General features: G+C 35.5%; 2 protein-coding genes and 2 pseudogenes across 3 annotated transcripts; 1 reads left to right on the forward strand and 3 right to left on the reverse strand.

The window, feature by feature from the left end:
• The first annotated feature begins 5397 nt into the window (after positions 1-5397).
• Positions 5398-10174, forward strand: LOC101028287 (melanoma inhibitory activity protein 2-like; annotated as a pseudogene).
• Positions 10175-12724: 2550 nt separating this feature from the next.
• On the reverse strand, positions 12725-57520 carry GLIPR1L2 (GLIPR1 like 2). Its single transcript, XM_003927814.3, has 6 exons — positions 57287-57520; positions 34098-34343; positions 32132-32235; positions 28994-29079; positions 13145-13171; positions 12725-13065 (listed from the first exon to the last, which is right to left on the reverse strand). Exons 1-6 carry the CDS (start codon positions 57518-57520, stop codon positions 12725-12727), a joined length of 1038 nt encoding a protein of 345 aa, XP_003927863.1.
• LOC104651370 (putative ribosome-binding factor A, mitochondrial pseudogene) lies at positions 43273-48452 on the reverse strand (annotated as a pseudogene).
• A 15931-nt stretch (positions 57521-73451) lies between the features above and the next one.
• GLIPR1L1 (GLIPR1 like 1) lies at positions 73452-120984 on the reverse strand. 2 transcript variants are annotated; one of them, XM_003927812.4, is made up of 6 exons: positions 120769-120984; positions 109932-110177; positions 106053-106153; positions 87393-87481; positions 74029-74055; positions 73452-73924 (listed from the first exon to the last, which is right to left on the reverse strand). In XM_003927812.4, the coding sequence occupies exons 1-6, from the start codon at positions 120937-120939 to the stop codon at positions 73833-73835; spliced, it is 726 nt and encodes a 241-aa protein (XP_003927861.1). In that variant the 5' UTR covers positions 120940-120984; the 3' UTR covers positions 73452-73832. The 2 variants fall into 2 exon arrangements, with proteins under 2 accessions (XP_003927861.1, XP_003927862.1); XM_003927813.4 differs by lacking the exon at positions 74029-74055.
• Between the last annotated feature and the right edge of the window lie 3063 nt (positions 120985-124047).

The following is a 124047-nucleotide window of genomic DNA, read 5'->3' on the forward strand; positions in this document are numbered from 1 at the left end:
TAGCAGCACACAAGTCACCTGTTGAATGCTTTGCTGCTTAGAAATTTTTCCTACCAAATACTCTAAATCATCTTTCTCAAGGTCAAGATTTCTGAAATCTCTAGGGCAGGGGCAAAATGCCACCAATCTCTTTGCTAACACATAACAAGAGTCACCTTTACTCCAGTTACCAACAAGTTCCTCATCTCCTCTCAGACCACCTGAGCCTGGACCTTATTGTTCATATTGCTATCAGCATTTTGGTCAAAGCCATTCAACAACTCTCTAGATAGTTCAAAACATATCCACATTTTCCTGTCTTCTTCCGAGCTCTCCAAACTGTTCCAGCCTCTACCTGTTACCCAGTTCCAAAGTTGCTTCCACATTTTTGTCATCTTTTCAGCAATGCCCCACTCTACTGGTACCAATTTACTGTATTAGTCTTTTTCACACTGCTGATAAAAACATACCTGAGACTGTGAAGAAAAGGAGGCTTAATTAGACTTACAGTTCCACATGGCTGGGGAGTCCTGAGAATCAAGGTGGGAGGCAAAAGGCTCTTCTTACATGGTGGTGGCAAGGGAAAATGAGAAAGAAGCAAAAGCAGAAACTCCTGGAAAACCCAACAAATCTTGTGAGACTTATTTACTATCATGAGAATAGCATGGGAAAGACTGGCTTCCTTTATTAAATTACCTCCCCCCTGGATCCCTCCCACAACATGTGGAAATTCTGGGGGATATAACTCAAGTTGATATTTGGGTGTGGACACAGGCAAACCATAACACAGAGTCTCACTCTGTTACCTAGGATGGAGTGAAGTGGTACAATCTCAGCTCACAGCAACTTCCACCTCCCAGATTCAAGCAATTCTCATGCGTAGCAAGTCTCCTGAGTAGCTGGTATTGGAGGCATGCACCACCATACCTGGCTAATTTTTTTTTGTTTTTTAGTAGAGGTGGGGTCTCACCACGTTGCCCAGGTTAGTCTCAAACTCCTGAGCTCAGGCAATCCACCCACCTCAACCTCCTAAAGTGCTAGAATTACAAGCATGAGCCACCATGCCTAGCTTATCCTATGTATTTTTAATGGCACAGTATTGTCTCTGCAGAAAATAGATGGACCTTGGAGAAAGCCTGAGGACTACCACAAGGTCAACCAAGGAATAGAACCAGTCACAGCTGCCATGCTGGATGTCATTGCCTGAACAGATTAATAAAGCCTCAGATATATAGCGTGCAGCATTAGTTTGGCAAATGTGTTTTTACTCCTAATCAATCAACATAATCAAAAATAGTTTGCATTCACATGAAAGGAATCAAATTTTGGCCTAGAGCAATGTTAACAGTTCTACCCATTGACAGAAAATATTTAGAAGAGCTCTGGACTGTCTGCAATCCTGTACAATTTCAAATTTATTTATTATATTAATGCCATCATGCTGATCTGGCAGGATGAACAAGAAGTGACTAGCATATGGAAGGTCTTGGTAAGTCATATGCACTCCAGAGGAATCTGTCACTTCACTAAGAATTTTAGAGATTGAGGGGTCAGGAAAATGCTGATACAACTCCTCTGAAGTAAATGACAAATTGCTGCACCTGTGTTCTCTACTACAAAGACAGACGCATAGAACCTGATAGGATACCAAATGACCATGTGTCCAGAACCGTTCATCATGATTTGTGTTTTGTCAGATTAAATCATAAAGTTAGGAAGTTCCAGTTACAGCATACATATAAGATGTAAATTGTACATTTAAGATTGTATCTAAGTAGGAACAGAGGGCATAAGTAAACTACATAAGAAGACAACCTAGACCTCCATATTACCCACCACAGTTGTACCAGTACACTTTTTTCAGCTCACGCCTAGCATCATATGAGAGAGGGGTTCCTGTCTCACTAGATAAAGGAAGTTAAAAAAAGTTTGTTCTTGGTTTATCAGTTGGTTAGCTTGACAGGTGGGTACAAGCTAAAAAAGGACAATGGCTGCATTACAGCCATACTCAGGGGTGGCCTTGAAAGACAGTGATGAGAGAAAATTTTCAAGGTGACACTTTGGGTACACCTGACCATTCACTTTGTATGAAAGCAGAAGTGGCCTGAGGTTAAAATAAATGTGAACTGTGGCAAATGCCTGGCCAGATGTCAGGGGTTTAGAAATAAAAGAATTGGAAGATCAGAAATAAGAGGGTCTTGGCCAATGGCATATGAGTGGAGATATGGGAGTGGGAATGGTGCATGAAAAGTTTTTATAGATTAAGGCCCACCACAGCCACCAAATAATCAATAGACAAAATGACTCAACTAGTTGACATTAGCCAGCCTTGGCCCTTTTGCTAAGCAGAGTTAAGTATTATAGGCAAAGGGAATGCATGAATGCAACACATAAGTCCATTTGTATGAACTCCCATTTGCTGAGGCTGATCCAAATACCTCTGTATGTACAACCCACTAACAATGTAGATCAGTCCCCACCATGCCACTATTCTTTGAAAAGATCAACTAGAATTTTGTAACAAATTGATTATATTAGTCCCTTCAATCCTGGGAAAAGTCAATAGTTCTTTCTCATTGGAACAGACACCTGTTCTGTCACCCATTCCAGATATGGATTGGACTTTCCAGCCCTCAGAGTCTGAGCAAACACCACAGTTTATGGATTTACTGAGTTCATGATTCACAGGCATAGAATCCCACAGAAGTGAGCATCCAATCAGAGGTCTCACTTTACAATAAAGGAGTTTCAGGAGGGGAGCACTGACTATGAAACCTGCTGGTTGTATTATACATCACATTATGTAGAAACTGCTGGCCAATAAAGCATTAGCATAGTCTTTTGAAGGTGCAGCTGAAGTTCTAGGATAGAGGCAGTACAGTCTGCCCTCCATGTCTTCAGGGGCTGTGTCTGTGGATTCAGTCAAGTGCAGATCAGAAATCACACCCTCACCTTATCCCAAAGGGAGAATGTGCCAAAGCACCCTTTGGGACAAAGAAAACCAGACTGGGCACTCTCTTCTGCCTGAGAGCTCCCTTCTTGTGAAAGGAAGATGATTGTGCCCCTCCTAGTGGAGACATGGGTGTGGTGCTGGACTTTGTAGGGGAGGAAGGAAACTTTTGGTTTTGCCCCAGCAGCCAGTCAGTACCGGTACCTGGAATGGACATAGAAATGGGATCTTCTTCCACCCCTCATCTACTGCTATGGATGTCCCTGCTGGGAATTGGCACATAGCACCTGGGGAGAACATTTCTAGGGCTACTGGGTTGAATTCACCCCCACTGATGGTGTGCCTACTGGCCTAAGCTTGCACAAAGGGTGAGGCCCATCCCAATGTGGAGCATGCCTAATGAGAGTGCAAGTGAGATTCAGAGCTGTCTGTTTAGGTTTGAGGGAAGAGGTTCTGTATCATGGAATGGACATGTTTCCTGACCTCAGCTGAATTGTGGCCTAAAGATAAGGACCATGTCTACCTGAACCAAAGGACAAAAGCCCCAGGACAGGTGTGTGATAGGGAAGCAGGTTGTCTTCTTTTATAGTGTATCCCCCTTTATCTCCCTGACCCATAGTGGAGACCTCAGCACCCTGAACTCCTCTCTGCCCCCCCCATATAAATGGGTGCTTATACCAGTCATTGGGGTATTCAAGGGTGAGCTTGGAAGTCCAGTTCTGCCCAGATATGAGTGAGGAACTCAGGGCACTGAGTAGTCTACAGACCACCCAACTGCCTGTGACAACAGAAATCCCCTCCCAGTGAACAAAGAAAAAGAACATATGCATCAGCTTCTGTGGCAGCCAGCTTTTATGCATAAGCATCACCTACTGGACTGAAAACTGAAGTGCCCAACCGAATATAAAACCTGCCAACAGAAGAGCACAGTGCTAGGAAATGAGATAAACTTCCTGAGGCCTCTGCACTCTCAGCCCTGCAGAAGGTAGTGAGCCTAATCATATACTGAATACATTGCTACTACAGTCAGTATTTAAGAGAACCACCACACAAAAGCTATCTATAATTAAGAAACTCATACAAAACCTTGGCTTACTGAAAGCACCTAGAATCAAAGCAAAATGACCATACGCAACATACATTACAGTTAGACCCTTGAGGGAAAAAGTCTCATTCAAATGAAAGTAAATTCCAAAATAAGAAATTATACCTTCCTCAGATGAGAAGGAATCAGCATAAGAATTTCAACAGTATTAAAAAAGAGTGTTTCAACATCCCTATAGGATCACAGTAGCTCTCTAGCAATAGATCTTAACCAGAATAAAAATTCTGAAATGACAGATAAAGAATTCAAAATATGTTTTGTAAAGAAGTTCAATGAGATCCAAGATAAAGCTGAAAACCAATAGAAAGAAATTAGAAAAAATGTTGGGACATGAACAATTACTAAAGAAATACATATTAAAAAACAAACAAAACTTCTGGAAATTAAAAGAAATTGAATTAATTACAAAATACAACTGAAAGCTTTAACAATAGACTAGCCCAAGCATATGAAAGACTTTCAGAGCTTGAATACCAATCCTTTAACATAGGTAGACAAAGTTTAAAAAATAAAATAAATCAACAAAGCCTTAAAGAAATATGGAATTATGTAAATTGACCAAACTTACTAGTTAAACAAGAAGAAGAAAAAGTGAAACATTCTTAAACAAGAAGAAGAAAGAGTAAAACACTTGGAAAAGCTAACTGAGGGCACAATTTGGGAAACCTTTCTAGTCTTGCCAGAGAATTAGGCATCCAGATACAAGAAGTAAAAAGAACCCCTAGAAGATACTCTACAAGACATACCTCATCGAGGTATATAGTCTTCAGACTATTCAAGTCAATGTGAAAGGAAAAATCCTAAAAGCATCAAGAGAGAATATAACTTATAAAGGAAATCCCATCAGTCTAACAGAAGACTTCTTAGCATAAATCTTACAAGTCAAAAGAGACTGGGGTTCCATTTTTAATTTCCTTAAAGAAAGAAACTGCCAACCAAGAATTCTGTATCCTCCTAAGCCAAGTTTCATAAATGAAGGAGAAATGAAACAGTTCTCAGACACACAAATGCTAAGGGAATTTGGTAACACTAGACTTAGCCCTTAAAGAAATGCTCACAGAAATTTTAAACATAGAAACAAAAGGATAATACTTGCCATCATAAAAGAACACAAAAGTATAAAACTCATGGGTCTTATAAAGCAATTATGAAACTAGAAAGCAACTAGGTAACAACCTTATGACAAGAACAAAACTTCACATATCAATATTAATCTTGAATGCCAATGAACTAAATGCTCTACTTCAAAGATTTAGATTGGTGAGTTGAATATAAAGACAAATTCAACTACATGCTGCTTACAAAAATGCCATGTAATGGGTAAAGACTCAAAGTACAGAAGTGAGAAAAACATCTTATGCAAATGGAAACCAAAAGTGAGCAGGAGTAGCTATACTTATGTCAGATAAAACAGACTTTAAATCAACAAAAGTAAAAAAGAAAAAAAAAAGACAAAGAAGATCATTATACAAATGATAATGATAAAGGGATCAATTCAATAAGGAGATATAACAATCTTAAGATATATGTATCCCAAACTGGACCACCCAGATTCATAGAACAAATATTCCTAGATGTAAGAAAAGAGACCAACAGCAATGAAATAATACTGGTGGACATCAATACCGAACTGAAAATACTAGACAGATTGTTGAGATAGAAAATCAACAAAAAAGTCTAGACTGAAACTGGACTCTAGACTAACTAGACCTAATAGACATTTACAGAACAGTTGGCACAACTGCAGAATATAAATGTTTCTCATCTGTACATAGAAAATTCTCTAAAATAGATCATATGCTTGGCTATAAACCAAGTTTCAATACATTAAAAAAATCAGAATCATATCAAGTATCTTCTTGTACCACAGTGGAATAAAATTAGAAATCAATATCAAGAGGAAATCTCAAAACTATACAAATACATGGAAATTACAACTTGCTCCTGAATAGTATTTGGGTAAACAATGAAATTAAGGCAGAAATCAATGAAAAAATTTTGAAACTAGAGACACAAGATACAGCAGAAGCAGTTCTAAGAGGAAAGTTTATAGTGTTAAATGCCTACATTAAAGAGATAGAAATATCTCAAATTAACAACCTAACATTGTACAAAACAAAACAAAACAAAACAAAAACAAAAACAACAACAACAAAAAGACTAGAAAAGCAAAAACAAACCAAACCTAAAGCTAGCAGAGAAAAGAAATAACAAAGAGCAAGGCAGAACTAAATGAGATGAAGACCACAAAAATGATACAAAGGATCAAAAAAATTTTAAAAAATGGCTCTTTAAAAAGATAAAAAAAATTGACAGAATGCTGGTTAGAATAACCAAGAATAAAAGAGACAATTCAAATAAATACAATCAGAAATGACAACTGCAGAAATGATAACAGTGGCATTAAATATTTGCCACTTGGGTTGATTTCATGACTTCATTTTTGTGAATAGTGTTGTGATAAACATGAGTGCAGGTGTCTTTTCAATATAATGCTTTCTTTTATTTTGGGTAGTGATATGGTTTTGTTCTGTGTCCCTATTCAAATCTCATCTGTAGCTCCCACGTGTTGTGGGAGGGACCTAGTAGGAGATGATTGAATCATAGGGACAGGTCTTTCCCATGCTGTTCTCGTGATAGTGAATGTGTCTTACGAGATCTGACAGTTTTAAAATGGGAGTTTCTCTACAGAGGCTCTCTCTTTTCCTTCTGCCATCCATATAATATGTGACTTGCTCCTCCTTGTCCTCTGCCATGATTGTAAGGACAACCTAGCTATGTGGGACTATAAGCCCAATAAACCTCTTTCTTTTATAAATTGCCCAGTCTTGGGTATGTCTTTGTCATTGGTGTGAAAATGAATTAATACAGTAAATTGGTAACAGTTAGAGTGAGGCATTGCTGAGAAGATACCTGAAAATGTAAAAGCAACTTTGGAACTGGGTAACAAGCCGAAGATTGGAACAGTTTGGAGGGCTCAGAAGAAGACTGGAAAATGTGGGAAAGGGTGTAACTTCCTAGAGACTTGTTGAATGGCTTTGACAAAAATGCTGATAGTGATATGTACAATAAGGTCCAGGCTGAGGTGGTCTCAGATGGAGATGAGGAACTTGTTGGTAACCGGACTAAAGGTGACTCTTATTATGTTTTAGCAAAGAGGCTGGTGGCATTGTGCCCTGCCCTAGAGATTTGTAGAACTTTGAACTTGAAAGAGATGATTTAGGATATTAGAGGAAGAAATTTCTAGGCAGCAAAGCATTCAAGAGGTGACTTGCGTGCTGTTAAAGGCATTCAGTTTTATAAGGGAAGCAGAGCATAAAAGTTTGTAAAATTTGCAGCCTGACATTGTGATAGAAAAGAAACACCTATTTTCTGAGGAGAAATTGAAGGTAGCTGCAGAAACTTGAAAAGAAAAAAAAGAGAAAAGAAATAGAAACCAAACAGAGGGGTGGGGTGATGGAGTGGCGAGGACAGGGTGCATTGCAGGCCTGTGTGGGTCAGGCTTGAACCTGCACTGCCTCAGGTTGTAAAGTGTAACAAGAGAGCCAGGGTGGGCAGTGTGGGCCTGTGAGGCCCATGGGTGCCCCAGGTGCCCCCACAGCTGGCTCCGCAGTGGTCTGCTCTGGTTGCCATGTGCAGATTAGGGTTCCAGACCAAAGGCTGCTTGTTCTCTGCCCCCCATTGTGACCCCGACAGGCCAGGGTTACTGCAGTGACTGTCAGAGCAGCCTTGGCATTATGGAGGAGCCCAGGGCTACCCCTCAGCCGTACTTATGACTGGTCCTGGAGGTGCTATGCAGGGTTGTGACATCACTGCCTGATGATATGCGACCAGATTCTAATCCTTATGGTATTTTTTATGGGAATTGGTGATATGGGCAGCTATTGTTGGATTTTTTGCTGTTTACTTTTTTTTTTTTTTTTGTGGAGAATTTTTAGATCGGTTAGAAGTCAGCTTTATGTGGAAAGATAGAAAAAGCTTGCCATAATGTTTTCTGGACTAATTGAAGAAAAATGTAAACTACATGAAAAATTTAGCCTTGTTCAAACACAGTATGAAAGCTATGAAGTACAATCATCTTTAATGGATGCCAGCTTTAAGAAGGAGGCAACAGAAGTGCCAAATCTGGAGGCAACCCTTGAAAAGCTGAACAGGTCCAATTCTGAACTTCAGGATGAAATACCCTGTCTAATAAAAGAGTTAAAAGAAGAGAAATCTAAACATTCTGAACAAGATGAATTGACGGTGGATATTTCAAAAAGATTACAGTCTCTAGAATATGAACCAAAATCCCTCAAATCACAAGTAGCTGAAGCCAAAATGACCTTCAAGATATTTCAAATGAATGAAGAATGACTGAAGATAGCAATAAAAGATGCTTTGACTGAAAATAATCAACTTCAGGAAAACCAGAAACAGCTTTTGCAAGAAGCTGAAGTATGGAAAGAACAAGTGAGTGAACTTAATAAACAGAAAATAACATTTGAAACCTCCAAAGTACATGCAGAACAAGATCTAAAAGATAAAGAAAATCACATCAAGATTCTGACTGAATGCTTACTAAGGATGAATGATTGGGCTACTATGCTTGGAGAAGATGTAATGGATGATGATAACTTGGAATTAGAAATGAACAGTGAATCAGAAAATGATGCTTACTTAGATAATCCTCCAAAAGGAGTTTTGAAGAAACGGATTCATGTTGCTAAGTTAAATGCTTCTTTAAAAACCTTAGGATAAAGAAAACAAATTTATATTCAGTTAGCTGAAGTTAATAAAACAAAGGAAGAGCTTACAGAGCATATTAAAAACCTTCAGACTGAACAAGCATCTTTGCAGTCAGAAAACACACATTTTGAAAGTGAGACTCAGAAGCTTCGACAGAGACTTAAAGTAATGACTGAATTATATCATGAAAATGAAATGAAACTCCATGGGAAATTAACAGCAGAGGAAAATTACCAGTTAGAAAAGAAGGGAAACTTTCTAAAGTAGGCAAAAAGATTAGCCATGACACTGAAGAGCTGGAGACCTATAGAAAGGAGCCAAAGATCTTGAAGAAGAACGGGAGAGAACTATTCATTATTATCAAGGGCAGATTACTTCCTATGAGAAAAAAGCACATGATAATTGGTTGGCAGCTCGGACTGCTGAAAGAAGCCTCAATGAACTTAAGGACAGAAAATACTTACAACAGACAAAAATGAACTGAAATAGTGTTTAAATTTGAACTTTTAGTAAAAGATCCTTACGAACTTGATGTTCTGAATACAGCATTTGAGAGAGCATTCACGACATGGTCCTTCACCATTGGGTCGGTCTTCATTTGAAATGAGAGCTTTTCTCTCTCCTCCAGTTTTGTTCAAGGGTCCACTCAGACTCTCACCTTTGATTCCAGGGGGAGGAAGAAGAGGCTCAAGGTCCCAGGGAATCCTCTGAACCATCAGATTATCAATGAAAGAGAAGAATCAAGCTGTGTTAGTTTAACCAGTACTCATAGGGCTCTTCCTGACATTGTCCCTGTCACCTCCATGGGAACAGGACCGTAGGATAGTGTTTCCTCCACCAAGACAATCATATCCTGATTCAGCTCTTCCTCCACAAAGGCAAGACAGATTTTATTCTAATTCTGGTAGACTGTCTGGACCAGCAGAACTCAGAAGTTTTAATATGCCTTCTTTGGATAAAATGGATGGGTCAATCCCTTTAGAAATGGAATCCTGTAGAAATGATACCAAAGATGATCTTGGTAATAATTTAAATGTGCCTGATTCATCTCTCCCCCGTGAAAATGAAGCAACTGGCTCTGGCTTTGTTCCTCCACCTCTTGCTCCAATTAAAGGTCCATTGTTTCCAGTGGATACAAGGAGCTCCTTCATGAGAAGAGGACCTCCTTTCCCTCACCTCCTCCAGGAACCATGTTTGGAGCTTCTCAAGATTACTTTCCATTAAGGGATTTCCCAGGTCCACCACATGCTCCATTTGCAATGAGAAATGTCTATCCACTGAGGAATTTTCTTCCTTATCTTCCTCCAAGACTTGGATTTCCTCCCTACCCCCATATTCTGAAGATAGAAGGGTTGATTTTGCCTTCAAATGAGCCTGCTGTTGAACATCCAGAACCACAGCAAGAAACCTGACAATATTTTTGCTCTCCTCAAAATTAATTTTGACTGATCTCATTTTCAGTTTAAGTAACTGCTGTTACTTAAGAGATTACACTTTTACTCAAATTGAAGCTTAATGGAATTATAATTCTCAGGATAATATTTTGTAAACAAAGATATAAATATGAATCTTATGAGTAAATTATATCCATTTTATTTTATTCTAGATAATATAACTATTTTAATTCGATTAAAAATTCCACTATTATGCAAACAATAGCGGGAATTTTATATATATAATCTTGCAGGTGGGGAGGCTGTGTCTTTATGCCAAGAACTGTATTTACTCTGGTTGTAGACAAATGTGAAAGTAACTTTATGCTTAATTAAATAAATTTTTGTTGTTGTTGTTTTTTAAATGAGAAATAAATTTCTTTTTTCTTTGGAAACAAATAAACAAAACAGTAATGAGGAACTGAATGTTAATCTCCAAGATGATGGGAAAAATGTTTCCAGGCCATGTCAGAGGTTTTCATGGGAGACCTCTTGTCACAGTCCTGGAGGCCTAGGACAAAATGGTTTCATGGCCCAGGACTAGGGACTGTTAGGCATATAGATATATGACAAGTTAGCCATGTGTGGGAATTAAGAAATGAAGAAATTGTACTTGTAAATGCATCAAGTCTTCACAAATCCAAGGTCAATTTTCTTATTTTAAAAATGAAGGCAATGCCAGCTCCACAAGAATGGTTTGAATATAAAATAGTTACATGAAAGGACTTTGGAAGCTGTAAGGTAAGACACAAATGTACAATAATAATAATAAATAACATCCCTGTAGAGAGCTAGCCCTTTTCTGTACCTAAGCCTTTTTCTCAGGAGACTGGTAGAAGAGAAACTCTTTATAGATTGAAAAATATCTAATTTCTACAAAGAAGAGCTCTTGGGGAAAAAAAAACAAGCAAAACAACCAAACCAAACAGAGACACTAAACTCCAAGAGAATAGCCTAAGGCTTTTTAATATAATTCTGATCTTGCCCTACTTAGGAACAGGCTTTTAACACAATATTGATACAACTAAAAAACAACAGAGTTAATACATATAGCATTTATACCATTTGAGGTATTTGGCTATGCTAGGATTTTTTCCTCCCTAGTGGAACCATTCATTGAGAAATATGGCTTTAGAACACAATATTCTATCAAAATTGGAAAACAGAGATTGTTTTATTTGAAAACATCAGATATGCAGTGATCCTTTCTTTCAGTGTCATTTCTTTCACTTAAATCTTCAGGTTTATTAAGCCTTGATTCTCAATTAGAATGAGTTCTCTAAGTCCCTGTTATAAATATAATTATATTATCCTTTCACATCTAAATCACATTAAGTTCTAATAAGTGTGCAACAATAAGACAGGTAAGCATGGAATGGCAATTAGAAAAATAGTATACATTGCTTTTTGCATATTTTAAAACTGAATAATAAAAGGTATTTTCCATTTTGCCACGTAAGGTGCTGAGTTCAGGAATATTTTCATGGAAATCAGGTCCTTTCCCCAGGTGCTGGCTTGGTATACTCCATAGATACTACTAATTCCTTTACAAAGTTGATCCATGAATATTTACTGATAAAGAGATCTTAGTGGTCATCTAGTACTACTCATTTATTTTATAGCTGAAGAAATCTCCTTTGCTAGGTATTTTTATTTAGTTCATTTATTAGTATTACTAGTGGTAAGTAGTTATTAATTTGTGAACTTTTGCTACACATATTAATAACAAATAATTCTTAGAAAATTTATTTTATCATATAAATTTGGAAGCATCCAGATTCTGTCACCACAACTAATTAAAATTCTGGCATTTATTAGCCTTTGGTGGCAGAAAATTACAGCAGGTTTTTGCTGAAATATTGAACATAAACTAGAAATAATAAATTTTCATCCTAGCAGGATGTACATGTACCACTTAAATCATTTCAAGAACAAATACCACAAAGACAAATAATAATATTAGATGCCTTAATGTCATATGAAAAATACCACTACCACCAATAACAACTATGACAGTAACAGTAAAAACAAAAATCCAACAATATTTATTCAATGGTTGTTCTTGGAATTTTCTGGACTTGGAATGATCTTAAGCACCTTAAATGAATAATGTCATTTAATACTTGAAAAATGTATTAACTCATTTAGAAAACACTGAAAGCACAGAGATGAGAACATATTTAGAAAATAAAGATTCTCTGTTTTATTAGACTAACATGGTGAAATATTAAGATTAAATAGACTGGTCAAATTTTTTTCAGTGTTTTTCTTGTTACATCTGTATCTATTCTTAGCGTTAAAGAGCTCACCATAATGCTTACATGTTTTTTTTGTTTATTTCTTTGTTTTACAAATTTAAATTTATTGAATAAGCACAGTAGAGAAGGGAATAAAAAACATTCCAATAGTGGTTTGCATATTTTCTTTCTTGTTAAAACTCAGTGTTTTACTTTCCTTTTTTTCTGTCTGTCTTTTTTGTGTTATACTTTTGGCTTATGTTGGTGATACATCTTCCTCTTCTTCCTCCTCTTATTTTTCCTCTTCCTCCATCTTTTCTTTTTGTGTTTCCTCCTCTTTCTCCTCTCCCTCTTCTTTTTCCTCCTCCATTTCCATTATTTCCAATTCCATTTCTGTTTCCTCTTTCTCTTTCTTCTTTTCCTCTTTTTCCTCTTCTTTCTCTTCTTCAGATTCCTCAGGGGTAAATATTATTTGTCGTTCCAACAAGATATTTGGAAAATGAGACTGTACTATCAAAACAGTTGTGACACACAGCATAAAACATAATATTCTCAATAATAAAATGAACGTGCACAGTGGATCACACACAATTGGCCGGGGCACTTCCCATTTTGGATACCAAAATTGGTAATCTGTAAATAAAGAAGCAATTGAAAGCTGGATTTCACATAAAGTAGTTAAATTGTTTAAGAAATAAAGGACAGTACATACATATGGCTTCATCACGTTCTGCATTACCTAGAAAGAAAAAGAAAGTCCATAAAATTTTAGATAAAATTTCTTCTTTCTCTAAAAAATATGATAATTTCCCAACAATAGTGCCCCTTTCTCTTAGTTCTCAGGCATTGTCTTTGATGTCCCCTCTCCAACCAGTAGCCAGTTTCAAAGTACAATATACTCCCTTTTAGTGAACTCAGCCTGGTCTGCTACAGAAAGTATGAAAATATAGGCGTAAGGAGACATGCATTCTAGTGCTAATTCTGTCTTCACATCATTGACTTAAATAAGTCTCTCCACTTCCATCCTTAAAAGATGGTTCCAGCTCCAACATTCTAGGATTTTATAATATCTCTTATTTTCATCTCTCTTCCCCCCCAGATCATTCCTAATTAATCTTAGAAATCTATTCACTTTCCTCATGTAATTCTTATTTTCAGAACCTTTCAGTTGCTCTTAATTTCCCAGATGGCAAAGTTAACTCTATAGCCTGGCATTCAATATTTTTAGTTAACTAGTCAAATGAGATAATAATACTTTTTAGGAAATAAATTCCCTTTTTTCTGCTCATTTGGGTTGAGAGATGTATCATTCCGTTTTCACACTGCTATAAATAACTACCCAAGACTGGGTAATTTACGGAAAAAAGATTTAATTGAATCACAGTTCTGCATGGCTGGGCAGGCAACAGGAAATTTAAAATCATGGCAGAAGGTGAAGGGGAAACAAGGCATGTCTTACATGATGGCAGGAGAGACAGTGAACGGGAACTGTCAAACACTTTTAAACCATCAGATCTCATGAGAACTCACTCACCAACACGAGAACAGCATGTAGGAAACTGCACCCATGATCCAATAACCTCTCATCAGGTCCCTCCCTCAACACTTGGGGATTACCATTTAAGATGAGATTTTGGTGGTAACATAGAGCCAAACTACATCATTCTGCCCCGGCCCCCTCCAAATCTCATGTCCTTCTCACATTTCAAAACACAATCATGACTTTCCAAGGGTCCAAAAAAATCTAACCTCATTCTAGCATTCACCCAAAAGTCCAAGTTCAAAGTCTCATCTAAGAAAAAGACAAGTCCCTTCCATCTATAAGCTTATAAAATCAAAAGCAAGTTAGTTACTTCTAAGATAAAATGAGGGTACAGACATTGGGTAAATACTCCCATTTCAAGTAGGAGAAATTAGCTGAAACAAAGGGGATACATGCCCCATGCAAGTTCGAAACCCAACAGGGCAGTCATTGACTCTTAAAGTTCCAAAATAATCTCCTAGATGTCTCACATCCAGGGCATGCTGATGCAAGGGGTAGGCTTCCAAGGCCTTGGGAAGCTCTGCCCCTGTGGCTCTGCAGGGTTCAGTCCTGTGGCTGCTTTCATAGGCTGGCATTGAGCACCTGTGGCTTTTTCAGACCCATAGTGCAAGCTGTCATTCTGGGATCTGGAGGATGGTGACCCTCTTCTCACAGCTCTATTAGGCAGTGCCCCAGTAGAGACTCTGTGAAGGGGCTCCAACTCCACATTTCCTTTCTAGTATTGCCCTAGTAGAGGTTCTCTATGAGGGCTCCACCCCTGCAGCAGATATCTACTTGGACATCCAGGTGTTTCCACACATCCTCTGAAATCCAGGCAAAGTTTCCCAAAGCTCAACTCTTGTCATCAATGCACCTGCAGGCTTAACACCACATGGAAGCTGCCAATGTGCTGCCAAGGCTTGGGGCTTACACCCTTTAAAGCAATGGCCTGAGCTGTACCTTGGCCCCTTTGAGCCATGGCTTAAACTGGAATGGCTGGGAGGAAAGGGACCATATCCCAAGGCTGCACGGAGCAGTGGGGGCCTGGGCCTGGCTCAAGAAACAATTTTTCCCTCCTAGGCATCTGGGCCTGTGATGAGAGGGGCTGCCATAAAAATCTCTGAAATGTCTTGGAGACATTTTCTCCATTTTCTTGGTGATTAACGTTTGGCTCCTTGTTACTTATGCAGATTTCTGCAGCCAGCTTGAATTTCTCCCTAGAAAAAATAAAATGTATATATTTTTCTACCACATAGTCAGGCCTCAAATTTTCCAACCTTTTATGCTTTGTTTCCCTTTTAAAAATAAGTGTTAATTTCAGATCATCTTTTTGTAAATGCATATGTTGATGTGCTTTTAGAAACATCCAGGTTACACCTTGAGTGCTTTGCTGCTTAGATATTTCTCCTGCCAGACACCCTAAATTATCTCTCTCAAATTCAAAGTTCCACAGATCTCTAGGGTATGCGTAAAAATGCCACAAGTCTCTTTGCTAAAGCATAGCAAGAATGATCTTTATTTCAGTTCTCAATAAATTCCTCATCTCCATCTGAGACCACCTCAACCTGGACTTTACTGTCCATCTCACTATCAGCATTTTGGTCAAAACTATTCAACAAGACTCTAGGAAGTTCCAAACATTCCCACATCTTCCTGTCTTCTTCTAAGCCCTCCAAATGGTTCCAACTTCTACCTGTTACCCAGTTCCAAAGTTGCTTCCACATTTTCAGGTATCTTTATACCAGTGCCCCAAACTCCTGGTACTAATTTCCTGTATTAGTTCATTTTCACACTGCTATAAAGAAGTACCTGAGACTGGATAATTTATAAAGAAAGATGGTTTAATTGACTTACAGTTATGCATGGCTGGAGAGGTCTCAGGAAATTTACAATCATGACATAAGGTGAAGGGAAAGCAAGGCACATTTTAGATAGTGGGAAGAGAGGTGGGGGGCAACTGCCAAACACTTTAAACCATCAGATCTCATGAGAACTCACTCATATCATGATAACAGTATGAAAAAAACTGGTCCCATGATCCAATCACCTCCCACCAAGTCTCCCCACTCCACATGTGGAGATTACAATTCAAGATGATATTTTGGTCGGGACACAGAGCTAAATATTATGATGATCAGATAACCAATCCTGAATTCCACTAGGAAGCAGAGTGGGAAGATAAATGAGCTCTTACACATAAATAACCCAATAGCAACAAAAGACTTTGTCTTGAAATAATATTACTCTTAGGGGAAAATTTAGAACTCAATATTAAGGCACCTTGGAGATCAACTGACCTTTTGGATCTTTGAAGATATTTTAGTCCTTTGCACTTGGTCTTACTTCATACTTTATATAATGGCTTTATTATACTTTAAGTTCTGTGGCACATGTGCAGAACATGCAGTTTTTTTACATAGATATGCATGTGCCATGGTGCTTTGCTGCACTGATCAGCCTGTCATCTACATTAGGTATTTCTCCTAATGCCATTCCTCCCCTAACCCCCCACCTCCAAACAGGTCCCAGTGTGTGATGTTACCCTCCCTATGTCGATGTGTTCTCATTGTTCAACTTGAGAACATGTGGTGCTTTGGTTTTCTGTTCTTGTGATAGTTTGCTGAGAATGATAGTTTCCAGCTTCATCCATGTCCCTGCAAATGACATAAACTCATTCTATTTTATGGCTGTATAGAATTCCATGGTGTATATGTGACACATCTTCTTTATCCAGTCCATCAGTGATGGGCATTTGGGTTGGTTCCAAGTCTTTGCTATTGTGAAAAGTGCCACAATAAACATACATGTGCACACATCTTTATAGTAGAACAATTTATAATCCTTTGGGTATATACCAAGTAATGGGATTGCTGGGTCAAATGGTATTTCAAGTTCTAGATCCTTGAGGTAACACCACAATGTCTTCCACAATGGTTGAATTAATTTACTCCCACCAACAGTGTAAAAGCATTCTTATTTCTCCACATCCTCTCCAGCATCTGTTGTTTCCTGACTTTTTAATGATCACCATGCTAACTGGTGTAAGATGGTATCTCAATGTGGTTTTGATTTGCATTTCTCTAATGACCAGTGGTGATGAGCTTTTATCATGAATTTGTTTGCTTTTGCTTCTCTAGTTCCTTTATTCTTTTTTTCCTCTCTCTATCACTCAGGCTGGAATACCGTGGTGTGATCTCGGCTCACTGCAACCTCCGCCTCCTGAGTTCAAGCAATTCTTCTACCTCAGACTCTTGAGTAGCTGGCATTACAGGTGTGCACCATGATGCCTGGCTAATTTTTTGTAGTTTTAGTAGAGATGAGGTTTCACTATGTTGGTCAGGCTGGTCTTGAACTCCTGACCTCATGATCCGCCTGCCTTGGCCTCAAATCTCAAAGTGCTAGGATTACAGGAGTGAGCCACCCTGCCAAGTCCACTTCTCTAGTTCTTTTAATTGTGATGTTAGGGTGTTTATTTTAGATCTTTCCTGCTTTCTCTTGTGGGAATTTAGTGCTATAAGTATTCCTCTACACACTGCTTTAAATGTATCCCAGAGATTCTGGTAAGTTGTGTCTTTGTTCTCACTGGTTTCAAAGAACATCTTTATTTCTGTTTTAATTTTGTTATTTACCCAGTAGTGATTCGGGAGCAAGTCATTCAGTTTTCATGTAGTTGTGAGGTTTTGAGTGAGTTTCTTAATCCTGAGTTCTAATTTGATTGCACCGTGGTCTGAAAGACTGTTTGTTATGATTTCTGTTCTTTTGCATTTGCTGACGAGTACTTTACTTCCAATTATGTGGTTGATTTCAGAATAAGTGTGATGTAACACTGAGAAGAATGCATATTCTGTTGATTTGGGATAGAGAATTCTGTAGATGTCTATTAGGTCTGCTTGGTCCAGATCTGAGTTCAAGTCCTGAACATCCTTGTTAATTTTCTGTCTCATTGATTTGTCTAATATTGACAGTGGGGTATTGAAGTCTCCTGCTATTATTATGTGGGAGTCTAAGTCTCTTTGTAGGTCTCTAAGAACTTGTTTTATGAATCTGGGTGCTTTTGAATTGGGTCCATATATATTTAGGGTAGTTAGCTCTTCCTGTTGCATTGATCTCTTTACCATTATGTAATACCCTTCTTTTTCATTTTTTGTTCTTTGTTGGTTTAAAGTCTATTTTATCAGAGATTAGGATTGCAACTCTGCTTTTTTGTTTTGTTTTGTTTTGTTTTTTTGCTTTCCATTTGCTTAATAAATGTTCTTCCATTCTTTTATTTTGAGCCTATGTGTGTTTTGCACATGAAATGTATTCTCCTGAATACAGCACATTGATGGGTCTTGACGTTTTATCCAATTTGCCAGTCTGTGTCTTTTAATTGGGGCATTTAGCCCATTTACATTTAAGGTTCATATTGTTATGTTTGAACTTGATCCTGTCATTATAATGCTAGCTAGATATTTTGCCTGTTAGTTGATGCAGTTTCTTCATAGCGTTGACGGTCTTTATAATTTGGTACGTTTTTGCTGTGGCTGGTATGGGTTATTCCTTTCTCTATTTAGTGCTTCCTTTGGCTCTTGTAACAGAGGTCTGGTGGTAACAAAATCTCTCAGCATTTTCTTAACTGTAAAGGATTTTATGTCTCCTTTGTTTATGAAGCTTAGTTTGGCTGGATATCAAATTCTGAGTTGAAAATTCTTTTCTTTAAGAATGTTGAATATTGTCCCCCACTCTCTTCTGGCTTGTAGGGTTTCTGCAGAGATAACCACTGTTAGTCTGAGGAGCTTCCCTTTGTGGGTAACCTGACCTTTCTCTCTGGCTGCCCTTAATATGTTTTCCTTCATTTCGGCCTTGGTGAATCTGACAATTATGTATGTTGGGGTTGCCCTTCTCAAGCAATATCTTTGTGGTGTTGTCTGTATTTCCTGAATTTGAATGTTGGCCTGCCTGACTAGGTTGGGGAAGTTCTCCTGGATAATATTCTGAAAAGTGTTTCCCAAGTTGATTCCATTTTGCTTGTCTCTTTCAGGTACACCAGTCAAATGTAGATTTGGTCTTTTCATGTAGTCCCATATTTCTTGGAGGCTTTGTTTGTTTGTTTGTTTGTTTTTCAGTCTTTTTTCTTTAGTTATATTTCCAAAGTAGCATTATTACCAAATCAATACAAAATTATAAAGTTAATTTTGTATTGTAGAGATGAAACCAGGAAGTACAGTTCTATGAATTATTTTCTCTGTATAGCTTCAGGTTAGAGTTTGCCAATGAAAGGAATGCAAATGAAATAGGATTTCTTGCATTTCTTAGTCATGACCTCCATATTCCTTAGTTATTTTCTAGCATTTTTGTTTCCTTTTGCTGTTTCCAGTGTAATCTTAACTTCTATAATGATTTAATTTTTTCCTAATGTTTCTACCAGTAATTTCATCTTCTTTTATCTTGAAAAATCTTCTGTGACCTTTATGTGTTTGCCTTTAAGTTTCTTTCTTTCTTTTTTTTTTTTCCTAGAGTCTCATTATATCAGTAATTTCATCTTCTTTTGTCTTGAAAAATCTTCTGTGACCTTTATGTGTTTGCCTTTAAGTTTCTTTCTTTTTTTTTTTTTTTTTTTTTCCTGGAGTCTCATTCTGTCACGTAGGCCAGAAGGCAATGGCATGGTCTCAGTTCACTGCAACCTCTGCCTCCCTGGTTCAAGTGATGCTCCTGCCTTGGTCTCCCAAGTAGTTGGGATTACAGGTGCATATCACCAAATCCGGCTAATTTTTTGTATTTTTAGTAGAGATGGAGTTTCACCATGTTGGCCAGGCTGGTCTCAAATCCCTGACCTCAGATGATCCACTCATCTAAGCCTCCCAAAGTGCTGGGATTACAGGCATGAGTCATTACACCCATTCTAGATTCTTGTTTTAAGCTACTTTATAAAGTTTTTTTATTGAAGATGGTATATCTGTTCTTGTTTTCTACATATTCTATGACAGTAACATGGTGGTGAGCATTTTTCTCTTGCCATTTGTTTTTCTCTTTTTCTTAGAGTTTTGTTTTTTTTTTTTTTTAATAGATCATGTACTGGTTTTTCCTGATTATTTTTATTAGTTGTTTATGCTGTGTAAAATCACCCTAGACATAACAGCTTAAGACAACATATGTTTATAATAGGGTCTGTGGTTGGGAGTTTGGCCATGGTGTGACTGGGTCCTCTGTTTCAGAGTGTCATCAGCCTGAAATCAAAGTATTGACTAGAGTGTGATGACTGAAGAAGATTCTGCTTCCAAACTTGCTTAGGTTCTTGGCAGAATTCCCTATGGCTGCAGGACTGAGAACTCCAGTTTTTTGCTGGCTGTTGGCTAGTGACCACCTTCTGCTCATAGAGCCTACCTACAAGTCTCTGCCACATGGTTCTTTCCGTAGACAGTTGATAACAGAACTGCTTGCTTCTTTAAAGCCAGTTCAAGAAGCATAGTGAATGTGCTAGCAAGATGAAGTCTTATATAATATAACATAATCACAAGAAGTGACATCCCATCATCTTTGGCATATAATATAACGTAACCACAATAGTGACATCATGTTATCTTTGTCGTATTCTAATGATCAGAAGCATGTCACAGGTCCCATTCACATTCACAGGGAGGGAATTATATAAGAGCCTAAATACTAGAAGGTAAGGATCATTTGTGGTCACCTAGGGCTTTTCTGCCACATTATTCATCTTTGAACAAATCAATTTTCACCGAGGCATTTGCAGGCTGTTGTGTGGGAGAAGCCAGTCTCTAAGTTAACTGGACTTTTCTCTAGCTCACTGGTAAATTTCTTTATGTCAAAAGATTGTATATGTGAGGTCCTTTTTAGCCTGTATTTCTCCCTATCAGACAAAGATTGGTATTTGCAAGGCTGTCAAAATACACAGTTTTCTTTAGTCAGGATAGACTTCTTACTGCAAATATGTCATTTTGTAGGTGATTTCTCATTCTGGTTGCACATTAGTTTCATGGGGCTGCTAAAAAATTATGACAAAATAGATGGCTTTAAAAAAACCAAAAATTTATTCTCCCACAGTTCTAGAGGCCAGAATTCTGAAAACACCATATTGGCAAGGTCATGTAGCTTTTGAGCCTCTAAAGGAGGATCCTCCCTGGCCTCTTCCCAGCTTCTGGTGGCTCCCAGCAATACCTGGCCTTCCTTGGCTTGTAGCTGCGTCACTTCAATCTTTGCCTCTATTCACGTGGCCTTCTCTCCTTCAAGTGTGTCCCTGTGTGCCCTTTTCTCCTCTGATAAGAATACCAATAAGTGGATTTAGGACTCACCCTAATGCCGTATGACTTCATCTTAATTTACTAATTACATCTGTGAACACTCCCTTTCCAAATAAAATCACATTGTGATGTTTTGGGTAAATTTGTATTTTGGGAGAACATTATTCAATAACCCATTGCAGACTACATGTTCTACTTCTCATTGGTGGAAAACTGTTTAGGAGTTTCTGATTTTAGCCTATGCATTCTGTCTCTATTGTCTCAGAAATGTAATTGTTGAGTTTGCCCTTCAGGGTTTGCCACCTACTTTAAAAATGTGCTCTATGGGCTTTGAGATCTGCAACTACTGTGGAGATAACTTCTCTGAATTTGATTGACAACTTTTATATATACTTGGTAAAGGGGTATAAATAACTCTGAATTTTAGTGAATATAGAGTTTACATTTATTTTTTATTTTTCTTATAGTTTCAGAGTGACATAAAAGGAGAATGGAGTAGGGCCAAATATTTTTCTATTTAAAAAATGATCTTCCAGTTCTTTTTCTGGATAAGACGGCACAAGCATTCCAATGTTTTTCTCCCATTGAATAAAACTATAGTGCATGGATAGAATGCACAGGCAGCTATTTGAGAACCCTGAAAAGTAAACATCTATAAGAAGCTTGAGAAAGAACACTAGAACCAAAGTGCTGCTGAACTGGTGGTGAGTTCATCATTATTTCTTTCTCTGGTATCTCTCAGCATGAACTCAATACTTTCCCAAACCTAGAAGGGAGCACTATGGTACAGGCAGAGAGATCTAGGTGGGTACTCTAGTTCTAGCTCAAAGAGTGGGAAATGGAACTCCGAATTTGATTATTTTTCTTTCTTGTTTTTTCCATTCTCTCATATCCCAGCCTTCAGTCAATACAGTGGCAGTGATGGTGACAGTGACTATGGACAGCAAAAGGAACTTATAGAGCAAAAGCTCTGAGGAGAGGAATTTTCTTCTCCATTTGATTAACCTGTGGCTTCCAGAGGGCAAGGCCAAACTCCCTTTTCTGTTTTCTGTTTTTTATCTCCATCCTCCTGCTGCTTAGGTCCTGAACACGGCTCAGTCATAGAAGTGGGTGTTTTTGACTAGAACACAGAAAAGGGGAGATCTAGGGAACTAGAAGGCACCAGATAGATAGCAGAGAGGAACAAGCTCAGAAAAGGATAGAGAGAGACTCCACAAAGCGCTTGATGAATTTCTGGGCTTACTCAAGCATGTAAGCCAGACATGGGTCTGATACTAATTAGCACATCAATGACCTTGAGAACTGAGCTAATCAGTAAAACTTTCCCTCTGTCCCAAAGTAACCAGTAGATTGTATTCTTGTGGGATTGATCTAAATAGTTCCACAAGGGCTTTGAAAACTTTGAAACCATGGCCCGCAGAAGGCAGATTAGAAATTATGGTCCAAGTCTCACCAAGTCAAATATCTTCTAAAGCAAAAATTCGACTTTCTCCATAAAATTTAAACAAGATCCAATATCTCATAATGAAATATTCAGAATTCTAGGATACAATTCAACCACAAAAGTCTCAACTGAAATGAGAAAAGGCAAGTAATAACCACCAGTGACAAGGTAAAACAGATATCAGAGTTGTCAAAGACTTTAAATAAAAGTTAAGATGAAAAGTATCAACCAAGAAACAGAAGATATAATAAAGAACTAAATAGAAATTTTAGAACTGAAAAATAAAAAATAACTGAAAGAAATTAATAGTAAACTACAGATGATAGAGCAGCGAGTCTATGAAGTTGAAGGTAAATCAATAGAAATGATCCAATATGAGAAAAAAAAATAGATTTTAAAAAATTAAAAGAGTGTCAGGGAACCCATGAGATAGCAAAAGAAAAACTCTAACTTTCATGTCATCAGAAGAAAAATGAGTGTGGTGCTGAAAAAAACTCGAAGAGATCATGGCTGAAAATGTCCCAAGATTGGAAAACGATATAAACCTACACATTTAAGAAGTTGAGCATTTCAGAAGAAATCTATGACCAGAAACGTAATAATCAAACTGTTGAAAATTAAAGACAAAAACCCCAAATCTTAAAAGTAGCCAGAGGAAAATACCATTACCTATAAAGAAACAAATAATTAAATGACTGGATTTCTCATCAGAAACCACTGAGGCCAGAAAGCGGTGGCACAATATTTTTGAAGTGCTAAAATGAAACAACAACAACAAAATTCTCAAGAACTGCATATGCAGCAAGAATAAAAAAGAAATAAAGACATTTTTAAACGAAGAAATTCTAAGGGAATTTTTAGCCAGTAGACTTAGTCTAAAAAAATTGCTTAAGTAAATTCTTCATATAGGAAGTATATTATACCAGAAAAAATATAGGAATAAGAGGGATGAAGGAAGAGCCTATTAAAAGCTGTTTTCTCTCTTGAGTTCTTTAAAATATGCTTGAGAGTTGAAAATAAAAGTATATCATTGATGGTGTTTTCAATGAATGTAGATAAAATATGTAAGGCAACTACAGGATATATGTGATAGGATCCCAATGGTGTTAAAGTTTCTACATTCCAATTGAAGTGGTCAACTACTGATTCTACTGATTCTAAATAGACTATGAAAAATAAGTATACATGTCATTATCCCTACAGTAACCATTAAAAAATTTATAGGAGGTGGCCGAAATAGCTCAGCTGGGAGAGTGTTAGACTGAAGAAAAAATTTATAGAGATACACGAAAATCACAACAGATAAGTTAAAAGGAATATAAAAAATTGTTCGAATAACCTGAAAGAAGGAATAGAAAGAAGAGTAAAAACAAGAACCAGGGAGGAAAAAACAGAAAACAAATAACAAAATGGTAGACCTAAATTCAGACATACTAATAACAATATTAAGTGTATATGGGCTGAATACGAATACAGCAATTAGAAGAGATTGTCAGAATGGATTAAAACAATTATATGCTGTTTATAAGAAACTCACTTGAAATTTAATAATATAGATATTTTAAAAATCAATATTAGAATAGATATTATAGCAAATAAAATTATAAGGGATAAAGAGAGACATTACGTATTGATAAAATGGTGAGTTCACCTGGAAAGCATAATAATTATAATTGTATGTGCACTTAACAGAGCTTCAACATACACAAAGGAAACCTGACAGAGCTGAGAGAAGAAATGTAAAAATCTGCCTACAATTAGAGTTGGAGACTTCACTATTCCTCTCTCAAAAATTGACAGAACAACTAGACAGAAAATTATCAAGAATATAGAAAGACTCAACAATACCATCAATCGACAGAATCAAACTTATTACAGAACACTGCACTCAACAATAGCAGAATCACATACTTGTTTTCAAACAGCCATAGAAACATATACTGAGGTAGTATATGTCTCAGGCCAAAAAATAAACCTTAACAATTTTTTTTTTTTTTTGAGACGGAGTTTCGCTCTTGTTACCCAGGCTGGAGTGCAATGGCACAATCTCGGCTCACCGCAACCTCCGCCTCCTGGGTTCAAGCAATTCTCCTGCCTCAGCCTCCTGAGTAGCTGGGATTACAGGCACGCACCACCATGCCCACCTAATTTTTTGTATTTTTAGTAGAGACGGGGTTTCACCATGTTGACCAGGATGGTCTCGATCTCTTGACCTCGTGATCCACCCGCCTCGGACTCCCAAAGTGCTGGGATTACAGGCTTGAGCCACCACGCCTGGCCAATACCCTGAAATCTATATATTGTATTCTCTGAACACAAAGACATGAAATTAGAAATTAATAACAGACACATTTTAAAATATCACTTATAACAAAATCAAAAATAAGAAATATGAAGGAATAATGCTAATAAAACATTTACAGAATCTGTATTCTGAAAACTAATAAACATTGATAAAAGAATACCCCCCAAATTAAAAACAAACTGTATTTATGGATTGGAATATTCAATATTGTCAATGTTCATTATTCCGCTGCCAATTATCTATAGGTTTTATGTAACTTCTATCAAAATCCCAGGAAAGTGTTGCGTAAAGACACAGATGTCCTTGTCTCTTCTTGTCTTTCTCCCACTGTTTCTCTCCACTCTCCTGCAGTATTTCTCATTGTTTCCCTGCCCCAGGATTTCATCCTTAGATGAAGCACAACCCAGGTGAGTGCTTCCTTTTTTATGTTTTTAGCTTCATCTATATACTAACAATTCTCAATATACCCCTGATCTATAGCTTAAGTTGAGTAGTGGTCTCTACTGAGATCTTAAACGGTTATCTAAAGCTAATAATGATCAAAACTGAACCCATCATCTCTTTTCTGTAGCTTCTCCTCTTCATATAACTCATATTTCGACTGTACCATTAGTCACCCAAATGCCAATTCTGGCATTTTCTTTCTTTCTTTCTTTTTTTTTTTTTTTTTTAAGAGGGAGTCTTACCCTGTCACCCAGGTTGGAGTACAGTGGTGCAATCTTGGCTTACTACAACTTCTGCCTCCTGGGTTCAAGTGATTCTCCTGCCTTAGCCTCCCGAAGAGCTGGGACTACAGGCATGCACCACCATGCCTGGCTAATTTTGATACTTTTAGTAGAGACGGGGTTTCACCACGTTGGTAAGGTTGGTTTCAAACTCCTGATCTCAGGTGATCCACCAGCCTCAGCCTCCCAAAGTGCTGGGATTATAGGCGAGAGCCACAGTTCCCAGTCCTGGCATTTATCTTATGCTCTCTCTTTCTCTCATCACCAGATCAGTCTCCAAGATTTGCTAATTTGGGTCTATAAATGTTAATCAAATTGGTCTTGTCTCTATTTCTCTTATAAAAACTAATATGAACTTCTTTCCTCCTCTGGGCTATAACAAAAGCCTCCAGAGTGATTTACGTTCCTAAGATTTTATAACCTTTTTAAGAAATTAAAAAAAAATTGAAATAATTCCTAATTACAAAGAAGTTTCAATACTTTACAAGTAACTTTTGTTTTGAACCATTTGAATATAAGTTGTCAACCTGATATCTAATCTTCCCAGAGTATTTACTATGCATGTGCTACAAAGACAATCTACATAATCACAATATAATTATCAAAACCAAGAAATTAAGTTACATCACTACCATCTAATCTACATATTCCATTAAATGTTTGCCAATTCTAACAATAGTGCCCTTTATAGCAAAAATGTCTTGTGCAGAACCATGTATTACATCTAGTGTTCATGCTTTTAATTCTTTCTTTGACCTTCATTTTTGAAAATAAAGTCAGTTATTTTGTAGACAAATCTTAATTTTTCAAAGCAAATCTACAAGTTGGACTTATTTGATGCTTCCTTGTGATTGGATTAGGTTATGCATCTTTCCTAGAAATGCCACAGAAGTCATGTTATGCTCTTCTCATTGCATCCTCTCAAGTAGTGTATGGTTTTCCCATTACTAAGGATGTTCACTTTGATCATCTATAATATGTTCTGGATTCATCTTATACTTTCCCTACCCTATCCCTGGAATCAGGCTTTTTCTCCAATGACTCCTGATTCCTTTGCTTGAATATTAGAACTTAGAAATCAAGATCTAGGTGCTAGGTATGCTCAATGCTTTGGGGGTCACTTTCTACAGAGCCCTGTCAGAGCTAGGAAATATATGTATGTATGTATGTAGATGCATATATATGTATATATACATATATATATATATGTATACAGATACATATATATATGCTTATTTATTAAAATTCTTAATTTCCAATGCTTCTAATTCTAATTCACCACCATATGATTCATGTCCATTTTTTTCCTTTACAAATTCATACTCCATTTCTGACAGTGAGAAAACTAGCCCCCATTATCCAAAATTAATTTCATTTTTTTTAATCAATCCTCCAGTATGCTTCCAATCTCCCATCATTGTCTTTACCCCTACCACACATAGGTGCCCTCCGCACTCTGCTTAAACTTAGACACTCAGATTTAGCAAATAAAAATAAAGGATGCCAGGTTACATTTGAATCTCAGGAAGCAGTAATTATTTTCTTAGTATAAGTCTGTCCAATGCAATATTTGGAATATATTTATGCTGAAAAATTGTCTTGTATTAATCTGGCAGTTTAGGAGCTGACCCTCCGCTTGAACACTCTCCCACCCTGCTCAGACTTTGAAACCCAGCTCTGGGTTTCTGCACATGTGGATTCATTTCTTACTCCACTAGGGCCCTGACCTTACCCATGTCAAGTTATCTTCCCCACAGTCAAACTTTCCTCACCTAATTTGCATTCTGACACCTCATGTGTGATTGCCCCTAAGCATGGATACCCCCTTTACTGGCTTAGGTTCTGAAATCTCTTCTCAGCCCAACCAATGTGGACTCTACTTATTCTGCTTGGCCTCAAACAACCACTGCCAGACCATCCTCCAGGGATGCCTTCCTTACTGGCTTAAACTCTCCCTTCCAACCCATGTTGATGCTCTCCTCACCTTGCTTGGGCACAGATGCCACATGCTGAGTCACCCCTGCATGGATATCTTATTCTGCTCTGGCTCTGATACCCCAAGCCAGACCTCATGTATGGATAGTTACTTGTTTCTGTGAGGGCTCTGACTTCCCACACTTGGTCACACTTCTATGTGGACAGCATCATCACTTTCCTTAGGTTTCTTTCCCATGCCCACTGCATCTTCTGTGGATCCTTTGTTATCCTGTTTAGGCTCTGACATATCACCTCTGGCTGCCCCTCTGTGTAGATAACTACCTTCTCCTGACCTGCCCAGTGACTTCAGGATTGAATTTTTCAGAAAAAAGAAAGACAAGGAAAAGAGGAAGAGCAAGAATTTGCATCTTGATTCAAGTGAAGCAAAAGCAGAAATGTGAGGGTGGATTCATCCCTGCAGTGGTGTTATAGAAAAACTGTCCACTAGTTTTTGTTCTCGTTTTTTTTTTCTTTAGCACAAGAACTTAATATATTGAGGAGGCTAAGGTAGAAGGATCACTTGACGCCAGGAGTTTAAGACCAGCCTGGGCAACATAGCAAGATCCTGTCTCTGCAAAAATTAAAACAAATAAGCTGGGCATGGTGGCACATGCCTGTAGTCTTAGCCACTGGGGAGGCTGAGGCAGGAGAATCACTCGAGCCCAGAATTCGAGACTGCAGTGAGCTATGATCATGCCACTGCACTCCAGCCTGGATAACAGCAAAACCGTGTCTCTTTTTTTTGTTTGTTTGTTTTTAAAACCAAAAATATGCTATTTACTTATTATCCAAATTTATCTTCTACCACATTCCTCTAAGCATTGTATATTTCAGCTATAGTTATACTTTTGGAATATATTCTCTCATGTTTGGAAAAACTAAAATAAAAATGTGATGAAACCATATTGTCTACTTTTAACTTTCTAAATATTTGGAGGAGATTTCAGCTTTTTGGAGGAAAAACTTAAATAAAATGGTATTAAATATGTGCTACTTCATAAATATTTTGGAACACATACTATCCTTTAAAGCAGTTATTATCAAATAGGCTGCTGTTTAAATAATTGTGAAGCTTTTTCAGGGTATAACTGTTGTTCTCATTTCTTCATTCTGACACTCTGGTATGTCCTCAGGGGAAGGAATAGGGTTAAGATAGACAAGGCTCTGCAGTTCAGAAAAATATAAAGATGATACTGTGTCAACTATCCTTTGATAACATAACAGTAGCATTCTGATCAAAGAAATTATATTAACATAACAATAGAAACCAGTGTTTAATCACTTATTTTTCTTGTCCAATCCATTATGGATTTTTTTTTCATATTTAAGTTATTTTCTTTATCTTACTGCATAGAAAATCTGTGCATTTGTCACGTCTGCCACATCGAGTGCAAAATGTTCCTGGTTCATAAGGTCTTCTCGTCAGCGTTCCTCTACAAACAAAAAAGCAGAAAATATTTAGTTAGAAAAAGCTTTAATTTTCTACATGTACTTTAAATAATATAGTTACTAATTTTTAATTCGGTTAAAAAGGTGAGTTAAGAAAATGGACTTAAGGAAATAACTTTAATTAGAGATTCAATGTTTCCCTTTTGTTCTTCCCCAGAAAAGTCTTTTCTGAAACAAATTCCCACATCCTTGAAACAAAGTATTATAATTAAATGTAAGAATGGGTTTTAAAGCTCCTTTCATTTTAGTTTACAGCAAAATGTAACTTTTTAGAATGAATAATATAGGCTGAATGTGGTAACTCCCCTGCCCGTAATACTGGTGCTTTGGGAGGCCGAGGTGGGAGAATCTCTTGAGACCAGGAGACCAGCCCAGGTAACATAGCAAGACCTTGTCTCTTAAAAAACATTTTTTAAAGAATTAGCCGGGCATGGTGCATGCCTGTAGTCCCAGCTACTCAGGACACTGAGGAAGGAGGAACACTTGAGTCCAGGAGTTTGAGGCTGCAGTGAGCTACGACTGTGCCACTGCACTCTAGCCCAGGCAACAGAGCAAGGATCTGACTCTAAAATAAATAAATAAAATTTAAAAATTGATGATACAGAATGTTTTATAATTAATTGCTTTCTGGTTGGCACAAATACATAAAAAGTTCTGCGGAAATGATATGTTAAGTACCTGTAGAGTTTACAAAATTATGAAATGCCTATGTCCCAAAGACTCATTTGCATGAATTATTTTGGAGATCTATATAGAAAAACACATAAATTTATAAAGAAGCAAATAAATACAAATGGAAGTTTACAAAGTTGATTTAATCCATTGTACAAAACTAAAGAGAGAAGTAAAAAATAATTACATCAATTGCCTAGAGCTAAATGAGAAAAAAGGCCCCAAACTACTTATAAATTGGGAAATTTATATAAATGATCTAGGATAAAAAACATAGAGAAAACAAGTAGAGAAAAGATACTTTTGAATGGGGGCAAGGTCATTAATCATGGTAATTTATTCAGGATTGCCTATTTACCTGTTATGTAATTGAGAGCTATATAAATAAACATTACTTATTTAAGTCCTTGGTTAGGCCTCATTAGGCTTTCTAGAAGAATGCACTTGGAAGCAGGTACTTCTCCAAGACTCCAGGTGAATACTTAGTCAACATCTGGATTTTGGCCTTTGAGACCTTGGGAAGAGAATCCTGCCACAGTGTACCTGGGTTCATGACCTACAGAACTGTGTAATAATAAATGGGTGCCGCTTTAAAATCACTACATTTGTGGTAATTCATTATCTAACACTCAAAAAATAATCCACCTGCTGAAACCCTAATCCAAATTACCAGTCTGTAACCTGTACAACAGGAAATAGCCTCCTAATTGTACTTCCTCTTTACACTCTTGGTTCTTTATATGCCATTCTCTACCAACAGCTACAGTAATATTTTTGTTAGGTGTTCTTTTCAAAACAAAAATGAGATCATGTGACTCAATTGCTTAAGACCTTCCAATGGCTTTGCCATTACTTAGAATAAATTCCAAAATCTTTAACATAACCTGTTATTATATTTGGTCTAGGTTTCATCTAACTCTCCACCTCAATTCCTACCTCTAACCACAGTTATTCCTTTCTCAAACATGTTAAACTCATTCAAATCTCCGAGATTTTTATACGTACTCTTACTTCTACCTAGAACATCTGGTTTTCAGCTCAAATGATACCCTCCTTCTGTGACTACTCTATCTTCTAGACTAGTTACTCTCTACTTGCTAATCTTGCTTGATTTTTAGAGTATATTTTATTGTCTAATTAAAATATTATATATCTATGTGTTCACTTATTAAAAAATGTTTGTCTCCCTGCCAAGACTATAAACTAAATGTGGTGTCTTTTTGGGTCTTGTTAGTAGAAAGAACAGAGCCTGTACATACTCGCTGAGTGAATAAATGAGGATTTGTGCCCCAGAAAAACTTCCACCAATGCCCTCCTCCCTGGTGTACAATTCTCTGAATTTGCAACGCCAATCAGCAGTAACTTTTAAAGTTTATGCCTGTAATAGGTATCCCAATGCTCCCAGTGTGTAAGAAGGAAAGGAAGCCTAAACTGTTTTGCAACTCTGTATTCCAAATTTATTTTGCATGTTTATGTTCAAAGTTAGCAAGACTTCTAATCAGAAAAGGGCTTTCTGAGTTTAATTTGATGTACAGTGTAATTTTATTGTTTTTCTTAGCCAGGGAAATACAATCAATAATCACTACTTTTTTATTTTTCTTTCTGATTAGTCCCAAATCATTTTATTTGGCAGAAGTTCCTTCTTAATTTTGGTAGACAGTCAATTATTATTCTTTATTTAAGATGTTAATCGGAATATTTTCTCACCTATTTGGAAGTTATAATATTAATTATAGTATTATATCAACCTGTAAGAAAGCTTGGGACTTTCCAAGAGAGCTCTCAGGTAATGAAAGCTATTTTGGGATGTAGTTATTTTCCACCATTGGAAGGTACTCAGGTATAGGGTATAGTCACATGTGAATAGCTTGACTAAAAGATGTTTAAAGTGCTTTTCAATCTCTCAAATATTACAATTCTTTATGAGACTAGCCCCACTTAATAATGCAATCTCCAAGGCATGGTCAATTAAAAGTGTACTTCCTGTTACAAAATTGACATATTCCTGCAACAATTCTTGCTATATAAATTTCAACACATCTAATTTTCTTTCCACTTTTACTACAAATTTTAGAATAACTATTTTGGAAAATAATTTGTCTTATGGTAATTAGATGAAATATTGTGAAATAATACTAAAATTAAGGTTACTATAGGAAGTAATATTTGGCTAGTGTATAAGTAAAATCAGTATGTCCAAGTTATGACTTATTTCATTATAAAATTGATTACTTTTCAGTGTAAAGTGATGTATTTATTTTATAGTTCAAAAAAACACAAAAATACATTAAAAATTAGAAAAACTTAACCTTGAAATATTCTGAATTTATTTTAATATTATTTTATTAATTTTAAGTAACTTACCCTGGTGCGTAGTTACATATGAAAATAGCTGCATGTCTAATATGTCCAATTTTTAAACATGGAGTAACAGCACAACCAACTTTGTAAGAGTTGTCCCAAACAAGCTAAAATAAGATTTTCAAGAAAGACACAAAATTAAAAACTTACTCTTTCATATTATAAACAATAATATATTCCATTCACATATAACTTTTCACCAAGCAATTCAAGAAATATAAGTTATTTTCATTTAGAGACATATAGAGGGTTACCACGGAGTTAGAGCAGCATTTTCAACATGGTATTTAGAGAAATACTTCAATAGGCTCTACTAATACCATATTCTTAGGAAGAACTGTTTGAGAACATGGTTGATCCAGAATAATGCCTCAGAGCCAAAGGAAGTCGTGCCTGATCAATCAATTTTCAACATCTGGTTGAATTGGAGAGTTCTAGGTAATTGGCAGAGAAGAAGATGGGAAAGAGGAGAAAAAGTTTTTAAAAAGATGGAAATTGTGGAAAAAAGGGAGAAAAAGAGGGACAATCCGATTGTAGAGAAGAAAGAGATACAAAAGTAGAGAAGAATTGAATGCTATTGGCATTTCTCCTTCTCTTTGTTAAGAAAATTATATTGCAAGATAAAACAAAATCTGGCCTTTACATTAAAAAATAAAAGAGCTAGTTCCTATAAAAGAGAAATAGATCTTGAACTGGAGTGAAAAAGATGGGAATAATCAAAGGCATTCCCAGATAAACAAATTATCTGTATAACTTTAATATTTCTAATACTTTCAAGTGAACAAAAAAAGTACTTGCTTTGTTTTGTTAACCTCTGTGCAAGAAAGAGGAGCTATTCTTGTTTTCTCTTATTCTTTATCTCAAGCCTTAGTGGTTTTAAAAGTGTGATTCTTAAAAAATAAAGTGACACATCAAAAAGGTGATACATTAAAAGAATAGAGAATATAGTATCTGCAAGAGTTAAAGTGAAGTTAAGCACATCAAATGCAGGAATCAAAAATGTCTAGGAGACTAGAATTAAGGAGTAAAAATACAGAGTACTATGTTAGGGAGTAGATTTGGTTAGTTTACTGAGTATTGAAGTCATATTAAAGAGGCTGGGGTTGATAGGAGCAAGTCAGTGGAAAATCACTATGACTGTCTAGAAGAAAAAACTGACCAGAAAAAGAACTGATGAAAAAAATTTGAAGTATGATTGCATGGAACAGAAAGACATGAGTTAAACATGAACAAATTTCAAGTGACATCAGACTCTATTGACTGAAAAACTATCTTTTAAATAAATGTGGGAGTTCACGCAAAAACTTGCATGAACTTCTTGATTACTGAAACAAATATTTATTGCAGACCTAAATAATGTCACGTTGTTATGTTGAGACTATATGGATGAAAAGGCAAGGTCCCTGCCCTCAGTGTAGTATCAGACATATAAATAAATTATTATTAAACAATGTGCTATGTAAAATAACAAATATTATGTATTAGAAATGAAAAGTGCTTCAGTATTTCTGAAGTTTGAAGTGTGAGGGTGGATTATTGAACCAGAGGCAGGGAAATAATACTATTAATTTTCATTTCAAATGTTTTAATCAATCAGCTATATAGTAGTAGTATGTGTACTGCTATGTGCAAAAAATACCTTCTACTTATAAACATAAGTCAATAATTTATAAATTATTTTTATTTACTGGTTTCTTCCCTCCATTTCCAGTGTGCATTATTTTTAGGAAAGTGACTTTCATCTTTGAATATGGAGATTAGGTTTACTGTATTTAAGGGAATGTTTTAATTGTTGGTGTCACATAATAGATGGGATGGTAGACATTTTAAAGATCTAGGAGGATTGATTAGAATTGTGATCTTATTAAATGTAATAATTTATCATTTGAATTTATATACAAATTTGAAACATAAAACTAGACATAAAGCAATTAAGAAGTCTTTGAATTAATAACTAAAAATTAGATACCTGAATATAATTAGAACAGTTTTTAGAGCAACTGCCATTTGTAAAATTGTACATTTTCTTCTCTGCATACCAACTTCTGATAGCAATACTTGCAGTAAATTCATTTTCAGGGCCGACCCACATATTTTCACCAATACCATAAAATTTAGGATGGGCCATACGTACACCTTGTAAATAAATATTATGCTCAAACACACACTTTTTTCCCCATGCTCTAGCAGTCCGTGACAAAGCTACATCCCAAGTCTGAAAAATATTCAAAACACAAAGAAAAGAAAATGTTAATAATAAGGAGTTTTTTGTACTCTAAAATATTTTTTCTTGAGTTCTTATCATTAGATTTAAAGGGAACAATTCTAACTTTGTACTTGTGCATCTTGGTTGAGAAATTTCTATGGTAAAAACTTTGAGATAATAAAAAATGAAATGACCATTTCCTGAGACAAAGGACTATAGATATATTTGCAATTAAAATTTAGAATGTTAGATGATGAAAATGATAATACTCTTACAAGAAGTGAACATGTAGTCTGTTCAGAAGTATGTAATGTACTTACCTGTAGTCTGCTCAGGCAGGCGTCCCCAAACTTTTTATACAGGGGGCCAGTTCACTGTCCCTCAGACCGTTGGAGGGCCGCCACATACTGTGCTCCTCTCACTGACCACCAATGAAAGAGGTGCCCCTTCCTGAAGTGTGGCGGGGGGCCGGATAAATGGCCTCAGGGGGCCGCATGTGGCCCGCGGGCTGTAGTTTGGGGACGCCTGGCTCAGAGCATATATTTTAAAATTCATGCCTTTTAGTACACAGAAATATAATAATCTAAAATATTATTCATTTAAGGGGTTATTAAGTACTGATTATATGTAAAATATATTGTCAAGAATAAAATGCTAAGTCAGCGTAAATTTTGTTCTCAAATTGCTGTATTAGAATTATATATATTATATATATCTGATTATATAAGATTTACAAATAAGACAGAAAGATGACAGAAAGAGAATACACACACACACACACACACACACACACACACAACTTTTAACACATGGGGTAGTTGGTGAATATTACAAAAAAAGGCACATATAAAGTTTGTTGCAAGTTACTAGAAATAGGAGAAAATAGCACAAGATGCTGTTCCCTGGCTGTCTGGAAATAACCAGAAATGTGTGCTTTTACCATTATGTAGAGACTCATTAAATTAATTGTTAGTTCAAGACAAGAACAAAAACCACATACTAGAAAAATCAGCAAAATAGTGGTGAAACCAAAATGCTAAGTACATATATTACAGTGTATCTGAAAGTAAACATCTGAAAACCAGTACTCATATTTCCTTAGAACAGGAGTATCTAACGTTTTGGCTTCCCTGGGCCATATTAGAAGAAAAAGAATTGTCTTGGGCCACAGGTAAAATACATTAACACAAGGATAGTTGATAACTTAATTAAAAAAATCACAAAAGAATTCATAATACTTTGAGAAAATTTACAAATGTGTGTTGGGATGCATTCAAAGCTGTCCTGGGCCATATGCGGCCCATGAGCTACAGGTCTGAGAAGCTTGCCTTAGAGCTTTCTTAGTGAATCCCACGAATTATACATAAATACAATATAGAAAATAAACATATCAGACCTTTAGAATGTCTCTCCACTACTTCCCTTCCCCAAAGGTAACCACTATTAAAAAAATTCCCTGCGTATAAATCTCTCTATCTCTGTAAATATAAACATATACATACATTCAAATATAAGCTTGTCTGTTTTAAATGGGTAGTTTGTGATTTTTTTCCCTTGTACTATTGTGATTATACCATAATATATTGGCCTGCAACTTTCAGTTTTCATGTACAGAGAGAGTTCCATATTAACATAACTATATCTGCTTAATTTTTACAAGGTTTACATAGTATTCCCTAGCATGAATAGTCTATAATAAATGTAACCATTTCACTATTAATAGACTTTAAGATTGTTTCCCATTTGCAAACAATGCCCCATGGATATACTGCAACTGATTTATTTTGCATATAGTTCACATACCTCATCCTTACTATGTAGCGGTCACTATTTTAAGTGTATTTTATGTATTATATCATTGAATGTTCCAATAACCCTAGGAGGTAGGCATTATTATTATTTCTGTTTGCCCAGAGGAAGTAACTAAAACACAAAGAGGTTATGTAGTTTAAGTGTATAAAATGTGTCATAGCCAGTAAATTGTGGAGCATGGATTTAAACCAACAAAATCTAATTCCCAATTCCAAGTATATAAGCATTTTACTTCCCATGATTATGTGCAAATAAATTGTCATACCTCCAAATTCTTGTGTTCAGCTATGAATAAAAATCATAATTGAAAAGAGAGGCTAACATTTCAAAAAGCGGTTAATGAGATACTTAATGAAACATGTCATTAAAATTGATAAATGTGCTTTGATAAAGCAAAAAATTTTTGTTAGCCATTAGTCTTTGTTTACCCAGAAAAGCTGAATTCATACTCTAATTTGTACTCTCTTATAGGTAACATGAAGATTTTAAGATTTTATTTCAATATATTATCCTAGAATATGTCTAAGTATGGCACTTTTCTCATTAATTAGGCTTAGCATTTGGTGGACTCCATTAAAAATAATTTTAAAATATATTTTTTTATTTTACTTTAGGTTCTGGGGTACATGTGCAGATCATGCAGGATTGTTGCATAGGTACATACATGGCAATGTGGTTTGCTGTCTCCATCACCCCATCACCTATATCTGTCATTTTTCCCCATGTTATCCCTCTCCGACCTCCCTACCTCTCGCTGTCCCTCTCCTATTCCCCCCAAACAGACCCCAGTGTGTGATGCTCCCCTTCCCGTGTCCACGTGTTCTCATTGTTCAACCCCCACCTATGAGTGAGAACATGCAGTGTTTGGTTTTCTGTTCTCGTGTCAGTTTGCTGAGAATGATGGTTTCCAGATTTATCCACGTCCCTACAAAGACACAAACTCATCGTTTTTAATAGCTGCATAGTATTCCATGATGTATATGTGCCACATTTTCCTTGTCCAGTCTATCATTGATGGGCATTTGGGTTGGTTTCAGGTCTTTGCTATTGTAAACAGTGATGCAATTAACATATGTGTGCATGTGTCTTTAAAACAGAACAATTTATAATCCTTTGGATATATACCCAGTAATGGGATTGCTGGATCAAATGGAATTTCTATTTCTAGGTCCTTGAGGAATCACCACACTGTCTTCCACAATGGTTGAACTAATTTACACTCTCATCAACAGTGTAAAAGTGTTCCTATTTTTCCACATCCTCTCTAGCATCTGTAGTCTCCAGATTTTTTAATCATTACCATTCTAACTGGCATGAGATGGCATCTCAATGTGGTTTTGATTTGCATTTCTCTAATGACCAGTGATGATGAGCATTTTTTCATATGTTTGTTGGCCTCATATATGTCTTCTTTTGAAAAGTGTCTGTTCATGTCCTTGACACACTTTTGAATGGGTTTGTTTGTTTTTTTCTTGTAAATCTGTTTTAGTTCTTTGTAGATTCTGGATATTAGCCCTTTGTCAGATGGGTAGATTGCAAAATTTTTTCCCATTCTGTTGGTTGCTGGTTCACTTTAATGATTGTTTCTTTTGCTATACAGAAGCCCTGGAGTTCAATTAGATCCCATTTGTCTATTTTGGCTATTGTTGCCATTGCTTTTGGTGTTTTAGTCATGAAGTCCTTGCCTATGCCTAAGTCCTGAATGGTTTTGCCTAGGTTTTCTTCTAGGGTTTTTATGGTGTTAGGTCTTATGTTTAAATCCTTAATCCATCTGGAGCTAATTTTAGTGTAAGGTGTCAGGAAGCAGTCCAGTTTCTGCTTTCTGCACGTGGCTAGCCCGTTATCCCAACACCATTTATTAAACAGGGAATCTTTTCCCCATTGCTTGTTTTTGTCAGGTTTGTCAAAGATCAGATGGTGGTAGATGCGTGGCTTTGCCTTCGAGGCCTCTGTTCTGTTCCATTTGTCTATATCTCTGTTTTGGTACCACTATCATGCTGTTTTGAGTAGCCTTGTGGTATAGTTTGAAGTCAGGTAGCATGATGCCTCCAGCTTTGTTCTTTTTGCTTAGGATTGTCTTGGCTATGCAGGCTCCCTTTTGTTTCCATATGAAGTTTAAAGTGTTTTTTTTCCAGTTCTCTGAAGAAGGCCAATGGTAGCCTGCTTGATGGGAATAGCATTCAATTTATAAATTGCTTTGGGCAGTATAGCCATTTTCACGATATTGATTCTTCCTAACCATGAGCATGGAATGTTTTTCCATCTGTTTGTGTCCTCTCTTATTTCCTTGAGTAGTGGTTTGTAGTTCTCCTTGAAGAGGTCCTTTACATTCTTTGCTAGTTGTATTCCTAGGTATTTGATTCTCTTTGTAGCAATTGTGAATGGCAGTTCATTCTTGATTTGGCTCTCTTTAAGTCTGTTATTTGTGTATAGGAATAATTGTGATTTCTGCACATTGATTTTGTATCCTGAGACTTTTCTGAAGTTGTGTAACAGTTTAAGGAGATTCTGGGCTGAGACAATGGTGTCTTCTAAATATACAATCATGTTGTCTACAAATGGAGACAATTTGACTTCCTCTTTTCCTAATTGAATGACCTTTATTTCTTTTTCTTGCCTGATTACTCGGGCTGGAACCTCCAATACCATATTGAATAGGAGTGGTGAGAGAGGGCATCCTTGTCTAGTGCCAAATTTCAAAGGGAATGCTTCCAGTTTTTGCCCATTCAGTATGATATTGGCTGTTTGTCATAAATAGCTTTTATTATTTTGATATACATTCCATTGATACCTAGTTTATTCAGAGTTTTTAGCATAAAGGGCTGTTCAATGTTGCTGAAGGCCTTCTCTGCATCTACTGAGATAATCATGTGATTTTTGTCTTTTGTTCTGTTTATATGGCGAATTACATTTATAGAGCTGCATATGGTGAACTAGCCTTGCATCCCCAGGATGAAGCCTACTTGATCGTGATGGATAAGCTTTTTGATGTGCTGTTGCAATCAGTTTGCCAGTATTTTGCTGAAGATTTTTGCATCTATGTTCATCATGGATATTGGCCTGAAATTTTCTTTTTTTGTTGAGTGTCTGCCAGGTTTTGGTATCAGGATGATGTTGGTCTCATAAAATAATCTGGGAAGGATTCCCTCTTTTTCTATTGTTTGGAATAGTTTCAGAAGGAGTGGTACCATCTCCTCTTTGTACGTCTGGTAGAATTTGGCTCTGGACCCATCTGGACCTCGGTTTTTTTTGGTTGTTAGGCTGTTAATTGCTGCCTCTACTTCAGCCATAAACATAGAAGCACTAAACATAAAAAATACTTTTAAAAGGAAGGTATAATCATAACTCTCATCCATGTGTCAGTAATTTTATTTAAGTGATTATTTAATGAGGGAACTACTAAGATATTATAGCTAATTCAAGAAAAATCCAAAGACTTCTCAAGATTATATGCTGCAAAGAAGTGCTGAAATCTATTCATAAATAAATGCAAAAACTGGGTCTTATCCACAGTGCAATAGTCAATTACATTTCATCAGACACAATGAATTTGCATTTCTATGAACAAAATTAGTTACATTGCAATCAGTTTTCTACAATTAAAAAATTATAAATAGCCTAGCTCAAAGAGAGTTACAGAAAAGATAACTGCTTTGTGTAAGATAAACAGCACACACAATATTATATTTCACAATTTTCCCTGACATTTATCTTAATCTAAACACTTATGTCTTTCCTCAGCTCTAGAAAATTTGCTTCCATTCTTTCTTAATTTCCCCTCCCCCTGCCTTTTTTGTTTTTTGTTTTTTTAGTTCCACATCATCTGTAAGATTTAGGAACTTTGCTTTCTATTCTCTCTTTTAATTTTCCCTTCATGCTTTTACACATTCATTTATTTATCCATCCATTCATTACATGGGAATATCTCCACTAATAAGCTGAAGGATATAAAGTTGCAGATCAAGAATTTGTTAAAGAAAAAATATTCATGACACTTGTTAACACAGTAATAAAGGCTTTAGAAGACTTGCAACAGGGGTGACACCTGAGGCTCAACTCCAACTGCAGCAAAAGTAAATGGGGATTTACAGCCATGGAGCAGGATGAGGGGGCCAATGAATAAAAATTACTATGAGGAGACATCAAGTTTGAGAGGGTTCTTGCTACACTGATCTAACAGGATTTTTGCTGAAGACAAAAGGGTAGTCAGGGTAGTCAGATCTCAAGAATGGGGGATGAAGATTTTCGTCAGATATTCAGAGTAATCAAATACAGAGGCTTTGAGGCTCTCCTTAAACTGGGCTAGGTGGGATTTTTGTTAAAACTGGGTGAGGCAGGCCATAAGACAGGGCCTAAAGCCCAGGCCTAGTCAGAGAGGGCTCAGGGAATTCTGATTACAGTTTGGTTAAGTAGAGGGTCTTAGTCAGCTCCCTCTTGTATTTGTATCTCTCTCTCTCTCTCTCTCTCTTTTTTTTTTTTTTTTTTTTTTTTTTTTTTTGAGAAAGGGACTTAGGGACTTGCTCTGTTGCCCAGGCTAGAATGCAGTGGTGTGATCGTGGCTCACTGAAGCCTCGAACTCCTGGGCTCAACTGATCCTCCTTTGTTAGCCTCCCTAGTAGCTGGGATTACAGGTGTGCACCACCACACCCAGTTAGCTCTTTTGTTTTTTGTAGAGACAGGGTCTCACCATATTGCCACAGCTGGTCACAAACTCCTGGGCTCAAGTGATCCTCCCATCTCAGCCTCCCAAAGTGCTGAGATTACAGGTGTGAGTCACCATGCCTAACATTGTTCTTTGTATTTGATAATACATTTCATGCAACTTAACCTATTAAATAAATCTAATTAGTTTTAACTAAAAAAAAAAAAAAGTGAAGGAACAAATCCTTTGAGATAGTCTAGGATTCTGGGAAATTTCAAAGTCAGTTCAAGATTAAGATTTCATTTAGAATTTGATCTTGGAAAAGCAATGTCATAAAAAATTTCAAAAGGTTTGAACACTTGACTAAATATGATCTTAGAAAGCTATGAAACAATACTTAAGAGATCTATTTAATCAATAAGACAAAAGATTTCAAAAGTAACTATGGGGGTAACATAATTTTTTTTAAGGACCTTAGCTCTTTCAAAAGTGATGAGACTTGGTTTTCTTAAATAATCAGGAAAATAATAAAGTTGACATAAAGCACAGGAAATTATTTTAAGATACACAATATTTTTATTCTAAGTAGATTACTTAAAAAGCAAAACAAACAAACAAAAAAAAAAACTTTTGACAATCTCTCATTAAGAGTAGCCCAAGTCAATGTTGTCATCTTTACAGAGAAAAAAAAATCAAATTCTAGTTTTGCATCAGTTTACTTTTAAAATATCATTTAAGGTTTTCTAAAAAAAAAAAAAAAAAAAAAAAAAAAACCCTTATAAATAAACCATCCAGTCATCCAGTCTTAGCCAGCTTTGACCATGCAAAAAAAAGTTTTCTTTTCACAGCATTTCCAACTTACTATATCCGTATTTCTATATTGTCCTAAATTTTCTTCTTTTTCATCCTGGAGCAAGCAATCATTTTAATTTAAGACAAAATTACTTTCTCCTTCCCTTGACAAAAACGCATCCTACATTCCTTGTAAACTTTTCATACGAAATGTTTGTATACATTAGTACATTAGTACCCTTGATTTCACAGAGAAAACTAGGAAGTAAATAACTATGAATTGTTTATCACATACCAGCATTCTATAGTAGACAAGCAAATTTTATGAATATACCATCTCACAAGATTTTATAAGTATTTGTTGCTTCATAGTATAAGAAACTAAAAGTGTGTAAGCTTAAATTTATGCTTAAAAATCAATGTTTCAGCAGTTTATCTTACTTAGAAATTATCAATGAATAACTATTACTTAATTTAATCTAATATAACCTTAAGACCGTAAGTTACTAAAAAGATTTTGGAAATTATTTTTAGTAAGACATTATAGCACTAAATAAAGCTAGCTAGCATCTTAGGTTATTTCCTTGTTAACTAGTATTATGGTACATGCATGTTAGGTAAGTCTAAAAAAATAACAAAAGCAAAAAGCCTAAAAAAGTTAAATATATATTTGTTGTTTTATTGTTTCACTTCACACATGAGGTAATAGATATCAAGAAATTCGTTTTTACTGTATTTTTATGTGTACATGTGCTCTTAGGCTGAATTTATAATTTTTATAATCTTAAATATCTAGCAGCTATCACAAGTTTATTTGAGTTAGTAAAGCCAAGTAGAATAAAAAATATGCTTGTATGATACTTAATTCTGATAATGCAGAAGACACAGCTGTTTTTTTTTTAAATTAAAGCAATAATACTAAATTAGTCGTATTTGGCAAAGATTTATCCAAGTGAATTTGAAAAGAATTTGTGTTAGTTTGTATTTTTCTGACAGTTTTAGGAATATTTAACTTATATAAGCCTTGTTTAGCTCTAAGGCAATTTTAATAGAACTCCCTTAAGAGATTTTATAAATTAAATTGGTAATACTATCTTAAGGTAAGAAAATATCATATACATAACGTATACACACACACACACACACACACACACACACACAAAAGAAAGATATGTAGAGATCTTATAAGTAAGTCTATTCTAAAATTTTAGCCATGAGTTGGGTGAAACACAGTAATAGAAAACTCACTGATTTACATAAAATCCTTATAATTATGTTTTTGATAGAAGTAACAAGTTGATCTGATCAATATGAGGGCTAATGCTTTTTTATTTTATTTTATTTTATTTTATTTTATTTTTTTTTTTAAGAGACAGGGTCTTGCTATGTTTCCCAGGCTGCCCCCAAGTTTCTCAGTGCAATAATCCTCTCACCCCAGCCTCCTAAGTGTGGCATGCCTGGCTTAGTCTTCATTTTGAGTCACCTGGCAGCATTTCAGCTCAGGTGCTCCAGGGCTTGACTTCCACAGGTGGTGCTGCAATGCGAATCCCTCACGTGGAACCCTCAAGCGCTGGTGCAAGCATTGGTCCTGCTCCCAGCCAAGCAGTGCTGTGGATGTACCTGCAAAGCTGGCGTTCTGCTGTTTTCTCATGGAGTCATTACGGTCAAGTACAAGAGCCTCGTAACCTGAAGTTATCTTGCTCTTCTCTCAGCCTCCAACTCTTCTGTGTCCGGGGCGTAGCGTTCATACTCCGGGGCACCATCCAGGTCCAGGTCATCTTCGCCCTCATCTCCCAACAGGTAACTCTTGAGGGAGCTGTCGTGCTCCAGGCTGGGCTTTGCCTTCTTTCCTTTTTCATCTGCATTGTCAGCTCAGCCACCTGCCCCTGCCACAACAGGCCCCCAAGCCCTTTATCTTTCCTCCTTTTGTATTCCATAATCTGCTTGTTGAGTGCCTCGTGATCGATCCCACACAGACTGGAGCTTGTGGCAGGCTCTGTGGTGCTGCAGGGTCGCGGGGCATCAAGGTTCCTGAAATCATTTCGCACAAAGTCGTCTCTTTGATCAGGAGGTCCAAAGTCTGCGACGGCCAGTAACCGACCAATCTCATGTGCGCGGCACTTTTCTGCAGGACAGCCTCTATGCATGCGTTCTGCTCAGCAGAGAGTGTTGTCTTCCAGTACGCTCGGCAGGCTGAGAAGTCTGGAGTCAGAGAAACCTTGGAGAGTTCCACATTAAGGTCATAGAGCTCCTGACTCACTTCAGGGGTACACAGCAGGTCTGTCAGTGCCTTAGAGAGAAAGCCATTCAGGGCCCTCAGGCGCACATGGTCTTCCTTCCTGGGTTTCTTTGAGGTGCTCCTTACAAGGAATTCCAACTTGGATGGTTTGTAAGTCAAGTGCGAGACCAAGGAAGGGTCTTCATAGCAAAACATTTTTGTTGTTGTTGTTGTTTTCGAGGCAAATTTCTTGAGTCAGTTCTTGCAGGAGACCGCGGAGCCGTGCAGTCTCTGCGAGCAGTCCGGAAGGAGCGCAGCATCGCGGCTGCTGGGCTAATGCCTTTTACCAGTATTTGCGGAGAAGCATTTGAGGCTTTCTTTTGTCTTGATATGTAGTCTCACAGAGACTGTGAACTAATTTTAGGTAAAAAGACTGTGAGAACATCATATAGTTGTTTAGATATTTCCAAAGCCTATCTGGGCAGATCAAATGTCTAGTCGGCTTCCAATTCGTTATTTTTTCTTTTTAGTCTCAGGTAGTTGCTTATAGGAGTTCCGAGCCTCTAACAGGGGCAGGGGATCTAAAGTTCAAGTGAATGTAGAGGCTGGTGTGAACAGGGTGAAGGAGGTAGGGGTTTGAAGGTGGACATACCAAGGGAATTGAAGGGAAGACCAAAGGTGGAACAAAGAGGAAGGAGGAGCAGAGGTGATGGGAAGGGAGGGGTCCTCGAAGAGCCAGTTTTCGGAGATCTGAAGTTTCTCAAAGTTCCAAATTATCCTTAGTTAAATTCACACACCACCAAAAAAGGATTCAGACAGAGTTGGTGGAGCACAGAGTTACCAGGGACTAAAATACGGGACTGGGGTTTGTTGAGAAACATTGTTTACCCTGCCCCCATGGCTCCTTTGTGGAGAATACCTTTTAGTTTGTAATTAGTGGAAGGCAGGTAACAGCTGCCTACTTGGTATATTCTTGAGTTATGAGTAAATTCAGAGCACCTGTGTATTAATAAGAATCACCTCCCTAAGAGCAAATAAAGAGATGAGACTCTGCTCGAGGCCTTCAGCCTGGAACAGTTAGCCTCTCAGCTCTCAGTCTGTTGGTCCCTTGGATAGATCCACTCTATTGTTCTATCTGGGTGTCTACCTCTCAATACCTTCAGCGCCCCCTGGGTGGGGGTCTCCTGACTGAGCTGGTTCTCGGTAGGGGTTAGTAAACTGAAATGCTCCCAGGAGAGAAGCAGAATCAAAGGGAGACAAGAAGTTCTCGTAAGAAGTCAAGACAAATGTTCAGCCTAGGACTCAGGAAGTGAATCTCCCCACAAAACAAAGCGCCAAGAAGAAGGATTTCCACCCCAGGATTGGGGAGTGAATCCCCACTTGAAAGAAAGAATAGGAAATAAATTTCCATCCTAGAAGGGACCTTCCAGACAAAGAAGCCTAGAACTCTAATTCAGCTTCAGAGAGTATACAGAAGCTTAAAAATCAAAATCTATCCTCACTGTGCTTCAACAGACAGTTATCTGGAGCACTGGCTCAGGAGTCAGACTCACCAATGGATACCCGGTCAATCAGTCAGGAGTGAAGACAACGGCTTCAATGGTGTGCATTTGAGGTCCTGGGTAAGGGGTCTGGGGATCCAGTGATGAATCTGATACCATCCAAGTCACAGCAGTACCATAACTGTTAAAGGAAAAATTGTTTATGACACTTGTTAACACAGTGGAGAACTTTAGGGCTATTGTGGTAGGCGGCAAGACTATCATATCAGAAGAGAGAGAATGGGCTCAACTCCAAATACGGCAAGGACAAGCGGGGATTACTAAAAGAAGACATTAAGGGTAGGGGGATTCTTGCTAAACTGACCTACAAAGATTCTTGCTGAAGGCAGGCCAGTGTGATCAGACATCAAGGGCAACAGATGCTGTCTAAACTGGGCTATGTGTAATTTGGAATAAAACTGGGCAATGTATGCTTTAGGACAGGGCTCAAGGTCAAGTCTATTTAAGAAGAAGGCTCAGAGTTTTTGTCAAAATATGGACAGTACTGATTTTGGAAACTGAACAAATTTAAGTAATGAGTTGTACACAATGTGACTGAGGGGGAGTAAAGGAAAAACATTAAGAGACTAGAGAATATTATTATGCTTCTTACTGTCCAGTATGTATTCATAAATAAAATAGGTCTCCATGTTTTCCTTTTTTCTCCTTGTTATGTTTATCACATTTGGAGATTTAAGTTATTCTAGATTTCTAAAATAAATCGAATCTTCTATTTTTTAAACATCCAGAAACATTTTTTTTTTTTTTTTTTTTTTTTTTTTTGAGGCAGAGTTTCGCTCTTGTTACCCAGGCTGGAGTGCAATGGCGCAACCTCGGCTCACTGCAGCCTCCGCCTCCTGGATTCAAGCAATTCTCCTGCCTCAGCCTCCTCAGTAGCTGGGATTACAGGCACGTGCCGCCATGCCCAGCTAATTTTTAGTATTTTTAGTAGAGACGGGGTTTCACCGTGTTGACTAGGATGGTCTCGATCTCTTGACCTCGTGATCCACCCACCTCGGCCTCCCAAAGTGCTGGGATTACAGGCTTGAGCCACCGCGCCCGGCTCAGAAACATTTTAATATCATTGGAAATATCTGTTCTTTGAAGATTATTCAGAATTAACTTCATTGTTACCTAGGTTTGAGGCCTACTTAAAAAATAGATATTCAACATCTTGCTACTATCTTCTAAAGCATTGCCCTGTTAGGATTTTCTCTTTCTGGATTTATTTTGTCATGTATATTTTGCTAGAAAAAACACTTATTTCATCTAGATACCTAATTTTATTAAGATGTTCGGACATGTTGTATTACAGTTCTTGTAATCTCATCTGCATCTGTGGTTACAATTCTTTTTCTCCCAAAATAATTTTTCTCTTTTTATCAGGAACATGTCTATTTTTTTCCAGTTCTTGCAAATAAGAACACTTTTATTTAAAAAAATTATTTTTCATTAATTTTACTTATACAGCTATTCTCTCATTGTTTCTTTTCTTTGAATTTTTTAGTTCACTTACTGTCAGTTTATGTAAAGTGACATTCACAATTAATTTTCTTTTCCTTTATTTATGTCATATGTTTTGATATTGTGCTCATATATTGGGGACATTTTGTTCTTTGTTCTTGATCTGAAGATAATTTGAAGAATGTTGCTTAACTCCTAAGTGGTTAAGATTCTATCAACCAACATTTTTTGTTCTTACCTTCTAGTTTTATTAAATTTTAATCAGAAATTTAGCCTGTAAAATCTCTACTTAAGCTTTTCTTTATGAGCAAGAAACAAGGACTTTTTTTCTGTAAAAGCTTCATGGATATTAGAATCCCTTATTGACAGAGTATATAATTATTAATCTTGTCCAATTTTATTTATTGTTATATATAATTTATTTTTCAAAACTATTTTATAAAATTTTAAAAGAAGTTTAGAAAACATCCCACAATAATCTTGTTTTAAAAAATATTTCTTTGTATTTTTAGGAAATTTTACTTGATATATTTTCTATTTTGGCCAGTACAAAGGCCTTTATTTTATCTTCATGGATTATACCTTTTTTTCCCAATACATAGTATTTCTTTGTATCTTTACTCTTCATATTATTTTATAATATTATTTCTCTTTTTTAATTGGAAGTTTCATAATATATTTTTATTCATCTTTTAACTTTCAATCATTTCAATCTGTTTCAGGTGTATATTTTTGAAATAAGAGATAGATGATTTTTTTTTTAGTCAATCTGTAGTTATTGACAAGGAAATTAAATTTTCTCATATTTGTCATAACTGATATATTTAGTTTACTTTAAAAATTATTTTATATTTAGAATTTTTTAAGTAATTTCCTATTTTTCCCTCCTTACACTGCAGGCTTGATAAAGTTTCTTTTCATTGCTTACTTCTTTTTTGTAAATCTGGAAGTTCAGCTAACTTTTCCCAACTGCTAGCCACCAACATCAAATCATTATGATTATAATTATCTTTAACCTCAATTATCATGTTTAAAATTACATATCATTATTAAATACCAAAAATACAAATATATATCACATATATATGTGCATATATCTATGTAAAATTATGCTCACTTCCATTTTGCTGTTTTGTTTGCCCATTTCATCCCGTCGTACACAAAGATCAGACTGCAGGAATGCTAGCCCTAATACACTAAATATTGTATTTTACTGAGGATATTGCAACAATTTAAATTGTTGCCATTACATATTTTTTTGCTGTATATATTTTTTGTTTCACGAATGCTTTATCACTTATAATTTCCAGTGAAATTATCAACATGCATTAAAGAACATTTTATTTTAAAAATAATTTATTTTTTGAATAGAAATCTAATACTTTATAAAGACAAAACCACATAAAAGTATAAAAACAAAACCACATAAAAGTCATGTTATCTTGCTCTCCTCCATCCTATTTCCCCTAGGCTTCTATATGTAATGAATTGATTCCTGTGGATCTGTCCATTATTTTTTATTCAAATATACATTCTTTTAAATTTTCTTATATAAAATGTAACATAATGTACCTTGCTTTTCCAAGATCCATGAGATATTGTTCTGTTAGTGTAAAGAACTTTCTCATTTCTTTTTCCCACAAGTGCATGGTATTCTTTTATGTGGATGAACCACACTTACTTTAGTTAACCCTCAGTGCTGGACATTAGAGTATTTTTCCAATAATTTGTTATTCTTAAATGATGCTACAATGAATAAACTTATAGGGATACTATTACCTTCTTGTGTGGTATGTCCTTAGGATAGATACCAGAAATGGGATCAGAGAGCAAAAGACTAAATCTATTTGTAATGTAGTAGGTATTGTCAGATTCTTATCTACAAGGATTGTATCATTTTGCTTTCACACCAGCAGTATATGGAGTAGGGATGGTCTTTGACCTTGATGCAAAATCCAGAATCAATTTTTAAGAACTAATTAGCTATACAAAAATATTTAAAAATCTGAATAATAAAAAAATACATAAGTAGATTTAAAAAATGACAAACTGGGAAAATAATTACAACTAATATCACAGATTAAGGGCTCATTTCCCAAATAAATAATGGGAGAAGAAAAGGCAAAAAAAAAAAAAAAAGTAGAAAAATAATCATTAAAGGTTACTAACATATCCTTATTCATATGAAAGTATGCATAGCTTCACTTATAATAAGAGAAGTCAAAATCAGAGATCATATCTTACCTGTCAGGCTAGTAAAACTCCAAAGACCATCAATACTTTTGTTGTCTAGTCTATAGGGAATTGTCGACTTAGTTGGAGTTTATATTGATGTATGGATGAAGCAACATTACCTTTTTCAAATGACTACTATGATCTAACAACAATTTATTAAAAAGTCTACCTATAGCTCACAGATTTGAGATGCTACCTTTATCATATACTAAACTCCCTTGTATATTTGAATTATTTCTGAACTCTATATATTTCCAATGGTATATCTTTTAACTTACTAATACTATTGCTGAGGCTTTATAATATGCTATAAAATCTAATATGGTCAATAGTCCTCATTTTAAAAACTATCTTGGCTATGCTTATTTATTTTTTAAAACATCCTAAATGTCCATCAGTAAAGGAATAGATAAAAGATGTAGTATATTTAAGGGATAAAATATCACAGCAGATAAAACTGAACTAGATTTATATCAACAAATCAATCTCAAATGTATAGTTTTGAATGAAAACCCAAGTAACATGATAAATTCTACATAATGCCACTTATGGAACTATAAGACAAAAACCTTCAAACATTATGTTTTTGGTCTTTATAACCACATATATATATTCAAAATCTTAAAAAATGTATTAGAATGATTCATATCAAACTCATAAAAGTCATTGTCTCCGGGGATGGAGAAAGGGAACATGACTGAAGTAGTTATTAAAAAATGTTAACATTGTACTGTTTTTTCTTTAAAAAAGGAGGAAGGTTTATAATACTAAGTTAAAAATTGATGTTAGATATAAAACCACAGGCCATTTTCTGGTACATGAGGGGAGTCCAAGACTAAGTCTTGAGACTTCTCCTAGTACTATCATGTCGGGTTAGAATTAAGCATCACTCAACCCCAGGACAGCACAGAAAAAAAAGGGAGGGATTCTGTGCTCCTAGCATCTCATAATATAAGACACGCCAAGCAACAAAGAGGACTAAGCTAAGACACAATCTTCTAATATTGCAAATCCATTAAAATGGTGAATGAAATGTTTAATTTAAATCCTGTGAAACTGCTTGAGTTTTCTTGGTCAAAAATGGTTGAAGAGCAATTTCATGTAGTTCAATTTTTGAAAAGTATTTTTTTTTTTTTTTTTTTTTTTTGAGATGGAGTCTCACTCTATAGCCCAGGCTGGTGTGCACTGGTGCAATTTCAGCTCACTGCAATCTCCACCTCCCAGGTTCCTGCCTCACCCTCCTGAATAGCTGGGATTACAGGTGCCCGCCACCACACTCGGCTAATTTTTGTATTTTTAGTAGAGATGGTGTTTCACGATGCTGGCCAGGCTGGTCAGAACTCCTGACCTCAAGTGATCCACCCGCGTCGGCCTCCCAAAGTGCTAGGATTATAGGCGTGAGCCACCGAGCCCAGACTTTTTTTTTTTTTTTTTTTTAAATCCACAGCTGAGCTCAAAGGAAAGAAAGGTAATAATACTCAGGTGCCAGAAATGAAGAGAAAAGTTAAAAGTTAAAGTGGTAAACTCATGGGCTTAATCTGAGGAGAGGAAACATCAGATCAGATACAAATATCACTAATATAGGAAGAGAAGATGTAATCATAGAGCCACCTAAGACAAGTTCTGGGACTGCAATATTTGTGGAAAAATTAGGAAGCCGGCTTCTTCTTAAATGAAGCAGACTAGCAAATCCTTCCCACTAGTCTGAGGAAATGACATAAAGTCAGATGCAAAAAAGTCATGTTATGTGAGAAATCAGTCCTAGATCCATACTATGCATACAGGTGGAGACTATACTTACATTGTCTATATATGCTGAGAATACCCAAATTATAAATATAAAAACTTAACAAATTATAAATATAAAAACAATTATAAATATAAAACTGTAACAGGGAAGTAAGGAAAAAGCTAATAAAAACTAGTCTGTAGCTGTATTTATTTTGCAACTATTGGGACAACACAGGACTCTTTCATACACATAGACACACACACAGTCACTGTTGAAAATGGGCATAGGATAGACAATTATAAACATGACAGAGGATCAGTAGTTAAGAGACTTAGCAACCAAATAAACTAAAATAATAAAACACTAAAAGTATTTTATGAAAATATAAAATAATTATGTTCAAAATGATTAAATGAGTGTAAAAATAGAAATCATAAGAAAAAACAGGACTCTGAGGGAATATAAGCAAAATTTTTTAAAAAGTTTAGAAATTCAAAAAAATCAATTGGCCAGTTAAATATACCATAAAAATCTGAAAACTATGACTGAATGGCAGTTCTGAAGCAATGACTCAGAAGGAAAACAGAGAGAAAAGAGACAGACAATAGGGAGAAAATTAGCTGTAGAAAAAGGAATGAAAAAGTCAAACACATTTAACAGGAGTTCAAGACGGAGAGACTAGAGAGCATTAGGAAGAGGCATTATTTCTATGAAATAATGCTGAAGAATCTTAGTCTTAACAATGGACATGAATACAGAAATTCAAGAAGTAAAGTCCTGAACAAAATAAATAAAATAAATAAAAATAAGTGCATTCGTAGTACCAGCATAGTAAAACTACAGAACAGCAAAAAGAAAATATTTAAAGTAGCTGAAGAGAAAAGATAAATCATCTCTAAAAGAATGACCAAAAGACTAGTGGATCTCAGACTTTAGTACATTTCAAAATCATTTGGAGGACTTGTTAAAATACAGACTACTGGGCTTCAAAACCAGGATTTCTGATTCAGTAAGTCTGGGGTAGGACCTGAGAACTTTAATTTCTAACAAGTTCACAGGTGATTCTGTTGTTGCTGGTATAGGAACCATACTGTGGGAACCTCTGAGTTCAACTAACAAAAGAAACTTCAAAAGCAACAGTGGGAGACACAAGATAGTGCTGAGAGAGAGAACGGTATCATTCAAGAATGTGAAGTAAAGATAATTTTACATATAGAAATAATGTTTACTATTCACACTCTCTTGCTGAATGAGCTATTAAAGGACATATTTTAGGCACAAGGAAACTGAATCCAGAAAGTGGTAGTTCAATACAAAAAGTAATGATTAGCAAAGAAATGGGTGCTAGAACTGACAAACCTAAATAAGCATAAATAATTATAATGGGTGAGAAGCAGTGGCTGATGTAATTCCAGCATTTTGGGAGGCTGAGGCAAATGGATTGCTTGAGTCCAGGAGTTCAGGACTAGCCTGGGCAACATGGCAAAACCCTGTCTCTACAAAAAATGCAAAAATCAGCTGGGCATGGTGGTGAGCACCTGTAGTCCCTCAGGAGGCTGAGGTGGAAGGATCACTTGAGCCCCAGGAGCAAGGGCTGCAGTGAGCTGAAATCACACCATTGTATTCCAACCTGGGCAACAGGTGGGATCCTGTTTCAAAATAATGATAATAAAAATAATGAAATAATAATGCTAAGCAACACACTCTTAAGCAATGAATCAAAGAAGAAATCACAAACGATATTAGAAAATATCTTGGGACAAGTGAAAATGAAAACACAACTATTGAAAATTTTGGAATATAGCAAAAAAAAAAAAAAAAAAAAAAACAGTGCTGAGAGGAAAATGTATGACTGTAAGAGCTTATGTCCAAAACAATGAAAGACTCCAAATCAAAAACCTAACTGTACATCATAAGTAAGTAGAAAAGGAAAATCAAATTAAACCCAAAGTTACCAGGAAAAAATAAAGATTGAAGCAGAGATAAATAAATTAGAGAACAGAAAAGCAACAGAGAAAATCAACAGAACTATGAACTAGTTCTTTAAAAAGATCAACAAAAATGATAAATATTTAGCAATGATAAACATTTCTGAGTAAGAAAAAAAGAGAGAAGATTTATTCCTGGAAACATATAACCTACCAAAAGGTAGTAATGAAGAAACAGAAAATATAAACAGACCTATAACTAGTAAGAAGACTGAATCCGTAATAAAAATCTCCTAACAAAGAAAAGCCCAGAACCAGATGGAGGCATTGGTGATTCTATCACACATTTAAAGAAAAATTAACATCAATTCTCAAACTCTTCCCCCAAAATGAAGAGGAGGCAACATGTAGTAACTCATTCTATGAAGCCAGCATCACCCTGATACTAAAGCCAGAAAAAGATACTATAAGGAAACTATAGGCCAATATGTTTTATGAATATTAATATAAAAATCTTCAACAAAGTACAAGAAGTTGAATTTAACAGCACATTAAAAGAATTATACATGACAACCCAGTGGAATTTACTCCTGGGAAGCAAGGATGGTTCAACATATAAAAATTAATCAATATGATAGAACACATTAACAAAATGAAGAAAAAATAGCCACACAGTCATCTTATACGTAGACAACCCTAAAGATTCCACACAAGAAACTGTTAGAACCAATAAATAAATTCAGAAAAGTAGCAGGTTACAAAATCAATACACAAAAATTAGTTGCTTTTCAATATGTTAACAATAAATCTGAAAGACAGTCAGGTAAACTGTTCCATTACAATAGCATCAAAAAGAATAAAATATTCAGGAATAAACTTAGCCAAACAGAGAAAAACATGTATACTGAAAACTACAAAACATTACTGAAAGAAATTAAGGTGGATACTAGAAAGTGAAAAGACATCTTGTGTTAATGTATTGGAAGGTTTTATATTGTTAAGATGCGCATTCTACCCAAAATGTTACAAATCAACGAAACCCCTTCAAAATCCCCATAATAATCCCAATCCAAATATATAATAATCCCAATAATGTATTGTTTTTGGAAAAATACATCATAAAATTAATAAAAAATCTGAAAGGACCCTGAATGGCCAAAATAATCTTGAAGATGAAAAAACCTGGAGAATGCATACTTCTTAATTTCAAAATTTATCAGTATTCTACAGTGATTGGTGTGGAACTATTAATAACATACAGACATATTAGATTAACGGAATGGAATAGAGGGCCCAAAAATAAATGCCAGCATAAATGGTCAAACGATTTTTAACAAGGGTGGCAAGACCATTTAATGGGGAAAAACAACAATCTTTCCAGCAAATAAAGTTAGGAAAACTGGATATCCACATGCAAAGGAATAAGCTGGACCCTTACCTTACACCATATACAAAACTGAACTCAAAGACCTAAAACGATAAAAGCTTTAGAAAACACAGGGGGAAAGTTTCATGATATTGAATTTGGCAATGATTTATTGGATATGATACAAAAAATACAATAAACAACAAAAATTGATAAATTAGAGTTCATTGAAATTAAAAACTTTTGTTCATTAAAGGATACTACTGATAAATAGAATGAAAAGGCAACCTACAAAATGGGAGAATGATATATCTGAAAAAGATTAATATCCAGATGTAAAAATTCCTATAACTCAACAACAAAAAACCTAAGAAGTTGGCCAAAAAGTATGCAAAGGACTTGAATATACATTTCTTCAAAGTAGAGAAATATTTGGTCAACAATTAAATAAAAAGATGCTCAATATCAGTAATCATTAGGGAAATGCAGATAAAAACTACAGTGAAGTATCACTTTATACCTACTAGACACCTATCATTAAGACAAAAAGAGGAATAAGGAAAATAAAACAGAAAATAACAAGTGTTGTCAAGGATGTGGAGAAACTGAACCCTTGCACATTCCTGGTGGGAATGTAAAATGGTACAGCCACTATGGAAAACAGAATGGGGGTTCTTTGAAAAATTAAACATAAAATTATCATATGATACAGCAATTCCAGTTCTGGGTATATACTCAGAAACAGCAAAAGCAGGAACAGGAACAGATAAATGTATACTCATGTCTATAGCAGTATTATTCACGATAGCCAAATAATGGAAGCAATGTCAGTATCCACTAACAGATGAATGGATAAACAGAATGCTGTATAAACATACAGTAGAATGTTATTCAGATGTAAAAGGAAAGGAAATTTTGACACATGTGGCTACAACATGGGTGAACTTCAAGACATTATACCAAATGAAATGACCTGGTAACAAAGACAAATACTATAAGATTCCACTTACATTTGGTACTAAGAAGTCAAATTAATAGGGATAGAAAATAGAATGGTGATAGAGGCCTGGAGGGAGGGAAAAATGGAGAGTAAAGTAATTATTTGATGGATATGGAATCTCAGTTCAGGAAGATGAAAATATTTTGGAGATGGGTGGTGGTAATGGGTGCACAACAATGCGAATGTACTTGCTGCTACTGGACTATACACTTAAAAATGGTAAATGTTATTATGTCCTGTATGTTGTAATGCAATTTAAAAAAATATATTTTTTTGTATTTAAAAGCAAGGTAGAGCAAAAGTACTATATGACAACAGCATGAATAAGAATGGAAAGTATTCAGAATTTGTGTTCTAAGATCTTATTAACATTTGGGTAGAGTTTACAGATATTAACTTTTGGAATTTATAAAGTACATATATTAAAATACTAAAAATAACAGAATTTGTGTTCTAAGATCTTATTAACATTTGGGTAGAGTTTACAGATATTAACTTTTGGAATTTATAAAGTACATATATTAAAATACTAAAAATAACCAATAAAAGAATTAAAATAAAATGAATGATGCCCAAATCTGCTAAAGAAACATTTTTAATAGACCATACTGTCATGACAGACTATACTATTTACAGTTAATATTTATGTCCTAGTAAAATACATGGGAAAAAATATACATTAACTTTAAGAAAGAAGAAAAGGGTAAAAATTTAGGGTGGGACTTTAACCTATACATCAAATACTATTCATTAAAAAATGTTCGTATTAAAAAATATCAATTGTGGGTATACAGGTATATGATTTTATATACTTTACATTTGAAATATCGTATAAATTTTAGAGATGAGACATACAAAATCTATGAAAAGTTATATTAGAAAGTATTATGTGCTTATTAATCTTCAGGAGTAAGGACAGTCTTCAAATTGGGAAGAAACTGGAATTAGTCACAAAAAACTGGAAATTAACTGAAACTCCCAAATATCCCCAAACTGTATAATTGAATTCAAAAGATAAAAAATCGGCTTAGAGAAAAGTCTCTTCAGCAGACAGACACAAACGTTAGCATATTTCTATAAAACAGCATATAATCTGATATGGAAATGCTGACAATACAAAAGATAAAGGAAATGAACAGGAAGAACTGAAGTAAGTCCTATCAAAATAGTATTTTTAAATCAACATTAAAACAAATTTATAATTTATTTAGCAAATAATTGCACATGTCCAAGTCAGTGAAGATGTAGTGAAAAAGAGCATTTATACACAGTTGGTATTTGCTAAATTTGGCACAACCCTTTAACATAGCAATTGCTATGTATTAAATAAATAAAAAATATCATACCCTTAATGTATTTATCCCATTTCTGAAATTTGTGCTAAGAAGTAATGCTGAAGGAAGAAAAGACATGTCGAGGGAAGTAGTCCTTGCAAATATAAGATTAATTTGAAGCTTCTAATTCCCTAAGAGGACAGTTACTTACTGTTGGATTTTGCAATCATTATTAATGACAGTCATGAAAACTGCATAGCAACCAGGGAAAAGTTGATGAGTTGTTAAATGACTACAGGATGGAAAAGAGGGGGAACGCAGGAACAGCACTGTGAGGGAAGGCAAAATCAGGGTCAAAACTAGGGTGAGGGAACTGAGACACTCCCTTAAGGGCCAAATTTGGAGTGGGCACCAAAAAACAAAAACAATAATCAAGTTAAAAAATATTTTTAAAAGGCAAAGCTAATGTGACATTTGTAATGGAAAAAGCTAAAGATTTCAAATACAAACAGGATCTCATCTTGATTTGCAGCACCCTGAGAGTGTTGCACTTGCTTTTCCCTAATCCAGACTGAAGGATCCTGTCTTTAATTTCTTAAACAATTTATCATTGATACTGATATTTTTGCAGTGATTTTTAACTTTTAAAAACCCGTTGCATTAAAATATCATTTTTAATTGGCGTCCCCTTAAAGTCTGCACTTCAGACCAGCGCCTCCATCGCCCTAGTCCCGACCTGGCGTAATATCATGGTAATAAGTATGTGTTACAGAGTCTGCGGTTTTTCTCTGTATAAACTTCACGTGTACTTTAAAATCCGAACTAACAGTGCCGTTCTCCGCGATCCTTCGGCCTCAGAGCAGTCGCCTCGACTTCTCGAGGCCGAGGGTGGGGGGGATGCTGTGGCAACGGTCGTGGGAGGTTCGAGAAACCGCCTTCTGGCCTCACCATGAAACGCAAGTTAGACCCTCGGGGTATGACGTTGCCCCGCAGCTCATTGTGGAGGTTCACGTACTCATTGATAAAGTCTACGTCCTCTTCGTGTGGCAACAAACTCGCGTTCAAACCAGAACCCAGTAGCAGTAGCCACAGCTCCCAGAGCCGCAGCTTCAAAACGGCCCCTACTGCCACGGGGAGGGACTGGGCGCTCCACTCCCCAGCGAAAGACCATCGGGCCTCCATGGTCCAACAGCCGCGGACAGGGCAGTGCGCACGCGCTGGCTGGTGCCCTGCCAATCTACGGGCACGCAGGCGAGACGAGCCCCGCCTCCCGGAAGGAGAAAGGGAGGAGGGAGGAGGGAGGAGGGGAATAAAAGGAGGCAAGAGGGAGGAGGAAGGGAGGAGGGGGAAGGGGAAAGGTCTGTAGGCGGGACACAGATCCAGCTTTCAAGCAGCTTACAATTTAGTGAGTTAGCAATCAGGCAGCATTTATAACATGTGATAATAGAAAGCCAAAATACTATTGCGTCGTATGAGGGATGATTAGTCCTCTTATGGAGGACGAGGGAAGCCTTTCTGGAAAATGTATACAGAAAGTGAAACAGACAGGTATAAGATGGCATTCTAAGCAAAGGGAGAAGCATATAATGTGCTTAAGGAGAGGCTAGAACCTATTTAAGGGTGAAGGTGGCAAGTGCTGAAAGGTGCAATTCCTTTATTATGGAGGTACTGTTGTTAGACTACGAAAAATGCTAAAGAAAAAGTATAAATAGAATAATGCAATCTTAGATTTGGAAGAAATTTTAGCCACTGTTGGTAGCCTCATGCCTTAGACATACTCTCTGAAACATCACTGACAGGTGATCCTTACATTCTTGTCTTAAATAATTACATCAATAGGGAAGTCACCATCTTCTGGGCAGCTCATTCCACTGCTAGACATCTCATTCAATAAATATTTCCTTAGTACCTCCTGTGTGTCACAGCCCAGCTAGATCTTCAAATGCTGAACAAGCTAGACGTAGACTATCCACAGGAAGCTTTTAGTTAAAGATGATATAGATGAATCATCAGTTACAATACAGAGAGGTAAATACTATTTTTAATTTATTTCACAAATATTTAATGTGTCAGGAAATGCTTGGAGAATATCAACTCACTCAAATCATAAAAGTCTCAAGAAATTGTTACCATTATCTGTTTAACAGATGGAAAATTGGAGAAAAAGAGAAATCAAATTGTCTGAAGCCACCCAGCCAGTGAGTGGCAGAGCTACTTTTTTTTTTTTAACCAATTTCTTTTTCTAAAAATAAACTCTATTTTTTTATAGCAGTTTTAGGTTCACAGTAAAACTCAGAGGAAGATACAGAGATTTCTCATGTACCTCCTGCCCCAACACATAGATCACCTCCCTCTATCAACATCCCACACCAGAATGGTACATTTACAATTGATGAACCTGCATTTATACATTATCCCCACCCAGTGTACATAGTACATATATAATTTCTTTTCTTTATAAACTACCCAGTTTCAGGTATTTTCTTATGAGCAACACTAAACAGACTATGACAGTAAGAGTGATGTTGAGTTTTTTAAGCAACCAATAAACTGTATTTCAAAGCGGCTGTGCCATTTTGCATTCCCACCAGCAATGCATGAGCACCTGTGTTCCTCCACATCCTTGCCAGCATTTGGTGTTGCCAGTGTTCTGGATTTTGGCCATTCTAATAGGTGTGTAGTGGTATTTCATTGATGTCTTAATGTGCATTTTCCTGATGACATATGATGTACCTTTTCATATGCTTATTTGAGTACTGTATATCTTCTTTGGTGAGGTGTCCGTTAAGGTCTTTGACCCGTTTTTAAATTAAGCTGTTTGTTTTTTGATTGTTTAGTTTAAAGAGTCTTGGCATATTTTGGGTAATAGTTTTTATTGCATATGTCTTCTGTAGGTATTTTTCTCCCAGGCTGTGGCTTGTCTTTTCATTCTCTTGAGAATGTCTTTTGCTGAGTAGAAATTTTTAGTTTTAATGACACCCAGCTAATCAGTTTGTTCTTTCATAAATCATACCTTTTGCATTATATCAAAAAGGCTATTGCCAAATTCAAGATCATCTAGATTTTCTCCCATATAATCTTCTAGGAGTTTATGCTTTTGCATTTACATTTAAGTCTGTGATCCATTTTGATTAATTTTTTGTGAAGAGTGTAAAATTTGTGCTTAGATTGATTTTTTTCTTGTATAGGGACATTCAGTTGTTCCAGAACCATTTGTTGAAAGACTATATTTCCTCCATTATATTGCCTTTGCTCCTTTGTCAAAGATCAGTTGACTTTGTTCTGTTCTATTTCTGAGCTCTCTATTTAGTGTTCCATGGATTTATTTATTTCTACTTTCACCAATGCTATACTGTTTTAATTACTATATTTTTGCTATTGTTTGAATGTATCTCCCTAAATTTATGTGTTGGAAAATTAATCACCAATACAACGGCACTGAGAGGTGGGATTGTTAAGAGGTGATTAGGTCATGAAAGCTCTGTCCTCAAAAATGAATTAAAGCCATTATCACAGGATTGGTAAGATATTGAGGAAGTGGGTTCCTGATGAAAAAATGAATTCAACTCCCTTGTTTCGCACATGTGTATGCACTCTCTTACTCTGGAACTTCTGCCATCAGATGACACAGTGAACAAGTCCTATTGGATGTAAGCTCCTCAACCTTGAACTTCCCAGCCTTCAGAATTGTAAGAAATTAATCTTTGTTTTTTCTAAATTACTAAATATCAGGTATTCTCTGATAGCAGCACAAAATAGACTCCTACGTGTACCCTTATAGTAAGATTTAATGTCAGGTAGTGTTAGTCCTACAGCCTTGTTTTTCTCATTCAATGTTGTATTGGCTATTCTGGGTTTTTCTGCCTCTTCATATAAATTTTAGAATCATTTTGTCAATATCCACAAATTAACTTGCTAAAATTTTGATTGTGATTACATTAAATCTATAGATCAAATTGGGAATTACTGATATTCTAACAATATTTAGTATTTCTATTTATGAACAAGGAATGTTTCTTCATTTGTTTAGTTATTTGATTTATTTTACCATACTTTTGTGGTTTTTCTTGTATAGTTCTTGTAAATATTTTGTTAGATTTATGACTAAGTATTTGTGTGTGCTAAACACTATTATATTTTCAATTTTAAATTCTACTTGTTCATGGCTAGTATATAGGAAAGTAATTTAAGGTAATTGACTTTTCTATAATTAACCTTGTATTCTACAACTTTGCCAAAATCACTGAATAGTTTCAGAAGTTTGTTGATTCTTTGGATTTTGCACATAAATAATTATGTCATCGGCAAAGAAAGACAATTTTCTTTCTTTCTTCTCAATCTATAAACCTTTTATTTACATTAGCAAGCACTTCCAGTATGGAAGTTGAAAAACAGTGATAATAGGGGACATCTTTGTCTTGTTCTTGATCTTAGTGAGGAAGCTTCATGTTTCTCATAACTAAATATGTAGTTAGCTGTAGCTTTTTTCGTAAATATTGACATCTTTATCAATATCTCAAGGAAGTTCCCTACTATTCCTAGTTTACTGAGAATTTTTATCATGAGTTCATATTGGATTTTGTCCAATGCTTTTTCTACATCTATTGATATAATCATATGCTTTTTCCTCTTTAGCCTTTTGATGTGATTTATGACATCAATTGATTTGCAAATTGAACCAAGCTTATATACCTGTGTCTTAGTTTATTTTCTGATGCTTATCACTGAATAATTGAAACTGGGTAATTTATAAAGAAAAATAATTTGTTTCTTACAGCTATGGAGGTTGAGAACATAAGGTTGAGGGTCTGCTTTTGGTGAAATACTTTCTTGCTGTTGAGAACTCTCTGCAAAGTCCTGAGGCAGTGCAGAGCATCATATGGCAAGAAAGTTGGGCATACTAGCTCTGTTCTCTCTTTCACTTTTTAGAAAGCCCTAAGTCTTACTCCTGTGATAACCCATTTATTCAATGATCAATGAATGGAGTGGTTCATTCATGAGGGCGGAGCCCTCATAACCCAATTATCTTTTTAAAGACCTAACTTTTAATAATGCCTCAATGGGAATTAAATCTTAAATGAGTTTTGGAGGGTACAAATATTCAAATCAAAGCAATCTGGAATAAATTTCACTCAATTATGTTGTATAATTATTTTTATACATTGTTGAATTCAATTTGCTTAGTGTCCTGTTAGGAAATTTTGCATCTACATTCATGAGAGATATGAGTCTATAGTTATTTTTTTTCTTGTAATGTCTTTGCAGGATTTTCGTATTAGGGTAATGCTGGCCTCATACAATGAGTTAAGAAGTATTCTCTTTGCTTCTATCCTCTGAAAGACATTATAGAGAATTGATAATGTCTTTCTTTAAACTTTTGATAGACTTCACCAGTGATTTCATCTGGGCCCGGTGCTTTCTGTTTCAAAAGATTATTAGTTATCAATTAAATTTCTTATAGGCCTCTTCAGATTGTCTATTTCTTCTGTATGAGTTGTGGGAGATATGTCTTTCAAGGAATTGGCCCATTTCATCTAGATTATTAAGTTTGTGGGTGTAGAGTTGTTCATAGTACAGTAGTGCTCAGTTATCCTTTTAATGTTCATAAGATCCGTAGTGATGTTCCTTCCTTCATCTCTGATATTAATAATTTATGTCTTTTTTCTTTATCTGTTAGCTTGGCTAGAAGCGTGTCAATCTTATTTATGCCTTAAAATAACCAGCTTTTGGTTTTATTAATTTCTCTATTAATTTTGTTTTCAATTTTATTGATTTCTGCTCAAATTTTTATTATTTCTCTTCTGCTTACTTTGGATTTAATTTGCTCTTTTTTTTCTAGTTTCTTACAATGGAAATATAAACAATTTTAGATCTTATTTTCTAATATATTTATTCAGTGCTATAAATTTACCTCTAAGCAATGCTTTGGTTCATCCCACAAATTTTGCTAGGATGTTTTCATTTTCATTTATTTAAAAATATTTAAAAATTTATTTTGAGATTTTTTCCTTTGGACCCTGTGTTGCTTAGAAGTGTGCTGTTTTATTTCTTATTTTGGCATTTTATGGTTAGTTTTCTCTTATTGATTTCTAGTTCAATTACTAGTGGTCTGAGAGCAGGCATTACATAATTTGTATTCTAAATTTGTTAAGGTGTGCTTTATGGTCTGGAATATAGCTTATCTTGGTAAATGTTTCATATGAGCTTGGGAATATGTATTCAGCTATTGTTGAAGTGTATAGACGGCTATTATATTCAGGTGATTGATATTGTTGTTGATTTTAACTATGTCCTTACCAATTTTCTGCCTCCTGAATCTATACATTTCAGATAGAGGTGTTTTGAAGTCTCCAACTGTAATAGTAGATTCATCTATTTCTTCCTGTAGTTCTCTCGGTTTTGTCTCATGTATTTCTATACTTTCTACACTCTCTTGTTAGGTGCATAGGATTGTAAAGTCTTCTTGGAGAATTAACCCTTTTGTCATTATGTAATGTTCCTGTTTATTCCTGATATTTTTACTTGTTTTGAAGTTGGCTGTAGCTAGAATTAATATAGCTACCTTGGTTTCTTTTGATTAGTGATGTAGAGCCATGTTTTAACCCCAGGTGACTCAGACAGGAATATGGAGGAAGGACACACAAAAGCATCTCATTGGTTTCTATAGAAAGAAGTGGGTTTGCTGACAATGTTCTATAAATATTGTCTTTTAGATCTGTCAAGAAATTGGCTCCCATTATGTACTCTATATAAGAAAAAACTTAAATACATTATATTCTCAGATACACATTTTCAAAAAATTTAAAGAGGCATGAGAATACATGAGAATTATTTAATCATAGTTTCATGAAATACATATTAAATCTCAAGTTGTATACATTTTCATGTAAGTTTTGAATGGTTGTGTATTTTTGAACTTTGAAATTTGGGGCAAAACAGTTTTAACTTACCTCATATTGAAAGTGATGAAACTAATTTATTACACTCGGTTTCTTGAAAGCATTGGAATTGTTAGTGGGTATTGGCAGAATCATTTATTTCTTTATAAAAAATGTGGAAAATAAGGTTTCACTAAATTGTTTTATTTAAATTCTGCTGCTTATGTACTTTTTGCATACCCATTTAACATTTCTGTGGTCATACATAAGAGATTATTGCTTTAATTTTAAAATCAAAAGCAATTTTAGGATAAATTTTAAGCCTCTTGCTTATCTCAGATGATTTGGGACTTTCCTTAAGTTCTCAGTTTTGGTACACTGCACTTGAATTTTTAAAATTTTTTATCTATTTATTTTTGAGATGGAGTCTCACTCTGTCACCCAGGCTGGAGTGCAGTGGCATGATCTTGGCTCACTCCAACCTCTGCCTCCTGGGTTCAAGTGATTCTCATGCCTCAGCCCCTCGAATAGCTGGTACTACAGGCACATGCCACCATGGCTGGCTGTTTTTTTGTATTTTTAGTAGACAGGGGATTTCACCATGTTGGCCAGGCTGGTCTAGACCTCCTGACCTCAGGTGATCTGCCTGCCTTGGCCTCCCAAAGTGCTGGGATTACAGGAGTGAGCCACCATGCCTGGCTTGCACAAGTTAGCAAGTTTAGAAATATATTTTTAATCTACATTTACTGATAATGATTATGGAATAAGACTGAAGATACTGAAATGTATTACTTTATTCTCTGTATAGATGTTATTAGAAACATACTGTTGTTACTCTACTGAATCTTTCTAATTGTTATTTTTTTTCAATACATACTCACTTGATTGATCATTTCTATAATTCAGATTTCTGATTTAGATAATTGTGCATGAGAAGCATGAGAAAAGAAAACGAAAATGATGCACACATAAAAGCAAGCATTGAAGGGTAGAAAGATAGACTTTACTTTGTTAAAATGTAAAAGAGGGCAATGGAGAAATTTGCTAGATAAATGTCCAAGAATTAAAATCCCAGATGCACAGGGAGCCATTAAAATTTCCTAAGAAAATGAAAGAGAGAACACAAACATTCCAGGCTCATGGTTAGGAAGAATCAATATGATGAAAATGGCCATACTGCCCAAAGTAATTCATAGTTTTAGTGCTATCCTCATCAAGCTACCATTGACTTTCTTCACAGAATTGGAAAATAACAGCTTAAACTTCCTATGAAACCAAGAGAGCCCGCATAGCCAAGACAATCCTATGCAAAAAACAAACAAACAAATAAAAACAAAACTGGAGGCATCATGCTACCTGACTTCAAACTATACTACAAAGCTACAGTAATCAAAACAGCATGGTACTGGTACCAAAACAGAGATATAAGACCGATGAAACAGAACAGAGGCCTCAGAAAATGAATAACACCAGCACCATTAGAAAAATGGAGCAAGAAAATGAACAATGTAACTTGCCAAAAAAAAAAAAAAGGAGCAAAAAACAATGTAGTTGAAATATTCATGCTCTTTTTACATATAGGTACCATGGGCTATATATAACCAGATTCCAGGAGGAATTTGATCCTTGGGAACTAAAGTATCATTTGTCTCCATGTTAGTCCATTTTCACACTCCTGATAAAGAGATACCTGAGACTAGGCAACTTACAAAAGAAAGAGGCTTAATTGGACTTAGTATAGTTCCATGTGGGTAGGAAGGTCTCACAATCATGGTGGAAGGCTAAAGGCACTTCTTACATGGTAGCGGTAGGACAGAATGAGGAAGGCACAAAAGCATAAATCTATGATAAACTCATCAAATCTCATGAGACTTTTCCATTATCATCATACTAGCACAGAAAAGACTGGCCCCTATGATCCAATTACCTCCCCCTGGGTCACTCCCAAAACATGTGAGAATTCTGGGAGATGCAAGTGAAGTTGAGATTTGGGTGGGGACACAGCCAAACCATATCAGTTTCTAAAAGATCAAGCCATAAAATTGAGTGTAAATCTGAGACTATTTATATGAAAGTTTGACTCCTGAATGCACATTACTCCTGTCTTCATTAGGTCAGTATTAAGTATGATCATATATTTGAAACAACTTCTTGTAATCTTTTCATCAAAGGTGAAAATGACATTCCCTAGTCTATCTTAATAAAATTCAAACAATGTATTTGTAAATCTGAATGTAGGTTATGAAAATCTGTTTAGCTCTGCTAGTAGTTCAATCAATAAAAATTAATAGCATCTACCTCACAGAATTATTGAGGGAATTACGTAAGTTATTATATGTAAAACACCTAGTGCTTGGCAGAGTGTAGACATTACTGTTAGGTATTACTATTAATAAATTTAAATCCTATCTTATTTTCACTCATTGTATTGACAAGGACTGAAAATAATTATTAACACTTAGATATGTGTTAATAATTATTTTAGCATTCCTCCCAAGAGGTACAAACTGGCCCAACAATTATTGACAGGTCTGATTTGTCTCAAATCTTGAAATGATTCAGCAATTTCTGGGAACATAAACTTAGTTGAGTTTGACAACCCAACTAATAATGCAAGATATTATGCATGCTTAATTTTTTTATTAGTCTTCAGTTGAGAGCATGCTTAATAAATATTTATTGAGTTATTCTTATAATAATCGGTGTTGTTTCTCTTGGTGCAAGAAGCAAACCCAATGTTGTACCCAGTGTGTATAACTACAGGTGAGTTGCTCATAGTTTTTGTCTGGAAGACATCGGCAGTGATATCTTGTTTTCCTGAGAGAAAATGGGAGTTTCACTCAAAGTGATAAGGATGGAATTTATTTCTTTCCCCTGCTGCAGTTAGTGATCACAAGTAAATTTAATTACAGATTAAATTACCTAGTTTTAACTATGCCAACCATCTCAAAATGATCACATATCCTGGAAAAATTGCTAAGAGGAAATTGCCAATTCTAGTTGTTAAGATACAAATACAACCAAATAATATAAAACTGTCAGAAGTGTTTCTTCTTATATTCCTGGCATAAACATCTCTTTAACACTTATTAGTTAAATGTACACATAATACCTTTTGATTTAACCTAAGGGTTACTACTTCCACAGTTGTTAATGAATGGCCTAGTACGGGCATGTTTTCTTATGTCCTAGAAAACCTCTCAAGTCTCAGGCAAGCTAGAATTTCTGGCCACTCTACAATTTTTTTTTACTGATTGGGATGCATAATAATGGTAATAACAATAAACTACAGAGAATATTGTTTAAACTCTTTCTTTACCGTTCTTCCCAAGAGGTACAAACTGGCCCAACAATTATTGACAGGTCTGATTTGACTCATATCTTGAAGTGATTCAGCAATTTCTGGGAAAACAAACTTAGTTGAGTTTGACAACTCAAATGTGTCCTAGTAGAACAAATCCAAAAATGCACTGCTTAAATCTTGAATTAACTATTCTCAGTACTTTGAAAAAGGTAAGCCCGGAGCAGTTTGTCTAGCAATTACAAACTAAGTGAAATAGGAGGGTTAGTTAAAGTCACTATTAACAGTCCAGTCAGAGTAAAGGAACCTTAAGCAATGACAGGCTTCCCAAGATGTCCTGTCAAGAGGCTGTTGTTAAGATCACAAGAAATAAAAAAGATGTATCTTTGGTCCAGAATTTTCTCTTCTTGATAGTGAATGGAAAGCCCACTAATAAGATGGAGGCACTCTGTGTTGCTAGCCTCTGCTCATAACTTTAGCATGAACTGAAAGTCCTGTGAAAAGGCTCCATTTTCTGAGAACTGTCACTACTTGAAAGTTCCAAAGCAGTGTTAATTTAATACTCTTTGACAAGCACTTCTTCATCAGTGAATATAATTTTGTAAAAAAATTTAAACCTGACTTAAAGAAAATTACATGCTTTTGAATGAATAAGAAGTATAAAGAGATAAAGGAGTAATTACATTAAAAATCAGAGGATGTTTTAATTATTCATGAAAATGTTTAATTAAAAATTTATGAAGATAACACAATGATAAACAATGCAATAGGTAGAAAAACATACTCAACATACATGTGAATTTACCTTTAGCCCATTTCATACCACAAGCTACAAAACAATTATGAATGAGAATTTTAACAATGCAATCAACAAATAGCAAAAGCTGACATTACAAAAAAGATAAGACTCTATATTCATTATGTCAAATAGCAATGTGATAGTTAATTTTGTGTGTCAATGTGGCTAGACTACGGTGACAAGTTGTTTGGTTTTACTAGTATAGATGTTACTGTAAAGATTTTTTTTTTAAGATGTGATTAAAATTTATAAGTTGACCTGTAAGTAAATCAGATTATCCTTTTTAATGTGAGTGAACCTCATTCAGCCAGTTGAAGGCCTTAAGAACAAACACTGAATTTTCTTAAAAAAGAAATCCTGCTTCCAGACTGCAACTTAAATATTTTGCCTGACTTTTGGACTAGAGACTGCAACAGCAGTCTCACTTAAATCTCCATCCTGACAGCTTGCCCTAAAAATTTCCATTTCTTAGCCCACAGGATCCTGTGAGCCAATTACTAAAAATCTTTCTCTGCCTCTCCCCCTCCCACTCCTTCTCTGCCCCTTCCTCTCCTTCTCCCTCTCCCCCTCTTTCTCCCCTATTGGTTGTGTTTCTCTGGAGAACCCTGACAGATATAAGCAGATTTAAATATAAAACCACTTGGCTTCTTTATAAAAATAGCACCAATCGGCCAGGTGCAGTGGCTCATGCCTATAATCCCAGCTCTTGAGGAGGCTGAGGTGGGCAGATTGCTTTGAGCTCAGGAGTTCAAGATCAGCCTGGCCACCATGGCAAAACCCCATCTCTACAAAAAAATGCAAAACTTAGTCAGCTGTGGTGGCACACCCCAGTGGTCCCAGCTACTTGGAAGGCTGAGGTGGGAGAATTGCTCGAGCCTGGTAGCCAGAGGTTGCAGGGAGCCAAAATTACCCCACTGCACTCCAGCCTGGGTGACAGAGTGAGACCCTGTCTCAAAAAGAAAAAAAAGTATTAATCACCCAGCTATGTGGAAATTTCTGGATATTTGACAATATACACAAAACAATGTTTAGTCCTATTAAAAATACATTTTAAAATGATTATACACACACACACACATACACAAACACATACACACACACATATATCTGGATGGTTGATATTGTCAACTTCATTGGATTGGAGGATGCAAAATATTGTTCCTGGGTGTGTCTGTGAAGGTGTTGCTAAAAGAGGTTAACATTTGGGTCAGTGCACTGGGAGAGGTAAATCCACCCTTCATGTGGGTGGGCACCATCCAGTCAGCTGCCAGTGTGTCTAGAATAAAGCAGGCAGGAGAATGTTGAATAAGCTGACTTGCTGAGTCTTCCACCCTTGATTTTTCTCCTGTGCTAGATGCTTCTTGCCCTTAAACATCAGATTCCAGGCTCTTTGGCTTTTGGACTCCTGGATTTACACCAGTGATTTACCAGGGGCTCTCAGGCCTTTGATTACAGACTGATGGCTGTATTGTAGGGTTTCTGACTTTTGAGGTTTTGAGACTTGGGCTGAGCCACTGCTGGCTTCCTTGCTCTTCAACTTACAGATGGCCTATTGCAGAAGTTTACCTTGTGATCGTGTAAGTCAATCCTCCTTAATAAATCCCTTTCATATATGCATGTATTCTAGTAGTTCTGTCCCTTTAGAGAACACTACCTAATACAGATTTTGGTACCAGGAGTGGTTCTAGAGGAACAAATTTTTAAGGCTGGATTTGTTTAGTTGGTTTTGGGGTTTCTGGAGTTGGCTGCTTAATCTTAGACTGCAAAATGCTAAGGACTCTACTTCTAGTACTATGGAGAACACTGATAATTCTTGGCATGAACTATTTAGAGAGTTATGCAAAATAAATTCATTTGATACTCCTGATTCAATGCTCTTGAGAAACAAGGAGTATAGTGACTCTATACATAATACCTTTGACTGTATGTGGAGAATCAAGGAATATAATAAAGTTGGTTGGTTGCTTCTAAATTCTCTGGACAAAATGATGAAAGAAAATAATGAGCTTAGAAGCTCATCATTTTTTTCTAGCTCCAGAAGCTCATTCTGAGCCTCAGATCTCCTAAGATTGCCCTGAGAGTCTTGTCTCTTGTGGACAAAGGGTTGAAATTGTGGAAAATCAGACACAAGCTCTTACATGAGTGGCTGACCTGCAATGAAAGGTGCATGCTCAGCCTCGCCAGGCATCTACTGTTAAAGTAAGGACATTGATTGGAAAAGAATGGGACCATGCAACTTGGAATGGGAATGTGTGGGAAGACCTTGATGGGGGATGAGGCTGGAGGGACTGAGCCCTTAAATTCTGATGAGCCTTTTTTTTACCAGAGGAAACAGTCTTTCCAGCCCTGATGGTGGCAATATCCCCTCTCCCACCCATAATGCCATCAGCCTTTCTACCTTTCAGGAGATTAACCCTGCACTGCCTGAGGCAGTTGCCAGGCAAGACAATGCTGATTCTCTTCAGGACACATCCCCAACATGCCTGTTTGCTTTTACAGCTATAATTAGATTCAGGTCCCAGAGGTGGACTTCAGGGTGTGACCCATGAGAAGGTGCACTACATTCCAAAAGAACTGCTTGAGTTTTCTAATTTATATAAACAGAAATCTGGAGAACTGGTATGGGAATGGATGCTAAGGGTGTGGGATAATGGAAGAAACATAAAGTTGGGTCAGGCTGGTTTATTGATATGGGCCCACTAAACAGGGATTCTTCATTTAATGTTGCAGCTTGGGGAGTTAAAAAAGGTTCTAATAGTTTATTTGCTTTGTTAGCTGAAACATGGATTAGAAATTGGCCCACTATGAGTTAGCTGGAAATGCCTGATCTCCCTTGGTTTAATGTAGAGGAAGGGATCCAAAGGCTTAAGGAGATTGAAATGCTAGAGTGAATTCATCACTTTAGATATCACTGAAGGACACTTGTGAAGGGAAATCTCAATAGTGGGCAGAACTTCGAGCAGTGCACCTGGCTGTATGCTTTGCTTGGAAGAAGAAATGGCCACATGTGTGATAACATACTGGTTTGTGGGCTGTAGCCAATGGTTTGGCTGGGTGGTCAGATGCTTGGAAGAAGCATGATTGGAAAATTGATGACAAAGAAATTTAGAGAAGAGGTATGTGTTTGGACCTTTCTGATTGGTCAAAAACTGAAGATATTTGTATCTCATGAGAATGCTCATCAAAGGGTTACCTCAGCAGAGGAGGATTTTAATAATAAGTGAATAGTATGACTCATTCTGTGAACCCTCTCAGCCTTCTTCCCCATCCACCCATCATCATCCAATGGGCTCATGAACAAAGTGGCCATGTTGGCAGGGATGGAGGTTATGCGTGGGCTCAGCAACATGGACCTGCAGTCACCAAGGCCGACCTGGCTATAGCCACTGCTGAATGCCTAATGTGCCAGCAGCAGAGACCAAAACTGAGCCCTCAATATGACACCATTCTTCAGAATAATAAGACAGCAATTTGGTGGCAGATTGATTACACTGGACTTCTTTCATTATGGAAAGGAAAGTGACTTATCCTTGTTGGAATAGACACTTACTCTAAATATGGGTTTGCCTATCCTGCATGCAAAATGCTTCTGCCAAGACTACCATCTGTGGACTCGCAGATGTTCTTATCCACCGTAATGATATTTCACACAACACTGCATCTGACCAAGGCGCTCACTTTATGACTAAAGAGGTGCAACAGTGGGCTCATGCTCATGGATTTTACTGGTTTTACTATATTCCCCATCATCCTGAAGCAGCTAGATTGATACATTGGTGGGATTGCCTTTTGAAATCACAATTACAACAACAACTATATGACAATACTTTACAGGGCTGGGGCAAAGTTCTTCAGAAGCTGTATATGCTCTGAATCAGAATCCAATATATGGCACAGTTTCTCCCATAGCCAGGATTCATGGGTCCAGGAATCAAATGGTGGAAGTGGAAGTGGCACCACTCATCATCACTCCTAGTGATCCACTAGCAAAATTTTTTGCTTCCTGTTCCCATGACATTATGTTCTCCTGGTCTACAGGTATTAGTTCCAGAGGGAGGAATGCTACCATCAGGAGAAACAAGGATTATTCTATTAAACTAGAAATTAGGATTGCCACCTGGTCACTTTGGGCTCCTCCTACCTCTAAGTCTACAGGCTAAAAAGAGAGTTACAATGTTGGTTGGGGTGGTTGACTTAAACTATCAAGATGAAATCAGACTGGGTGTGATGGCTCACATCTATAATTTTGGCACTTTAGGAGGCTGAGAGGGGTGGATCAACTGAGGTCAGGAGTTCAAGAGAAGCCTAGCCAACATGGTGAAATCCCATGCCTACTAAAAATACAGAATTTAGCTAGATGCAGTGGTGGGAGCCTGTAATTACAGCTACCCAGGAGGCTGAGGCAGGAGAGCCACTTGAACCTGGGAGTTTGCAGTAAGCCAAGATTGCACCACTGCACTCCAGCCTGGGCGATGGAGACTCCATCTCAAAAAAAAAAAAAAAAAAAAAGAAAGAAAGAAAAGAAAAAGGAAAAAATCAGCCTAATACTCCACAATGGAGGTAAGGAAGAGTATGTATGGAATACAGGAGACCCCATAGAGTGTTTCTTAAGTTTCACCATGCCATATGATTAAGGTCAATGGGAAACTATAACAACCCAGTCCAGGCAGGACTACTAATGGCACAGACCCTTGAGGAATGAAGGTTTGGGTCACTCCACCAGGAAAAACTTTCATGACCCACTGAGGTGCTTGCAGTGAAGGTAGTACAGGCAAAGGGAATACAGAATGAGTAGTAGAAGAAGGTAGTCATCAATACAACCACATGACCAGTTGCAGAAACTAGGACTGTAATTGTCATGAATATTTTCTCCTTATTTTGTTAAGAATATGTTTGTACATGTATATACTTGTACTAAGAAAATATCTTCATTTTATTCCCTTTATTATGTCACATAAGATTTAGTGACTTCATTTAGGCATTTAAGTGTTATTAACTTTATATAATAGTATTTAGGCTAAGAATTAGAACACTTCCAGTTGTATGAAGGATAGCTGTATTATCTTAGACTTAATTATGACCTTATTATTGTCTTTATTTGGAGATATATGATTTCAGGAGATGTGTATTTTTTTAAGCTGACAAGGGGGAGACTTGTGATGGTTAGTATTGTCAACTTGATTGGATTAAAGGATGTAAAGTATTGTTCCTGGGTATGCCTGTGAAAGTCTTGCCAAAGGAGATTAACATTTGAGTCAGTGGACTGAGGGTAAAGCAGACCCAACCTCAATGTAGGTGGGAACATCCAATTGACTGCCAGCGTGGCTAGAATAAAGCAGGCAGAAGAGGATGAAAGAGCAGACTTGCTGAGTCTTCCAGCCTTCATCTTTCTCTTGTGTTGCACACTTCCTGCCCTCAAACATCAGACTACAGGCTTTTTGTCTTTTGGACTCTTGGATTTACACCAGTGGTTTACCAGGGACTCTCAGGCCTTCAACCACACGCTGAAGGCTGCACTATCAGCTTCCCAGCTTTTGAGATTTTGGAGCTTGGACTGAGTTACTGCTAGCTTCCTTGCTCCTCACCTTACACATGGCCTATTATGGGACTTCACCTTTTGATCATGTGAGTCAATTCTCCTTAATAAATTCTTTTTTATATATGCATATATCCTAGTAGTTATTTAGAAAGCCCTGACCAATGCAATAGCTGAAGGAAGCTGGAGGTTGTCTTAGTTGAGATGAAAAAGATCCAGAAAATTTACTCCGTAGGAGTCAACAATTTAGCATTGATGATGTTGAAAACCGAATTTCTTAAATACTATGATTTTTTGTCTTCAGACAAAAGAAGTGCCAGAATTGAACAATTCTCTGGTTCTTAGAAATGTTATTACTTATACTAATTTTGTATGGCTTTTAAAACATATGCTATTACTATTCTGTTATTTTCTATGGGACACATTTAAAAATAAATCTTTTAAAAGAGTGTGATTTTAATTTGCAGAACATATATTTACCTTTTAAACATTCGAAATTTAGTTGATTTTCCTTTTCGAGTTTAATTTATTCCCCAACCATTGATTATGACCATAATGTATAACATTCCATGCTATCTGAAAAATTTTTCCTCAGTAAAATTGTGTTTCTGAATGATGTTGATGGTATTCTTAAAGAAAACTACTGGTTTATAAGAAACTATCTAATATCTGAAATACCTTTAGTTCCCTAAATGTACTGTAACTAAAGCGACAATCCATTCACATTAGAAAATTCAAGAGTGGAACATTTTTGATATACATATAGATTTGTAATTTTAAAAAATAACCTTAAGACTTTATTCTACTGTTTATCCATTTTCCATACTGCAATACATTTTTTTTGAGTTAAAAACAAACATTAAATTTAGGTATCAGGCAAGAGTGTGAAAGATTCAATAAATAAAATGGATGATGTTATATTAAGCGATTAACTATTCCTTTATTTTAATATTTGAGAATATTTTTGTACATAAATGACATTAAAAGATTATCAGAAGAAGAAGAGCTAAGCTGAATGGATTAAAGTCTATCTGCTGAGGTGCTTTCCCCAATGGCTTCAGAAATGGATTTTCTGTCAAAAACAAAAGTAATAACAAAACCAGAATAGTTAATAGTTCAATTCATGTTCCATTGGAGGAAATAATTTAATCAACACTAAAATATTTCAATACATACGATTGGGTACAATAAGTTGTGGAGTCCCTAAAGTAAAAATAAAAATATTTTAAAATATTGTAAAATAAGAAAAGATATTTATTTGCTTTAATGGCTTTTAGGATAACACAATCAACTAACAAAAATTAGTTTGCCTTTTTAACAAGAAAATGAAACCTTCCTAATCAATCTTACAGTACTTGAGTATCTTTATGTTGCTCCCAACCAACAGCGTTATGTCAACAAATCTTTCTAAAACACCTCTTGGTTGAATGCACAAAAGTCAACAACAGAAAAAGCTATAAAGTAGTTAACTTTATTTTTAAAGTTGACTAAGAAACGTAGTTTCTTTACCTTAAATTTTTTGTAGAACTATTCATTAAAAATTGCATTCATTTCTGTAATGGTCCTTACTCCAAATATTTATCAATGTGTGTTTTCCACATCAAACTTTTTCCCCCAGTTTACCATTCTGATAGCATCCAGCACTTTATTAGGAAATCATCTACTTAAAAAAAATTAACTAATTCAATTTTTTGACTTTCTACTACATATTAGGCATGATTCTAGCTTTGAATATAATGGCTACCAGAAAAAAATAAAATCATTTTCATTGTGGAAAAATGAGGAGAGAAAAATCTATAATCAATTTTAAAATTAAATAAATAAATGAAATGAATAAAAATGATAATGTCAGAGAGCAGTGAATGCTACAAAAATATAAACTGGGTTAAATGATAGAAAATTAGGAACTTATTTATAGTAATTGCTAAAATGTATTGAGAAATAACTTTTTGGGGGACTCAAATAATTTTGTGTAACGAATTATATTTAATTCTCTTAATCACTTCTTGAGTTAAACCATCTGACTCCAAGGTCTGTGTATATAACTATTATGCTATGTTTTCTGTCTCTCAAAATGAGAAACCAACCAAGCTAAAATATGTTTTCTGATAAAGACTGATCAACAAAAAAGAGAAAAAGCATAAGTCAAAAGTTAAATAAAGCATAACTACACATGGAATACAAGTAAAAATCTAAGAGCATTTCATGGAAATGTGGATAAAACAGAAAATTTGCTAAAGTCTTCCTCAAACCCAAATATCCTATAACCATTAAAAAATTAATCAGTAATTAAAATGTACACATAACACACATTAGAACAAAATACCTTTCAGAGAATGCCTTCTAGGCATTCAAAAATTAAATAATCAGAATCCTATGCAAACTGTAACCAAAATACTAAAGGAGGTATTATTTTGAAAGGCCAACTTTTTAAAATGAGACTAATACAAACTTGAAGTCAAAATCATATAAGGAAAAATGCACGAGGAAAATTATATGGCCAAACACAATTCTAAAAATAGTGCAAAAAAATTGTAAATAAAAAGTTAACAAGAATCTAGCCATCTCTTAAGGAAACTTCATAACCAAACTGGATTTATTACAAGAATGAAAGAATAATGTAATATTGTATTAATGGGCCATCACTTAACTTCTGGCATCTTTTGAAATTTTACAGTGTAGCTGTGTTATATTAGAAACCTTTTGATATGGTTTACAACATTAAGACATTAAAAGGAAAGAAATAGCATTATTTCAAGTGATGCGGAAAAAAATTGTTAAAGTTAACATTTATTCAAGTTGAAAACTCAGCAAAATAAGGAAAATAGAAAACTTTTATAACCTGGCAATGAGGACCAATGAAAGTAATCGAAAACAAACATACACAATGGTGAAACATTGTCTTTAAATTCAAGAATTATAGAATGGTGTGTTCACCGTTATCGCTTATGTTCACCATTGCACTGGAGAAACGAATAAACTGTTGATATGTGTGAAATAAATAATGAATATAAAGATTCAAAGAAAAGAACAAAACTTGCATTTTTTTAAATGGAAAACATGATTTGTCATATAAAATACAAGAAAATCAATAAACTATCAGAAATAATAAGAGAGTTTGGTAAAACTATTAATGGACTAATATACAAAAGCATTTAAATTTATTTAAGCCAACAAAAGCAATTAGAAAATGAAATTCTAATATATTTATAGTAACCACAAATATATTTCACAAAGGAATATAATTTGATATGGAAGACCTTCCAGTGGTACAAGGTGTGGAGATGGAAGACGATTATACTGATGACTCTGACCCTGGGTAGACCTAGGCTAATGTATGTGTTTGTATTTCAGTTTTTAACAAAAGGTTTAAACAGTTTATAAAAACTGTAAGTGGAAAAATGCTTATAAAATAAGGACATAAAGAAATAAAATACTTTGGTGTAGCCATACTATATGTTTGTGTTTTAAGCTAAGCGTTATTACAAAAGAGTCTAAAAGTTCTTGTTTTGTTTTTTGTTTTTTCTCCTTGGAAGTTATTGTTTAGGATACTAATTCTAGTTCAGAGGTGGATTTTAAAGGGTCTTCTCCATTGCCTTTTTCTAAAGCCAAGGAGAACACCCTCCTTTTGAGGACCCCATTGGGTTTCCACTTTGGAGGTATATTCTAAAGTGTCTTCGCCATTATTTTATCTCCCAAAATGAATCTCAGTTGACTTGTCTGTGCATTTGTGTGAGAAACTTAAACTGTCATTTTCATAGATAAATGAGAGACTTAACTCCTCAGTTCTGAAGAGAAAGGACATTTTGTTACTCCCAGCTGCAAGCTGGCTCTGCGTGACTGGGGGCTGAGTGGAAATGTCTGGGAGGTTAACCCACTTTGCCATGCAGTGGCCCTACTGGGAACCTTCAACAAAATTAGTTTTAAAAGACTCAATCAAGCAATGCATATAGAGCTGATCACTTGGCATTTTTAGCCCTCTCGGAGGTGACAGACCTCGAGCAAGAAAGTGAGACATGTTAAAAGGGTCAAAATAACTCAGTGGTAAAACACTGCATAGTCTCATCCACAATCAGCACACAGTGATCTACCACACAAAACAACCTAGGCCACAGCTCAATTCCTCCTTTCAAGACAAAAAGTGGAAACAATCTAAAAATGACGAAAGACAGGGAGAAAGACTCACTTTGGGGCACCCTGTTAGTTTTATAGTGCCTCTTCTTGCAAGTGTTTGTGTAAAATGAGAAGTTTGAGGGCATGCCAGGTTTTCTAGTACTCCAACTAGTTACATATTATGGTCTGTTTTGCATATTTTGATCTAATGGGCAAATTACATTAAATAAAAATGCATAGCCCAAAGGTCAACCTGCAACTCTAGAGTTCCTAAGTTCTCTACTTGTCTATTTTCTTTTCTGCCTGCTTTAAATCTGCTGTTACTTTTCGACTGAGACAAAAACCACAGTTTAGATCCAATCTTCTTCTATTTTTGTAAACCAGTGAGTTTGTATTAATATCTTATGCCTAGAGTTCTGAAATAAAAGATACAGGATCTTTCTATGAATGTGCATGTATGTGTTTACATGTAGTTGCATGTATTTTGTTATGGATAGTGGCCACAAGGTACCAAATTGGCTTAAGGGAACTCAAATTAAGTAAATAATAAGCTCACATGGTTTTCAAGCTCATATGACTTAAGTAAAATCTTTAATAAATAAACTTGTTTTAAAATTCTTGTAAAAGTAATATTAGAATTAGATTTGTAGTATTTTTGTTTCTGTTTATTGGTCAAGTGGGTTCATACTTACACCTGGCAAATATTATAAGGTGTCAAAATTTTGCATAAGGGTTATGAAAATATAAAGCCAGCTCCCCAAAAGAATAATCTTGGCTTGTGTAATTTTTGATAATTAAGACATTTGATACTGTTAGTTTAATTAAAACAGCTAAATACTGAATTATTGGTAAAATACTCACATAGTTAGCCTTAGGTTTATTTCTTGAGTAAACACCTGAAACTCATAGGCTATAAAAATCATTAACAGAAAAATAATTTTAAATGATGACTATCACAGTTTTTATAAATACTCTAGGTGAACTATTAAATAAATGAATGAGGTAAATGTAATAGAGTAAATGTTTGTAAAGAAAGATCATAAAATTTAGAATCTGAAGTTATATATATTTAATACTGGATATTCATTAACTGGGTAACTTTCAATTTGAAAAATGATAAAAAATTTTTTTAATGTATTGTTATTGAAAGGTAAATAATGTTTGTCTAATCCAATGATTATTTAAAGGTTATATTCAAAATAAGGTAAAAGGAACAAGGAAATAAGAGAGACTTAAAGAAAGTTATAGATATTAAGAGGTATTTTTGGTAAAAAGGTTAAAAAAAATTTTATTGAGAAATCATCTTGGATGGTAAACTTTTGTCCTAAAATAAAATATCTAACTGTTTAAGAAAGAAGGATGTTTAAGACAAACGAGAAAGGTCAAGCATGTCAGAAATCGTCTGTGTAAGTCATAAGATTAGCACAAAAAAATTTAAAGCTTACAATTAAGTTGGCCATAGTTGAAAGGAAATTTTAATAGTCTTTCTAGAAATTAGACTTTGATATTAAAATACACTAATGCAACACTAAAAATTGGTTAAAACAAGATTTTATTAAAAATATTGATTTACTTTTAATGCAAGACTTTTTAAGTTGTACTTTAAGTTCTGGGGTACATGTGCAGATCTTGCAGGATTGTTGCACAGGTACACACATGCCATGGTGGTTTGCTGTATCCATACCCCCATCACCTACATTAGGCATTTCTCCCAGTATTATCCCTCCCCAACCTCCCTGTTCCCTACTGTCCTTCCCCTATTTCCCTATCACCCAATCCCAGTGTGTGATGTTCCCCTCCCTGTGCCCATGTATTCTTATTGTTCAACACTTCCCTATGAGTGAGAGCATGTGATGTTTGGTTTTCTGTTCTTGTATCAGTTTGCTGAGAATGATGGTTTCCAGATTCATCCATGTCCCTACAAAGGGCACAAACACATCTTTTTTAATGGCTGCATAGTATTCCATGGTATATATGTGCCACATTTTCTTTGTCCAGTCTATCATTGATGGGCATTTGGGTTGGTTTCAGGTCTTTGTTATTGTAAACAGTGCTTCAGTGAATGTACATATACTTGTATCTTTATAATAGAACAATTTATTATCCTTTGGGTATATACCCAATAATGGAATTTCTGGGTCAAATGGAATTTCTGTTTCTAGATCCTTGAGGAATTGTCATACTGTATTCCACAATGGTTGAACGAATTTACACTCCAACCAACAGTATAAAACTGTTCAATTTCTCCATATCCTCTCCAGCATCTTTTCTTCCCAGATTTTTAAATAATCACCATTCTAACTGGCATGAGATAGTATCTCAATGTGGTTTTGATTTGTGTTTCTCTAATGACCAGTGATGATGAGCATTTTTTCCTATGTTTGTTGGCCTCATATATGTCTTCTTTTGAAAACTGTCTGTTCATATCCTTTGCCCATTTTTGAATGGGTTTTTTTTTTCTTGTAAATCTGCTTTAGTTCTTTGTAGAGTCTGTATATTAGCCCCTTGTCAGATGGGTAGATTGCAAAAATTTCTTCCCATTCTGTTGGTTGCCAGTTCACTCTAATGATTTTTTCTTTTGCTGTGCCACTTAGATCCCATTTGTCTATTTTGGCTTTTGTTTCCATTGCTTTTGGTGTTTTAGTCATGAAGTCCTTGCCTATGCCTATGTCCTGAATGGTATCGCCTAGGTTTTCTTCTAGAGCAGGCGTCCACAAACTATGGCCCATGGGCTGCATGTGGCCCCCTGAGGCCATTTATCCGGTCCCCTGCCGCACTTCAGGAAGGGGCACCTCTTTCATTGGTGGTCAGTGAGAGGAGCACAGTATGTGGCGGGCCCTCCAACGGTCTGAGGGACAGTGAACTGGCCCCCTGTGTAAAAAGTTTGGGGATGCCTGTTCTAGAGTTTTTACAGTGTTAGGTCTTATGTTTAAGTCTTTAATTCATCTGGAGTTAATTTTAGTGTAAGGTGTCAGGAAGAGGTCCAGTTATGTGGCTAGCCAGTTTTCCCAACACCATTTATTAATCAGAAAATCCTTTTCCCATTACTTGTTTTGTTAGGTTTGTCAAAGATCAGACAGTTGTAGATGTGTGGCATTGCCTCCAAGGCCTCTGTTCTGTTCCATTGGTCTATATCTCTGTTTTGGTACCAGTATCATGCTGTTTTGATTACTGTAGCCTTGTAGTATAGTTTGAAGTCAGGTGACGTGATGCTTCCAGCTTTGGTTTTTTTGTTTTTTTTTTTTGCTTAGGATTGTCTTGGCTATGCAGGCTCTCTTTTGGTTCCATATGAAGTTTAAAGTGTTTTTTTCCAGTTTTGTGAAGAAGGCCAATGGTAGCTTGATGGGAATAGCATTGAATCTATAAATTACTTTGGGCAGTATGGCCATTTTCACAATATTGATTCTTCCTAACCATGAGCATGGAATGTTTTTCCATCTGTTTGTGTCCTCTCTTATTTTCTGGAGCAGTAGTTTGTAGTTCTCCTTGAAGAAGTCCTTTATATCCTTTGTTAGTTTTATTCCTAGATATTTTATTTTCTTTGTAGCATTTGTGAATGTGAGTTCTCTCTTGATTTGGCTCTCTGTTGGTCCGTTATTGGTATATAGGAATGCTTGTGTTTTCTGCACATTGATTTTGTATCCTGAGACTTTGCTGAAGTTGCTTATCAGTTTAAGGAGACTTTGAGCTGAGACAATGGTGTCTTCTAAATATACAATCATGTCATCTGCAAATAGACAATTCATCTTCCTTAATGCTCTTTATTTCTTTTTCTTGCCTGATTGCCCTAATAAGACGTCCAATAACATTTTGAATAGTAGTGATGAGAGAGGGTATCCTTGTCTAGTGCCAGATTTCAAAGAAATGTTTCCCATTTTTGCCCATTCAATATGTTATTGGCTGTTGGTTTGTCATAAATAGCTTTTATTATTGTAAGATATGTTCCACTGATACCTAGTTTATTGGGGGTTTTTAGCATAAAGGCTGTTGAATTTTGTCAAAAGCCTTCCCTGCATCTATTGAGATAATCATGTGGTTTTTTTTTTGTCTTTGTTTCTGTTTATGTGATGGATTATGTTTTCAAACTTGTGTATTGAACCAGATTTGCATCCCTGGGATGAAGCCTAGTTGATCATGATGGATAAGCTTTTTGATGTGCTGTTGCATTCAGTTTGCTAGTATTTTATTGAATATTTTTTGCATCTGTGTTCATCATGGATATTGGCCTGATGTTTTCTTTTTTAGTTGAGTCTCTGTTGGGTTTTGGTATCAGGATGATGTTGGTCTCATAAAATGAGTTAGGGAGGGTTCCCTCTTTTTGTATTGTTTGGAATAGTTTCAGAAGGATTGGTACCAGCACCTCTTTGTATGTCTGGTAGAATTTGGCTGTGAACTCGTCTGGACCTGGACTTTTTTTGGTTGGTATGCTATTAATTGCTGCCTCAACTTCAGTCCTTGTTATTGATCTGTTCAGGGTTTTAACTTCTTCCTGGTTTAATCTTGGGAGGGTGCAAGGGTCCAGAAATTTATTCATTTCTTCCAGGTTTACTGACTTATGTGCATAGAGTTGTTTGTAGTAATCTCTGTTGGTAGTTTGTATTTCTGTGGAATCAGCCGTGATATCTCCTTTATTGTCTTTTATTGCATCTATTTGATTCTTCTTTCTTTTATTTTTTATTAGTCTGGCTAGTGGTCTGACTATTTTGTTGATCTTTTCAAAAAAGCCACCTCCTGGATTTACTGATTTTTTTGAAGGGGTTTGTGTGTGTGTGTGTGTGTGTGTGTGTGTGTGTGTGTGTGTGTGTATCTATCTCCTTCAGTTCTGCTCTGATATTAGTTATTTCTTGTCTTCTGTTAGCTTTTGAGTTTTTTTGATCTTGCTCCTCTGGCTCTTTCAATTTTGATGATAGCCTGTTGATTTTAGATCTTTCCTCACTTCTCATGTGGGCATAATTTATTGCTATAAATTTCCCTCTAGACACTGCTTTAAATGTGTTCCAGAGATTCTGGTACATTGTGTCTTTGTTCTCACTGGTTTTGATGAATCTCTTTATTTCTGCCTTCATTTCATTGTTTATACAGTCGTCATTCAGGAGCCAGTTGTTTAGTTCCTATGTAGTTGTGCGATTTTGAGTGAGTCTGTTAATCCTGAGTTCTAATTTGATTTCACTGTGGCCTGAGAGACTGTTTGTTATGATTTCTGTTCTTTTGCATTTGCTGAGGAGTGATTTACTTCCAATTATGTGGTCAATTTTAGAGTAAGTGTGATGTGGTGCTGAGAAGAATGTATATTCTGCTTGAATAATTTAGCCATTGAAACTTGTGTATGCTTTGTGAAGTTCTTGTGCTATGGTTTTCAGCTTCATCAAGTCATTTATGTTCTTCTCTAAGCTGGTTATTCTAGTTAGCATTTTGTCTAACCTTTTTTTAAGGTTTTTAGTTTCTTTGCACTGGGTTGGAACATGTTCCTTTAGATCAGAGAAGTTTGTTATTACCTGCCTTCTGGAGCCTGCTTATGCCAATTCTTGAAACTCTTTCTTCTTCCTGTTTTGTTCCCTTGCTGGTGAGGAATTTTGATCCCTTGAAGGAGGAGAGGCCTTCTGGTCTTTGATGATTTCATCCTTTTTGCACTGGTTTCTGCCCATATTTGTGAGTTTATCTACCTTGGATCTTTGAAGTTGGTGATTTTGGATTGGGTCCCTGAGTGGACATCCTTTCTGTTGATGCTGAAGATATTTCTTGGTTTTTTTTTAGTTTTCCTTCTAATAGTTAGGCCTCTCTGCTGTATGAGGCATTTTTCTTTTGGTTATACAGGGGTCAGAGAGCCTCTTGAGTGGGAAGTCTGTCCCTTCTCTTCCTGAAGAGGTGCTGCTGGGCTGCCTGGGACTCAGCCTGGCTTCCTCTGACTTTTTTTTTTTTTAAACACAGATTAGATTAGACCTGCCTTTGCAATTGCAGATGCCCTTCCCCCCACAGAGCTCGGTCATCCAGGGTCAAGTTCAAACTGATGTGCTGTCTGTGAACACTCAGGCAAGAGGGCTTCAGTTTGCTGGTCTTTGTGGAGGTGGGACCTGCCAAGCCATACCACCTGTCTCCCTGCTTTTAACTCTCCCTCTTTCTGAAGGGTAGGTAGATCCGTCCTCTAGGTACTTTTGGTGTTAGCCAAAACCTCTGCCCAGTTGTGTAACTGATACTCATTGTGCCAGGCTGGCTGGAGCTGCACTCAGATCTGCACTGGAAACTCATGGTGCTTCTCAGCCCGGTGGCTTTCTCCCATACTATGGGTTGCAAGGGCATAGGAGAAGTACAGTATCTGAACTGGAGTCTGAGGGGGGAAAGTTCCCTATCCTACAGTTAGCTGTACTTCCCTGTTGGGGCAGCGCCCTCCCCTGCTTCAGTTTGCCCTTCCTGGGCTACACCCACTGTCCCACCAGTTCCATTGAAATGAACCTGGTACCTCAGTTGAAAATGCAGAGTTCACTTGTCTTCTGTGTCTTTCATGCTGGGAGTTGAGCTCTGGAGCTGTTCCTATTTGGCCATCTTGGTGGAAGATGCCCAATGCAAGACTTTTTTTTTTTTAAATTTTACTTTAAGTTCTGAGATACATGTGCTGAACATGCATGTTTGCTACATAGGTATACATGTGTCCTGGTGGTTTGTTGTACCTATCAGTTAATTTTTAAATTCTATAGCCCGTTTTAATTTTAATTTCAAAATTCTTCAGATTGATCTCTCAGAAGTTTAACTTATGCTGTACCCTGCTGCTTTACCTCTTTCTACCTTTTGAGAAGTCCTAGGATGGTAACTCTTTCCTTCAATTTTAGTTGGCTTCTGTAACTTTTTAAAATTAATAGTTTAAAATAAGGGAGAGAATATTTGAAAACAGGCAAATAAAAAATTTTACAGAATCTGATTTTGTTTGTATATCTGTTATATCTATATGTTTATATGTTCCATATAAAAGTGATATTTTACTACCAAAATATGCAAAAGCTCTAATAAATTAGCTTAAAGAGAAGTAAATGCATGTGAAACTAACAAAAGCTAGTTCTGATACCTTTTAGTTCACAAGACTTTAGTAATATTTATTCAGATTAATTTGATTAATTTCAAATTTTTCTCTAGTAGTTTAAAATCTTAACTTCATGTTATGTTATATTAAGTAATTTTTCATTTTTTTCCCACTGGGAATTTGGGATGTTAAAAGCTAAGATAGCAGGAAAGTAAAAATTTTTTTGGTCTCCTTTTTTTTTGTGGTGAAGTTTATAGAAACATAAGTATATAATTTTTGCTAAAGAGAACATAATATTTTTGTTAGTTTACAGGCTATTTGAGTAGCTTTAAAATAAAGGAAACAAATGTGCAGACAATGCTAAACGGATAAAGAGAAAAATAAAAGCATGGGGAATAAGAAACCTTTGACTCTTGGATAGCCACGTGATCATCCATTTTAAGGAGTTGCAGCTGGACTGCATTCAGTTACTAAAGGTAAAAGTTGCCAGTGAAATTTAGAGATGAATCATAGTTATAATCCCAGGGAGTTGGTTCTCTGAATGCATAAGAAAATACAAACTACTAAGAAAAAAGCAAAATATTCAATTACTTAGTTATTATTATTTGTAATAGGTAGATGAAGATAAGAGTGCTGGGTTGGGCCTTAAGGCTGGACTGAGCTCAGATGTACATTAGCTCAGGCCACTAGCCTCAAAGCTACGCACAAAGGGAAAAATTAACCCAGGGCAACAAAAATTACCTCTGACACCTGTGGTTACTAAGAAGATAGTCAATGCGGGGGAAGGGCAAAACCAAGCAACTATTAAAACCAGAGGGTATAAAGTTAAAAATAATTGATCCATTTTGTAGATTGCTATCATCAGCTTCCTAAGAAACATTTAGTATAATGGATTGTAAAAATAACTACTTTAAGGAAAGCATCTTTCATTTTAAATGCTACACAATAAAAGAGCATGTTTGGGTCAATGTAGGATCCATAGCTCACTGTTAAACAATTTATAAGTATATGTGATCCGGATGCACAGGAGGTTATTCCTGAGACAATGACCAGTTTAGTGGATTGGATAAATGCCACTGTAAGGTCTGTTCACTCTGAGAAGGGGACCGCCTAACTCTTCCTATAAAATGCCAAGTGGAGCACCCAAGATGAGGCAGCTGAAATGCTTTATATGCAAGACATGTGAGACTGGCTTTATGATGACCAGGATATTCACCCACCAAAAATGCCTATTACCAAGGTCATGGTAAATGTTGTAGTAAAGGAAACTCTTTTTACAGGGCACCCCAGGTGGCTTTACTCATGTAGAATTGAACAAATATTTGAGAAAACTTATCAAATTTGTTTCCCTCAGGAGTCTCAAAGATGCTGATAAAACATTAAGGTAATTTTTAAAAAAAGAGAAAGGTAAAGGGAGTCCAAGAACTCATCTCAGGAGAGTGGAAATCTTTAGATGGTTATTAAGTAATGAAATAAATAAAATGAAGATTGGTGGAGTCAAAACAAAGGTCTTTACAACACTATCAAAGATTGGGTGGACATAATGCAGCCCCTGCTGATCCTCTGACATTAAATAGCACCACACCAGTCTTCTGCATTTTACCCCAGATTGAGAAAATTTAAGAATAATCAAAAGGCAGACATTATAATGAGAAAGCCAACATTGCCTGGGATACTGTTGAGGCAACTTTAGATGAAGATTAACAAAAGGGACTGAGTTTCTTGGCTCAATTCCCTGCTGATAACTCAGATACTTTTTCACCAGCAAAGGTACAATGGTCTGGTGGTAGAGAAGAAAAGTTCCTAGGACTGAAACCTAAAAATGTAAAAGTTGATAGGATTATGAGACTTGCAAGGTTTAAACAGGCTTTATGTAAGGTAGTTGTGACCTCCTTTATCTAAATGTCTTATGAACCTGGGTATTATATCTCATTGGAGATGTTTCCCTTATATAATACAGAAATCTGAAGGCAAGAGTAATCTGTCCTTTGTGAAATGTTAATTGAACATGCTAAATGAGAACTAGTAAGGCTGCCTGAGCTCACACAATATAGGGTAGAAGCTGGAGTGCTGGTCAGGACAAATCCTCCACTTGATAGCTCTTTATGGAGCATTTATTGGATCTTACGGAAAAATCTGTGAGCATTTCTTAATGACAACTACTAGACTTTGGACTAGAGAATTTCCACTTATGAGGCATTTGCTGCCTTGCTATAGGATGTTAACTGAAGCTATCCTTGTATTAATATAAATAATGGTACCCCCCAAATTTTATGATAAAATAAAAATGATTTATATAGGATCTTGCTACCTGGGGATATAAAGAGGAGATATTCATGACCAGAAGGCCTCTTTTTCCCCTAGGTCTCACTCTATGTGAGGAGCTATGAAATTCTATAGTGCCTGATAAAGGGCTTTCTCAGATCTGACAAGAGCTGCTTGGCTTGTGAATAGAAGTTCCAAGGTGATCAAAAAACATCTTATTTGGAGGGCTGCTGCTCTGGTTAAAGAAGAGGCAAGGAAAGTTTTTTGAGTTATTTATAGTTTAATTTGGTAAAGTACCCTTTTGTGAGCAAATGTACCTTTCTTTCTACCTGAGTTCTCCAAAATTCAAAAATGGTTCCTGAGTATTGTGCTTTTATGACAATATACTCATTTGCATAAGTCTAGTAAGAGTTTTCTCTTTTAAAACAGGACAATGGAAGACACTAGTTATTTTACCAAGGTTTTACCTAGAATAACATAGTTTTAGGTAAAGTTACAGCAAAGCCAATATTACAAAAGCTTATATGGCCAGTCAATTCTTGTTGCAATTTATGTTCTCAGGATCTCTTGAGGACTGCCTCATGGGCCATTGACCACTCATATTTGGCTCAGAATAAATCTTGGCAAATATTTTACAGAGTTTGTCACTTTTTTGACACATGGCTCCATTTTTTTCTCTGGCCTCACCACCCAAAATTTATACTTTTAGTCTTAAAAAGTATATTTGTTTTGAGAACCAAAATGTGATCATGAAAGATAAATGTGTTAGTTTTTAATCATAATTACTTTGGACACTGACTAATAAATTACTTCTGAATGGGTCACTATTCTAACAACTAATAAAAAGAGGTCAATTAAGGCAAATAAAAATAAGAAGTATTTCAATCTATAATTATTTTCAGTGCAGCAGCAAATTGGATTATGGTCGTACTTCATTCTTTCTGCTCTTTACCTTCAGAGGGAAAATAATCAGTAAGGAAAGCAGGGATCATCTGAGTTTAAGTATTAATATTTATGACAAATTATTTCTATCATTAGATAACAGCAATCAAACCTTGTCCACAATTTGTAAAGTTAAGCCAAATGTTAAAATATAATAAATATATTACTCTCCAAATACAATGTTATGATTTTTTTCTTTTTTGCTTACTGCAGAGATTCTTTACACATTTCTCTTCTTTTGAGCAAAGAGAGCAAGATTGTCCTTTCGTATAAGGAGGCATATTTGCAAAATTTCCTCTGTAAAAAAGAGAAACATTGATTAGCCAAATGGCTGTCAATTTCTCTAATTTCATTCATACATTTTTGTAAGTTGGTTTAGTCATTCATTAAGTCATCAATGTTGAAAATGAAAAATGATAATATGTCTCAATTTTATTTTCTTTTGTTAAAATGAAGGATGAAAAGAGTCCCTTACAGGATGAACCATAAGGAAGTTCTATTCTTGAATATTCTATAGAACAAGAATGAGATGTGAACCCAGTGTAATTATACATGTGATAGTGGCAAAGTTTTTTTATCATAGATAGTATGATTATTTCTTCATTTTGTACATGAAATAAGTAATATTTAAATTGCAAACAAACGTGTTTTATGGCTTAATTTTAAAGTATAGTATCACAGTCCTTATTTAGTTTTATTTGATGACAGCTATTATGCCTGATTTTTAATAGTATAAGTCATACATTTTTCATAGCCTCTTTCTTTTCTTCTGTCTGTGAAAGACTTAAAAAAAATGTTACTTAGAGTACACAAATAAAAACATAATAACATGAGTAGTATTCCATTAAGGAATATGCCACAATTTAGTTATATATTCTTTTGTTGATGGGCATTTGGGTTGCTCAAGTTTTTGGCCACTGCCCACAGGGTTGCTATGAATGTTCAAAACATTCATATGTATGTCATTATAGGGACACAGATCTAAGAGTATGTGAGAATACCATGGCCTTCACTTTGTCCCCAGCATTTGGCATGTCCAATCACTAGTCATTCCCATAGTGGTGTAGTGGTATTTATTGTGATCTTAATTTGTATTTTTTAAATAACTAATAGTGTTGAGCATTTTTACGTGTGTATTTGTTACGTACATATTTTCTTAGTATTTCTTTTAAAAAATGAAGTTGAGTTTTAAATTTTTTAAATATTGAGTTGTGAGATTTCTTCCTATATTCCAGGGTACATCCATTATGTGATATATGTTGTTGTTATTGTTGTTTACAGACTTTCTTCCAGTCTGTGGCTTGTCTTTTCATTTTCTTAACAGTGTCTTTGAATAGTAGTTATTTTTAATTTTAATGACATTTAATTTATATATCATAGTTTTGGTGTGGTAGTTTAAAAATCTTTGGCTATCCAAAGGCCATAAAGGTTTTTGTTAATCTTTTCTTCCAAAATTTTTATAGTTTTAGATGGTACATTTAGGTCTTTTGATATGGTTCGGCTCTGTGTTCCCACCCAAATCTCATCTTGAATTTTAATTCCCCCATGTTAAGGGAGGCAGGTGGTTGGATTATGGGGGCAGTTTGCCTTATGCTGTTCTCATGATAGTGAGTTTTCATGAGATCTGATGGTTTTAAAAGTGTTTAGAAGTTCCTCCTTTTCTCTTTTGTGCTGCACCATAAGAAAGTTCCTGGGTTCCCTTTCCCTTTCTGTCATGATTGTAAGTTTCCTGAGGCCTCCCTAGCCACATGAAACTGTGAGTCAATTAAATCTATTTCCTTTATAAATTACCCCCTCTCAGGTATTTATAGTAGTGTGAAATGAACTAATACTGGAAATTTGTACTGGGGTAAGTGGGATACAATTAAGATAACCTAAAAATGTGGAAGCAATTTTGGAACTGGGTAACAGGCAGAGGTTGAAACAGTCTGGAGGGTTCAGAAAATGACTGGAAGATGCGGGAAAGTTGGGAACTTCCTAGAGACATGTTGAATGGTTTTGACCAAAATGCTGATAATGATGTGAACAATGATGTACAGGCTGAGGTGATCGCAGATAGAGATGGGAAATTTCTTCAGAACTGGAACAAAGGTCATTCAAGATGATCTGGAATTGGAACTTATGTTCAAAGGGGAAGCAGGGGATAAAAATTTGAAAAATTTGCAGCCTGATGATGCAATAGAAAAGAGAAACTAATTTTCTTGGGAGAAATTCAAGCTGGCTGCAGAAATTTGGGTAATTAATGAGGAGCCAAATGTTAATCACCAAGAAAATGGGGAATATGTCTTCAGGATATGTTAGAGATCTTGGTGACAACCCCTCCTATGACAGACCAGGAGGCCTAGGAGGAAAAACTGGTTTCTTAGGCTGGGCCCAGAGCCCTGCTGCTGTGCGAAACCTTGGGACCTGGTGCTCTGTGTTCCAGCTACTACAGCGTAAAACAGGCTGAGGTACAGCTTCGGCTGTTGCTTCAGAGGATGCAAGCCCCAAGCCTTGGTGACTTCTATGTGGTGTTGAGAGTAGTAGGAGGCAGCAAATGCCTAGGCAGATAGGAGTGTGTCCTGGTGAAACCCCACCTCCAAACAAAAGACAGTTTAAAACCTGAAAGCCAAGCTACAAGTTAAATTCTTGGACTGGATTGAAAACATGACTTCTTGTTTGGTGCACTTTCCTCTGATTGATACCCACTCTTCACCTATTTTACATATGTCTACCCTTTCCTAATTAGTTTTCTACACCATTGTGCCCAACTTTGAGTAGTGTCTTCGCTTTAACTTTTTTTTTTTTTTTTTTGCATACTCACAGATCAATCAGCACACACTCTCCATTCTGAGTCCATAAAGAGCCCCCAGACCTGGCCACAAGGGGGTACTTTCCAGCCTTTAGGTAGGGGAACCATCCTCTTCCTGCTATGTCCCCTCTTTGTTGAGAGCTTTCCTTTTCCTTAGTAAATTCTACTCCACTCACTCTTCAGTGTTCATATACTAAATTCTTCCTGATTGTGAGACAAGAACACTGACCTATCTGAGCTAAGGGGCAGAAAAACTGTGACAGTGTTGGGGCTGTGGGTGCAAGGAAGCAAGAATTGAAGATTGGAAACCTCTACCTAGATTTCAAAGGATGTATAGAAATGCCTAGATATCTAGGCAGAAGTCTTCTGCATGAGAAGAGCCCTCATGGAGAACCTATGCTAGCACAGTGTTGAAAGGAAAGGTGGGGTTGGAGCCCCCACACAGAGTCCTTACTGGGGCACTGCCTAGTGAAGTTATAGGAACAGGGCCATCATCCTTCAGATCTCAGAATGATAGATCCACTGACAGCTTGCACCATGCACCTGGAAAAGCCACAGCTCTCAATATCAGCCTGTGAAGGAGCTGCCCAAGGCTGTGGAAGGCCACCTTTCACATCAGCATGCCCAGATATGAGACATGGAGCTAAAGGAGATTATTTCAGAGATTTAAAATTTAACGACTGCCCCAATGGATTTTGGACTTGGGTGGGACCTCTTCGTTTTGGCCAATTTCTCTCATTTTGAATGGGAGCATTTACTCAATGCCTGTACCCCCATTGTATCTAGGAAAAAAACTAACTTGTTTTTGATTTTACAGGCTCATAGGCAGAAGGGACTTGCCTTTTCTCAGATGAGACTTTGGACTGTGGACTTTTGAGTTAACGCCGAAATCAGTTAAGATTTCGGGGGATTGTTGGAAAGGCATAATTGGTTTTGAAATGTAAAAAGACATGAGATTTGGGAGGGGCTAGGGCAGAATGATAGGGTTTGGCTCTGTGTCACCACCTAAACTTTACCTCTAAATATAATTCTTATGTATTGAGGGAGGGAATTATAATCTCCACTTGATGAAAGAGATTGGATCATGAGGGCGATTTCCCTCATGCTATTTTCATGATAGTGAGTGAATTCTCAAGAGATCTGATGTTTTTAAAAGTGTTTGGAATTTCCTCCTTTTTTTTTCTCTCTCTTGCTGCTGTACTGTGAAGAAGGTGCTTGCTTCCTCCTTTGCCTTATGCCATAATTGTAAGTTACCTCAGGCCTCCCTAGCTATGTGGAACCGTAGTCAATTAAACCTCTTTCCTTTATAAATTACCCAGTCTTAGGTATTTCTTTATAGTAGTGTGAAAATGAACAAATACATCAATTATTCATTTTGAGTTAATTTTTGTATGTTGTATAGATCCAGGTTATTTTATGAATGACTAATTGTTCCAGCATTATTCATTGAACAAAATTTTTTCTACTGCAATACCTTTGTGCATTTCTGGAACATTGGTTGAAAATATGTGGTCAACCATGTGTGGATTTATGTCAGATCTCTGTATTCTGTTCCACTAATCTACTTGTCTAACTATGCAAATACCACAATGTTGGAATTATTTTACAGTTTTAACAACTTTTGAAAACCATATTATTAGCACTTGAAAATAATAGTATTAGTTCTTTAAATTTATTCTATTTCAAGTTGTTTGGTTATCCAAAGTTTTTGTGCTTCCATATGAATTTTCTGATCAATTTGTCAATTTGCACAATAAAATCCTGGTAGAATTTTGACTGGTTTTGTATTGAATCCACAGATCAAATAAGAAAAAAAAAAAAGACATCTTAACAATACTGAGTCTTCCAACTCATGAACAATGTATATCTTTCTAATTATTTGTGTCTTTGCTAGTTTGTCTAGTGAAATTGTATAGTTTTCAGTGTACAGATCTCTTTCTTCTGATAGAGCTATTTCAAGATAATTTATATTTTTTGATGCTATTATAAATGATGTTATTTTCATCAATTTCTGATGTTATTAGTATACGGACATGTAATTAATTTTTGTATACTTATTGTGTATCCTAAAAGATTGCTAAACTTATTAGTTTTAGATGAATTTTAGTAGATTTCAGTAAAATTTCTATAAAGTAACAGTCAGCACAGTATGGCCCAGAGGCCAAATCTGTCCTGTCGTCTGTTTTCATGTGTTTTTATTCTATTTTTCTGTTTTCATGCAGTCTGTAAGCTAATATGTATATTATTATATATATGCAAAGTCTAACATATTTACTGTCTGGTGTATTACATACATTTATTTTTATTAGGAATAGTGTTAGCTGTCAATTTTCCATAGATGTTCTTTATTGGATTTATATCATTCCTTTCTATTTTTAGCTTTCTGGGAACCTTCATCAGGAGTGAATGTTTGGCTTTTTCTGAATCTATTGAGAGAATCATATAATTCTTACTTTCAGGTTGATTAACTGATTTATTTTAGAATGTTAAATGAGATCTGCAAATGAGAGGGATATAGAACATATCTCTCTTAGATAAAGTGTGTTTTGTTTCTAAAATATTGTTGAATTCGAGCTGGGTGCAGTGGTTCATGCCTGCCTGTAATCCCAGCACATTGGGAGGCCAAGGCAGGTGGGTCATCTGAGGTCAGGAATTTGCGAGCAGCCTGGCGAACAAGTGAAACCCCATCTCTAGTAACAATACAAAAATTAGCTGGGCTTGGTGGCGGGTACCTGTGATTCCAGCTACTTGGGAGGATAAGGTAGGAGAGGTGATGGTTGCAGTGAGCTGAGATTGCAGCATTGCATGCCACCCTGGGCAACAAAGAGTGAAACCCTGTCTCAAAAAAAAAAAAAATGTTGGATTCAAAGCTAAATTTTGTTTAGTTTTTTTTATACCTATGTTTGTGAGGGATATTGGTCTTTTTTCTTGGTCTTTTTATTTCTACTGTGTAATTTTTGTCTTTTGAAAAATGCTTACATTTCATCAAAGTTGTAAAATTTATTGACATGAATGTTATTATTATTTTCTTATTTTACTTTTAATACTGTAAAATCTGTATTGCTGTCACCTCTTTATGTTCTCATATTTTTATCTTTTTTTCTCATCGTATGGCTTGGAGATGATCAATTTTATTAATAAAATGTTAATCTTTAATTTTCATTGATTTTTAACTGTTTTTCTGTTTGTTATTCTATTTATGTATGCTTTCATTTTTATTATTTCATTTTTTTAACTTTGGATTTAATTTGCTCTTTTTTTACCCCTAGTTTCTTAGGTGGAAGGCAAGGTCATTGACTGGAGACAGTTCTTTTTTCTAGTGTGGGCCTTTAGTGCCATAAATTTTCTCATAATTACTCTTTTAATAGCATCCTGTATGTTCTGATTATATTTTCATTCAGTTCAACATACTTTCTGACTTCTTTTTTGAGTTATTCTTTGAGCCATGAGTTATTTAGAAATGTGTTATTATTCAAATATTGGACATTGGACATTTTCAGGGTTTTTCCGTTTATTTGTAATTTAATTTTACTATCATCAGACAACATACTTTGTATCATTTTAATCTATTTAAATGCATCAAGACCTGTTTTATAACCTAGAGTATGGTATTTATTATTAAATATTCCATGTATGCTTGAAAAAATATGTTTTTCTCTGTTTTGGGGTAGTATAATCTACCAATGTCCATCAGGCAAAGCTGCTTGAGTGTTCAACTTTATAACCCTACTTATTTTCCATCTACTTGTTTTTCCTTTTATCAGATGGGATAATTGAAATATATAATGTTAATTATGGATTTATCTAATTCTCCTTACAGTAATATTAATTTTTGCTTCACATAATTTTAATTTCTGTTTTTAGCTGCTTTTTAGGACTCTTATGTTCTCTTGATTAATTAACCCAATTATCATTGCAAAATGACCTTTGTCTCTGATAATATTCTTTGCTCTGAAATCTACATTTTCTGATATTAATGTAACAGTTCAGCATTTATCTATCTATCTATCTATCTATCTATCTATCTATCTATCTTTTTATTTGAGATGGAGTCTCACTCTGTTTCCCAGGCTGGAATGCAGTGGTGAAATTATAGTTCACTACAGCTTCAAAATTCTAGGTTCTATTTATATTACCACCTCAGCCTCCTGAGTAGCTGAAACTATAGGCATGTGCTACCATGCCAAAGTTATATTTTATTTTTATTTTTCTAGAGATGCAGTCTCACTATGTTGCTCAGGATGGTCTTGAAATTCTTTCCTCAAATGATTCTCCCACATTAACTGCTTGAGCAGTTGGGATTATAGGTGTCAGCCACTGTGCCCAGCACTGTAGCTTTCTTTGACTAATGTTAGCATGGTAAAACTTTTCCATTCTTTTGCTTCTAGTCTATTTGTGTTTTTTATATTCAAAGTAAAAAAAAAATCCTAAAGTGTCTCATAGGCAGCGTAAAGCTGGTTTTCAATTTCTTAGCCAATTGTGCAATCTCTGCTTTTTAATTCAGGGCATTTATACAATCTAAATTTAACATAACTGTTGATAATTAGGTTTGAGGCTACCATCTTATTTATTTGTTTCATCTGTTCTCTATTTCCCTTTTCCTTTCTTCTTGCTTTTCTTTGGGTTAATTAAATATCTTTTTTAAATTCCATTTTACCTGCTTTGCTGGCATATTTGTGATTACTCTTTGTTTTGCTTAATTTTAGTGGTTACTTTAGAATTTATAGTGTGGATCTTTTACTTATTACAGTCAAGTTAGATTATTCCACTTCACATGAATTTAAAGAACTTGGGTGGTTTAATTTTACATATACTATATCACTCACAAAAGATTTATTTTGACTAAATAATTATCATTGAAAGAGAAATAGAAAATAATAAGAAAAAAACCTAATATATTTATCCACAAAGTTATCATCTCCAGAATAAACACATTCCACCTTTATTTTTAAAAGATTTTCTGTGTATAGAATTTTCAGTTGACAGTTTTATTTTCCTTTTGTTTTTAAAGATGTTGCTGTCTTCTCTCTTGAATTATGTCCAGTGAAAAACTGCTGTCATCTCTTCTCGTTTTCTTTTTTAAAACTATACACACACACACACACACACACACACACACACACACACACACACACCCTTTTAAATTGTACTTTAAGTTCTGGGGTACCTGTGCAGATCTTGCAGGATTGTTGCATAGGTACACACATGACATGGTGGTTTGCTGTCTCCATTCCTCCGTCACCTACATCAGACATTACTCCCAGTGTTATCCTTCCTCAACCTCCCCACTCCTGCTGTCCCTACCCAAGCCACCCACCCCCAACATACCCCATCATGTGATGTTCTCTTCCCTGTACCCATGTGTTCTCATTGTTCAACACCTGCTTATGAGTGAGAACATGTGGTGTTTTTGTGTCATTTTGCTGAGAATGATGGTTTCCAGATTCACTCATGGCTCTTCAAAGGACAAGAACTCATCACTTTTTATGGCTGCATAGTATTCTATAGTGTATATGTGCCACACTTTCTTTGTCCATTCTATCATTTATGGGCATTTGGGTTTGTTCCAGGTCTTTGCTATTGTAAACAGTGCCACAATGAACATACGTGTGCATATGTCTTTATAATAGAATGATTTATAATCCTTTGGGTATATACCCAGTAATGGATTGCTAGGTCAAATGGAATTTCTATTTCTAGGTCCTTGAGGAATCACTACACTGTCTTCCACAATGTTTGAACTAATTTACACTCCAATAATAGTGTAAAAGTGTTCCTGTTTCTCCACATCCTCTCCAGCATCTGTTGTCTTCAGGTTTTTTAACGATTGCTATTCTAACTGGCATGAGATGGCATCTTGATGTGGTTTTGATTTACATTTCTCTAACGACCAGTGATGATGAGCATGCTTTCATATGTTTGTTGGCCTCATATATGTCTTCTTTTGAAAAGTGTCTGTTCATATCCTTTGCCCATTTTTGAATGGGTTTGTTTTTTTCTTGTAAATCTACTTTAGTTCTTTGTAGATTCTGGATATTAGCCCTTTGTCAGATGGGTAGATTGCAAAATTTTTTTCCCATTCTGTTGGTGGCCAGTTCACTCTAATGATTGTTTCTTTTGCTGTGCAGAAACTCTTAAGATTAATTAGATCCCATTTGTCTATTTTGGCTTTTGTTGCCAGTGCTTTCGATATTTTAGTCATGAAGTCCTTGCCTATGCCTATGTCCTGAATGGTTTTGCCTAGGTTTTCTTCTAGGGTTTTTATGGTGTTAGGTCTTATGTTTAAGTCCTTAATCCATCTGGAGTTAATTTTAGTGTAAGGGGTCCAGTTTCAGCTTTCTGCACACAGCTAGCCAGTTTTCCCAACACCATTTATTAAACAGGGAATCTTTTCCCCATTGCTTGTTTTTGTCAGGTTTGTCAAAGATCAGATAGTTGTAGATGTGTGACATTGCCTCTGAGGCCTCTGTTCTGTTCCATTGGTCTATATCTCTGTTTTGGTACCAGTATCATGCTGTTTTGATTACTGTAGCCTTGTTGTATAGTTTGAAGTCAGGTAGTGTGATGCTTCCAGCTTTGTTCTTTTTGCTTAGGATTGTCTTGGCTATGCAGGCTCTCTTTTGGTTCCATATGAAGTTTAAAGTGTTTTTTTTCCAGTTCTGTGAAGAAGGCCAATGGTAGCTTGATGGGAATAGCATTGAATCTATAAATTACTTTGGGCAGTATGGCCATTTTCACAATATTGATTCTTCCTAACCATGAGCATGGAATTTTTTTCCATCTGTTTGTGTCCCCTCTTATTTCCTGGAGCAGTGGTTTGTAGCTCTCCTTAAAGAGGTCCTTTATATTCTTTGTTAGTTGTATTCCTAGGTATTTTATTCTCTTTGTAGCATTTGCGAATGGCAGTCCTCTCTTGATTTGGCTGTCTGTTTGTCTGTTACCGGTGTATAGAAATGCTTGTGATTTCTGCACATTGATTTTGTATCCTGAGACTTTGCTGAAGTTGCTTATCAGTTTAAGGAGATTTTGTGCTGAGTATTTTATTTTATTTTATTTTTAAGTTCCAGGGTACAAATGGAGGATTGGCAGGTTTGTTACATATGTAAACGTGTGCTATTGCGGTTTGCTGCACAGATCTACCCATCACCCAGGTATTAAGCCCAGCATGTATTAGGTATTTTTGCTCATGCTCTTCCTCTCCCCACCCCACCCACAACAGGCTCCTGTGTGTGTTGTTACCCTTTGTGTGGCTGTGTGTTCCCATTGTTCAGTTCCCATTTATAAGTGAGAGTATGAGTTGTTTTGTTTTCTTTTTCTGCATTAGTTTCCTGAGAATAATGACTTCTATCTCCATTCATGTCCCTGCAAATGACATGATCTCATTACATGGTATATATGTACCACGTTTTCTTTTATGGGCATTTGGGTTGATTCTATATCCTTGCTATTGTAAACTATGCTGCACTGAACATACGTGTGCATACATATCTTTGTAATTGAATGATTTATATTCCTTTGGGTATATATCTAGTAATGGAATTACTGGCTCAAATGGTACTTCTGGTTCTAGATCTTTGAGGAATTACCACGCTGTCTTCCACAATGTTTGGATTATTATGGAGTTTACAATCCCACCAATAGTGTAAAACGTTCTTATTTTATCACAACCTCACCAGCATCTGTTTCTGGACTTTTTAATAAGCACCATTCTGACTGGCATGGGATGATATCTAATTGTAGTTTGATTTGCATTTCTCTAATGACCAGTGATGTTGCACTTCTATTCCTATATTTGTTGGCTGCAGAACTGTCTTATTTTGAGAAGTTTCTGTTCATGTTCTTGCCCACTTCTGAATTTTTTTTTTGTAAATTTATTTAAGTTCCTTGTAGATTCTGGATATTAGACCAGAATTTGTCAGATGGATAAGATTGCTAAAATTTTCTCCCACTCTGTAGGTTGCTTGTTCACTCTGATGATAGTTTCTTTTGCTGTGCAGAAGCTTTTTAGTTTAATTAGATCCTGTTTGTCCAGTTTTGCTTTTTTTGCAATTGCTTTTGATATTTTTATCATGAAATATTTGCCCATGCCTATGTCTTGAATGGTATTGCCTAGATTTTCTTCTAGAGTTTTTATAGTTTTGGGTTTTATATTTAAGCCTTTAATCCATCTTGAGCTAATGTTTGTATAAGATGTAAGAAAGTGGTCCATTTTCAGTTTTCTGCATATCGCTAGCCTGTTCTCCCAGCATCATGTATTAAATAGGGAGTCCTTCCTTCATTGCTTGTTTTCGTCAGGCTTATCAAAGATCAGATGATTGTAGATAGGCAGTCTTATTTCTGAGTTCTGTATTCTGTTCCATTGGTCTATATATGTGTTTTTGTACAAGTGCCATGCTGTGTTGGTTACAGTAGCCTTGTAGTATAGCTTGAAGTCAGGTAGTCTGATGCTTCCAGCTTTATTCTTTTTTTGCTTAGGATTGTCTTGGCTATACAGGCACTTTTTTGTTCTATATGAAATTTAAAATAGTTTTTCTAATTCTGTGAAGAAAGTCAGTGGTACCTTGATGGTGAGTACATTGAACCTATAAGTTACTTTGGGCAGTATGGCCATTTTCATGATATTGATTCTTACTCTCCATGAACATAGAATGTTTTTTCATTTATTTGTGTCTTCTTTGATTTTCTTAAGCAGTGGTCTGTAATTCTCCTTGAAGAAGTCCTTCACTTTTTTTTGTTGTTGTTAGTTGTATTCCTAGGTATTTTATTTTCTTTCTAGCAATTGTTAATGGGAGTTCATTCATGATTTGGCTTTCTGCTTGTCTGTTGTTGGTCTATAGGAATGCTTGTGACTTTTGCACAATAATTTTGTATCCAGAGACTGCTAAAGTTGCTTGTCAGCTTAAAAAGCTTTTGGGATGAGATAATGGGGTTTTCTAGATATAAGATCATGTCATCTGTGAACAAAGAAAAATTGACTTTCTTTCTTACCATTTGATTGAATATCCGTTATTTTTTTCTCTTGCCTGATTGCTCTAACCAGAACTTTCAATACCATGTTGAATAGAAATGGTGAGAGAGGGCATATTTATGTTGGTATGCCCCTTCAATTCCTGGTTAATTGAGAGAAGTTTTTTTTTAACATAAAGGAATGTTGAACTTAATTGAAGGCCTTTTCAGCATCTATTGAGATAATCATGTGGTTTTTGTTTTAGTTCTGATTATGTAATGAATTACATTTATTGATTTGCATATGTTGAACCAGACTTGCGTCCTGGGGATGAAACCAACTTGATTGTGGTGGATAAGCTTTTTGTTGTATTGCTGGATTTGGTTTGCCAGTATTTTATTGAGAATTTTTGCATCAATGTTCATCAGGGATATTGGCCTGAAATTTTTTGTTGTTGTTTGCCTGCTAGGTGTTGGTATCAGGATGATGCTGGCCTCATAAAATAAATTAGGGAGGAGTCCCTCCTTTTCAGTTGTTTGGAATATTTTCAGAATAAAGGCTATCAGCTCCTCTTTGTACCTCTGGTAGAATTTAGCTCTAAATCCATCTGGTCCTGAGCTTTTATTGGTTGGTAGGCTATTCATTACTGCCTTCATTTCAGAACTTGTTATTGGTCTATTCGGGGATTCAACTTCTTCCTGGTTCAATCATGGGAGGGCATATGTTTCCAGAAAGGTATTCATTTCTTCTAGATTTTTGAATTGATTTGCACAGAGGTGTTTATAGTATTCTCTGATAGTTGTTTGTATTTCTGTTGAGTCAGTGGTGAGATCCCCTTTATCATTTTTTTATTGTGTCTGTTTGATTCTTCTCTTTTATTCTTTATTATTCTAGTTAGCAGTCTGTTTTCTTAATTTTTTCTTAAAAAAACCAGCTTCTGGATTTATTAATTTTTTTGAAGGGGTTTTCATGTTTTTATCACTTTTAATTTCCCTCTGATCTTGGCTATTTTTTGTCTTCTGTTAGCTTTGCGATTTGTTTGCTCTTGGTTCTCTAGTTCCTTTAGTTATGATGTTAGAATGTCAATTTGGGATCTTTCTAGCTTTTTGATGTGGGTGTTTAGCACTATAAATTTCCCTCAACACTGCATTAGCTGCATTCCAGAGATTTGGGTATGTTATCTCACCATTCTCATTAGTTTAAAAAAACTTGATGTCTTCCTTAATTTCATTTTTTTTTTTACCAAAGAGTCATTTAAAAGCAGGTTGTTCAATTTCCATGTAGTTGTGTGGCTTTGAGTGTTTCTTAATATTGAGTTCTAATTTGATTGTGTTTTGCTCTGAGAGACTGTTAATGATTTCAGCTATTTTGCATTTGCTGAGGAGTGATTTACTTTCAATTATGTGCAATTTTAGAGTAAGTGCCTCAAGGTGCTGTGAAGAATGTATATTCTGTTGTTTTGGGGTGGAGAATCCTGTAGATATCTATCAGGTCCACTTGATTCAGAGCCGAGTTCAACTTCAGGATATCTTTATTAATATTCTGTTTCAATAATGGAGGGATGTTAAAGTCTCCCACTATTATTATGTGTGGGAGTCTAAGTCTCTTTGCTGGTCTCTAAAAACTTGTTTTATGAATCTGGGTGCTCCTGTATTGGGTGCATATAATGTTTAGGATAGTTAACTCTTGTTGGATTGAACCCTTTACCATTATGTAATGCCCTTCTTTGTCTTTTTTGATCTTTGTGGTTTAAAGTTTGTTTTTTCAGAAACTGGGATTTCAACCTATGCTTTTTTCTGTTTTGTATTTGCTTGGTAAATTTTCCTCCATCCTTTGAGTCTGCATGTATCTTTGCATGTAAGATGAGTCTCTTGTATGCAGCACACTGATGGACATTGGCTCTTTACCCAGCTTGCCATTCTGTGTCTTTTATATGGGGCCTTTAGCCCATTTACACTTATGGTTAGTATTGTTATATGTGAATTTGTTCCTGTCATCATGATGCTAGCTGGTTATTTTGCCAACTTGTTTATGTAGTTGCATCATAGTGTTGTTGGTTTGTCTCTGTAGTGACTGGAAACCATTTTTCCTTTCCATATCTAGTGCTTCCTTCAGGAGCTCTTGCAAGGCAGGCTTGGTGATTATAAATTCCCTCAGAATTTGCTTGTCTGAAAAAGTTCTCATTTCTACTTTGCTTATGAAGTTTAGTTTGGCTGGATATGAAATTCTAGGATGAATTTTTTTTCTTTAAGAATGTTCAATATTGGGCCGGTGTGATGGCTCATGCCTATAATTCCAGCACTTTGGGAGGCCAAAGAGGATGGATCACCTGAGGTCAGGAGTTCCAGACCAGTCTGGTCAACATGGCACAACCCTGTCTCTGCTAATAATATAAAAATTAGCCGAGTCTGATGATGGGTGCCGGTAATCCCAACTACTCAGGAAGCTGAGGCAGGAGAATCACTTGAACCTGGGAGGTGGAGGTTGCATTGAGCCAAGATGGCACCACTGCACTCCATCTTAGGTGGAGACTCCATCTTAAAAAAAAAAAAAGTTAAATATTGGTCCCAATCTCATCTGGCTTGTAGGGTTTCTGCTGAGAGGTCTGCTGTTAGTCTGATGGACTTCCCTTTGTAGGTGGCCTGGCCTCTCTCTCTGGCTGCCCTTAACATTTCGACCTTGGGGAATTTGATGATAATGTGTCTTGGGGTTGATCTTTCTCATGGAGTATCTTACTGGATTCTCTGTATTTTCTGAATTTGAATGTTGCCCTTTATTTCTAGGTTGAGGAAGTTCTCCTGGATGATTTCCTGAGCTGTGTTTTCCAACTTGGTTTTGTCCTCCCCATTTATTTCAGGTACCCCTAACCAGTCATAGATTAAATCTTTTTACATAATCCCATAGTTCTCAGAGGTTTTGTTTGCTGTTTTGTTCTCTAATCTTGTCTGCCTGCCTTATTTCAGCAAGAGAGGCTTCAAGCTTGATATCCTTTCTGCCTTTTGGTCTATTTGGATATTGATACTTGTGTTTGCATTGTGAAGTTCTTATATGGTGTGTTACAGCTCCATCAGGTCATTTATGTTCCACCCTAACCTGGTTATTTTGGTTAACAACTCCTGTAATGTTTTATCCTGGTTCTTAGCTTCTTTGCAATATGTTAGAACATGCTCCTTTAGCTCAGTGAAGTTCATTATTATCCATCCTCTGAAATCTACTTCTGTCAGTTTATCCAGCTCAGCCTCATCCCAGTTCTATGCCCTTGCTAGAGATGTGTTGTGATCATTTGCAGGTGAAGAGGGATTCTGGCTTGTTGAGTTTACAGCATTTTTGCACTGATTCTTTCTCATCTTCAAGGGTTTATCTACCTTTGATCTTTGTGTCTGCTGACCTTTGGATGGGTTTTCGTGGTCTTTTAAAATTGATTCTGTTTTTGCTTTCTGTTTGTTCTTCTTTTAGCAGTCTTCCCTAGGACTGCTGTGGTTTGCTCTGGCCCTACTCCAGACCCTATTCACCTGGCTCCTTCTGACCCCTGGAGGTATCACCAGTGGAGGTTGCAGAACATCAAAGATGGCAGCCTGATCCTTCTACTGGCACTCTGTCCCAGAGGGGCATTGACCTGATGCCTGCTAGAATGAACCTGTATGCAGTGCCTGAAGACCCTTGTTAGGAGGTCTCACCCAGTCAGGAAAAATGGGATCTTGGAACCACTTAAATAAGCAGGCATTTCCCTTGTCCAGACTACCTGGACTCCTCAAAGCTTGCTAGTAGAAAAGGCTAAGGCTGCTGATCTATGATACCACAGCCGCCCTTTCTCCTAAGGGGTTCTCTCAGACAAATCAGAGATCTGTCCATAAACCCCTGGCTGGGGATGCTGAAAAATACCTCAGGGAGGCCCTGCTTGGTGAGAAGGAATGGGTCAGGGTCTCGCTTAAAGAAGCAGTCTGGCCATGAACTCACAGTGACTGTGCTGTGCTGGGCTGTGCTGTGAGGAATTTCTCCTAGTCCAAACCACTCAGTCTTGCTGGCACCAACAGCAGGTGAAAATGGCCAACTGGAACCACAGTGGTAACGGCCACCTCTCCCTCCCAGGACCCTGTCTTCTTAGGCAGGATTCAGCCTGCCCTTCCTGCTGGCCAGCAGGGATTTCAAGCTAGTGGGTTTTAGCTTGTGGTGTTCCATGGGATATTGTGCCATTGAGCAAGGTCACTTGGCTTCCTGGCTTCAGCCCCCTTCCCATGAGCGTTGATGGATCACCTGCCTCACTGGAGTTCCTAAAGCCAGGGTATGCAAAAACTCCTATGTCTCAGTGCCTGCCTGAGGTGCTGCCCACCCAAGCTGCTGCTGTGAGTCTGCACAGCTCTGTTGGGACCCAAGGCTTTGGTGGCATGTACTCATGAGGGGATCTCCTGATGCACGGGTTGCAAGGATTCATGAGAAAAGCATGTTTTTCAGGGTATGGTAGCACAATCTCTCACCACCTCCCTTGGCTTGGGGAGGGAGTTCCTTTTGCCCTGTTCAGTTCCCAGGTAGGTGGGCCCTAACTCCACTCCACTCTGCTTTACCTTGTTCTCCATGGGTTGCACCAACTGCTAGTCAGTCCCAGTGAGAGAACCTGGGTGCCTCAATTGAAGATTTGGAATTCACGTGCTGTTTTTGTTCTTCTCAGTGGAAGTTGCAGACTAGAGCTGATTCTATTTGGCCATCTTGACTGCTCCACTGTTGTCATCTTTATCTTTGTTCCACTCTATGTAACATGTCTTTGTTTTCTGGATACTTTTAAGATTTTTTTCTTTATTATGAGTTTTGAAATGTTTGGTTGTAAGCTATCCTGGTGCATTTTTCCTCATGTTTCTTGTGATTAGGGTTTGGTAAACTTCTTCAATCTGTGAACTTAAATTTTCATTAAGCTTGGAAAGTTTTGCACCATATTTCTTTAAATATTTTTCTGTATCTCACCCCCTTTAAGGAAACCAATTCCACTAAAGTTGTATCACAGTTAACTGATGCACATTTTTTTTTGGGGGGGGGGATATTTTTGCCCTGTATGGATTCTATCTTGGATAAATTTTTTCTTTTCTTTTTTAAAGAGACACAGTCTTGTTCTGTTGCCAAGGCAATCATGGCTCACTGCATCCTTGAACTCCTGAATCACTGCCTTGGATAATTTCTAATGTTATGATTTTGAATCCATTAATCTCTTTTTCTGGAAATGTCCATTAATTTTAACTTCTAAAAAATCTCAGACATTGTAGTCTTGTTTTTAATATTTTTCATATCTTTGCTTAACATTTAAAAATATGGAATACAGTTATAATAACCATTTTAATGTCTTTCTCTGTTAATTGTAACATCTGTATAAGTTCTGCATTAGTTTCAATTTATTGATTCAGCTTCTTATTATGTCTTATTTTTTTCCCTCTTTACATGGCTGGTAATATTTCATTAGAAGCCAGACATTGCACTATAAGTGTTAGGTGCTGGGCATTATGATTTCTGTAAACCTCCTTGAGGGTTTTTTAATTTTTATTTTTATGGGATACAGTCAAGTTATATGGGAACATTTTGATCCTTTCAGGTTTTACATTATGAATTGTTAGGTGGGTCTGGTGCAGTTTAGTTCTGCTCCCTGTGTGAGTGCAAAGAACTGTATCCTGTTATTCTTTCAGATGCTTCTTACCTGGTCTGCAGTTGTTTCCTCACATGCATGTGCTAATCAATCCTCTGCTAATCAAACAAAGAATGCCTTTTGCAGCTCTCTAGGGTTCTCTCTGAGTGTAGTTCTTTTTTCTCTAGTACTCTTTTCTATGAACTCTAACTGTATTGGCCTTCCTATACATTTAGCTCCATTTCTTCAACTCAGGGAGTCATCCAGACTCTGTCTTAGTAATTTCATGTGCTATGACCTGAAAGCTTTCATTGAGACAGGAAGCTGGGGAATTATAGGACTAACTTGTTTTGTTATTTTTCAGAGATCACAGCCCATTGTTGTATTATGGCCAGTGTCTTACAAACCATTGCTTCATGTGGTTTATCTGTTTTGGTTTTTTTGACTTTTGTTTCAAGTGACAGAGTATATTTGCCCCCCATCTCTTGGCCAGGGGTGACATAACAATGTCCTCTTATGCTTTCACAAGATCCATAAGAAATCTGTTACATACATAATTTGTTTGGAACCCCAAACCTGATTTATTCAAAGTAATATGATGTTTAACTGCTTTTTCATCAAATCTTGAGCTTCCATCCCTTATTATTACTCTCTTTTCATGTCAAATCTTATGATTTTCTACTTAAGAGAAAAGATGATAATAAATGTGCCAGCAGTTTTACAATTTCTCTGATATCTATAAAAACTCTGCTTTCCCCAAGCTGTGAGAATTTGTCTTTATCATTCTTGTTTTCACTTTCCATAATCAAGTGAGAGGTTATGGAAGAAAATACAGAGAGATATATACACACTTCTGCCTCTCTCTAGTAATTTTGGCATATCTCATCTCCTTTTCATCAATGTTGCATATTTATTCTTTGTCTTTGTTTTTATCTTTTCTACTGCTTATTTTTAAATTGATGTTTTTTAAAGAGTTAGGTTTTTAACTGTTTTTATATTCTTCCTGGTAGAGATCCACTGGGATTTGAGTTCTAGAATTTCATTTTTGGAGTTTCCCATTCAACTGATGCTAATTTTTCATTTAGATAAGGCAATTATCAGCAAGATGATTAAAGTTGTGTTGTTCTTTTCTTAAAAGTGTGTGCTTTTACAATCATTCTCAGTCATTTTCTCATTCCATGTATTTTATATTATATTAGAGAAGCATCTGGCTGCCTTTTTGTACTTCAGTATTTATATATTACAGTGGCAATGTATTTTATATTATGTCTTTCTTTTTTAACCTAACAGCCTCCATCATTTTCTCTCTCAAGTTTAAATATTTTATGACAGGTATAGTTTTTTCTTTAAATAAAGCAATATTCTATCACCATCTTCTATTTTCACCTACCTCATTTGAATTAGCATTGTAGAGGGAGCCATCACTTATCAAAAATACACTTGTCTCTAGCAGAAGATCCTTTTATTTGGCAACCATCATAAACATTAATTTCAATTAAAATATTTTTAAGGGAAGATAACTTACGCAGGTCCGTAGTTGCATACAAATACCACAGATGAAGCTCCCCCAACATCAGGACATGCTGCAGCCGCACAACCAAGATAAACTGATTTGGCCCAAACTACCTATAAAGAAAGGCATTTCAAGATAAAACATGCAAAACATTTCTATGCAAACAATGCATTTTGAGAATTGCTCTAATCTTTTTCATGCTACAAAAAAGAATGTACACAAATATTTATTAGTTATATATTTTTCGTAATTTCTGTATTTGGTTTAAAATTTTTATTTTATTAGGGCTGCTTTCATGAGTGCTACCTAGCTAGTTTTTCCTTACTCGTAATTCTCATAAATCAAAACAAGAATATAATATATAGCCAAATTAATAGTATAATATATAAAATAATTTCTTCTAGATTATTTATGAAATACACTTTAATTCTACCTATGGATATATAATACAAACAATATTAAAATCAGACTGTAAATGAAAACAATAACATATTTATTTGTTTTTCTCAGAAAAATTCTACATAATTTATAATTACATTTAAAATTTTGCAATCTTAATCATATTCTTACCTTTGTCAAGTCACAAAGTAAGGATTAAAAAACGTATTGAGTTGATTTTCAAAGATGCCTGCCATAAGGATGTTAAATCTTAATTTTTATCTAGTTGCAAAAAATAGCAAAGTTATGCAAAAGGAAAAAGACTTCTATGGAAAACTAGTTATGGAAGATAGGAACCTTACTATATTTTTGTGACAATGATAGAATAATTTTTTTTTCATTTTCGAAATAAACACAAAAGGGAAGAAAACATTAATTTACTCCATTTGAAAAATAATCCAAGGAATTTTGACAACACAAGTTTCTGATCTCATTTATTTTACTTTATTAGCAAAACATACTAACCTATTTCACAAATTGATGTATCAGTCAATTTTTTTCCATAGGCTTGTTCTAGCCAGAATCAATAGTTTTGCAAAATATATTTTATTGCCTTTTTGTTTGCCTGAGAGGCAGTAAAGTGCAAGAAAAACACAGTGAACTGAGAATTTAAAAATGAGTTTTGGGAGGCTTAGGCAGACACATCATGAAGTCAGGTGTTCAAGACCAGCCTGGCCAAAATGGCGAAACCATTTCTCTACTAATAATACAAAAATTAGCCAAGTGCAATGGCACACACCTGAAATCCCAGCTATTCAGGAGGCTGTGGCAGGAGAATTGCTTGAACCCTTGAACCCGGGAGGAGGAGGTTGCAGTGAGCTGAGATCGCGCCATTGCACTCCAGCCCTGGTGACAGGGAGAGACTCTAGCTCAAAAAAAAAAAAAAAAAAAAATTAGTTTCGCTTTCAGCCATCTGTGTGATTTTGCTAAGTGACAGATCAATTCTGGGGTAGTTTCCCACTTAAAGAAATGAGATAAAGTGAGATCATTAAAAGAGTGTTTTCCTTTTGAATGTTTTAAACAATTAATAAACAATAAAACTAAAATACATATTTCAAAAAAATCATGTTTAATAATTTGGCTCATGAGTACACCATGAAATTCTATTCTCTCTTAATTGTGACTTTTGGAGGGCTCTTGGAATGGTGAAAATAAATGTTGACTATGTAGGTTTATGATATATTGCTTTCATTAAAGAAACAATGTAATATTAATATGAACATTGGATGTAACTCTAATATGAATATCAGTAGGTGGTAAATGCAAGAAAACTCTCTCTTGTTTAGAACATTAAGCAAGATATAGTTGTTGATTTCATAAGAATATAATCATTCCTAATTATTTAACCTCGTGTGTAAACTAGCCAATGAAGAGTAAGCTCCCCTTTCTGATCTAGCAATACTAAGGGAAAAGGGGCATTTGGGAACAGGCTTTTTTTTTTTTCTTTACAGCAAAAGAGAACAGAAAGGATATATAAAAGCTATGACTCAGCCTTGATGCCATATTAGGGATTTTGCATCCTTTTGTTATCAAGACATCTGACATTTGATTCATTCTCTCAATTTTCTGGGTAATAGCCAAACTATATTCTCTACCAATGTCTTTCCTGATATCCTGAAGATTGTCTAGACTTAGAACATCCTGTTGTTGAATGAAGAATGAACATAAAGGGAACATGGAAGTTGCTATTATTTGTTCACTGCACGTCTGATAAGAATGACTTTAAGTCCCTGTATAGGAATTCAACTTAGAGAAATGAGTAAGTTTAAAAAAGAAGATGAACCTTTCTATTGCTTTAACAGGCTCTCCTAGGGGCTCAGTATCATATCTGGAATTAAAGTTTGGCCAAAAGATAAATTTTAGAGACATTTACACTCGGACCTGACATAATTTTAAAAATTGGGAAAATAATAGGAAATAACAGTTTTCAAGACATTAGGCAGCACAACATAATACCTCTGATATTTGGAGAAAAAAGATGTAAACTGTATAATTGTTCTGGTTTATTGTCTGGAGACAGTTTCCAGATTATAGTTGAGAGAGTCTGATTGAGAATCTGGGGGAGACCAAGGATGGAGAAGTTTAAATGGCACAGTACCGAAGAGGTGAGAATTGTACAGTGACATACTAGAGCAATGTGCAGAGGGTCCTCATCATCTGTTCAGCAAAATACTAATCAAAACATGCATGTGTAGAAACTAGTCTAGGGCTGAAGATGACCCATTTACAAGAACTACAGGAAATAATACCAAGGTTTACACAAAGCCAGACATAGGACCTATTTCCACTTTCCAAATTTGACAATTTAATAATTCTCAAGGCATTAGATAGAATGTACAGAAAAACCTTGCTTCAGTAGTGAGAGATCATTATCAGCTCTAGATTAAACACTACTTTTACTCTACCTAACATATTTTAAAAGCAGGAACAAAGAGGATCAAATAAATTTCAGGTTACTTAGCTGTACCCAAAAAGACAGCTCAAGAATATATATTATATACAAATAAATCCAGCACCCAACAAGGCAAAATGTACAATATTGGGAATATGGAATAAAATAAAATTTACCCAATATGATATGAGGGAAGAAAATTTGATTTGTTACAAAGAGAAAAATTAATCAATTGAAACTAACACAGAGCTAACATAGATACTAGAGCTAGCAGGGAAAATATTAATTATTACAACTCTATGTCTTATGCTTAAAAAACTAGATGAAAGAGCAAACATATTAGGTTTATTCATTGAAAATGTAAAAATATGAAACTTGTAAAGATACAAACTTTAAGATATAAGATTGAAAACAAACTGGGATTAACAGTAGACTAAACATAACAGAAGAATAGATTAGGAAATTTAATTATGTAGCAATAAAAGTACTTTAATCACTGAGAGAAAAAAATCAAGGAAAAAGAGACAAGAGCATCAATATACTGTGGGGAAACTTCAAGTGGTTTTCTACATGAGTTACTGGACACTGGAAGGAGAAGAGAGAGAGTGAGAGAAATAAGTATTTCCAGAAACAATGGCCAACAATTTTCTAAATTTGATTTAAGCTATACACTTATAACTTCAAAAAGGCCAATGAACTACGTGCAAGAAACATGAAGAAAACTTTGGTATATTATTATTAAATTGCTCAGGACCTATGGTAACAGGAAAAATTTAACGATAGTCAGAAAAATAAAGGCACTTTGCATACAGAAAAATACGAGGATTACAGCGGATTTCTTGTTAGAAGCAGTGCAAGTAAGATGACAGCGGAGCAAGATTTTTAAAGTTCAGAGAAAACAAACTCAATTCATAAAATTCTGTTTCCAGTATAAATATCTCTCAAATGAAGCCGAGTTTTCTGGTAGCTCAAGAGAAACTCAGAAAAAAATACTAAAATAACTTTTTGGCAATTAAAATATACACAAATAAGAACTAATCAATAAGATGTCAAATATTTACCTGTGTATAATGGCTACAAACTTCGGAACATGACAGACTATTAAAATCATAAAATTTGGTTTCATTATACCAAAGAGCAATGGCCTGTTTTGGTGTGAATAACTTTATTCCACCTGACCAGATATTTTCTCCAATAAATTCAAGCGGTGCATAACATCCATATGATACATCCAAACAGCTGCTATGTCCAGATTTGCACTGTTTTGCCCATGTTTGAGCCACTTCTGATAAACCTTTATCCCAAACCTGAAAGATAAAAATAATTTAAATTGAATAGCGCATAAGTATTTGTATTAAAATTATAATTATTTTAATCAATTAAATTTTGCTTAAATTTATTATTTTAGTAAGAGAGGTTTTCTTTGGTATTTATTATGTTCACAGTCATTTTTTTAAGTTATACTTCAAAAAAATACTTATTTATACTCACTCTATGACAGTTCATTGCTATATTACCAGTACGTAGCAGATATCCTACATTAGCATCACTGAACAAATAAATCTGAATGTGATTAAGCCAGAATTCAAAGTCTGGTAATTCAGAAGATCATGTTACTTTATCACAATTAAAGGATAAATATTCACTGATAATTAAAAAGGACAAAAACCTGGGAATAGAAAGAAAGAAATACCCTTAATTTGATCAAGAGGATATACAAACAAACAAACAGCCAGACAAAAATCTTTTCAAATGGTGAAATATTAAAACTTTCCCTCAAGTTTAGGAATGAAACAAGGTATCTGCCCTTGTTATTTCTATTCATTGTACAAGAAATTAGGAAGCATAATAAAATACATGAGCTGTAAATATATAAGACAAAACATATAAAATGTATAAGGATTGGGATCTATCATTATTCACAGATTACATGACTGGATACTTAAGAATTTAAATGAATACATAAACAATACTGTAAAAAATAAATGAATTTACTGAAGTTGAACAATACAAGGAAAATATGTAAAAATCTATTATATCTCTATGTATATTCTACAAATGAATAGCTTCAAAACATCTAATATGTATAAATAAATTCAATGAGATACAAAATCTCTATGCTGAAAACTGCAAAAACATCACTGAAATAAAATTTAAAAGAAATAAATGGACAGATATGAAATGATCATGTACCAGAATATTCTATATTGCAAACCAATATTAATTATGACATACAATTTTACTTCAAATCAAACTCCAAGTAGCTTTTTTAGGGGCGGAAATAAATTACAAAATTTATGTGGAAATGTGATATTCCAGGTAAAGTTAAGACAGTCTTTTAAATGCAGAACAAAACTGGAGACTTTCTCTACCAGATATTGATATTTATCATAAGGCTATATTAAGATATTGTCATGTTGACACATGGGTAGACAAACAGCTCAATGGAACAGAATAGAGTCCAGAAGCAACTCATGACAAAAGCAACAGCCTTAATATAGGTATATTTGCCAAGATTATTTGTAAACATCTTTTTATTTTTAACTGATTATAAATTCAACAAGAAATTACAAAAATAGGTCACAGGAATCCTGTGTGGACTTCACCTAGTTTTCCCAATGATACTGTTTTTTGTAACAATAGCATAATATAAAAATAAGAAATTGACATTGGTACGATCCACAGACTTTTTAAAGATTTCAGTAGTTTTACATGCATTTATTTTTGCAATTTTATCACCTGTATTAGTTAAAATAATCACTCCCACAATATCTAGATACAGAACTGTTTCAACACCACAAGAATCCTTCATGCTAACCCGTTAAGTCACACCCACTCACTACCTCCACTTTCTTTAGCCCCCTGGCAATCACCAGTGTGTTTTTCAGTTATGAAATTTTGTTATTTAAAGAAAGTTATGTAAATAGAATCCCAAAGTATGTAACCGCTTTGAGATTGGCTTTTCTTCACTCGGCATAATGCCTTTGAGAGCCACGGGGATGTTCCATGTGTTGATAGTTTGTTCCGTTTTATGTCAAGTACTATTCCATGGTTCAGATGTATCAGAGTTTAACTTTCACCTATTGATGGAAATTTGGATGTTTACAAGTTTGAGCTACTACAAACAAAGCTTCCATAAATATTTGTGAGCAGATTTTTCTGTAGCAATAAGTTTTCCTTTTTCTAGAAAAAAAGTAAAAGGAAAAAGTCCTCACAAGTGCAATTGCAAGTGTAAGTCCTATGTAAGTGTACGTTTAGGTGTTTTTTTTTCTTTTTTTTGAAACTGCCAAACTATTTCCTAGATTGGCATATACCATTTTGCATTTCGACCAGAAAAGTATGACAGATAAATTTTCTCCATATCTTCACCAGTATTTGGTATTGTCAATATTTTTTACTTTTGCTTTTCTAATTGGTAAGTAGTGATATGTCCTTGTGGTTTTAATTTGCATTTCACTAATGGCTAATGATGTTTAACATGTCTCACATACTTGTTTTCCATCTGTATATCTCTGCGGTGAAATGTCAGTCTTCTGTTCATTTATTAATTGATTTTTTTTTTTTTTTTTTTTTTACTGTTGAGTTTTGAGAGCTCTTTCTCTAGATAGTTGTTTCTCATATACGGTTTGAATATATTTTCTCCTAGTTTGTAGTTTGTTCTCTCTTAACAGAGTGCTTTAGAAAGTAGAAGTTTTTTATTTTGATGAGGTCCAATTTGTTGACTTTTTAAAAATAGTTTCTGGTTGTGATCAAAATTGAAATTATTCATTTGATTAGAAGTTTCATCTAGCCCTATGTCCTGAGGATTTTCTCCTGTTTTTCTTCTAGTAGTTTTATGCTTTGCATTTAAATTTATGAGTCATTTTGTGTTAATTTTTGTACAAGGTGTAAACATTAGGTCAAAGTTTATTTTCCTTATATGTTTTAAATGGTATTTCAACACCATTTCTTGAATAGAATATCCTTGCTCCACTAAATTACTTTTGCATCTTTGTCAAAAGTGTACCTAGAGGAAAAGAAGACATTTTATGAAAAAGACATTTGCACATGCATGTTTATTAGCTGCATAATTTGCAATTCTAAAAATATGGAGACAGTCTAAATGTCCATCAACCAACAAGTTCATAAAGAAAATGTGGCGTGTGTATATACATATATTTTATTTATATATGGACATATATATATAATATATAAGTAAAAAATATATATACCACACGCAAAATATGTTTATATATGAATAAAATATAAATATATTTGTATATATTTATATGTGTATATATATTTGTATATATTTATATTTTATCATACATATATAAAATGCATGTTTTGTATATATTTATATTTTCTATATGTATGGTAAAATATAAATGTAAAATTTTATATTTATATTATATTTTCTATTTTATTTATACATATAAATTTTTTTTTTTTTTTAAAGAATAAAGAAGAGGAAGAAAGAGAAAGAGGAAGAAGGAGAGAGGATGGGGGTATTGCTTTATTGCCCGGGCTAGAATGCAGTCTAAATATGGGTATGCCTATAATTGTCCTTAATAATGGAGGCATGAAAGAAAATGAGGGAAGAGAATAGCAAACAAGGAGCCAACCAAGATTTCTTTTAAACTTCTAAGTTGATATGATGTGGTACTGATAAGAGTGTATATTTTGTATATTTAAAGTGCAGAGTTCTATAAATGTTAATTACATTTACTTGTTCCAGATCTGAGTTCAAGTCCTGAATACCGTTGTTAATTTTCTGTCTCATTGATCTGTCTAATATTAATGTTGAAGTCTCCCACTATTATTATGTGGGAGTCTAAGTCTCTCCATAAGTCCCGTACGTCTGCGCATTCCTGCATTGGGTGCGTACACATTTAGGATCTTTAGCTCTTCTTGTTGTTGCATTGATCCCCTTACCATCATATAACGTCCCTCCTTGCTTCCTTTGATCTTTGTCGCTTAATTGCAACTTCTGCTTTTCATTTATTTATTTCAGCTCTCCGTTTGGTTGGCAAATCTTTCTCCATCCCTTGTTTGGAGTCTTTGTGTATCCTCGAATGCGAGATGGATCTGGATGCAGCATACCGATGGGCCTTAGTTTTTTATTCAAATTGCCTGTCTTTAGATTGGGGGATTTAGTCAATTTAAATTTAGAATTAATAATAATATATGTGAGTTTAATACTGCCATTAGCTGGCTATTTTGTCCATTAGTTGATGTAAATTCTTCATTATATTGATGCTCTTTTTGATAATTTTTTTAGAAAGGCTGATACTGTTTGTTCCTTTCATATGTGTAGTGGTTCTTTCAGAAGCTCTTGTAAAGCAGGCCTGGTGGTGATGAAATCTCTGAGTGCTTGCTTATTCACAAAAAACTTTATTTTTCCTTCACATGTGAAGCTTAGTTTGGCTGGATGTGAAATTCTGGGTTGAAAGTTCTTTTCTTTAAGGATGTTGAATATTGGCCCCCACTCTCTTCTGGCTTGCAGGGTTTCTGCTGAGAGATCTGCTGTAAGTCTGATAGGCTTCCCTTTGTGGGTAACCTGACCTTTCTCTCTGGCTGCCCTTAGTATTTTCTCCTTCATTTCAACCCTGGTGAATCTAACGATTATGTGCCTTGGAGTTGCTCTTCTTGAGGAATATCTCTGTGGTGTTCTCTGTATTACCTGGAGTTGAATATTATCCTGCCTTACTAGGCTGGGAAAATTTTCCTGAATAATGTCCTGAAGCGTATTTTCCAGCTTGGATTCATTCTCTTCGTCACATTCAGGTACACCTATCAAGCGTAGATTAGATCTTTTCACATAGTCCCATATTTCTTGGAGACTTTGCTCGTTCCTTTGTATCCTTTTTTCTCTAATCTTGTCTTCTTGTTTTATTTCATTGAGTTGGTCTTCGACCTCTGATATCCTTTCTTCTGCTTGATCAATTCGGCTGTTAAAACTTGTGCATACTTCACGAAGTTCTCCTATTGTGTTTTTCAGCTCCATCAATTCACTTATATTCCTCTCTAAATTGTGTATTCTTGTTGACATTTCGTCAAATCTTTTTTCAAAGTTCTTAGTTGCTTTAGATTGGGTTAAAACAAGTTCTTTTAATTCACAGAAGTTTCTCATTATCCACATTTTGAAGGCTGCTTCTGTAATTGGAACACACTCGTTCTCCATCAAGCCTTGTTCCATTGCTGATGAGGAACTGGGATCCCCTGCTGAGGAAGAGGCGTTCTGATCTTGGGCATTCTCAGCCTTTTTTGGCCGTTTTCCTCCCTTCGTTATAAATTTATCCATCTGTGGTCTTTGAATTCACCGTCTTTGTAATTAGGTTTCTGAGTGGACGTCCAACTTACTGATTCTCAGCGCCGAAATCTGAGCAACCCACTGCACCGACCAAATCAGCGGCGTTAAGATTAATGGTGCTTTTCCGACTCTGCACCAAGAACCGTCGCTCCAAGGCGCCGGCAAAACTGCCTCGCCGGTCACAAGAGTCGCGCTGGCGACCCGTGGGGCTCCTCCGCTGGGAATCTCCTGGTGCGTGAGCAACAAGAATTCATGTGAAGGTGTGGCGTCCTCTCATTCTTAGCGCTTTCAGTGGGAGCTACAATCCCGAGCTGTTAGTGATCAGCCATCTTGGATCTCTCCTACATATAAAATTTATATATTTATATTTTATGTACATATATAAAATATAAATATATACAAATATATTTATATGTGTATAAAATATATGCCTATATATTTTATATATATGTATGTATAAAACAGATACATATTAATGGAATACTACTCAGCCATAAAAAGGAAGAAAATAATGGCATTTGCAGCAACCTGGATAGAGTTGGAGACCATTATTCTAATTGAAATAACTCAGGGATGAAAAATGAAACATTGTATTTTCTCAATTATAAGTGGGAGCTAAGCTATGGGGACCCAAAGGCATAAGAATTATGGACTTTGGAGATTCAATGGGGAGGGTGGGAGTGAGGGGAAGGATAAAAGTCTACACTCAGGGTACAGTGTACACTACTCAGGTGATGGATGCACCAAAATCTCAGAAATTATCTGTAAATAATATTTTTGCTGGAAGAACTGGCTAGCCATATGCAGGAAACTGAAACTGGACCCCTTCCTTACACCTTATTCAAAAATTAGCTCAAGATGGATTAAAGACTTAAATGTGAAACCTAAAACTGTAAAAACCCTACAAGAAAATCTAGGCAATACCATTCAGGACATAGGCATGGGCAAATATTTCATGATAAAAGCATCAAAAGCAATTGCAACAAAAACAAAACTGGACAAATGGGATCTAATTAAACTAAAGAGCTTCTGCAGAGCAAAAGAAATTATCATCAGAGTGAACAGACAACCTGCAGAATGATAGAAAATTTTTGCAATCTAGCCATCCTACCAAGGTCTAATATTCAGAGTCTATAAGCAGATTAAATAAATTTACAAGAAAAAAAAAACCATTAAAAAGTGGGCAAAGGACATGAACAGACAGTTCTCAAAAGAAGACCTACATGTGGCCAACAAACAAATGAAAAAAGCTGAACATCACTAATCATTAGAAAAATGCAAATAAAAACCACAATGAGATACCATTTCATGCCAGTCAGAATGGCGATGATTAAAAATCTAGAAACAACGCCTGCTGGCAAAGTTGTGGAAAAAAAGGAACATTTTTACATTGTTGGTGGAAGTGTAAATGACTTTACCCACTGTAGAGGACAGTGTGGCAATTTCTCAGAGATCTACAGTCAGAAATACCATTTGACCCAGCAATCCCATTACTGGGTTAGGTACCCAAAGGAATATAAATCATTCTATTATAAACATACATGCACATGTATATTCACTGCAGCACTATTCACAATAGCAAAGACATGGAATCAATCTAAATGCCCATCAATGATAGATTGGATAAACAAAATAATGCTACATATACACCATAGAATACTACACAACCATAAGAAGGAATGAGACCATGTCCTTTGCAGGGACATGAAAAGAGCTAGAAGGTGTTACCCTCAGCAAACTAATGCAGGAACCAAAAACCACACATCCCATTTTCTCACTTGTAAGGCAGCTGAACGATGAGAACACATGGACACCTGGGGAGATCAACACACACTGGGGCCTGTAGGCAGGTGGGGTTGGAAGGAGAGAGAGCATCAGGAAGAATAGCTAATAGGATGCTGGGCTTAATACATGGGTGATTGGTTTATCTCTGCAGCAGACCACCATGGCAGTTTAACTGTATAACAAACCTGCACATCCTGCACATGTACCCCAGAACTTAAAAGTTGAAAAAAACAAAACAAAAAATTTTCCATTTCAACCAAACACCACCTGTTTCCCCAAAACTATTTTAAAAAAAAAAAAACCTACAGGAAAAAATTTAAAAAAATAAGTGAAATAAAATAAATTGATACAGAGTTTTACCAAATGGTTTTCCTGACTCTGTTGAGATGATCATATAATTCTCATTTAATCTGTTAAGAATGACAAATTGTAAACAGAGATTAAATTCCCCGAATCCAAGTCAGATTTCTCAGTTTCTTCATTTTCTGGGGATTTTTCTCTTAATGGTGTTTCCAGTTTTGGTACTGATTATGTTGATTAATTTTCAATTCCTAATCCAACATTTTATTCATGAGGTAAATCTTAAGATACAATATTCTTTATATATGTTGCTGGATTAAATTAACTATAATTTCATTGAAGATTTTGTGCATCTACATTGAGCTATAACTTTCTAACCTGTAATGTTATGTCTGGTTTGGTGTCAGGGTAAAACTTGACTTAAAAATGTTCCAAAAGCCCAGGAGGCAGAGGTTGCGGTGAGCCAAGATCACGCCATTGCACTCCAGCCTGGGTAACAAGAGCGAAACTCCATCTCAAAAATAAACAAAGTTCCAAAAGGTTTTCTTTTTCAGTTTCGCAAAGAGACTTGAATAAAATTGGTGTTGCTTTTTTCTTAGAATTCACCTGAATTTTCTGTTAAAAATATTTTAAATTACATATCTAATTTAGGTAATGGCATAAGACTATTTAAATTGAAGAGGATGCAAATGAATGATCTCATTCATAAATTGGTTAAATATCCCTGTTAAAAGATTTATACTTGGTTCAAAATCAATCTCTAACCCAGGATTCTTTGATTTGTACAAGACAAAGAATATAATACTGAAAAATAATAATATAAATCAAAGAAATAAAAATAATGAGCAATACTTTTATTTGGCAAAGTTCAAGCATTTAATATGTTACTTTGTAAAACATATAGTACAGAATGCAGTATTTATGAGACTTTATGTGACAAAAAACATGGCAACCATATATGAAATAAAATTCCAATTTTGATGTAAGTAGTAGTTTCACTGACATGTACATATGTAAAAAATTATTGTACGTTAAAACTAGTGCATGTTATGAACTTCTTCACTAGTAATCCTTCAATAAACAACATATAAAAATATTGCCAATTTTATAAAATTTTGATTTTCAATATATTTGTCCATTTATTTTCTTTGTGTTATCAAATTTATTGGCATAAAGTTCTTCAAAATATTCTCTATCCATTTGATGTTTGGAGTTTTTTAAAAGTGATTTTCCATTTCTAAAATTAATTTTTGAGTTAATTTTCTTCATTAATCTTTTCTTTGCTAGTTTAGAAATTTTATTCATATGTAGTTTTAAAACCAACTTTTGATATTATTGATTTTTGTCCATCATACTTTTACTTTTAATTTCATCAAATTATGCTCATCTTTAGTTTTATTTTTCTTTTGCTTAATTTACACTCGTTTCCTACCTTCTTGAGTTGAAAGAATAGGTCTTGATTTTTAACTGTTTTTCTTTCCTAAAATATTCATTTAATCTTTTTTTATTTTTACTGATTTTTATCTACTTGTTTTCTTATTCACTAAGGTTAAAATCTCTATGACTGTTTTGTCTCTTTGTCCCCTTTACTTTTGCCAATTTTTGTATAGTAAGATACATTATTACATTTATTTGCATTAAAGATTGTTGTCTTTTGTTTAATTGGCCCTTTTATTATTCCTAAATATCTCCTTTTATTTCTAGTAGTTCTCCTTGTCTTAAAACCTACTTTGGTAGCTGTAAATGTAGTGACTCTATCGTAATTTTAGAGTTTGCATAATATGTTTTTCCATCTTTTTACTTTAATCCTGTTTGTGATATGTTTCTGTTACAGAAGCATGAATCATCTGATAGTCTCTATTTTTAATTAAAGTATGTAGTAGTCATTTGCATTTAATATAATTTTAACATGGTTAAGTTTTGGCCTACCATTTGCTATTTTTAATTGATTCCCTCTTTGTTCTTTTGTTCCTTGTTCCTGTTTTGCAAAAATTAATAAAGTCCTTTTAGTATTCTATCTACTGGATTTTTTAACTTAACTTCTTTGTATTTTTAGTGGTTATTCTAGATATTAAAATATGCATTCTTAACATCTCATGGTCCATCTGGAAATATTAATGTAATTCTTAACAATATAAGGAACTTTCAGCAGAATAATTCTATTGATGCAGCTCTTCATTTTTTATGCATTGATTATAATGTGTTTTGTTTCTACATTATTATAAACTCCACAATTCATTGTTATCACATTTGCTTTAAATAGTCAATGAGTACAAAAGAAATATAAAGAATATTTATTATATTTAACCCCCACATTTACTCTTTTTTTAAATCATACAATATACAATAAAACTCTAAGGACATCACCCATATCACTACTAATATCAGCATTTCTGAATTGAGTTGAAGATTTATTTAGGTCATTTATGCCTTTGACAACCCCAAGCTAGTAAGCATTATGTATTAAAATGCCTTAACAATTCTGCGTTAAAAAGATGAATTTATTCTTGTTTCATTTCCAATATCTATTCGAATCTTTCTCCCCCAACAAAATATAATTTTCTTACACAGTAGGATAGTACAGTTTTGAATTTATTTTAGTGCCAGAGTTATGATTTTATAATGACTAACATTTTGTTTTCCATTGGATAGAAAAGTGGAAAGCTGAATAGATAGGAGTTATAATTTATCTACATCTGCACAGTACATAAAATAGACTATCAACGTTTCTATTTATAATAATATCGTATTTACAAACAAGAAAAAGTTAAAATGCAAGGATAATTTCCAGTCATACAATTCATTGTGAAGTATTTAACATTTTGTAAATTCTATGAATTATTTTAATACTCCAATGGTTTTTATGCTTATTCTTCATTAGAGTACAGTCTTTTGCCTTATTATCTATATGATGGAGGTCTGCAAAGTACACAATTAGTTCAATGATTTTGGAATTAAATTTTATATATTTTTTATTTTTCATGAAAATGACTATCTGATGTAGTTCAACTGATTTCAATATTCTCATTCTTGTAATTTTTCTTTTCAGATGAATACTACACATGAAGTGTTGTTTTGATCTTGGATTCACATGATATAAAAATAAGTAAGAGAAGACAATCTCCATTCCTGGGGTATTTCTTCAGTATCTTGTATCTTGGTTGTGTGGGATGAAAAATGCTAGCCAAAAAATGGAGGAAAGGAAACAAAATAATCCTGTGTGAAGTACTCATAACCTTAGTGGTGCAACAAAGCAACCTCCAAACACCGCCCCAGCAACCCGCCTTCCCGGCAAGAGACAAGGAACGGCTTCAAGGAATCTTCCTTTCCTGTTTACTACGAGCATGACTCTGGAGAAGACAGCCCAGACAAGGCGTGATTTTGTTGTTGTTGTTGTTGTTTTTTTAACTGCATATATAGGAAGTCCGGACTGAGTTAGTACAAGTAAGTCCGTGAAATTACCACCCAGATACCTGAGGATGAGCCAGAGATGTAAGAGCCCAGCCTCGGTTCTTTCTCACCATGTATTTCATGTCGGCCGCCGGAGGGTTGACTTTGCCCCGCCATTCGTTGTGGGCTTCGACACAGTCGTTTATAAAGTGTGGGTCAGTGATAGATGGGATTTTGGAAGATCCAGTGGCCACCAAACACAGACACAAGGTCCATAAACGACTGAAGTTCTTTAGAGCCATGGAAGGATGTGGAGGATGCCCAGACCGACCGGTAACGGCCGGGGCAACCGGATTTCCCGTCCCCCGACACCACACTCTCCCTTGGTTCCGCCCTCCGGCACAGGCTCCCGTCCAGCGCGGGGATGCCCTGCAGGCCGGATCCCCTCGTCAGTGTCGCTGTGGGGAGGAACAGGCAGCTGGGTTCGCCTTCTGCATAGCCCTGGGCTACAGGGGAAAGCTCGGAGTCGCCCTCTGGTGCTGGGAGTTTCAACCACCCAAACTCCAAACTGCTTTCTGTGGATCCAGTCTGTAACCGGCAGAGCGCGCCCGGATTGTAATACAGATTGCAATATGCAGGCCACACAGCCTTGGGTAAAGAACAAGCGCGGGATGCTGACGGTGGGCCAGGTGAGTGCAAAGCACACACGCAGCTTCCGTGTATAGATTTTTATTGTTCTAAATAAACCAGAATCATATTGCCACTTCCCTCAGACTTTGCGAACAGACTAAGAACGGGCAATTCCTATACAGTGACATACTGTGATACTAAATTATCAACTTGTCAAACATTTAATAATTTGCTTCTGTTTTTTCATCTGAAGAGACTGACTGCTCAGAAAGATGAAAATAGACACCTGGAAGATGTAGCCAAGTAGTTCCTCTTGGCAAAATCTTCCCTTTTTGATAGTTTGGAACAGAGCCACTGTTTGGTGACTAGCAGACTCCAAGAGCTGTTTTAATTGATATGCTGAGACTGTGATGGACAGAGTCCATTTGATTGTCTATTTTACCTGCATCGCAATATAAGTCAACTTCATTTGGCTTAATGTTTTAAATTCATTACGTCAGTTATATTGATTTTCAGTACTAAACCAACATTATCCCCCATGACATTAATTTTTTTTAGTGTTTCTATGTTTCAAATAAACATCTTTACTTAGTGATCTGAAGTTGTTTACAATGCCATTAAATTCAGGTGAACACATATTTACATCTACTGAATGTTCTGCCATAGTCAACCTTGACACATACATAAAAAAGCAAAACAAACTACTTTGATGCAGCTGCTATTTTTTTTTTAAATAAAAAGTAGAAAATTCGATTATAAAAAAGGAAGAAATGCAAGGATCCTAATGGAAATTCTACTGGGCAATAAAGAATATGTTTCTAGTCTACTACTAGCTAATGGAGAATTGATGTATATGCAACTTTTGTGTCACATACATAGTCCAAACCGAGCTTCTGATATCCCACACCCAAATACACATAGATTTAGACATGAACATATATATGTGTGTGTGTAGGTATACAGATAGAGAAGTAGATACAGGTATGTATATCTACATGTATCTATACATATATGTCTCTCCCTGGATATACAGATGTCTATAGCCATATACATATGCATATATATGTATGTGTATATACATTTATATATAAAGCTATCTCTCTCTATATAAATCTATGTGTATACACACATATGTATATGTATGTATGCCTATAGACATGTATACATTTACACAGAGAGATACAGATGTCTATAGGCATATACATATGTGTATATACATATATACATATATACACAGAGAGAGAGAGAGAGAGAGAGATTTTTTTAAGGAATTGGCTCACATTACTGTGGGAGGCCACAATAAAAAATCTGAAGTGCTAGGTATGGCCCAAAAGACACTACATAATCTGACCATGGCTAATTCTCTGGCCTCTATCTCGCATTCTCTCCTGGCTTATTCTGCATCAGCCACATCCATCAACTTGATAAAGATGACCTCTTCTCAGCTCCTTTGCACTTGCTGTTACTTTTGCCTGCAATGCTCTTTATATGGTTCCCTTTAGTGAAGTCTTCCCTGATCATTCTACATCCCCTATCTGTCAGTGCCTATCCACTTAACCTGTTATATTTTTCTTCATTGCATTAATTACCTCCTGAATTTATGTTATTTATTTTTTTAACATCTGCCTTCTCTATCAGGTTGTAACCTTCATCACAACAGTGGCTTTGTTTACTTCATTGCTATATCTCTAGCATCTCGAACAGGAGCTGAACCTTTAGGCCCTCAATAAAAATTGGTTGAAAAAATAAATGAGTTCTTTTAACTTTCTAATAATGTTGTATACAATTGTAAGCTTCTTGAGAGCAAAAACTATATTTTAATTGTTTTATATATATATATATATATATATGAGGGGCTCAATAAATAAATATATATATATTTTATTTATAAAGGAAAGAGTTTTAATTGACTCGATGTAATCATATAAAAGGAAATACTGGGTAGGCTTATATATTTTACTTTTTCTAATATTGGGCATATTTGAGGATAGAAGGTCTTCAGTGGATGTTTGTCAAATACATAGGTGGCTGAATGAATGCATAAAGACACATATTTTCAAGTAGTCGATACTCAGTGAATGTTGAATGCATTAATGAATGGTCAAGTAAACGAAAATTTTAAGTTGAGCTTCAAATGCAAACTATTTTGGATCTGCAAAATAGTAAAGGCTAACAGGGATAAGGTTAATAGGTATAAAGGTTAACAGATAGTTAATTTAGTTTTATTTATAGAGAAATTAACTGCCTATAACAACAACAGAAATTTCATAGAGTAATGGATTTAAAGATTGGTAAAAGTAGAGCATATACAGTCAAAATATAATACAAGATTATTACTCTTCTAATAGATATTTTAACAAAATGTCTAAATTGTATACATTATGTTTTTTAGACCTTGTTCCCAATGGCTTAAACAGCTATATTCAGAAACCTAAAAAACTTTAGATGTGAAAAGTCTAATTGCCAGGAATCAACAAATGTATATCCTAATGTTATTTTCTTGAACATCTATTTGTGGAATGGCCAAGGTTAGTTGGGGCAGGGCACCAGAATTTCTAAGGTATTTTTTAACTTTTTAAAAGTTAAATTTGATTTTCTGTTTTGTTTTTATGGTATTTTTTCCGTTAATTCTTTTTGCTTTTCTTTCTATGTGGGGGTAATTGGTGGATGAATTTTATGGAGTACAGAGTACAGAAAAATACAGAGTGATTACATTGTACCTCATTTACTTTGCTGTTTTTATACTTTATTTGTATAAAAATTTATTTGTATTTTTACTA

This window comes from Saimiri boliviensis, chromosome 7 (assembly GCF_048565385.1).
Source record: "Saimiri boliviensis isolate mSaiBol1 chromosome 7, mSaiBol1.pri, whole genome shotgun sequence".
Lineage (NCBI taxonomy): Eukaryota > Metazoa > Chordata > Mammalia > Primates > Cebidae > Saimiri > Saimiri boliviensis.

Bases quoted from the DNA above. Each gene is read 5' to 3' on its own strand.
- GLIPR1L2 (XM_003927814.3), bottom strand. From the start codon at position 57,520: ATGGAGGCCCGATGGTCTTTCGCTGGGGAGTGGAGCGCCCAGTCCCTC. The intron at 34,344-57,286 runs GTGAGGCCAGAA...AATATTTTTCAG, and splicing joins GGTCTAACTTGCGTTTCATG to ACTTGGGATGTAGCTTTGTC. The intron at 13,172-28,993 runs GTAAGATAAAGA...TTTTCTTTCTAG, and splicing joins ATGCACAGATTTTCTATGCA to GTAATGCAGAACGTGATGAA.
- GLIPR1L1 (XM_003927812.4), bottom strand. From the start codon at position 120,939: ATGGCTCTAAAGAACTTCAGTCGTTTATGGACCTTGTGTCTGTGTTTG. The intron at 110,178-120,768 runs GTGAGAAAGAAC...TTTATCTTTCAG, and splicing joins CGGCCGACATGAAATACATG to GTTTGGGATAAAGGTTTATC. The intron at 73,925-74,028 runs GTATGTATTGAA...TGTTTTTGACAG, and splicing joins ACAACTTATTGTACCCAATC to AAAATCCATTTCTGAAGCCA.